At 40.8% G+C, this 121,896-nt stretch overlaps 2 protein-coding genes across 2 annotated transcripts; one reads left to right on the forward strand and one right to left on the reverse strand.

Moving 5' to 3' along the window:
• Positions 1–63,666: 63,666 nt before the first annotated feature.
• Positions 63,667–116,644, forward strand: LOC120029402 (lutropin-choriogonadotropic hormone receptor-like). Its single transcript, XM_038974623.1, has 15 exons — positions 63,667–63,872; positions 64,148–64,219; positions 76,722–76,796; positions 77,243–77,317; positions 77,511–77,579; positions 83,467–83,544; positions 83,918–83,986; positions 85,512–85,586; positions 89,009–89,197; positions 91,825–92,058; positions 92,387–92,498; positions 106,634–106,891; positions 108,404–108,836; positions 115,878–115,939; positions 116,630–116,644. Exons 1-15 carry the CDS (start codon positions 63,667–63,669, stop codon positions 116,642–116,644), a joined length of 2,022 nt encoding a protein of 673 aa, XP_038830551.1.
• Positions 116,645–117,310: 666 nt separating this feature from the next.
• On the reverse strand, positions 117,311–121,296 carry LOC120029403 (proline-, glutamic acid- and leucine-rich protein 1-like). Its single transcript, XM_038974624.1, has 6 exons — positions 120,100–121,296; positions 119,800–119,893; positions 119,287–119,570; positions 119,103–119,198; positions 117,804–117,903; positions 117,311–117,471 (listed from the first exon to the last, which is right to left on the reverse strand). The coding sequence occupies exons 2-6, from the start codon at positions 119,849–119,851 to the stop codon at positions 117,311–117,313; spliced, it is 693 nt and encodes a 230-aa protein (XP_038830552.1). The 5' UTR covers positions 119,852–119,893; positions 120,100–121,296.
• Between the last annotated feature and the right edge of the window lie 600 nt (positions 121,297–121,896).

Genomic DNA, 121,896 nt, shown 5'->3' on the forward strand with positions numbered 1-121,896 from the left:
TCAATAGCGGGAAACTCATAGCTGATAACTACACTAATAGAAAGTGCTAATACTTTACATGAACGACCGCTCATTTGAAAAGAAATTGCAATTTACATATTTATGAGTGTATGTCTTGCTGTCTCTCTCTGTGGTCGCCGGTCCATCTGCTGGAGAGAGTCGACAGAAAAGTCTCTGGTTGCTTTCCCCGGAAGTCACAGTCTGTCATGGTTGTTATAATGGATACTTCAGAGAACCATTTGGAAATCTTCTTAGAATAGGATGCGTTTACCAGACTAAAGTATTTAAACAGCTGCAGTCTGAATAATTATTCTTTCGTTTCTAGATGTCTTCACCATTTCAACGTGGGAATGATCTCCACGTCCTCTGGTCTTGTCCTTTGGTAGAGTTGTAGTTTAAACCGCTTCACACACCAGCGTCCAGCGTCACCCAGCACGTTTTGGTCTTATAAATTCAACCATTTGCGACCTTAGCTTACACCGTGGTTTGCGTGGTCTATAGCGTTGTAGTTCTTAACCATTTCAACATGTAGCGTTGCTCCATATTTTCTGGTCTAATGTACATTTCATAGGAGCTAGGTTTTATACTCTGTGGAAGAAGGGGTGGTTCTATGACGCCTAATGTGATGTCTGGGCTCACGGGGGTGTGGCCACTGACTAGTTACAACTTTATATGAAAATCCATACTCTCATTTAGAAAGTTAACGTCACATTACATCTTTTCACAAATAGTTTAATGTTTAATCACATACGTTTCACAATATTTAGATGTAAACCTGACTGAGATACAGTTATGTATGTTTCCTGTCCTTCATGAGATCAACAAATGAAACACACTCGACATGACTGTCCTTTAAGTGTCCATGGATCATTCTCATTCAAAATAGAAACATTGTTTAATTATTCAAACGTTTGATGTCCAAGGGTTTCTCTGTGTTCCACAGTTTACATTCCAATCTCGAACACTACAGAGCATAGGGGCATTTTATGACCGACCATAAAACAGTCGACTTCCCGCTCTCCCCCCCAAGAGAGAGAGCACTCTGTAGAGCGGACCCCCCTGTAACCTGATCCTTCAGATCGTCACAGGAGAGTTATGACAGCCAGAAGGTTGGGAATTTGTACCCCGGCCGAGTCATACCAAAGACTGAAAATGGGACCCGATGCGTCTCTGCTTGACACTCAGCATTTAGGATATGGAGTGGGGGTAAGGCCCTGGGATAGACTAGCATCCTGTTCTGAGGGATTACTTGTACATCAAGCTGCCTCATGCTACAGAAACAGGAAATAGTCTCCTGCTCCTATGAGTATTCTTATCTTGTATTATTTATTATAGTTGTTGTATTGTCGAGAAGGAACCTGCAAGTAAGCATTTCATTGGGCGTGTATACCATGTCTATCCCCACATACGACTAATAAAACTTTAAACTATGAGCCAAGGCTCGTGCAAGGCTATACTTAGGCCTACTCATGGCTGATGTTCTCCCACGGTCTATTTCTGAAGACAAAAAAACTGTAGATAGTGTAAGGTAGTGTGCTGTTTAAAATAATCTGATACTGCATAAGTTTACAAAGATAAGTCACCACACTATCTCCATATACAATGTGTCTGCTTTATCTATACTGAACAAAAATATAAGCGCAATGTAAAGTGTTGGTCCCATGTTTCATGACAGGTGTGGCATATCAAGAAGCTGATTAAACAACATGATCATTACACAGCTGTACCTTGTGCTGGGGACAATAAAAGGCCACTCTAAAATGTTTTGTCACACAACACAATTAAACAGATGTCTCAAGTTTTGAGGGAGTGTGCAGTTGGTGTAGTAGGGAGTCGATGGTGTAGTAGGGAGTCGATGGTGTAGTAGGGAGTCGATGGTGTAGTAGGGAGTCGATGGTGTAGTAGGGAGTCGATGGTGTAGTAGGGAGTCGATGGTGTAGTAGGGAGTCGATGATGTAGTAGGGAGTTAATGGTGTAGTAGGGAGTCGATGATGTAGTAGGGAGTTGATGGTTTAGTTGGGAGTTGATGGTTTTGTAGGGAACTAATTTGACCTTGATTACTGTAAGTTTAGAAAGCTGGATGCTAGACTAATTTACCAATCTACAACATTTTAGCTGACATGGGATAATTGAGTGACTATTAGTGACTGACATAAAAAGAGAAAAACTGTTGGTGCACAACCACATTTCGATATTGCACCTTGTGTATTCTACGATTCTACCTTGTAAAAGTTGAGACCCAGACTGAGTTCCCCAAAAAAACTATGTATTTAAAGTGCTGCCTGCTATCCAAATATAGAATTTGAATAATCATTATATTTCTATGATTCCAACAGTTCACCAATTAATTAGGCCTAGATTGTTGGCTCATATCATGCAGCCCTACGTGACAAAGTGGGGAAATTATAACATGAGTGCAGGAAATGCAGAATATTTTTGAAAATGCTGAAACATTTTTGGGGTTGAAGTTGGATTGAACAGTATAAAACAATCAGAATGTAGAATGCCCCATTGAAATCACTTATAATTTATGTGTTGCCACCCTAGGGTCATGAACTACTCATAAAGCATATTTAGAACATTAATTATTCCAAAACATCAAATACCATCAAAAACTTGAAAAATATTGTGATATGATATTTTGCCATATCGCCCAGCCTAGTTCATGCTTATTTTATTATAATTTATGGTCAGCTTGCTGCAAGTAGTTATTGTAAAATACACAGTAACTTACTATGGCTGATCTCTGTCACTCTTACTGACCTGATGGTGTGGCAGGAAGGTCAGTTTGCTGACAAACCAAGAGGTTGAGGCCAGGTGAGGCTGAATCACAAGTATCCTCACCACAAAGAATACTTAGTACTTGTCAACTCATGTTAAGCTACAGTTGAAGTCGGAAGTCTACATACACCTTAGCCAAATACATTTAAACTCAGTTTTTCACAATTCCTGACATTTAATCCTAGTAAAAATGCCCCGTCTTAGGTCAGTTAGGATCACCACACTATTTTAAGAATGTGAAATGTCAGAATAATAGTAGAGAGAATGGTTTATTTCAGCTTTTATTTCTTTCATCACATTCCCAGTGGGTCAGAAGTTTACATACACTCAATTAGTATTTGGTAGCATTGCCCTTGAATTGTTTAACTTGGGTCAAACATTTTGGGTAGCCTTCGACAAGCTTCCCACAATAAGTTGGGTGAATTTTGGCCCATTCCTCCTGACAGAGCTGGTGTATCAGTCAGGTTTGTAGGCCTCCTTGCTCGCACACACTTTTTCAGTTCTGCCCACACATTTTCTATGGGATTGAGGTCAGGGCTTTGTGATGGTCACTCCAATACCTTGACTTTGTTGTCCTTAAGCCATTTTGCCACAACTTTGGAAGTATACTTGGGGTCATTGTCCATTTGGAAGATCCATTTGCGACCAAGCTTTAACTTCCTGACTGATGTCTTGAGATGTTGCTTCAATATATCCACATAATTCTCTTCTCCTCATGGTGCCATCTATTTTGTGAAGCGCACCAGTCCCTCCTGCAGCAAAGCACCCCCACAACATGATGGCCAAACAGTTCTATTTTTGTTTCATCAGACCAGAGGACATTTCTCCAAAGAGTACCATCTTTGTCCCCATGTGCAGTTGCAAACTGTAGTCTGGCTTTTTTATGGCGGTTTTGGAGCAGTGGCTTCTTCCTTGCTGAGCGGCCTTTCAGGTTATGTCGATATAGGACTCGTTTTACTGTGGATATAGATATTTTTGTACCCGCTTCCTCCAGCATCTTCACAAGGTCCTTTGCTGTTGTTCTGGGATTGATTTGCACTTTTCGCACCAAAGTACATTCATCTCTAGGAGACATAGTGCGTCTCCTTCCTGAGCGGTATGACGGCTGCGTGGTCCCATGGTGTTTATACTTGTACAGATGAACGTGGTACCTTCAGACGTTTGGAAATTGCGCCGAAGGATTAACCAGACTTGTGGAGGTCTACAATTTTTCTTGGCTGATTTCTTTTGCTTGACATCATAAGAAAATCAAAAGAGGCACTGAGTTTGAAGGTAGGCCCTGAAATGCATCCACAGGTACACCTCCAATTGACCCAAATGATGTCAATTAGCCTATCAGAAGCTTCTAAAGCCATGACAATTTTCTGGAATTTTCCAAGCTGTTTAAAGGCACAGTCAGCTTAGTGCATGTAAACGTCTGACCCACTGGAATTGTGATACAGTGAATTATAAGTGAAATAATCTGTCTGTAAACAATTGTTGGAAAAATGACTTGTGTCATGCACAAAGTAGATGTTCTAACCGACTTGCAAAAACTATAGTTTGTTAACAAGAAATTTGTGGAGTGGATGAAAAACGAGTAAATGACTCCAACCTAAGTGTATGTAAAACTTCCGACTTTAACTGTATGTGTGTTCAGGTGTGTTGGCTGCGCCCACTTTTTGGCCACATCTGATCTTCAGGAGTGCTTGTTTCCTTTGAAATGGGGTCTGTTTGAATAGACTAAAATGAACAGCTTTGTATGAGTAAAAATAAATATCTTGTGGGAGTTGGTTGTGTGATGGTGCTGTGGGTGGTGAGATGGTTTGCTGTCCCTTTTTTTGGTAATTTACCTGCTTGATTTAGGGTAAGTGCTTTAGTTTAGTGGTTACATAGTCTACGTTGTAGGGTGAGTTAGTTGCTTGGGTGGTATTTGTTTGGTGGGAGTGGGTATGGGATCTCACATGGAGAAGCTGTCCCTGTCTCTCCGCCACGGTTTAAGGTGTATGCCTGAGCCAAATGTGATGGTGGATGATTTTCTCCAGGTTGACTAAAAATCTTTCAACTGCTTCGTAAATGAATAAAGCAGTGGTTGTGTTTATAAAACAGGAGCGCCTTGTCAACTGGCTGGTTGAGACAAGTGTTAGTCTAAATTGTTTTTTTCTACCAGCTCAGTCTTACGGCAGAATTAGATGTTCATCCATGTTTCTTAAACGTCAAATTCCTAAATTGTTCCAAATTTCAAAGTGTTTAAGGTTAACTTTAGGCATTAACTCCAAATTCTTAAGGTTAGGCATTAACTCCGAATGGTTAAGGTAATGGTTATGGTTTGGGAAAAGCTTAAAACAACGTTGAACGTTGGGTGAACGTTTTAGTTTTTTCCCTAGTACTACACAGCTGATTCAAATAATCAAAGCTGGATGATGAGATTATTATTTGAATCCGCTGTGTAGTGATCGGGCAAGAAACTAAATGTGCACCCCTTGGGGTCCCAAGGACCGATTTCAGGAAATGCTAACTTAAAACAGAACCATCCCCACTGACACTGCCTTAGCAAAACCAACACCTACTTGAAGGTAACAGCGCTCACTCTTGACATCCTCAGACATGAATGGATGTCGAATACTGTCTTTTATCACAGCTGACCTGGCTGGGAGTTTTTGCAACTTACGCCACTTTTTTTCTCCACGGCTATGCGGGTTACTATATCCAACGTTCCACTGTTCATTCCTGATGGTGACCTGTTGCGATAGCTTGCACGTTACAAGAAATTTGCTAGTCCCTCAGAGTTATTACTTGGTTGTAAAAACCCACTGTTACCGCTTTTAGAAAGCAGGATTTCATGTTTTTAGACCCACCAACAAAAACTTTAGTATCAGGCATTTAGTATCAGACATTTAGTATCAGGTGAGGTATGAGGGGAAAGCCTACATGACCACAGGTAGTCTGAAGTGTTTTGATTGTGGGGAGATTGGACATGAGCGGCATGCACGCACGCACAGGGAGCGGGGCACTGATGGATTCTTTGCCTCGTCTGGCTCCAGATCTGAGAGTGGGCCGCTGACTCCTAGGCTGATACACCTGTCTCAGAAACAACAGAGAATGATGAGCCCAGTATAATTACAGATACGCAGGGTGAAGTGCCCAGTGTAATTACAGACATGCAGGGTGATGGAGGGGAGGAGTTGTAGGCAGTGGGGAGGAGCCAGGGGACTCCAGATTCCATGGAGCTGCTCGATTAGGATGGCGCAATGTAGTAAGAGATTGATACGCTGTCAGATATCCCCATCAATGTAAGGGGGGACTGGAACTTCACACACTACAGTAGATAGGAACTGGGAGGAAGCTCATTCACAATCGGACATGGCCTTAACCAATATGTTGAAACAGCATGGGCTAGTAGATGTGTGGAGGGACAGAAATCAGGGAGGCCGGAGCTATGCATGGGTGAAGGTAGTGGAGGGGAGGATTAGTGCAGCAAAGCTGGATAGGATCTATGTCATTAAGGGGAGCTGTAACAGGGTTTTGGCCTACGAGATCTGCCATGGCGGCTTCTCAGGCCATCACATGGTAACAGTTGAGTATAGCTTGTCAGTTGTACCTCGTCTGAGGTCTTACTGGCACTTCAGGGCTAAATTATTGCATGATGCCTCTTTTTGTGAGGGGTTCTGTGTTTTTTGGAAAAGTTGGAAAGGGAGGAAAGTTGAGATTGAGAACCTTAGACAATGGTGGGTGGTGGGGAAAACACAAGTAAGGGTGTTTTGCCATCACAACTCTGCCCATTGGACACCTAGGATAAGGTCTACTTTTCAGACGTGCAGGATGTTAGAAACATTTAGAACAGCCTTATTGGGCAGCAGGACTCAGGGTCAGAGAGGGAGTTGAAGGCTAAGCAGACGCAGCTGGGGTCTTTTTTACAGGTGCGCTCATTAGAGCACGGATGGCTACCCTGACGGACATGGATGCTCTGAGTGTGTTCTTCAACATGGAGAGTAAAGGTGTGCCGAGTAGTCGAACAAAACGAGTATCGTAACAGATATAGGCAACTTTCTGGATGCATAGTATTTTTTGATCAGAGTATTTTTGGTAATTATCCGTGTTCAGAAAAAAAAAAAAAATGTTCGGGTGTCAACATGCATCTTTCTCCTGTCAAGTGAGGCACTACGTGGTCTAAATAACTCAACTGGTTAGTTTGCCTGTCTGTAAAGGGAAGGGCGGGCTGTACGTTGATCCTGCTACTCTGATTGGAAAGAGTGAAGCTGTATTTCTCTGTCCACTCCATAATTTCACCTGATCACTTTCACATCTGTTTTTCAGTCTGATCATTCAGACTGCTGCAGCCTCTTGTTAGCCTGAAACTATGATAAATCAAAATGTCAAGGATGTTAAGCTATCAAGCTATCAATGTGCATAATATCTAACAAGCGGGGCGAGGAAAAAAAGATGAAACGCTGACGTGCATTATAACTAAAGCAAAATTGTCTACCCGTTGCAAGTTGAGGAGACAACTAATCTGCAGCTTGTTTGGCATATAAACGTACAAGGAGATATTTTGACAACATCTACTTAACCATATAAAAAAAATTCAGATCATGAGTATCATCCAATCCGACTATCAACTGTCAATTTCAAATCAAAGTGTATTTGTCACGTGCGCCGAATACAACAGGTGTAGACCTTACAGTGAAATGCTTACTTACAGGCTCTAACCAACAATGCAAAAAAGGTATTAGGTGAACAATAGGTAAGTAAAGAAATAAAATAAAAACAGTAAAAAGACAGTGAAAAATAACAGTAGCGAGGCTATATACAGTAGCAAGGCTATAAAAGTAGCGAGGCTACATACAGACACCGGTTAGTCAGGCTGATTGAGGTAGTATGTACATATGGTTAAAGTGACTATGCATATATGATGGACAGGGAGTAGCAGTAGCGTAAGAGGGGTTGGCGGGTGGTGGGACACAATTCAGATAGCCCGGTTAGCCAATGTGCGGGAGCCCTGGTTGGTCGGGCCAATTGAGGTAGTATGTACATGAACGTATAGTTAAAGTGACTACGCATATATGATAAACAGAGTAGCAGCAGCGTAAAAGAGGGGTTGGGGGGGGGGGGGGGGGGGCGCACACAATGCAAATAGTCCGGGTAGCCATTTGATTACCTGTTCAGGAGTCTTATGGCTTGGGGGTAGAAACTGTTGAGAAGCCTTTTTGTCCTAGACTTGGCACTCCACTACCGCTTGCCATGCGGTAGTAGAGAGAACAGTCTATGACTGGGGTGGACAATTTGACCATTTCTAGGACCTTCCTCTGACACCGCCTGGTGTAGAGGTCCTGGATGGCAGGCAGCTTAGCCCCAGTGATGTACTGGGCCGTACGCACTACCCTCTGTAGTGTCTTGCAGTTGGAGGCCGAGAAATTGTCGTACCGGGCAGTGAAGCAACCAGTCAGGATGCTCTCGATGTTGCAGCTGTAGAACCTTTTGAGGATCTCAGGACCCATGCCAAATCTTTTTAGTCTCCTGAGGGGGAATAGGCTTTGTCGTGCCCTCTTAATGACCGTCTTGGTGTGTTTGGACCATTCTAGTTTGTTGGTGATGTGGACACCAAGGAACTTGAAGCTCTCAACCTGCTCCACTACAGCCCTGTCGATGAGAATGGGGGTGTGCTCGTCCTCCTTTTCCTGTAGTCCACAATCATCTTCTTAGTCTTGGTTACGTTGAGGGATATGTTGTCATTCTGGCACCACCCGACCAGGTTTCTGACCTCCTCCCTATAGGCTGTCTCGTCGTTGATCACTGTTGTGTCGTCTGCAAACTTAATGATGGTGTTGGAGTCGTGCCTGGCCATGCAGTTGTGGGTGAACAGGGAGTACAGGAGGGGACTGAGTATGCACCCCTGGGGGGCTCCAGTGTTGAGGATCAGCGTGACAGATGTGTTGCTCCCTACCCTCACCACCCAATTTACGGATACGATTACGAATAAGAGTATGGTCAAGTCGGCACTCTCCTAATGGAGAGGAAGTCGGCGCAGCAGAAGCAGATGTTCCATCTACGGCGTCCTTCAGAGTCTCACACATCGAACCAGCAGAGAAGAAGAGGATTTCTATGGTTTCCTACACAGACCTCTATGATCCTACACTGGTCCTCAGGAGACTCTACAGGGGCTGCCTAAGCTCGGGCCTGAGAAGAGTGCTGGGCTGGATGGTGATCTTTTGTTTCAAGAACTAACAGTGGCTGTGCAGCAGGTCTCCCAAGGCCGTGCGCCAATGGACTGACAGCTGAGTTATAAACGTTTCGGGGGTCTATTGGGGAGGGACCTTTGAGGTCTTCGCGAGTCCTTTGAGAACTCTATACTACCAATCAGCTGCCAGCGGGCAGTGCTGTCACTACTGCCAAAGAAGTGGGACTTAGCTCTATTGTTAATCTGGAGGCCGGTGTCCTTGCTCTGCTTGGATTACAAAATATTGTCCAAGTGTTAGACAAATCAGCTGAAAGGTTGTTTGGACACAATAGTTCACAGGGACCAGGCATACCGTGTGCTTCTGCGGACAATAATGGACAACTTGTTTCTTCTGAGAGATGTGATAAACATTACTAGGATGTATGATCAGGATCGGGGACTCATTTCGATAGGTCAAGAAAAAGCTTTTGATAGTGTGTCATGCATATCTGTTTAGGACCATGGAAGTATTTGGCCTGGGTAGTGGGTTTAGATCATGGGTCAAGTGATTGTACTGTGGGGCTTCTGTTATGGTAAAAGTGGAGGGTGGGCTGAGCCGGCAAGTCCCAGTTAGGTGAGCGATTAGGCAGAAGTGTCCAATCTCGGATCAGCTCTACTGTTTAGCCATAGAACCCCTGCTGTGTAGGCTGATGGAGAGGCTGCAGGGGTTGTCAGTTCCAGGGGCAGTAGGTGGGGAGTCGGTTTCATTGTCAGCTTATGCTGATGATGTAACAGTGTTTGTTAGAGGGGAGGGAGATGTAGAAGAGGTTAGCAGGGCTTTAGTGTTGTTTGAGGAGGCAGTATCAGCTAAGGTGAACTGGGAGAAGAGTGAGGGTCTGATTATGGGGAGATGTGTCAGAGCTGGACCATCAAACCACAAATGACATTGACCTACCGCCACTGCAGGGGAACATCAGGAGGGTGAGGGAATGATCCTATCATTTAAGATTCCAGAGCTGGGGGCCTTTTGCACAGTACAGCTCTGTACGCAGTGGCTGTGAAGGTAGTTCAGAAAGACCATCTGCATGGGCTGAGGGCAACGGGGTGGCCGGGGGTGGGTTGGGCCCGGGCTCTTCTCTGAGAGGATTTTGGTGCTCCCTATATAAGCATGCCATAGAGAAGTGTATTGCTGATCTATTGTGGAGGATTATTCACGGGGCTATCACCACGAACAGCCCCTTGATCCTGGGAAGTTGCTGTCTGTTCTGTAGGGAGGAGGAAACAATCCAGTATCTTTTTTTTTTCTTTTCTCCATGCTGGTAGGGTTGTTTTCTGTCCTGGGTGGGTGGTGTACAGGCCTAATGTTGGGGATGAATCTGCATCTATACCAGTGGAGGCTGGTGACTTGAAAAATTGAGGATGGGAGACCCACGGTATAGGCGCGTAATGCACAGAGGCAACAAAGTGTCTTTCAAAAATAGTAAAAGACTAATTATTTTAACCTAAGCATTTAATAAAGACATTTATAATACAATATTATGGGGAATGGGAATGAGAGGGCTACTTACACCGTGTGGGAAAGGGATCACAGCAGTGACTGAATGAGGGTATGAGGCATGAGTTGAGGTGTTCAGAGGCTTGACCAGTGCAGGACAGGATTTGACTGGAAAGACAAAGAAAACAATACCATAACACACTACACAGTTAGACAAAAAAGAGCTAAGAATTAGTTAGTCCAAGCAAGGAGTAAAATCATTGCTGTGTAATAATGTGACTGTATATGTGACTGACTCTACATACAGGAATGAGAGAAAATGTATAGGGGTACTTAGTGCTTGGAGGGGAAACATTCAATGTGCCAGTGGATGAGAAGTGGCTTCAGTTCAAGTCAGGAGAAAGTTACCAAAGGTAGTGGAGTGGAGTAGTCATCACCTCTTAAATCAGGGAACAGGAGGGGACTTAGCTGTAAATACAAATAGCAGATACATTCCATTACTGCTGCGCCATCGTAGAATTGGACAACGAGTTTCTATGAACTTAAACTCAGACATCTCAAAATTCACGAAGTCTAACAGACTGCGCATCTCACCCACTTGACACATCAAAGTAGCCCAAAAAACGTTCCTGAATAAAGCCCTGATCATTCACATACAGTTGAAGTCGGAAGTCTACATACACTTTAGCCAAATACATTTGAACTCAGTTTCACAATTCCTGACTTTTAATCCTAGTAAAAATTCCCTGTCTTAGGTCAGTTAGGATCACCACTTTATTTTAAGAATGTGAAATGTCAGAATAATAGCAGGCTGTGTACCACGTCCTGACCTCTATTTTAGTTTGGTTGGGGTGGGCAGTCTATGTTCTTTTTCTATGTTGTTGTGTTTCTATGTGTTTGGCCTGGTGTGGTTCCCAATCAGAGGCAGCTGTCTATCGTTGTCTCTGATTGGGACCCATATTTAGGTCGCCTGTTGTCCTACTATGATTTTTATGGGTAGTTGTTTCCTGTTTTGTTTCACCATTCAGGACTGTTTCGGTTTTCGTTGTCATTCACTTTGTTATTTTTGTATTTTGTCGTGTTCTGTTATATTAAAGTAACATGGACACTTAACACGCTGCATATTGGTCCGATCCTTCATACTCCTCCTCAGACGAAGAGGAGATCTGTTACAGAACTACCCACCAAGAAAGGACCAAGCAGCGTAGTAACCAGGAGCAGAGGGTTCTGGACTCCTGGACTTGGGAGGAGATACTGGAAGGCAAGGGACCCTGGGCACAGGCTAGGGAATATCGCCTCCCCAAGGAAGAACTGGAGGCAGCGAAAGCTGAGCGGCGGCGATATGAGGTAAGGCAGCGCAACAGGCACGAGGCAGCCCCCCAAAAAATGTTGGAGAGGGCACACGGGAGATTGGCGGTGTCAGGCGATAGACCTGAGCCAACTCCCCGTGCTTACCGTAAGCAGCGTTGTACTGGTCAGGCACTGTTATGCGGTGGAGCGCACGGTGTCACCAGTACGCGCTCATAGCCCGGAGCGCTATAGGCCAGCCCCCTGCAAGTGCCATGCGAGAGTGGGCATCCAGCCAGGGCGTGTTGTGCCGGCTCAGCGTGTCTGGTCTCCGGTACGCCGTTTCGGCCCAGGGTATCCTGCGCCGGCTCTGCGTACTGTGTCTCCGGGGCGCTGGGAGGGTGTAGTGCGTCCTATGCCTGCGCTCCGCTCGTGCTGGGCGACTGTGGGCATTGAGCCTAAGGGAGAGGTGCGAGTGGTATGCACCAGATCTCCAGTGCTCACCCACAGCCCGGTTCAACCTGTGCCTGCACTCTGGAGGGTCCGGGCTAAAGTGGTCATCCAGCCTGGAGGAGTGGTGCAAAGGCTGCGCACCAGAGCTCCAGTGCTCCTCCACAGCCCGGTCCATCCGGTGCCTCCTCTACGCACCAGGCCTCCTGTAGGTCTCCCCAGCCTGGTGGGTCCTGTGGCAGCCCCACGCACCAGGCTGTCTCTCCGTCTCCTCCCTCCAGGTTCGCCCGTCACTCCGGAGCTGCCAGAGTCACCCGTCACTCCGGAGCTGCCAGAGTCGCCCGTCACTCCGGAGCTGTCAGAGTCGCCCGTCACTCCGGAGCTGCCAGAGTCGCCCGTCACTCCGGAGCTGCCAGAGTCGCCCGTCACTCCGGAGCTGCCAGAGTCGCCCGTCACTCCGGAGCTGCCAGAGTCGCCCGTCTATTTGGGGCCCGTGGCAAGGGTTCCCAGTCCGGGGTCGGCGGCGAGGGTCGCCGCTCCAAAGGCGCCACCTAATTGGGCTAAGACTATGGTGGGGTCCACGTCCCGCGCCAGAGCCGCCACCGCGGACAGATGCTCACCCAGACCCTCCCCTATGGGTTTAGGTTTTGCGGTCAGAGTCCGCACCCCTGGGGGGGGGGGGGTACTGTCACGTCCTGACCTTAGTTCCTTTTTTGTCTCTATTTTAGTTTGGTCAGGGCGTGAGTTGGGGTGGGCAGTCTATGTTATTTTTCTATGTTGTGTTTGGCCTGGTGTGGTTCCCAATCAGAGGCAGCTGTCTATCGTTGTCTCTGATTGGGAGCCATATTTAGGTAGCCTGTTTTCCTACTATGATTTGTGGGTAGTTTAGTGTTTGTTTCACCATTCAGGACTGTTTTCGTTGTCATTCACTTTGTTATTTTTGTATTTTGTCGTGTTCTGTTATATTAAAGTAACATGGAAACTTACCACGCTGCATATTGGTCCGATCCTTCATATTCCTCATCAGAAGAGGAAGACAATCGTTACACTGATTTATTTCAGCTTTCATTTCTTTCATCACATTCCCAGTGGGTCAGAAGTTTACATACACTCAATTAGTATTTGGTAGCATTGCCTTTAAATTGTTTAACTTGGGTCAAACATTTCAGGTAGCCTTCCCACAATAAGTTGAGTGAATTTTGGCCCATTCCTCCTGACAGAGCTGGTGTAACTGAAACAGGTTTGTAGGCCTCCTTGCTCGCACACGCTTTTTCAGTTCTGCCAACAAATTTTGAGGTCAGGGCTTTGTGATAGCCACTCCAATACCTTGACTTTGTCCTTCTTAAGCCATTTTGCCACAACTTTGGAAGTTTGCTTGGGGTCATTGTCCATTTGGAAGACCCATTTGTGACCAAGCTTTAACTTCCTGACTGTCTTGAGATGTTGCTTCAATATCTGCAATTTTCTTGCCTCATGATGCCATCTATTTTGTGAAGTGCACAATTCCCTCCTGCAGCAAAGCACCCCCACAACATGATGCTGCCACCCCCGTGCTTCACAGTTGGGATGGTGTTCTTCAGCTTGCAAGCATCCCCCTTTTTCCTCCAAACATAACGATGGTCATTATTGCCAAACAGTTCTATTTTTGTTTCATCAGACCAGAGGACATTTCTCCAAAATATACAATCTTTGTTCCCATGTGCAGTTGCAAACCATAGTCTGGCTTTTTTATGGCGGTTTTGGAGCAGTGGCTTCTTCCTTGCTGAGCGTACCTTCGGGTTATGTCGGTATAGGACTCGATTTACTGTAGATATAGATACTTGTGTACCCGTTTCCTCCAGCATTGCACTTTTCGCACCAAAGTACATAAATCTCTAGGAGACAGAACGCATCTCCTTCCTGAGCGGTATGACGGCTGCGTGGTCCCATGGTGTTTATACTTGCGTACTATTGTTTGTACAGATGAATGTGGTACCCTCAGGCATTTGGAAATTGCTCCCAAGGATGAACCAGACTTGGAGGTCTACAATTTTTTTTCTGAGGTCTTGGATGATTTCTTTTGATTTCTCCCATGATGTCAAGCAAATAGGCACTGAGTTGGAAGGTAGGCCTTGAAATACATCCACAGGTACACCTCTGTTACGGATACAAGTATCCTGTGTGTATTTCTTTTCTCTCCTTCCCCCCTACTCACAGGTGACAATCATTATTCCCCAATCAGTCATCAATCAGTCGCTAATCAGAAGACACCTGCTCCTTTTCTCCTACCCAATCACAGTCCCTTTCCCTTGGTTTAAAAACCCTGTCAGTTGTTTTTTCTGGAGCTCAATCTCTCTGTCAATCCCATATGTCTGTAGATCCATTGTGTGGTTTAGCATCTACATGTCACTTTGTCCCCACCTGTGAGTATTGTTTTTGGTTATGGTGTTTGAGTGTTTGTTTGATGGTGGGAAAAGGGGGTAACCAGACAGGTCGCCCATGGGCATACACTACCCGTAGGTAAACTTTGTTAAATACACTAGTTAGAACTGGGCGGACCACCCACTGTATTTTTGGTTAGTTAGTTAGCTGTTGTTGAAATAGGCTATTCTAGCTTAGGGGTGTTTTTGGATGCTTATTGTTTCATTCCTTGGGTCCAGCTCAGACCCTTTTCCTGCTCCCCCATTACCGTGTGTTTACTAATAAACCCTGAATTTGACGGTAGATTTAAGTTGTCGTGGTTATTTCGTTCTCACCGTTACTTTGTCACTATTACACTTTGCGTGAGTTATGTTACGGGTCCCATTACCATCCCCCCCTAGACTGTCGGGCCAAAAGGGATTCGTACCAACCTCCAATTGACTCAAATGATGTCAATTAGCCTATCAGAAGCTTCTAAAGCCATGACATCATTTTCTGGAATTTTCCAAGCTGTTTAAAAGTCAGTCAGCTTATTGTATGTAAACTTGTGATACAGTGAATTATAAGTTAAACATAAATTAAGTTCTCCTGACACACCAATGGAGTATTTACATAAAGTTACCAATTAGTTTACCCTGACCAGCTGGGCAGGGTGCATAAGCTGTATGCAGCTGCTCTTATTAGTAGCCTACAGTTGATCAGACTGAAAAATAGTATTGTCTTCATCCCATACAGCATGTCAGATTTCTAATGTTTAGGTGTAGCCTAGGCTGCTGCAACTGTTTTTGCTTGTGTCTGTCCGGAGTGATTGTGTTATCATCTTTGCTAAATAAATACCGGAGGTAAGTGGAAAGCCTGCTTGAGCGCACACGTCAAACTACGTATCTCTTTAATCTTTTAATGGATGATGCGATGGGAGCTATCAAATCATTTGGAATTGTTTTTCGACATCCAAGAAAAGACAGTCGAAAGTTCGATATATTCAGCAAGTAAAGCATCGGAAATTGCAATTACCTCTGCAAGCTCCTTGTAGTTGCCCTTGTCGGCGGAACTTCCCATCTCGTAGTGTCCGCTAAAAGCAAATTCTTGCATGCACAAGAACGCAGGCAAGGCCAGCAATACAGGCGGCTTGATGAAAGGCTCCCTGTTAACCAGCTCTACTTTTGATACCAGGTGGTATTGACCGCCCCCACCTTTTCCTCCTTCATGAAACTGATCTCAGGCAGAGGTCGAACCTCGCTTTTAATTCACACCTTTTCCGTGTACCCCAGAGAATGAAAGGGGTTCTCCAACAAAAAGTCCTCAACATTTTTGACAGTGTGGCCATTCTACCATTCTGGCGCAGAAAACTTCACATTCGCGCTGTTAGCTAACTACTGAAGTTAGTGCAATTTATTTAAATTTGCCATGCTAACTAGACACAAATAAAGTTCTAAAACTTCTGAAAGTTCTGAAAAGTTCAACTATCACTTTTCACTCTTAATCTCTATCCAACAATGTCACCAAACTTCTAAACACATAGATTAGAACCCCCATAATGCTCTGTGGCACAATCCCAATACAACACAATAGGTTCGTTCTCTGATCCTAATTTTATGATTGGATGGACATGTCAGATCCTACTGCAAAAGCTTTGATTGGTTGGTGGATGTCCTCCAGAAGTGGTCATAATTACCATGTACACTACCATTAAAGTTTGAGGTCACTTAGAAATGTCTTTGTTATTGAAAGAAAAGTAAAAATGTTGTCCATTAAAATGACATCAAATTGATCAGAAATACAGTGTAGACATTTTATGTTGGAAATGACTATTGTAGCTGGAAATGGCTTCTTTTTTTTTTTTTTTACAGAATATCTACATAGGCGTACAGAGGCCCATTATCAGCAACCATCACTCCTGTGTTTCACTGGCACGTTGTGTTAGCTAATCTAAGTTTATAGTTTTAAAAGGCTAATTGATCATTTGAAAACGCTTTTCCAATTATGTTAGCACAGCTGAAAACTGTTTTCATTTAAAGAAGCAATGAAACTGGCCTTCTTTAGACTAGTTGAGTATCTGGAGTATCAGCATTTGTGGATTCGATTACAGGCTCAAAATGGCCAGAAACCGTCGTGGAAAATGGGTTCAAAATATAACACTTACAAGAACTTGTGAATTCAATATAGGCTTTTAATACAAAATATCAGAAGCCGGGTTGGTCTGCGGATCACACCGTTTCCCAGAGCCCTGGCTCTTGTATTTATACACATACAGCATATGAGTCCATCCCATATGCAAATGAAGATACTTCCCTCAAGTCATCTGCCACCATTATCTTTTAGTTCAGGCTTCCTGCTTGTTTACGCCCAATAACGCCCATATCTGCTTTCAGTTAGGTTATAATGGTGGCAGGACCCTTTCTTGTCCTAAAAATAATATATGTCTGTCTATCCTATAGGCCTACGTCTTTGGCATGTTTGCCTTTTATTAGGATCAGCAGACTATGTGTCCCTCTATCGTTAGTGTGTTAGTGTACTCTTTGTTAGTCTGCTGATCCTAATAAAGGTAAACATATTTGTCCCTCTATCATTAGTTTGTCCAGTTGTCCTAGGCGCCTATGTGTCGCCTTCTCTTCCTGTGGTCTGATGTACACATTTTATATCTGTCCCCAAATGTATCATTTACTCCCACAAAACAAAGATCTTTCTTCTGAAACTCGTCAGTCTAACCTTTTTTAATGTTTCACTATTTTTATGAAGGATGGGCCTCCTCTGAGGAGCCTCCACTGATCTATATATTGGAGGGCCTAGGTATAGCCTAGCCAACCGACGAAGGGACGGCACAGTAAATGACCTGTTGGAGCAGGCAAAAATGTCAATGTGGAAGACCAGAGAACATGAGATTCAGAGTGTGGAGTATACTGACCCCAGAGCTGTGGGCTCAGCTGACACTGGAGCATGTTGGTGGGGGGGGGGGTTATGTACAGTGGACAGTGCTTTTAATTATGTAATTATTGGGCCAATAAAGGTATTTTTTAAATAAAAATCAAAAGTCTCTCTCTCTCGTCCATCGCTACCATTCTCTGTCCCTCACACACTCAAAGACAAACACACACGTGCACACACGCACAGGCCCTGATCCTCTTACTATACGAAATCAGATCCATTGATAATTTGCTCTTTAATTTGTTGAGTGAGGCCCATGGTGATTATACTGCAGAATGCACAGCAAAGCCTATGAACACAGAGAGAGAGAGAGAGAGAGCGATCATTGCTCTTTAAAGTATTGTAAAGCCTGTCTGCCTGATGCTTGACTAATTGGAGGGATTTATAAGCTACTGGAAGATAAGCATTTCCACTTTTATCCTCCACCTCTTCCTCACTCATGGAAAGAGGCCTTCCCCTATCCAATATCTACCCTACCATATCACAATTCATTTTAGGTAGTATGCTACCATAGATATTGGAACAAATATGTGTTGAGGCAGATAGAAAATAATCACTCAGATTGGTGTGTTGTCCTTTAGGCTACTCTCACTAATCATTCCACAAGATCAGCTTGAGCTGCCTTAATGTAAATAGTGATTTACCTGTCAATCACTGATTATCAGCATACGTACATTTTAATGGTATATGTGCTATCCTATTTCAAGAGTTTATTTCCAAAATGTTATATCCAATTTTTTTATAGGTAACTTAATTTGTGTGTATGTCACGTTCCTGACCTTATTTCCTTTGTTTAGTCTTTGTTTAGTTGGTCAGGACGTGAGCTGGGTGGGCATTCTATGTTTTGTGTTTCTATGTTGGGTTTGTTGTTTGGCCTAATATGGTTCTCAATCAGAGGCAGGTGTTTGTCAAATTCAAAATATATTTTTTTTAAATATTTAACTTTCACACATTAACAAGTCCAAGACACCAGATGAAAGGTACACATCTTGTGAATCAAGCCAACATGTCCGATTTTTAAAATGTTTTACAGGGAAGACACAATATGTAAATCTATTAGCTAACCACGTTAGCAAAAGACACCACTATTTTTACTCCATCAGTTTTTTACTACATCAGTAGCTATCACAAATTCGACCAAATAAAGATATAAATAGCCACTAACCAAGAAACAACTTCATCAGATGACAGTCTGATAACATATTTATTGTATAGCATATGTTTTGTTAGAAAAATGTGCATATTTCAGGTATAAATCATAGTTTACATTGCAGCTACAGTCAGAAATTGCACCGAAAGCAGACAGAAAAATTACAGACACCAACGCCAAATAACTAAATACTCATCATAAAACATTTCTGAAAAATACATAGTGTACAGCAATTAAAAGACAGGCATCTTGTGATTCCAGACAATATTTCCGATTTATCAAGTGTTTTACAGCGAAAACACAATATAGCGTTATATTAGCTTAGCACAATAGCAAACATAACAGCATTGATTCAAGGCAAAAATAGCTATAACGTATAAACCACCAAAATATATTAATTGTTTCACTAACCTTCTCAGAATTCTTCAGATGACAGTCCTGTAACATATTACACAATGCATATAGAGTTTGTTCGAAAATGTGCATATTTAGCGGCACAAATCGTGCTTAGACAATGAGAATAGTGTCCATAACGTCAAGCAATCTGTCCGGCGCCATCTTGTAAAGGCACCTTTTCTTATCGAATACTATTCATAAACTTGACTAAAAAAAATACAGGTTGGACAGCAATTGAAAGACAAATTAGTTCTTAATGCAATCGCTGAATTACATTTTTAAAATTAACCTTACTGCGCAATACAGGCTGCGATAACGCAAGGCTACACTGCAGGAAATGGCGTCTTATGCATTTGACATTTTTCAACAGAACAATGAATTATCAGCATAAATAGTTCTTACTTTTAGATGAACTCCCATCAGAATCTTGGGAAATGTGTCCTTTGTCCAAAAGAATCGTTGCTAGGTTGGAGAACGTCGTCTTCAACGTTGCAATTAGCTGTAAACAATAGCCATGTGGGCCAGAGATACCCAACTTCCTAAAACGTCACACAAATAAATACCCGAAAATCGCAATATACTGACATAAACTGATATAATTCGGTTTAAAATAACAACATTACGATGTCTTCAACACCTATATCGAATAAAAACAGAGCCGGATATATCTAGGAGCTAATACGGGAGCTTCTAAAATGACATGCCAAGACCCTTCCTGCGTCAGAGCGAAGAGTGGAAAGATGGGACACTTCGGTTCCAAGCAATTTATAACCTTTGGGACCTACGTAGAAACTCCATTTCAACTCTCCCTATTCGCTGACACCCAGTGGAAGGCGTATGCAGTGCATCTCAACCAATAGAGGACAGGCAAATTAATACACAGGTCTCAGAACAGCCAGCAAAATTCTGCATTCTGACATACACATAGGAAAATTGCTCTAAGTCCAGTTCTGTTTCATCCACAGATATAATTCAAACGGTTTTAGAAACTAGAGAGTGTTTTCTATCCAATAGTAATAATAATATGCATATTGTACGAGCAAGAATTGAGTACGAGGCCTTTTTGAAATGGGCACCTTTTATCTGGCTACTCAATAATGCCCCTTGAGCCCAAACAGGTTAAACATGTTGAACACTAGCCGCGCTGCGTTTTGGTCCTCTCCTTCATCTCAGGAAGAAAGCCGTTACAGTGTAAAATATTACTGTTCTCAAATATTTGTTTTAAATTCATAGATTAGTTGTGTCATAGATTAGTTGTGTATTCATTTTCTTTGCAAAACGCTATATTTCCATTGTTTAGCTGGAATGGAAAGTTCATATACTGTTAATTTGACTGATATGTGGTTCTCACCTAGCTATCTTAACTGTAAGTCACATTTGATAAGGGCAATATGTAATTATTTGTTACATTTGACTGTGTAATTCCTAGCAGTAATATTTATTTCTCTGAGAGTGAGGCGGATATATAGCGTTTTGCAAAAAAAAAAATATATAATAATAACTTTCATAAATAAGTTATTTAAATAATAAAAGCTAATTTAACATTTCTGAAAATGGATAGCGTTTTCATAAGAAACTCTTCATTTACTCCTGTGTATGTTTGTGTCAACCATAGACATGCACATTCATATGTTTATCTATAATTATATATGTACATCAGCACATGATTATACACATCACTGGTCTCAACTGGCATGATTAAAAGAAAGCACTGCTTCCAAATAATGTATGATGAATCTTGTTGGCCTAGTATTTTATTTAAATATATGAGACATACTGTACATGAGAGGGGAGGTGAGAACTGAGAAGACAGAGGGAGACACACACGCACCCATAGACACACTAACACACAGGCACACAATCACACACATACAGAAGGAGAAGACAGAGAGAAACAACTTCTGCCAGAGTGTGTGGTGTGTCTCTCTCCTGCTAATTTGGATCGTCACACACTTCTCACAGAGTGATGATGACAAACAGCTGGGAGCTTCATTCACACACATCCAGGCACTCTGTGGCGCTCTGCATGCACAGACCGGTAAAACATGCACACACACACATGAAATGGAACACTAGTTTCAAGACTTTGAGACACACACACACACTTTCATGAACAGGGCTAACAAGACCACTACCGTTCAGGGTAGGCTCATGAACAACAGGGCTAATAAGACCACTACTGTTCAGGGTAGGATCGTCAACAATAGGGCTAACAAGAACACCACTGTTCAGGGTAGGATGATGAACAGGGATAACAAGACAGCTGGATGAAGGTGAATTGACACAGGAAAAGTCTACACTGTGAAAGTGCTATCGACAACCTTAAAGGGGGCTGTCCCCATAAGAGAACCCTTTGAATCTTACAAAGAGAGTCAACTAGCTGAATGAGCAATCTATACCAAGGCATAATTTATGTTTGTACATTTTGTAATCCAAATCACAGCACCTAATTCATAATTCATGCACTGAAGTCTAATTAATTCATGCATTGGTAGTTATCACATTGACAGCGTGGCTGCCAACAATTTGCAATATGAATGGCCATCTGACTATTTCATATGATGACTCATCATTTTTACATCACTGTCCAAGAATGACAGCAGGACAGAAAATAGACCAGACAGTCAGAGGCAACTATAAGGATGAGTTGATGGTCCGGAGGGGGACTAGGCACCCTATCTGGAAGTTGGAGAATTTTGCATTTTCAAACAGCCGAAACAGCTTTTTCCTACAATGTAGAGCTATAATCACTATGGTTAATTCTATGTAAAAAAAAACATGTATTTAAGCATACACCTTGAGCTGTTTTTTAAAGAAACCAAATATGCTTCTCTGCATCTCTGCTTAAATCTGGGTAAAAATTGGAAAGAATGTGAGTCTTATTCAGAACATGCATCTATTGCTTGCTTTTCTAAAGTTTACCAACCAGTGGAGGCTCTTCAGAGGAGGAAGGGCAGGACCATCCTCAGTGAATTTCATAAAAATGTACATTTTAAACATTTAAAAAGTTATACTTTTGAGATAAAACTATACTAAATATAATCACATCAAATAATTGATTAAAACACACTATTTGCAAGGAAGGTTTACAGTAGCTTCAACAGCACTCTGTAGGGTAGCATCATGGTGTATCCGGAGGACAGCCAGCTTCCGTCCTCCTCTGGGTACATTGACTTCAATACAAAACCTAGGAGGCTCATTGTCCTCACCCCCTTCCATAGACTTACACAGTAATTATGACAACTTCCGGAGGACGTCCTCCAGCCTATCAGAATTCTTGCAACATGAACTGACATGTTGTCCACCTAATCAAAGGATCAGAGAATTAATCTAGTACTGAAAGCATAAGCTTACAGCTAGCTAGCACTGCCGTGTATTACATGTGAGTAGTTGACTCAAAAAGAAAGGCAATTGTTGAACAGTTTTGAACAAATTAATTTCTTCCAAAATGAAGGAGAAGCAAGAGAGAAAGATTTTTTTTTAGATCACTTTCAATTTCACTTACTTAGCTAGCAAATGCAGCTAGCTAGTTTAGCCTACTGAAACACCCTGCTCAAACAAAGGGATGCTATGTTAACTAGCTGGCTATGACTATCCAACAGAACATTGGAACTCTTTCAAGTCAAGATAAGATTTTGGTAATACTAATTTATTGTCACCGGGGCTTGCCGGTGTAACTGCTTACTGACTGTACACTGCAATGTTACTGCATGATTGTAGCAGGTTTTCTAACTCTAGTAGCTATGCTGACTATGATGTTACTTTAGCTAATATGGTGACAACGATGTAGGCTGTGTGCAGTGGTTTGGCTTGGAAAGGTTTTTTGCCTGGTCACATACAGCTGATGTGTTGTGCATTGAAGTCCACAAGTGAAGGGAAGAGGTGAAAGGAGGAGAGCGCATAAATGCGAGAAGGAATACAACGTGGCTGCTATGAATGTTAACTGTGTTGCAAAAAAAAAGATGTCACATACGCCAAATACAACAGGTGTAGACCTTACAGTGAAATGCTTACTTACATGCCCCTAACCAACAATGCAGTTTAAAAAATATATGAATAAGAAATAAAAGTAACAAGTAATTAAAGACCAGCAGTAAAATAACAATAGCGAGACTATATACAGGGGGGTACCGGTACAGAGTCAATGTGCAGGGGCACATGTTAGTTGAGTTAATATGTACATGTAGGTAGAGTTATTAAAGTGACTATGCATAGATGATAACAACAGAGTCACAGCAGTGTAAAAGAGGGGGGGGGTCAATGCAAATAGTCTGGGTAGCCATTTGATTAGCTGTTCAGGAGTCGTATGGCTTGGGGGTAGAAGCTGTTTAGAAGCCTCTTGGACCTACACTTGGCGCTCCGGTACCGCTTGCTATGTGGTAGCAGAAAACAGTCTGACTAGGGTGGCTGGGGTCTTTGACAATTTTTAGGGCCTTCCTCTGACACCGCCTGGTATAGAGGTCCTTGATGGCAGGAAGCTTGGCCCCAGTGATGTACTGGGCCGTACGCACTACCCTCTGTAGTGCCTTGCGGTCAGAGGCCGAGCAGTTGCCATACCAGGCAGTGATGCAACCAGTCAGGAAGCTCTCGATGGTGCAGCTGTAGAACCTTTTGAGGATCTGAGGACCCATGTCAAATCTTTTTAGTCTCCTGAGGGGGAATAATTTGTCGTGCCCGCTTCACAACTGTCTTGATGTGCTTGGACCATGTTAGTTTTTTGGTGATGTGGACACCAAGGAACATGAAGCTCTCAACCTGCTCCACTACAGCCCCGTCGATGAGAATGGGGGCGTGCTCAGTCCACCTTTTCCTGTAGTCCACAATCATCTGCTTTAATTCATAGGCTAGGTTGTAGCAACCTCATGATAAGTATAGGGAAAATTCAAGTATCATGTAGTAGCCTAATCCTATCGCTGTAACATTGAGCTGGGTGAATGGAATGTGAATAAGAATTATCTAATATGCTGTAACAGAAATAAGGCCATGCTCATGAAAAACGGCACTGACCGCCACTGCTACCAACCATGCCAGAAGGCATGTCAGTTAAGATAGTTAGACAAGCTAGCTATTGTAACTTAATTGATAGCCTGAAATGGCTTTTTGGTAACTAGTTAAGAGGTTGAGAGATTTGGATCTTATCTGTGCTAGCTAAAGCCAACTTCATAAAAATGCTAGGTGGCTAGTAGTATTAGAGAGAAACAAATACCAAAAAATGATATATATATATATATATATAGTACGCAAGTATAAACACCATGGGACCACACAGCCGTCATACCGGTCAGGAAGGAGACTATTTAATCAATTTTAGAATAAGGCTGTAACCTACCAAAATGTGGAAAAAGTCAAGGGTCTGAATACTGTGTGTATGTATATATGTACAGTGGGGAGAACAAGTATTTGATACACTGCCGATTTTGCAGCTTTTCCTACTTACAAAGCATGTAGAGGTCTGTAATTTTTATCATAGGTACACTTCAACTGTGAGAGACGGAATCTAAAACAAAAATCCAGAAAATCTGCAGTATATATCTATTGAGAGAGAGAGAGGGAGAGAGAGAAATAAAAAGAGTCTAAACTGTCGTCAAAACATGCTCTGAAATGTGTTACACTCACACCCCAGATTGTGTGCTCGCCATCAACATCACCATGACAGCATGACTGACACTTATTGCAGTATTGATCTGTTGGACCTGATTATTAAAGACAAGAAAACTAATGACTGTGACTGCTGTCCCTGTCCACAGTCTGGTAGTGGTGCTATCGATCCTCTCAGGAGGACAAACGTGGAGAAGATTGTGTGTGTGTGTGTGTGTGTGTGTGTGTGTGTGTGTGTGTGTGTGCGTGTGCGTGCGTGCGTTTACTCCTGATGTTTAAAGGGGTCAGAACATTGACTGCCGGATGTCATGAAGACCCTGCCTAGCCCTGTCATTTATCAGACTAATTCAGGCCTCAGCTCTCAGAGCTAGTGGCTATGTTTCTGCTCCTGCTTCCGATCACATCCTGTCTCTGCCCACTTCCTCCCGACAGGTTTCTCTCTTTGTTATTGTATAATAATACAATAGTATCATCATAACTTCCGCCATACAGCGTGTCAGATTGATAAACATACACTATATATACAAAAGTATATGGACACCCTTTCAAATTACTGGATTCAGATATTTCAGCCACACCCGTTGCTGACAGGTGTATATAACCGATCACACAGCCATGCAATCTTCCTAGATTAACATTGGCAGTAGAATGGCCTTACTGAAGAGCTCAGTGACGGCTGCCCTGATCAACTGTAAGTGCTGTTATTGTGAAGTGGAAACGTCTAGGAGCAACAATTGCTTAGCCGCGAAGTGGTAGGCCACACAAGCTCACAGAACGGGACTGCCATGTGCTGAAGCGCATAGAGTGTACAAATTGTCTGTCCTTGGTTGCAACACTCACTACCGAGTTCCAAACTGTCTCTGGAAGCAACGTCAGTACAATAACTATTTGTCGAGAGCTTCATGAAATGGGTTTTGTGGCCGAGCAGCCGCACACTAGCCTAAGCATCGGCTGGAGTGGTGTAAAGCTCGGAGACATTGGACTCTAGAGCAGTGGAAACATGTTATCTGGAGTGATGGATCACACTTCACCATCTTGCAGACACAAATCTGGGTTTGGCAGGTGCCAGGAGGACACTACCTGCCCGAATGCATAATGCCAACTGTAAAGTTTGGTGGAGGAGAGACAATGGTCTGGGGCTGTTTTTCATTGTTTGGGCTGGGCCCCTTAGTCCAGTGAAGGGAAATCTTAACGCTAAAGCATACAATGACATTCTAGACGATTCTGTGCTTTCAACTTTGTGGCAATAGTTTAGGGAAGGCCCTTCCCTGTTTCAGCATGGCAATGCCCCAGTGCACAAAGCGAGGTCCATGCAGAAATGGTTTTTCGAGATCAGTGTGGAAGAACTTGACTGGCCTGCACAGAACCCTGACCTCAACCCCATCGAACACCTTTGGATGAATTGGAACGCCGACTACAAGCCTGGCCTAATCGCTTTAAATCAGTGCCCGAACTCACTAATGCTCTTCTGGCTGAGTGGAAGCAAGTCCCCGCAGCAATGTTCCAACATCTAGTGGAAAGCCTTCCCAGAAGAGTGGAGGCTGTTATAGCAGCGAAGTGGGGCCCAACTCCATATTAATGAAAATGATTTTGGAACGAGATGTTCGACGTGCAAGTGTCCACGTACTTTTGGTCATATCGTGTACATCTACTGATGTCACTAAATTTTTTATCATTAATAATGAAGAGTGTGTGTGTGGATGTTTTGGTATAATTATGCTGCTAGAGATTCTCAGCAGGAGGAAACAAAGAGATCTCCTTTCATAGTGTGACAACCCTCCCACTCTGTCTGCCGAATTCTTTCTCTTTGCTTGTTTGTTTTCTTTATTAGGATGTCGGTGGGCGGAGCCGGGAGGGTCGTCAGCGAAATGGGACACACCTGGGCTCGGGTGTGTCCCAGGACAAATACACCTCGTCCCCATTCATTGGGGAGACTCTCTCCATGCAGACACAGACAGATTTTGCATGTGGCATTTTTGTGGCTGTTTTGTTTGTTTCTCTGTTTGTTTGTTTCTCTGTTTGTTTGTTTGTTTGTTTGTTTGTTTGTTTGTTTGTGTTGGCACTGTTCAACACCCTTCATTATCACATGTATACACACAACCACTCACTTGCACTACTGACTACACACACACACACACACACACACACACACACACACACACACACACACACACACACACACACACACACACACACACACACACACCGTTGTTAATTGTACTTACTTTACTTCAGTTAATAAATATATTTTGTTATTTATCTCCACGTTGTCTCCCTTTATGTTATGGGCTTCGAGCCGGTTCGTGACAATAGAATCACATCAAAGTTAATGACATTATTTAACGAGTGCGTGTGCGTGTCTGCAACATTTGGGTTTTCATTCACAACATCTGGCCTGAAGAGAGAATCTAGTTTCTTTATGTTTCCTACTACTTACAATACTGTATAATCAAACAACCTGAACCACAGTTCTGCTGTTCAAGGTGACAGTTGAAGAGGAAAGGAGATTTAACATGGTAGTGAATAACAGAGGGAGGCAAAGGAGTGGGATGGGGAAGAGAGGAGGGAACATTGATAGACAGCAGAAATGTCAGTGATACAGTGGTAAACCAATAGATGTGTCGCGCCCTGACCTTAGAGATCCTTTTTATGTCTCTATTTTTGGTTTGGTCAGGGCGTGAGTTGGGGTGGGCATTCTATGTTGTGTGTTCTATGTTTTCTTTTTCTGTGTGTTTGGCCGGGTGCTGTCCTCAATCAGAGGCAGCTGTCTATCCTTGTCTCTGATTGAGAACCATACTTAGGCTTAGCCTTTTTCCACCTGTGGTTTATGGGTAGTTGTTTTGTGTCTGCACCAGACAGGACTGTTTCGTTTACTCTCTTTGTTGTTTTTTGTTGTTTCAGTGTTCAGTTTATTTATTTAATGCACATGAACACTTACCACGCTGCGTTTTGGTCTCCTCCCTTAGACGATCGTTACAAGATGGGTAAATGCTAATCGCTGTTCGTGGTGAATAAGTCAAGTCTTTCTGTATTTTCTTGCATTTTCCTACGATAGGCAGGTATATCAAAAAGGTGCATAAACTAGACATTGAATAATAACACATAATCCACATAGAACAGCTGAAAATACCCAGAAATAACTTACCTGGTGTTCAGTCATTATTTTTCAAAATATTTCAGATTCTTAGAAATAAGTTCTATGACCAGAACATCTGTCACATTCAAGCTGTTTTTAATGGATTTACAATAAATTATATTTTATAATGAGAGTGTTGCGTCTCAACTTCTGATTCAAGATTCGTATAAATTTTCACAACACGAAAAACTGCAGCACACCAATTCTGAGATATTAGAAATAGAAAGTTGCTGTAAATGTAAGTTTTAGTTATTATTATTACATTTGTATTATTATTAGACAGTTAGCCTAATTGTTATGGGTTTTTTTCTGCAGTGTTTTAATCATTTTTATAATTTTACAGTTTTCTCTGCCTCTTGTCATATTATTGTTGCTACTAATTACTGTCTTTTATTTTCATTTGAACACCCTTGAAAACAAGATTGTGCATCTCGAGAGATTTCATCTTGCAAAATTTGAAATAAATAAATAGAAATGAACAGTTGCTAAGCGATCTTATTATCATTAGTATGCGACCTTCCTGGCAGGAACAGATTTGGACCATTTAGTTCACCTAGTTTCAAGGTTAAAGAGGCCACCAGAGGAGATGTTGTGATTACATGTTTAAAAATGTAACGCTTCTGTTGAATAGAGTTGCACACATAAAGCCAAATGATATTTCAGAGTCTGTGCTTTAGAGAATGTCAATCTCATTATATTAACCGAAGGATCTTTTCGTTCATTTTGACGTTTTTACAGAGGATATTTTAGTTGTGTAATTTTACATCTAACTAAGGTGTTTGGTGCAGTATTTCTCAAGTAAAACAATTTGCAACGTGTCGGAGTTGCTGGGTAGGTCTGACTCACTGTCTATGCTATTGGATAGAAAGCGATCACCGCAGCTCTTCACCTCATGTTAGTGGGCAAATGGACATAGTGAATTCAAAACCCAACCTTCATTTATCCGTTGTGATGCACGGATGTTCCAAAGTCTGTTTCAGACAAAACTGACTTTATGACCAAAATGTACACTTTGTAGTCAATTGTGACACTAGAAAAACTGTTTCTGCCTCATATCGCTGCCACATAGGGGCTGTTTTCAAAGGGATTTGTTGAATTTTAAAGGCAGTCGCTCTTTAACGCTGGATTGTTGGAAAAGGACCCGTAAGTAAGCATTTCACTTTTAGTCTTCACCTTTTGTCTACAAAACATGTGACAAATAAAATTTGATTTGATTTGTATAGTTATGCATGTTAAGGTCGAACATTGAGTTCCCTAAAAGCCTACGTAAATCACATTTTTAGGATATGATGTGGTATACCTTACCATAATATGTCATAAATAATTGTTATATTATAGAAGAATGTGTAATAAAATATATAATAATAATAATAATTTTCGGCATGTAAACTTAAAGCTGCACTATGAAGAAATCGCTATGTTATTTCCTGGTTGCTAAAAATTTTAATAGTTTGCCTCATTTCAGTTTATGTGGCAAAACAAGCAAGTATAGTGTACATTTACATTTACATTTAAGTCATTTAGCAGACGCTCTTATCCAGAGCGACTTACAAATTGGTGCATTCACCTTATGATATCCAGTGGAACAGCCACTTTACAATAGTGCATCTAAATCTTTTAAGGGGGGGGGGGGTTAGAAGGATTACTTTATCCTATCCTAGGTATTCCTTAAAGAGGTGGGGTTTCAGGTGTCTCCGGAAGGTGGTGATTGACTCCGCTGACCTGGCGTCGTGAGGGAGTTTGTTCCACCATTGGGGTGCCAGAGCAGCGAACAGTTTTGACTGGGCTGAGCGGGAACTGTACTTCCTCAGAGGTAGGGAGGCGAGCAGGCCAGAGGTGGATGAACGCAGTGCCCTTGTTTGGGTGTAGGGCCTGATCAGAGCCTGAAGGTACGGAGGTGCCGTTCCCCTCACAGCTCCGTAGGCAAGCACCATGGTCTTGTAGCGGATGCGAGCTTCAACTGGAAGCCAGTGGAGAGAGCGGAGGAGCGGGGTGACGTGAGAGAACTTGGGAAGGTTGAACACCAGACGGGCTGCGGCGTTCTGGATGAGTTGTAGGGGTTTAATGGCACAGGCAGGGAGCCCAGCCAACAGCGAGTTGCAGTAATCCAGACGGGAGATGACAAGTGCCTGGATTAGGACCTGCGCCGCTTCCTGTGTGAGGCAGGGTCGTACTCTGCGAATGTTGTAGAGCATGAACCTACAGGAACGGGCCACCACCTTGATGTTAGTTGAGACTCATTGTACCATTTAAACCGCTGTGAAATATATTTTCCATTACCAAAAATATTGTATTTTCAGCGGTTTTAAGCTAGTGTGTAAAACCGAAAGTAAAAGACGCAAAAACAAAACTTAAGAAGGGGAATTATAGAAATAGCTGTCACGTTCTGACCTTAGTTCCTTTTTTATGTCTTTATTTTAGTTTGGTCAGGGCGTGAGTTGGGGTGGGCATTCTATGTTGTTTTTCTATGTTTTGTTCTGTATGTTATATTTCTATGTGATTGGCCTAGTATGGTTCTCAATCAGAAATAGGTGTCAGTCGTTGTCTCTGATTGGGAGCCATATTTAGGTAGCCTGTTTTCTATTGTGTTTTGTGGGTGATTGTTTCCTGTGTTAGTGTTTGCACCATACGGGACTGTTTCGGTTGTTTGTTTGTGCTTTTGTTATTTTGTTCAGTGTTTAGTTTGATTTATTAAACTTCTCATTATGGACACTTACCACGCTGCACATTGGTCCGATCCTTGCTACTCCTCTTCAGACGAAGACGAAAGCCGTTACAATAGCGCACATAGAACAGATCTTCTTCAGACCCCTTCTAAAACTTCTTAAACTTGCTTTCAATGAGAATGACAGATCTATAACTCACATTTCTATGTGAATTTGGTCAGGTCGCCAAAAAAGTTAAATATTGCAGCTTTAACATGAATAACAGGAATAACAGCCTCCTGGGGTTGAAGAGGCGCTGTTGCGCCTTCTTCACAACACTGTCTGTGTGGGTGGATCATTTCAGTTTGTTCGTGATGTGTACGCCGAGGAACTTAAAACTTTCCACCTTCTCCACTACTGTCATGTCGAAGTGGATAGGGGGGTGCTCCCTCTGCTATTTCCTGAAGTCCACAATCATCTCCTTTGTTTTGTTTTGTTGACGTCCCTATAGGCCCTCGTCGTTGTTGTTAATCAAGCCCACTACTGTTGTGTCGTCTGCAAACTTGATGATTGCGTTGGAGGCGTGCATGGCCATGTTGTCATGAGTGAACAGGGAGTACAGGAGGGGGCTGAGCATGCACCCTTGTGGGGCCCCAGTGTTGAGGATCAGCGAAGTGGAGATGTTGTTTCCTACCTTCACCACCTGGGGGCGGCCCGTCAGAAAGTCCAGGACCCAACTGCACAGGGTGGGTGGGACTTGACTGCACAGGGTGGGGGGGACTTGAGTCCCTGTACGTTGTTAGGATTACACCATGAGTCGTTTATCATGAAGCATACACTCCCACCTTTCTTCTTACCAGAGAGATGTTTGTTTCTGTCGGCGCAACGCATGAAGAAACCCAGTGACTGTATCGACTCCGGCAACATATCCCGAGAGAGCCATGTTTCCTTGAAACAGAGAATGTTAGAATCGCTGATGTCTCTGTGGAAGGCAACACTTGCCCTAATTTCGTCTACCTTGTTGTCTAGAGACTGGACATTGGCGAGTAATATACTCGGAAGCGGTGGGTGGTGTGCAGTCTGACCGGGAGACCGCTCCGTCTATCTCTCCTGCGGCGACGTTGTTTTGGGTCGGCCTCTGGGATTAGATCCAATGTCCTGGTTGGTGGTCCGAACAAAAGATCTGCTTCGGGAAAGTCGTATTCCTGGTCATAATGTTGGTAAATTGACGTCGCTCTTATATCCAATAGTTCTTCCCGGCTGTATGTAATAACACTTAAGATTTTCTGGGCAAACAATGTAAGAAAAAATACATAAAAAAACTAAATACTGCATAGTTTCCTAAGGACTGGAAGTGAGGCTACCATCTCTATCTGCACCATCTCTGTCTGCGCCATCTCTGTCTGCGCCACCTCCTGAAAATATGGTTGGTCAACACAGCATGAGAGTAAAAAATAACTGATGGTTAAATTAACCCATGTCTGGGTAATCCCTACAGGGCAGTAATCCCAACAGGGCAGTAATCCCAACAGGGCAGTAATCCCTACAGGGCAGTAATCCCAACAGGGCAGTAATCCCACAAATAATAATGCAACACCTCACGGCACAACAACTCTCTCTATGTGACCTAATTTCTGTGCATATGTACTGACATGCACTGTATGTGTAACTGATAGATGCAAACACAAATAAACACTACATGTTAATGTTTTTAAATATGTGTAAACCTTTTGTCTGTAATGTATTTTTCATTATGTGTAGGACCCCAGTAAGACTAGCTGTTGCCATTGGCGTTGGCTAATGGGGATCCTAATGAAATCAAAAAGAATCTAAAACGTATTCACGCAACCCAACTGGCTGGGTTAAAATAACCCAGTTTGTGTTCTGTCCAATATTTACCCAGCACTGGGTTAACAAATAAACCAAACTGGGTTGTTTTTAACCCAGCATTTTTTTGAGTGTGCATGTGTGCATGTATGCTTGCGTGAGTGAGTGAGTGTGTGTGTGTGTATGATTAATGCTCCCCACTCCCCATCTCTGACAGGCATAACAGCTGCTCCACCAGTGTGATAAACCTCGGCCCAAATTGAATTCTTCTATTCAATGTAATCGGCGCTACTGATCCGTCCTTCGCGCATCTCTCTCTGGTTGCCTTTATTAACACATCCACCACACATACACACTCACACACACGCACGCACATACACACGCACACGCACACACACACACGCACACACACACACGCTCACGCTCACGCACCCACACACACACACACACACACACACACACACACACACACACACACACACACACACACACACACACACTGTCGATAGAGATGAGCCCAACATGGGCATCCATCAATGGATGGCAGTTCCCCTGGTGAGGAGGTAATGATCAAGTCTTGAGAAGGAGTCACAGAGGCACTGACATGGTGGCACAATTTACAGTACCTTTAGCACTGCCAGGCTTCTCTAACCTTCCATTAGAACTGAGGTATCGCCGTCCGGTGACACATCTACTGTGTTGTTATCAACCTAAATAAAGACTACCATAAAAAAGAATACAGTACATTGATTTTGTTTAGGCAGGTCTTATATAGACACATTAGCACTGTTTAACCCCGTTATATATAAAAAAAATTGTAATCACCTGTAAACACTGTTATGGTTCCAGAGATAATGAATATGAGGTTAAAAGTGGTGAAGTGCTCCTTTAAGTGCCGTTGGTCTCTCTGTGTCTATGTGGTGCAGTCAGACAGTGCTTATTGTTGTCGGTCACTAGGTTCTGGACAATTATCTATCCTGATGAGAGGAATACAATTGGCGTTCCGTTTCAGTGGTCTTCCAAATAAGTGGATTAATGACCCTACTCCCTGTGGTCCTCCACTTCTCCTCCCTCCCCCACATGCTTCCCCTTTTCAGCTTCATTAGGAGAGGAGAAGATATCCTGGATGAATGACCCTACAGTAGCTGGTCCCATATCAGTTTGGGCTGTCTTGGCAAGTTGACAAGATAGTTGGCCAGACAGCCCAAACTGATCTGGGATCAGGCTTACCTACAGCACGCTGATCTGAATCTGAACCCAGTCATGTACACACTAAAAACAAATGCTTCTATTTAGTGCCAAATAAGGGTTATTTGGCTTGTAACCATAGTGGAACCCTTTTTGGTGCTATATGGATCCTTTTTTTGAAGGTATAAAGAACCATGCTCATAAAGTAAAGAACCATGCTATTCTATAAAGAACCATGCTCATAAAGTTCTAAATGGAACCTGTATGGTGATTTAAAGAACCCTTTCCTAAGGGTCTATAAAGAACCATAAAAAAAAGTCTACAGTATGTAGCACCAAAAAATAGTTCCGCTATGGTTACAACCCTGGGCCTTTTTAATGGTTTCTTTATAGAGCCTTTATGGAGAAAGGTTCTATAAATAACCTTTCTCAATCTCAAAAGTACTTTGTAAAACCATGTTGTTTGATTCTGCTTTAATAGATATATTATATTGTTAAAATCCCATGGGTTATATTATTGTGTTTATTAACAAGTTGAATGGAGTTCCCTGATTGTTAACAACAGCTGGTGAGCGATTTCTGATGTTGAAGAATCCTAGATGTTTTGCTCGCCTGAGTTAGAATACCTCATGATAAGCTGCAGACTATAGTATTTACCAAGAGAGTTTTCATCTATATTTTTAATAGCTGTCTATTTACGACCACAAACGAATGTTGGCACTAAGACTACACTCAACGAGCTGTATAGGACCATAAGCAAACAAGAAAATACACATCCACAGGTAGCACTGCTAGTGTCCGGTAATTGTTGGGTTATTCACGCAACCCAACTGGCTGGGTCAAAACATTGATATTGGACAGAATGCAGCCTGCATTTCACCTGTGCAACTACAGTCGAAAAAACTCAAAATCACCTTTACTCCACACACAGAAATGCATACAAAGCTCTTCCTCACCCTCCATTTGGCAAATCTGAGCATAACTATATCTTCCTGATTACTGCTTACAAGCAAACTATCACGGATTACAAAGGGAAACCCAGCCTCTACCTACCCAGCGACTCGAGCCTACCGGACGAGCTAAATCCCTTCTATGCTTGCTTCGAGAAAAGCAACACTCAACCACGCATGAGAACACCAGCAGTTCCAGATGACTGTGTGATCTTGATCTCCAGAGCCAATGTGAGTAAGACCTTTAAACAGGTTACCATTCACAAGGCCGCAGGGCCAGATGTATCACCAGAATGCGCTGACCAGCTGGCAAGTGTCTTCAATAACATTTTCCAGCTATCCTTGACCCAGTCTGTAATACCTACATGTTTCAAGGAGACCACTATAGTTCCTGTGCCAAAGAACGCCAAGGTAGCCTGTCAAAATTACTATGCCTCGTAGCACTCACATCTGTAGCCATGAAATGCTTTGAAAGGCTGGTCATGGCTAACATCAACACCATTGATATGGCAACCCTGGACCCACTCCAATTCGCATACTGACCAAACAGATCACACAGATGACACAATCTCTATTGCACTCCACACTGCGCCCTCACCCACCGGGACAAGGAATCATAAGGAATCATCATGGTCCACACACACCAACACAGATGTGAAGAAGGCATGACAATGCCACTTCCCCTCAGGAGGCTGAAAAAATGCATGTAAAAAAAAAAAAAAACATGTTATACAGCTGCACCATTGAGAGCATATTGGCAGGCTGCATCACCGCTTGATATGGCAACTGTTTGGCATCCGATCACAATGCAATACAGAGGGTAGTGCGTACGGCCCAATAAATAATTGGGTCCGTACTCCCTGCCATCCAGGACAGCAATACCAGGCGGTGTCAGAGGAAGGCCCTAAAAATTGTTACAGACTCCAGCCACCCAAGTCACAGTCTGTTCTCTCTGCTACCACACAAGTCTGCAAAAAGTCTGGAACCAACAGGACCCTGAACATTTTCTACCCTCAAGCCATAAGACTGCTGACTAGTTCATTCGGGTAGCTATTGTTTAACTATTTAACTATCTGTATTGACCCTTTTTCCACTAGCTCTTTTGACTCATCACATACGCTGCTGCTACTGTCATTTATCTATACTGTTGTCTAGTCCCTTTATCCTTACCTATATGTAAATTTTTACCTAAATTGCCTTGTACCCCTACACATCGACTCACAATTATCGGTGCACTTGCTGGTGTTCGTGCGAAAGGGCTGGGTTTTAATGAACAAACAAGTTTGCTTGTGTCGAAACTTGGCCCCTCACTGGCCAATCAGAATGTCCTCCATGGCGATATATGTGCTTGCTTCAAGTTGTATTTATGGTCTTTTATGTATTGCCTTGCAATCAACTCCAATTCCAATGTTAGTCTGTTGTAGTTTGTTAAATGGTTTACAGAACAAAACAACAACAAAATGTATACCTATCTTTGCTAAATACAGTGCCTTGCAAAAGTATTCACCACCTTTGGCATTTTTCCTTTTTGTTGCATTACAACCTGTAATTTAAATCGATTTTTATTTGGATTTCATGTAATGGACATACACAAAATAGTCAAAATTGGTGAAGTGAAATTAAAAAAATAACTTGTTTCAAAAAATTCAAAAAAATAAAAAACGGAAAAGTGGTGCATGCATATGTATTCACCCCCTTTGCTATGAAGCCACTAAATAAGATCTGGTGCAACTAATTACCTTCAGAAATCACATAATTAGTTAAATAAAGTCCACCTGTGTGCAATCTAAGTGTCACATGATCTGTCACACGATCTCAGTATAAATACACCTTTTCTGAAAGGCCCCAGGTTCTGCAACACCACTAAGCAAGCGGCACCATGAAGACCAAGGAACTCTCCTTACAGGTCAGGTACAAAGTTGTGGAGAAGTACAGATCAGGGTTGGGTTATAAAAAAATATTTGAAACTTTGAACATGCCACGGAGCACAATTAGATCCATTATTTAAACAAATGGAAAGAATATGGCACCACAACAAACCTGCCAAGAGAGGGCCGCCCACCAAAACTCACGGACCAGGCAAGGAGGGCATTAATCAGAGAGTAAACAAAGAGACCAAAGATAACCCTGAAGGAGCTGCAAAGCTTCACAGCGGAGATTGGAGTATCTGTCCATAGGACCACTTTAAGCCATACACTCCACAGAGCTGGGCTTTATGGAAGAGTGGCCAGAAAAAAAAGCTATTGCTTAAAGAAAAGAATAAGCAAACACGTTTGATGTTCGCCAAAAGGCATGTGGGAGACTCCCCAAACATATGGAAGAAGGTACTCTGGTCAGATGAGACTAAAATGTAGCTTTTTGGCCATCAAGGAAAACGCTATGTCTGGCGCAAACCCAACACCTCTCATCACCCCAAGAACACCATCCCGGTTTCATCGGCAGGGACTGGGAAACTGGTCAGAATTGAAGGAATGATGGATGGTGCTAAATACAGGGAAATTGTTTCAGTCTTCCAGAGATTTGAGACTGGGATGGAGGTTCACCTTCCAGCAGGACAATGACCCTAAGCATACTGCTAAAACAACACTCGAGTGGTTTAAGGGGTAACATTTATGTATTGGAATGGCATAGTCAAAGCCCAGACCTCAATCCAATTGAGAATCTGTAATATGACTTAAAGAATGCTGTACACCAGCAGAACCCATCCAACTTGAAGGAGCTGGAGCAGTTTTGCCTTGAAGAATGGGCAAAAATCCCAGTGGCTAGATGTGCCAAGCTTATAGAGACATACCCCAAGAGACTTGCAGCTGTAATTGCTGCAAAAGATGGTTCTACAAAGTATTGACTTTGAGGGGATGAATAGTTGCGCACGCTCACGTTTTCTGTTTTTTTGTCTTATGCCTTGTTTGTTTCACAATAAAAAATATTTTGCATCTTCAAAGTGGTAGGCATGTTGTGTAAATCAAATGATACAAACCCCCAAAAATCTATTTTAATTCCAGGTTGTATGGCAACAAAATAGGAAAAATGTACGCCACTGTACGTTAGCTTGAACCCATTTGCAGTCCACAATTTTTTTTAAGTATACGGGCTAGGCCTAGTTGAAATTTCATTATGGCTGAGTATGGAGATGTTAAACATTGTCAATAAGCATTATTCAATTCATTATTGATAAAGCCTTAAAAGATCATTAATAATTCAAATCAAATTCTAAACAAAACATGACAACTTGTTTTAAATAGGCTATGTCACACTTACAGGCACCATAATTTCTCCCCGTGGGCATATAATATTAAGACAACACAGACTATGGAGGGGTTTACGCACATCCAAACTTTTCTCAGTAGCTGGACAAAGATCAAAAATAAAGAGAAAGGGCTAATGTCCACTCACTGTAATATTGCTCCCAAAAAGGCCTATGTTGAACATAATGAACATAATCAAAACCATCTTACAGATCAGATCGCATTCTCATCTCCAGAAGTTACATTGCATGCACGCCACGGACATTTAAACCATATATTGCTGTTGAACCAGCCTTCGTTATAGTAGGCCTACGGGAGGGCTTGGGTTTTGAATATATGAAATGGATAAGCAATTGTTACAGGTTACGGATAACTTCTAAATACGAAGTTCACCAGTATTCACTGAGTTCTTATGTCTCATTTCATGATGGGCACGAACAAATAGCCTACATCATGGAGGGGGACCTGCATGGCTAATATAATGTGGGCATGCCTACAAAGCATAGATAAAAAGGGAATGTCAGATCACTGTTTACTCCTCTCAAATTGTATATATATACAGTACTAGTCAAAAGTTTGGACACCTACTCATTCAATTGTTATTATTATTATTTCATACATTGTAGAATAATAGTGAAGACATCAAAACTATGAAATAACACATGGAATCTGACAGCCAGCGTTGTCACGACTTCCGCCGAGGTCGGTCCCTCTCCTTGTACGGGCGGCGATCGGCCTTCGACGTCGCAGGTCTTCTAGCCATCGCTGATCCATCTTCCATTTTCCATTTGTTTTGTCTTTATTTTCTACACAACTGGTTTTCATCATCCAATTACATGTTCATGTATTTAACCCTCTGTTTCCCCCATGTTTGTTGTGCGTGATTATTTCTATGTTCAGTTCGGTTTATGATGGCTGTTTTTTTCTATGGGTGCTGTGTTCACCCGTGCATAATATTTACCGTTGTTTTTTTGGTCAAGTGTATTTGTTAACCTTGTGCCTTCTATTTTTGAGTAAAGTACATTGCTCACTTATTTTGCTCTCCTGCGCCAGACTTCATGCACCAGCTACACTCACCTTCTGACAAGCTTTCTAAATCTGCCCATACCTTTTGGACTTTATAGCACTCTCAGAAGGCATGAATTATTGACTCATTGTTTGTTTTACACTTAAGACATGGCTCTGCCATTATGCTGTAGAATTCGTGAATTTTGTCTCTTGTATAATACATTCCATACATTAGCTTACACTGGATTAAGAAAACATTTTCATTAACTGTAATTTTGTTTGTTATGTTCCAACACTCCCTCCATCTTGTGGCAATATCAGTTATTTTTAAGTCTTGGTTAAAATAGTTTATAAGAGATTGTCAGTTGGATAGGCTTCCCACCGTGACGCATGGAGGAGGAGGTGTGATGGTGTGGGGGTGCTTTGCTGGTGACACTGTCAGTGATTTATTTAGAATTCAAGGCACACTTAACCAGCATGGCTACCGCAGCATTATGCAGCAATACGCCATCCCATCTGCTCTGTGCTTAGTGGGACTATAATTTGTTTTACAACAGGACAATGACCCAACACACCCCCAAGCTGTGTAAGGGATATTTGACCAAGAAGGAGAGTGATGGAGTGCTTCATCAGATGACCTGACCTCCACAATCACCCAACCTCAACCCAATTGAAATAGTTTGGGATGAGTTGGACCGCAGATTGAAGGAAAAGCAGCCAACAAGTGCTCAGCATATGTGGGAACTCCTTTGAGACTGTTGGAAAGGCATTCCAGGTGAAGCTGGTTGAGAGAATGCCAAGAGTGAATCTAAAGAACTTTAAAGAATCTAAAATATAAAATAGATTTTGATTTCTTTCACACTTTTTTGGTTACTACATGATTCCATGTGTTATTTCATCGTTTTGATGTCTTCCCTATTATTCAAAAAAATTAAGAAAAAGCCTTGAATGAGTAGGTGTGTCCAAACTTTTGACTGGTACTTTATATATCTAATTTATTACCCCCAATTTCCTAATTTCAATCTTGTCTCATCATTGCAACTCCCCAACAGGCTCAGGAGAGACATGCGTCCTCCGAAACACGACCCGCCAAGCCACTCTTCTTAACCCGGAAGCCAGCCACACCAATGTGTCAGAGGAAACACCGTTCAACTGATGAGCCAAGTAAAGCCCCCCCGGCCAAACCCTCACGACACTGGGCCAATTGTGCACCGCCCTACGGAACTTCCAGTCATGGCTAGTAATGACACAGCCGAACCCCAGCCTGTAGTGACGCCACAACACTGCAATGCAGTGCCTTAGACCGCTGCGCCACTCAGGAGGCCTCAAACTTTATATTTTAATAAAGCTTTGGTGATTAAGATTTATTTCCAAGCGGTCTCCGGAGCCAAACACTATATTGACAGTCTTGACGACTTTGCGATTGCGTTGGGCAGGAAAAAAATGTACTTAATTGATATGCAAGGTTTTTAACCAAATAAAACGAAATGGGGGGAAAAAAAAGTTTTTTATGTTCCTAAATATCAAGTATACAGGTACCAAAAGCACATTAGGCTACTCTTGTTCCATGCGCATATGGGCAGTGTGCATCATGGCTGGATAGGCTGCGTTTCCACTTTCAAAAGTCATGCCATAACCAACTGTGTTACCTCTAAAACCAGCTTTTGGTTGGTCTTAAATATCCTTATCAGGGCTGTCTGAAATTAACACTTTGGATCATGTTTTTAAGGACACACCTCAAGTATTTCCATCCCTCCCATCTGAGTGCAAGCTAGTTGATATAAGACAGGTAAATTGCCTAGCCTAGCATTAGGGCTGGAAAACACCAGTGCGCCAGTTTTTACATGATGAAATTGCAAACTAACGTGCATTTTACACTAGCGCCGCCTTAATGCCAGCCAGAAATAGAGCACTTAGTCTACACTTGTTTACGAAGCATGTGACAAATATAATTGAATTCAATCTGATTGATTTGAGCAAATCATCCCCCAAAATATTGTAATGAATATTGTACCCCTACATTTTAATTATCACTAAAAGAGGAAATAACCCTTTTTTGAACCATTATCAAATCTAATTTTATTGGTCACATACGCATATTTATCAGATGTTATTGCGGGTGTAGCGAATTGCTTGTAAAATAACACACACAAAAAAACAAATTCTGCAAGTTTTCTTAGGAGCTAGAAGCACAGCTTCCATATCTGTTGGCGCCATCTTACTAACCCCTTTTACCACTACTAAGTGGTCAAAGGGTTATTTGGATAATTATGGTTCCATATGGAACACTCCTTTTTTTGTGTCTCTAACCAGACCTGGTTTCAAATAGCAGTTATTTCCTTCAGATATTTGCCTGGGATGCTGGATGGTTGGTGTTTGCACATTTGGGACATATGCATCGGCTCCATTGCACTAGGCAAGCTCAATCAAGAGCAGCTTAACGATTTGTAAGAAAACACATACTGACCTCAACAGACAGACGATACTCCTGTGATTTGGCCCATAGAGAGTAGGACTAAGAAATGCCATTAACTCTAATATGTCTTGCCTCACCTGGGATTCATTCAAACCCCTGAACACATGTATCAAGGCAGGCCAGGGAATTGTGATCCGTTTGTCTTCCAAACTTATATTAGCATTATTCCCTCTCTGTTTTGTGTGTGTGCGTGTGCGTGTGCGTGTGCGTGTGCGTGTGCGTGTGTGTGCGTGTGTGTAAAACAATACTAGCAACACTAAAGGGACCCCTATTCAAATATAGTTTACTTAACTAAAGTTACCTTGGAAAAAGTAGTTCACCACAACACAAAATACTTTGGATGTAGTATATGTCAACAGAATGTATATGTCAGCAGAATGTATAATTTAGTCTGTTAAATTACAAAATTATGTTTCAATGAGAATTAGGCAGGTCTGATTCTGAAAAAGAAAGGAAATTATTGCTTATTTCACCCATATTTTTGCAAAAAAAGTACTGTGTAGTTCCAGTAGTTAGCTACACAACTACATGGCAAAACAATAAGTAATTACCTATTAAAAACACTAATGAAAAATGTAGTTAAATTACTAGCTGAACTACATGTAGTTCACTACTCCCCAACATTGTCCAGCAGTCGACTACAAGTGTAGCCTGCCACGGACAACGCTATCACTGTCAGCACCAGCAGAGCATGCCCTGCATAACAACCAACCTGCCAATTGAACCGACGACCAGTGGGTTTGGCTGGCAACGGTGACAATCGAACGAACGACCAGCCAGCTTGGCTGGCAACCCTAGATTTTATATTCTTGTGGCGGGATGAAATAGTAGCCTATGAATACATTAGGAGTCTATTGACGCACCCTATCAAAATCCATCAGTTTAAGCTAGAGATGTTTTTTTGCATGGGCAAAAAACAAAAATGTCTCTAGTGTCTGGTCTGGCCTACAAACTAATATGACCACTCTGTGGAAAGGGTAGACTCTCACGTTTTGCTATGACCCCCACAAGTGTCACGGGACTTGTCTGAAGGTAACCCATTCACATGCATGGTAGTAAGGAGGTAGTTTTTTAATGTAATATTTTTAATGTTAAATATTTAAATATTTCCTGAGCTTTTTTATATCTCCTAGATATAGGACAGACACTTCAAAACCTTATTCATTATGATTTATTTTTGTACTAGATTTTTTGCCATTTATGGCTTGACTTTTTAAAGAACCATGTTTCTTGAAGCCTGGTTAGTGTGGTTGCCCTGTGGTTATTTTGCATAGAACCTTTCTGCAACATTCTGGAACCAAATGTGCTAGCTGGGCCTGAGGCAGGACAAACCCCACAGTCCTGTGATAGTGATGGAGTCCCGTGATGATGCTATTGATTGTAGGATAAGAGGTGGTCAGTCAGCCTGAATACCCATTCAGGGTAAATCCACTTTGACACACACACACACATAAACAATTCATTGAAAGAGCCTGGTTAAGTCCCAAATGTCACCCTATTCCCTACATAGAGCAATACTTTAGACCAAAGTCCTATGGGCCATTTGGGACACAGACTGTCAATTGGCACTTCATTAACAAGGACTGACAGAGAGAGTCTGTGTCAGAAGGACGCAGACAGAGAGACAGAGGAGAGAGAAGAGAGTGACATTGGGCTTTTAAAGTCAAAGTATTTGTATTCTCACAGTCATCCACACTGCAAAAACATGTACTCCTTCCTTTTGAACAACCACCTCTCGAGACTCGCACTCACTCACACATACACATACACACACAGATTTGTTTTACTAACCTTGTGGGGACACACATTTGATTCCCATTCAAAATCCTACTTTCCCTAACCCCAAAACCTCACTCTAAAACTTAACCCTTACCATAACCCTAACTCTAACCCTAATTCTAACCCTAACACTAATTCTAACCTTAATCCCCCTCAAAATAGACTTTTTCCTTGTGGGGACCGGCAAAATGTCCCCAGTTGGTCTGGTCCCCACAAGTATAGTTAAACAGGTCCACACACACACACACGCACACACACAGAACACTATCTCAGATCAGTGATTGATTGATTTGAGTCCTGTTGATTACTCAATTAAAACATACCGTCGGGTCTCTCATCCATTCAGAGTCACCCTCAAATCTGAAATGACACCCCACTCCTAATGTAATACACAAGTATTTTATCTTTCATTTCCTCATCCTCAGTACAGACACCACACGACACTATGTCACTTTTCTCATGTGGACATGAGTGACATGCAAGGACATGAACTGCACTTGGATTGTCCATCCATAGATACTCACCACATTGTAGACTATCAGTACCATGTCAACTGCTGTGTCAAATACACAACTCAATGTTCAATGTGTCTATATGAATGATCACAAAAACTCTTAAGCTGTCTGTGGCTACCAAGTCCCCTAAGACAAAACAAACCATATAATGACACACTATAGAGTGTGCTCTGTAAATCATGGACTTCAGGGGAAAAACGGATATATTTTGCTTATAAATACGTTTTTGTTTCAAAAGCCGGAAAACTACATTCAGACATATAGTGTCTTCGGAAAGTATTCAGACCCCTTGACTTTTTCCACATTTTGCTATGTTACAGCCTTATTCTAAAATGTATGAAATTGCTTTTTTTCCCCCTCACACACAATAATCCATAATGACAAAGCAAAAACAGGTTTTTAGAAATGTTTGCAATTTAGTTTTTATTTTAAACTGAAATATGACATTTGCATAAGTATTCAGACCCTTTTATCAGAACTTTGTTGAAGCACCTTTGGCAGTGATTACAGCCTTGAGTCATCTTGGGTATGATGCTACAAGCTTGGCACACCTGTATTTGGGGAGTTTCTCCCATTCTTCTCTGCAAATCCTCTCAAGCTCTGTCAGGTTAGATGGGGAGCGTTGCTGCACAGCTATTTTCAGGTCTCTAAAGAGATGTTTGATCAGGTTCAAGTTCTGGCTCTGGCTGGGCCACTCAAGGACATTCAGAGACTTGTCCCGAAGCCACTCTTGTGTTGTCTTGGCTGTGTGCTTAGGGTCGTTGTCCTGTTGGAAGGTGAACCTTTGCCCCAGTCTGAGGTCCTGAGTGCTCTGGACCAGGTTTTCATCAAGGATCTCTCTGGACTTTGCTCCGTTCATCTTTGCCTTCATCCTGATTTGTCCCCCAGTCCCTGACGCTGAAAAACATCCCCACAGCATGATGCTACCACCACCATACTTCACCGTAGGGATGGTGCCAGGTTTCCTCCAGACATGACACTTGGCATTCAGGCCAAAGAGTTCAATCTTGGTTTCATCAGACAAGAGAATCTTGTTTCTCATGGTCTTCTTCCATTTAAGAATGATGGAGGCCACTGTGTTCTTGGGTACCTTCAATGCTGCAGACATTTTTGGTACCCTTCCCTAGATCTGTACCTCAACACAGTCCTGTCTCGGAGCGCTATGAACAATTCCTTTGACCTCATGGCTTGGTTTTTGCTCTGACATGCACTGTCAACTGTGGGACCTTATATAGACAGGTGTGTGCCTTTCCAAAGCATGTTCGAAACTTGAGCTCAATTTCGAATCTCATAGCAAAGGCTCTGAATAATTATGTAAATAAGGTATTTCTGGTTTTCATTTGTAGAATGAGGCTGTTATGTAACAAAATTAGGAAAAAGTCACTGTAGCTATGTTTAACAACAAAAACTCCTGTCTTGATTAGTCAGAGCTGTGGGGGAAATGTGAATCTCCTCACATCATTTTGTAATTAGCTAGATAGTGTCCTCAGACAGGGAGCGGTAAACAAGCTCATGTCCCATTTTCATAGCATTTATTGTTCTCATAGCTCTGGATTCATCAGAATGAATAATGAATCAAAGACAGAGCATCTGTCAGGCTGTTCTTTATGGAATCCAATTTCAGGGCCTGTATTTATAGTGTCTCAGTGTTATTCTTAGACCAGTATTGTCTTTAGATCATAATGAATAACATTAAATGGACGGAAAGGACCTGATCCTAGATCAGCAGTCTTACTCTGAGATGCTTTTAAAAAAAAGTTGTATTGTCACATATACCAGATAGGTGCAGTGAAATGTGTTGTTTTTACAGCGTCAGACATGGTACAACACCCACAAATTAGGGTTAAGTGCCTTGCTCAAGGGCACATTGACAGATTTTTGACCTTGTCGGCTGAGGTAGATCAAACAAGCAACCTTGTGGTTACTGGCCCAATGCTCTAACCGTGAGGCTACCTGCAGCAGTATTACTGAGACGTGTAATGATTGCTACACCATAACAGAAACTCATGACTAATTGTCACATTACAGGGTGTATACTGACACCTGCTGTTCTGATGGATAAACTACAACACAGGAGCAAAAGGGAGGTGATGAGGTGCAGCAACACTCCAGACACTAAACATGCCATTCAGATACAATACAGTAACTTCCTATATTTTAAGTAAATGTGTATATGGTCCATGTGGGAATTCTAACCACAACCTTGGCCCTGGGTGAGTTCTAAATCAATAATGCTCAATTACCAGGTTTTATTTCAACCAGTTTGTGTGTCGTAGCCTAAGGCTGTTAATCTGAACCTCTCACCCTGATGAGTGGTGTCATTCTCTAACCCCTCCACTCTCTTCCTGAGCCCATGACAGACAGAATAGCAACACCAGCAGAGCTACATTTTACCATCATTTAACTAGGCAAATCAGTTAAGAACAAATTATTTTTTACAATGACAGTTTAGGAACAGTGGGTTAACTGCCTTATTCATGGCATCATAACAGATTTTTACCTTGTCAGCTCAGGGATTCCATCCACCAACCTTTCGGTTACTGGCCCAACACTCTAACCACTAGGCTACCTGCCACCCCTATGGCACCCCTCATTCTGGAATGATACCTCTTCAGAAATGATATAGGCTAGTCTACGATGCTCAGTCCCCTTCTTTATTTGCACACAACCAATGCGCAAGTGCATGAGATTTAACATACAGGTAACTGCCAAAATAAAGGAAACATTAGTAAATGAGGGATACAAAGTATATTGAACGCAGGTTCTTCCACAGTTAATTCCTGAGTTAATTAAGCATTTATAAAATCCCATCATGCTTAGGGTCATTATTTTGGCTACAATGGCTAGAGGAAGAGTGTGTGTGTGTGTGTGTGTGTGTGTGTGTGTGTGTGTGTGTGTGTGTGTGTGTGTGTGTGTGTGTGTGTGTGTGTGTGTGTGTGTGTGTGTGTGTGTGTGTGTGTGTCACCAGATCTTAACCCAACCCTCTTTTTGACTGATTACTGACATAAGGGCATGTATGTGATTGGCCTATCTGGCTTATTTGATTATGATGGTCGTAATGATTCTTGACAGTGCCATAATGTGTGTTTTCTTAGTCCAAGTAAAGTGACACAGGATGGTCATAATGCTTCATAACAGTGTCATAAAGTGTTTTTACTGCAAGTTATTTAAAATGTGATTTCAAATGTGACTGTGTCATAATGGGTTATAACGCTGAGTGTCAAGTAAAGTGTTATAAAGTGTTATAAAATGCAATATACTTCTGACTGAAAACCCGAATCTCGGCTTTTCCTATGTCCCATCACTGACTGAGTGACTCAATCTACCCTTTCCGCTCTCCCCACCTCTCCCAAAAGCCTTGGAAGCTTGAGCAAAAAGTGGCATTTGTAAGATCTTTACATTGAATTTCCAATAGGACGCCTGCCGGGGGCCCTGGTGAAACAGAGAACTGAGCCATGGCAATATGTTGTTCCGAAAACCCAACTGGGAGAATACAGGCCCTCACCAGCCTATTGCTCTGAGACAGACTGACTGACTGACTGACTGACTGCGAGCGAGCGAGAGAGATTACAGGGCATATGGGAATGATTATAAATTGGGTCAAATTTGCTAGTTCAAAACAGAATATCAAATCAAATCAAATGTATTTATATAGCCCTTCGTACATCAGCTGATATCTCAAAGTGCTGTACAGAAACCCCAAATAGCAAGCAATGCAGGTGTAGAAGCACGGTGGCTAGGAAAAACTCCATAGAAAGGCCAAAACCTAGGAAGAAACCTAGAGAGGAACCAGGCTATGAGGGGTGGCCAGTCCTCTTCTGGCTGTGCCGGGTGGAGATTATAACAGAACATGGACAAGATGTTCAAATGTTCATAAATGACCAGCATGGTCAAATAATAATAATCACAGTAGTTGTCGAGGGTGCAGCACCTCAGGAGTAAATGTCAGTTGGCTTTTCATAGCCGATCATTAAGATTATCTCTACCGCTCCTGCGGTCTCTAGAGAGTTGAAAACAGCAGGTCTGGGACAGGTAGCACGTCCGGTGAACAGGTCAGGGTTCCATAGCCGCAGGCAGAACAGTTGAAACTGGAGCAGCAGCACGGCCAGGTGGACTGGGGACAGCAAGGAGTCATCATGCCAGGTAGTCCTGAGGCATGGTCCTAGGGCTCAGGTCCTCCGAGAGAGAGAAAGAAAGAGAGAAAGAGAGAGAGAATTAGAGAGAGCATACTTAAATTCACACAGGACACCGGATAAGACAGAAGTATTCCAGATATAACAAACTGACCCTAGCCCCCCGACACATAAACTAATGCAGCATAAATACTGGAGGCTGAGACAGGAGTGGTCAGGAGACACTGTGGCCCCATCCGATGATACCCCCGGACAGGGCCAAACAGGAAGTATATAACCCCACCCACTTTTCCAAGGCACAGCCCCCACACCACTAAAGGGATATCTTCACCCACCAACTTACCATCCTGAGACAAGGCCGAGTATAGCCCACAAAGATCTTCGCCACGGCACAACCCAAGGGGGGGCGCCAACCCAGACAGGAAGATCACGTCAGTGACTCAACCCACTCAAGTGACGCACCCCTCCTAGGGACGGCATGAAAGAGCACCAGTAAGCCAGTGACTCAGCCCCTGTAATAGGGTTAGAGGCAGATAATCCCAGTGGAGAGAGGGGAACCGGCCAGGCAGAGACAGTAAGGGCGGTTCGTTGCTCCAGAGCCTTTCCGTTCACCTTCACACTCCTGGGCCAGACTACACTCAATCATATGACCTACTGAAGAGATAAGTCTTCAGTAAAGACATAAAGGTTGAGACCGAGTCTGCGTCTCTCACATGGGTAGGCAGACCATTCCATAAAAATGGAGATCTATAGGAGAAAGCCCTGCCTCCAGCTGTTTGCTTAGAAATTCTAGGGACAATTAGGAGGCCTGCGTCTTGTGACCGTAGCGTACGTGTAGGTATGTACGGCAGGACCAACTCGGAAAGATAGGTAGGAGCAAGCCCATGTAACGCTTTATAGGTTAACAGTAAAACCTTGAAATCAGCCCTTGCCTTAACAGGAAGCCAGTGTAGGGAAGCTAGCACTGGAGTAATATGATCAAATTTCTTGGTTCTAGTCAGGATTCTAGCAGCCGTATTTAGCACTAACTGAAGTTTATTTAGTGCTTTATCCGGGTAGCCGGAAAGTAGAGCATTGCAGTAGTCTAGCCTAGAAGTAACAAATGCATGGATTAATTTTTCTGCATTATTTTTGGACAGAAAATTTCTGATTTTTGCAATGTTGCGTAGATGGAAATAAGCTGTCCTTGAAACAGTCTTGATATGTTCGTCAAAAGAGAGATCAGGGTCAAGAGTAACGCCGAGGTCCTTCACAGTTTTATTTGAGACGACTTTACAACCATCAAGATTAATTGTCAGATTTAACAGAAGATCTCTTTGTTTCTTGGGACCTAGAACAAGCATCTCTGTTTTGTCCGAGTTTAAAAGTAGAAAGTTTTCAGCCATCCACTTCCTTATGTCTGAAACACAGGCTTCTAGCGAGGGCAATTTTGGGGCTTCACCATGTTTCATTGAAATGTACAGCTGTGTGTCATCCGCATAGCAGTGAAAGTTAACATTATGTTTTCGAATAACATCCCCAAGAGGTAAAATATATAGTGAAAACAATAGTGGTCCTAAAACGTAACCTTGAGGAACACCGAAATATACAGTTGATTTGTCAGAGGACAAACCATTCACAGAGACAAACTGATATCTTTCCGACAGATAAGATCTAAACCAGGCCAGAACTTGTCCGTGTAGACCAATTTGGGTTTCCAATCTCTCCAAAAGAATGTGGTGATCGATGGTATCAAAGGCAGCACTAAGGTCTAGTAGCACGAGGACAGATGCAGAGCCTCGGTCTGACGCCATTAAAAGGTAATTTACCACCTTCACAAGTGCAGTCTCAGTGCTATGATGGGGTCTAAAACCAGACTGAAGCATTTCGTATACATTGTTTGTCTTCAGGAAGGCAGTGAGTTGCTGCGAAACAGCTTTTTCAAAAAAAATTGAGAGGAATGGAAGATTCGATATAGGCCGATAGCTTTTTATATTTTCTGGGTCAAGGTTTGGCTTTTTCAAGAGAGGCTTTATTACTGCCACTTTTAGTGAGTTTGGTACACATCCGGTGGATAGAGAGCCGTTTATTATGTTCAACATAGGAGGGCCAAGCACATGAAGCAGCTCTTTAAGTAGTTTAGTTGGAATAGGGTCCAGTATGCAGCTTGAAGGTTTAGAGGCCATGATTATTTTCATCATTGTGTCAAGAGATATAGTACTAAAACACTTAAGTGTCTCTCTTGATCCTAGGTCCTGGCAGAGTTGTGCAGACTCAGGACAGCTGAGCTTTGGAGGAATACACAGATTTAAAGAGGAGTCGGTAATTTGCTTTCTAATGATCATGATCTTTTCCTCAAAGAAGTTCATGAATTTATTACTGCTGAAGTGAAAGCCATCCTCACTTGGGGAATGCTGCTTTTTAGTTAGCTTTGCGACAGTATCAAAAATAAATGTTGGATTGTTCTTATTTTCCTCAATTAAGTTGAAAACACTCTGTTACATCTGCATCTACCTGCCCCTAGTAGGGGAGAGTGGGGTAAATTGACCCACCCCTTGTTTCTAGGAAACCATACACAAAATGAATAATGTGAAAGTGACAAAATATTTAGGAAGAGGTCATCATTTCAGTAAGAAGGAAGAAACCACATGGAAAAATTGTTAAGCAAGTTAGGTCGACCTTCTTAAGGCTTAACGGAAGTTGAAACTGGAGGGCGCGCAATTCAAATAAATAATCATACAAATTATGGATATTAAACATTTAGGTACATACAAGTGTCTTATATCGGTTGAAAGCTTAAATTCTTGTTAATCTAACTGCACTGTCCGATTTACAGTAGGCTTTACAGCGAAAGCATGCCATGCGATTGTTTGAGGACGGCACCCCACATCAAAATATTTTTCCACCTGCACAGGTTTCATAAATTCACAAATAGCGATTAAATATTCACTTACTTTTTGAAAATCTTCCTCTGATTTGTCATCCAAAGGGTCCCAGCTATAACATGTAGTGTCGTTTTGTTAGATAAAATACTTCTTTATATCCAAAAAAGTCTGTTTAGTTGGCGCCATCGATTTGAGTAATCCACTCGTTCAACATGCCAAGATAGGAATCCAAAATCTACCCCTAAACTTTGTTTCAACAAGTCAAAATACATTTCTAAATAATCCTCAGATACCCTAAAATGTAATTAAACTATAATATTTCATACGGAAAGAAGTATGTTCAATAGGAAAATGATATTAGCAGGTGCGTGTCCTCTTCATCGTGCCCGCACACACAAATTTCCTAGACTGTGTCCCTGTAGTAAAACTCATTATTCTTACTCGTTTAGGAAGAAACAAGCCTGAAACCTTGAACAAAGACTACTGACACCCAGTGGAAGCCATGGGAATTGCATACTGGGAGCTAGATGTAATTATTTCCCTATACCTTCCATTGTAAGGGCATGGGCTCTCAAAAAAAAACAATTCCGGTTGGTTTTTCTTTGGATTTTCTCCTACCATATCTATTGTGTTGTAGTCTCATACATTATTTAAACATTTCTACAAACTTCAGAGTGTTTATTTTCCAATGGTACCAATTATATGCATATCCTTCAGGGCCCGAGTAACAGGCAGTTTACTTTGGGCATGTCAGTCAGTTAAACTACATGTATTTCACTACTCCCCAACACTGTTGGTAGGTTAAGAAGTTACAGTTTAATTAATGGAATGGGGGAGTGATATATTATTTATTTTAAATGTATTCCTACATTTAGATATAGATCTCTCTATTCAATTTCACCTACCCTTCCATTTTTTGACCAGTTGTCTGGGAAGGGATGTTGTTTCAATGTGCCAATTTGTAGGCACGCTCTATGTAATTGAAGCTACAGTACTAAGCCATGAAATTGGTCCGCCAGATTCTTATATGTTTAGCAAGCTCAAGCACAATGTCATTAGATAAGACCTTGTGTGCATCTGCTACTATCATTTTCTCTCTTTCATCTTTGTTTTCTTTATGTCAATATATCTCTTCAGTGTCATTCAGTAAATGTTATCATTCCTTACTGCTGCTTAAATGGACTTCTTCCCTCCTCTCAATTCCTTGGCTGCTGGCTAACAATAAAATGCACTTGAGTTCATATGCTTGACACATTGCAAAAATACTATGCATATTATGCATAAAACTGACTAAATGTAATAATAATCTGTATGGGGTATGGTTGCCAATGGTTCAACTTACCCATGGCCATTGGCTCAATTTACCCCAAGGCAAACATTTTAACTATATTAGTCCACACAGCTACAAGGATGCACTTTCATGCTAGGCTTAGGATCTCATATTGTAGCTTATAGAGACCCCAACTGATGTATTAAACAATCTTAAAACGATCTACTTTGGTTTAAATACAAGCATCATGAAACCTACAACACCATGAATTGATTTGACTTTGTGAAAATATATATATTTTTAACTGTTCTTGCAATTTATAGTCTACGACATTTCAGATTTACATATGATCATTTTTCACCAAGTGGTTTGTATGTAGTTAACTACTTTTTCAAAGTAACTTTAGTTATGTTAAACTATATTTTTCGTAGGGGTAGCTTTAGTGTAGCTTGACTTCTTTCAGTGTGAAGTAATTGGTAGCTTAGTAAACTATCTTCCCCAACACTGTCACAAGACACCATCACCCACTTACCATAAGGCGGCTCAATGGACCCTGACCCTATGCTCATTCTGATTATTTCCAGTGATACACAGCACCCTGAAATATATTTAGATATCTTTGTTAGAAAGAATACTATATTTCCATTGAAGTAGTAATGCTGAATGTAAAATATGGCTCAACTTACCCCTCTCTCCTACCAATCTCTGACACGGTATGTACGTGTTTGAATCTACCTGTCCCTGATATTGAGTAAGTATTATAAGCAAGTTACAGGTGGATTGCAGTCTCACCATTTGAACACACCTCCCCAGTCTCCATGAATTGAACACACAACCATGGTGTTGCTTATGCCACACTCTTAACAACTGAGCCACACAGGACCAAGCACTAAAAATGGTCTCCCTGCTCTCCACATGAGCACATGTCAGTCTTCCAAACACACACGCACACACACCCAAACCACCTCGTGTAACACCCCTGGTGTCCTCTGATTATCAAACAGCAGGATACTGACATGTCAACAGCCATCCAGGGAGAGGTGCCAGAAAGCTCCCTAAAAAGCTACCTTTAGTGACATTAAAGAGTAAGTGGCATGAGAGAGCAGACCTGGGTTCAAATACTACTTGAAATCATTTAAAATGTATCAACCACCAAAAATAATCAAATCAAATGTTATTGGTCACATACACACAAAAATGCTTATGTTTCTAGCTCCAACAGTGCAGTATACCTAACAATAGAAAACAATACACACAAACCCAAAAAAGAAAAATAAAGAACTAAGGTTCAGAGCACTGGGCCGGCTAGTAACAGTGACTAAGGTTCAGGGCAGGGGTACTGGGCCGGCTAGTAACAGTGACTAAGGTTCAGGGCAGGGTACTGGGCCGGCTAGTAACAGTGACTAAGGTTCAGGGCAGGGTACTGGGCCGGCTAGTAACAGTGACTAAGGTTCAGGGCAGGGTACTGGGCCGGCTAGTAACAGTGACTAAGGTTCAGGGCAGGGTACTGGGCCGGCTAGTAACAGTGACTAAGGTTCAGGGCAGGGTACTGGGCCGGCTAGTAACAGTGACTAAGGTTCAGGGCAGGGTACTGGGCCGGCTAGTAACAGTGACTAAGGTTCAGGGCAGGGTACTGGGCCGGCTAGTAACAGTGACTAAGGTTCAGGGCAGGGTACTGGGCCGGCTAGTAACAGTGACTAAGGTTCAGGGCAGGGTACTGGGCCGGCTAGTAACAGTGACTAAGGTTCAGGGCAGGGTACTTGGCCGGCTAGTAACAGTGACTAAGGTTCAGGGCAGGGTACTGGGCCGGCTAGTAACAGTGACTAAGGTTCAGGGCAGGGTACTGGGCCGACTAGTAACAGTGACTAAGGTTCAGGGCAGGGTACTGGGCCGGCTAGTAACAGTGACTAAGGTTCAGGGCAGGGTACTGGGCCGGCTAGTAACAGTGACTAGGGTTCAGGGCAGGGAACTGGGCCGGTTAGTAACAGTGACTAAGGTTCAGGGCAAGGTACTGGGCCGGCTAGTAACAGTGACTAAATTTCAGAGCAGGGTACTGGGCCGGTTAGTAACAGTGATGACTATTTAGTGGTGACTATTTAACAGTCTGATGGCCTGGAGATAGAAGATGTTTTTCAGTCTCTCGGTCCCAGCTTGATGCACCTGTACTGTCTCCACCTTGTAGATGGTAACAGGGTGAACAGGCTATGGCTCGGGTGGCTGAGGTCCTTGATTATCTTTTTTTGGCCTTCCTGTGACACCGGGTGCTGTAGATGTCCTGGATGGCAGGCAGTGTGCCCCTGGTTATTTGTAGGGCTGACTGCACTACCCTCTGGAGACCCCTGCTGTTGCGGACGGTGCAATTGCCGTACCAGGCGGTGATACAGCCCAACAGGATACTCTCAATGGTACATCTGTAGAAGTTCGTAAGGGTCTTAGGGGCCAAGCCTAATTTCTTCAGCCTCCTGAGGTTTCTGTTGCACCTTCTTCACCACACTGTCTGTGTGGGTGGACTATTTTAGGTTGTCAGTGATGTGCACGCCGAGGAACTTGAAGCTTTTCACCCTCTCCACTGCGGTCCGTTGATGTGGATGGGGGCGTGTTCTCTCTGATGTCTCCTGAAGTCCATGATCAGCTCCTTCACTTTGTTGACATTGAGGGAGAAGTTATTTTCCTGGCACCACCTCCTCCCTGGGGGTTGTCTCATCCTTGTTGGTAATCAGGACTAACACTGTTGTGTTGTAAGCAAACTTGATGATTTAATTGGAGACGTGCGTGGCCATGCAGTCATGGGTGAACAGGGTGTACAGGAGGGGGCTGAGCATGCACCCCTGTGGAGCCCCCGTGTTGAGGAAGATTTTGAATAGTATTTGAACCCAGGTCTTTATGGGAAAGAGCCCCAGTCAGAGACCCGGCCTGTGGAACATAATGAAGACGGCTGCTAACCATCAGGGTCTGCCTGGGGATGTCAGGATGTCTACTGAGGCAGTGCAACAACAGAATCACAATCACACACTGAATGACACTAACAAGAGAGAGAGAGAGCGAGCAGCTGGGTAAGCAGGAGAGGAGGGAGGAAATGCACAATCAACAATCTAGACAGGACAAGCAGAACAGCAACAGGAGAGCTCCTCCTAAAGTCATGTTTTCTCTCTAGCTCTCTTTGTATGAGATACAGATTCAATCTACAGTGCAAAATGAACATGACCTTAAAAAGTACTGGCAAGCTGATTTAGCGCAGATTCAAAATGTACAGTTGAAGTCGGAAGTTTACATACACCTTAGCCAAATACATTTAAACTCAGTTTTTCACAATTCCTGACATTTAATCCGAGTAAAAATTCCCTGTCTCAGGTCAGTTAGGATCACCACTATTTTAAGAATGTGAAATGTCAGAATATGAGTAGAAAGAATGATTTACTTCAGCTTTTATTTATTTCATCACATTCCCAGTGGGTCAGAAGTTTACATACACTCAATTAGTATTTGGTAGCATTTAAATTGTTTAACTTGGGTCAACCTTTTTGGGTAGCCTTCCACAAGCTTCCCACAAAAAGTTGGGTGAATTTTGGCCCATTCCTTCTGACAGAGCTGGTGTAACTGAAACAGGTTTGTAGGCCTCCTTGCTTGCACACACTTTTTCAGTTCTGCCAACAAATTTTCAATAGGATTGAGGTCAGGTCTTTGTGATGGCCACTCCAATACCTTGACTTTGCTGTCCTTAAGCCATTTTGCCACAACTTTGGAAGTATGCTTGGGGTCATTGTCCATTTGGAAGACTCATTTGCGACCAAGCTTTAACTTCCTGACTGATGTCTTGAGATGTTGCTTCAATATATCCACATAATTTTCTTGCCTCATGATGCCATCTATTTTGTGAAGTGCATCACTCCCTCCAGCAGCAAAGCACCCCCACAACATGATGCTGCCACCCCCATTTTTGTTTCATCAGACCAGAGGACATTTCTCCAAAAAGTACGATCTTTGTCCCCATGTGCAGTTGCAAACTGTAGTCTGGCTTTTTTATGGCTGTTTTGGAGCAGTGGCTTCTTCCTTGCTGAGCGGCCTTTCAGGTTATGTTGATATAGGACTCGTTTTACTGTGGATATAGATACTTTTGTACCTGTTTCCTCCAGCATCTTCACAAGGTCCTTTGCTGTTCTGGGATTGATTTGCACTTTTCGCACCAAAGTATGTTCATCTCTAGGAGACAGAACTCGTTTCCTTCCTGAGCGGTATGACGGCTGCGTTGTCCCATGGTGTTTATACTTGCGTACTATTGTTTGTACAGATGAACGTGGTACCTTCAGACGTTTGGAAATTGCTCCCAAGGATGAACCAGACTTGTGGTCTACAATTTTTTCAAAGACATAAATGAAACAGGAACCCATTTTCCTTGATTTATGTGTACTGTAGATATACACATGTAAATGTGATATTTGAGGTTCTCTCACACTAATTGATTGTACAACGTATACACACAATATTATATTATGATTTCAGTTTGTGAGTGTGTGATATGGGGTTAGAAACATGTTTATTTCGACTTTAGAAAGAAAACCTTTTATAAACAATGGCAACACTGCCATGTTGATCTGAGGCTTGCTGTTGGAAACCACATTAGTGTCCTACTTCTGGCTGTCACAGATGCACCTACCTCTACTTTACTCCTTGACTTTCACCTACAGTCGGTTGCATTAGCCTTACCACTCAAATGTGACCAATATCTGCAGTGATGCTCGTGGCAACGTCATCTTGCTGAGCCCCATTAGAAAAAAAGCATGAACACCCCATTGAAAACCCCATTTCATTTTGATGGTTTATATTTTAGTTCGTTTTGGAGTGAAAGATAATAGTTTCAGTATAGTTTTAGTTTTTCAAACAGTTTTGTTAATTATTTTATTTAAGTTGACTAAATTGTTTTCTTATGATTAGTTTTAGTTTACTATAACAACCTTGGTGTGTAGCGACTCAAGGCATTATAACTGGATAATGAGAACTGGCATTATTGGTCAGTAATTTTAGATGAACCTATCAGAAGAACTAGGTGAACCTGCTCAGGTGAAGGCTGCGACTGCCTCGCTCTCTCTCCATCCCTCTCTCTCATCCACTCTTCGCCTCTCAGATCCTCTCTCTCTCTCTCTCTCTCTCTCTCGTCCACTCTTCACCTCTCTCTCTCTCTCTCTCTCTCTCTCTCTCTCTCTCTCTCTCTCTCTCTCTCTCTCTCTCTCTCTCTCTCTCTCTCTCTCTCTCTCTCTCTCTCTCTCTCTCTCTCTCTCTCTCTCTCTCTCTCTCTCTCTCTCTCTCTCTCTCTCTCTCTCTCTCTCTCTCTCTCTCTCTCTCTCTCTCTCTCTCTCTCTCTCTCTCTCTCTACATACTGACAGGCTCTTATCTTAGCATGACCGATGCCTTCTGACAGGATGAGAAGTAAGAACTTCCTGCTTTCTCCTTCCCGCCATCAATCCTCCCTTCCATCTCTCCTCTCTTCAACCTCTCCTCTGCCATCTATCCTCCCCTTCACCTATCTTGCTTTTTCCAAATGGGTCTCAGCCATCTGATGCTCACTGCCTACAGTGCCTTGCAAAAGTATTCACCCCCTTGGCGTTTTTTGTAATTTAAATAGATTTTTATTTGGATTTCATGTAATGGACATACACAAAATAGTCCAAATTAGTGAAGTGAAATTAAGAATATATATATTTTCATAAAATTCTAAAAAATAAAAAACAGAAAAGTGGTGCGTGCATATGTATTCACCCCAAGCCTCTAAATAAGATATGGTGCAACCAATTACCTTCAAAAGTCACATAATTTGTTAAATAACGTCCACCTGGTATGCAATCTAAGTGTCACATGATCTGTCACATGAACTCAGTAGAAATACACCTGTTCTGAAAGGCCCCAGAGTCTGCAACACCACAAAGCAAGGTGCACCACCAAGGAAGCAGCACCATGAAGACCAAGGAGCTCTCCTTACAGGTCAGGGACAAAGTTGTGGATAAGTACAGATCAAATCAAATCAAAGTTTATTTGTCACGTGCGCCGAATACAACAGGTGTAGACCTTACAGTGAAATGCTTACTTACAGGCTCTAACCAATAGTGTAGAAAAGGTAATAGGTGAACAATAGGTAAGGAAATAAATAAAATAAAAACAGTAAAAAGACAGTGAAAAATAACAGTAGCGAGGCTATATACAGTAGCAAGGCTATAAAAGTAGCGAGGCTACATACGGACACCGGTTAGTCAGGCTGATTGAGGTAGTATGTACATGTAGATATGGTTAAAGTGACTATGCATATATGATGAACAGAGAGTAGCAGTAGCGTAAAGAAGGGTTGGCGGGTGGTGGGTGGCGGGACACAATGCAGATAGCCCAGTTAGCCAATGTTCGGGAGCACTGGTTGGTCGGGCCAATTGAGGTAGTATGTACATATGTACATAAATGTATAGTTAAAGTGACTGTGCATATATGATAAACAGAGAGTAGCAGCAGTGTAAAAGAGGGGTTGGGGGGAGCACACAATGCAAATAGTCTGGGTAGCCATTTGATTACCTGTTCAGGAGTCTTATGGCTTGGGGGTAAAAACTGTTGAGAAGCCTTTTTGTCCTAGACTTGGCACTCCGCTACCGCTTGCCATGCGGTAGTAGAGAGAACAGTCTATGACCGGGGTGGCAGGGGTCTTTGACAATTTTTAGGGCCTTCCTCTGACACCGCCTGGTGTAGAGGTCCTGGATGGCAAGCAGCTTAGCCCCAGTGATGTACTGGGCCGTACGCACTACCCTCTGTAGTGCCTTGCTGTCGTAGGCAGAGCAATTGCAGTACCAGGCAGTGATGCAACCAGTCAGGATGCTCACGATGTTGCAGCTGTAGAACCTTTTGAGGATCTCAGGACCCATGCCAAATCTTTTTAGTTTCCTGAGGAGGAATATACTTTGTCGTGCCCTCTTCACGACTGTCTTGGTGTGTTTGGACCATTCTAGTTTGTTGTTGATGTGGACACCAAGGAACTTTAAGCTCTCAACCTGCTCCACTACAGCCCTGTCGATGAGGATGGGGGCGGCGTACTCGGTCCTCCTTTTCATGTAGTCCACAATCATCTCCTTAGTCTTGGTTACGTTGCGGGAGAGGTTGTTACTCTGGCACCACCCGCCCAGGTCTCTGACCTCCTCCCTATAGGCTGTCGTCATTATCAGTGATCAGGCCTACCACTGTTGTGTCATCTGCAAACTTAATGATGGTGTTGGAGTCTTGCCTGGCCATGCAGTTGTGGGTGAACAGGGAGTACAAGAGGGGACTGAGCACGCACCCCTGGGGGGCTACAGCGTTGAGGATCAGCGTGGCAGATGTGTTGCTACCTACCCTCACCACCTGGGGGCGCCCGTCAGGAAGTCCAGGATCCAGTTGCAGAGGGAGGTGTTTAGTCCCAGGATCCTTAGCTTAGTGATGAGATTTGGGGGTACTATGGTGTTGAATGCTGAGCTGTAGTCAATGAATAGCGTTCTCACATAAGTGTTCCTTTTGTCCAGGTGGGAAAGGGCAGTGTGGAGTGCAATAGAGATTGCATCATCTGCGGATCTGTTTTGGCGGTATGCAAATTGGAGTGGGTCTAGGGCTTCTGGGATAATGGTGTTGATGTGAGCCATTACCAGCCTTTCAAAGCACTTCATGGCTACGGACGTGAGTCCTACGGGTCTGTAGTCATTTAGGCAGGTTGCCTTTGTGTTCTTGGGCACAGGGACTATGGGGGTCTGCTTGAAACGTGTTGGTATTACAGACTCAATCAGGGACATATTGAAAATGTCAGTGAAGACACCTGCCAGTTGGTCAGCACATGCCCGGAGCACACGTCCTGGTAATCCGTCTGGCCCTGCAGACTTGTGTATGTTGACCTGTTTACCTGATGCTCTCACGCATGCCTCAGTGTTACTTGCCTCGAAACGAGCATAGAAGTGATTTAGCTCGTCTGGTAGGCTCGTGTCACTGGGCCTACCAGACGAGCCACAGAGCACAATTAAATTCATTATTAAAAAATGGAATGGCACCACAACAAACCTGCCAAGAGAGGGCCGCCCACCAAAACTCAGTTAAGGAGGGCATTAATCAGAGAAACAACAAAGAGACCAAAGATAACCCTGAGGGAGCTGCAAAGCTCCACAGCGGAGATTGGTGTATCTGTCCATAGGACCACTTTAACCCATACACTCCATAGAGCTGGGCTTTATGGAAGAGTGGCCAGAAAAAAGCCATTGCTTAATTAAAGAAGAAAATAAGCAAACACGTTTGGTGTTCGCCAAAAGGCATGTGGGAGACTCCCCAAACATATGGAAGAAGGTACTCTGGTCAGATGAGACTACATTTGAGCTTTTTGGCCATCAAGGAAAACGCTATGTCTGGCGCAAACCCAACACCTCTCATCACCCCGAGAACACCATCCTCACAGTGAAGCATGGTGGTGGCAGCATCATGCTGTGGGGATGTTTTTCATCTGCAGGGACTGGTAAACTGGTCAAAATTGAAGGAATGATGGAGGGTGCTAAATACTGGGAAATTCTTTAGGGAAACCTTTTTCAGTCTTCCAGAGATTTGAGACTGGGATGGAGGTTCACATTCCAGCAGGACAATGACCCGAAGCATACTGCTAAAGCAACACTTGAGTGGTTTAAGGGGAAACATTTAAATGTCTTGGAATGGCCTAGTCAAAGCCCAGACCTCAATCCAATTGAGAATCTGTGGTATGACTTAAAGATTGCTGTACACCAGCAGAACTCATCCAACTTGAAGGAGCTGGAGCAGTTTTGCCTTGAAGAATTGGCAAAATCCCAGTGGCTAGATGTGCCAAGCTTATAGAGACATACCCCAAGAGACTTGCAGCTGTAATTGCTGCAAAGGGTGGCTTTAAAGTATTGACTTTGGGGGTGTATTGACTTTGGGCGAGTGAATAGTTATGCACGCTAACAGTATCAGTTTTTTGTCTTATTTCTTGTTTGTTTCACAAAAAATATATATTTTGCATCTTCAAAGTGGTAGGCATGTTGTGTAAATCAAATGATACAAACCACCCCAAAAATCTATTTTAATTCCAGGTTGTAAGGCAACAAAATAGGAAAAATGCCAAAGGACTTTCACAAGCCACTAAAGATGCTCACGATGGCACCATCCCTCTTTCCTGCAGCTCATTCTGTTTATTTTCTCATTTCTATTTCTCATTACTTCCTTATTTTTCCTTCTGTAAAAAAAGTGATTGTTTAAGTTAAGTGCAATATGGTAATGTGTATGAAGATAAATAAGATAATATAAATGTTATTTATATATACTATTATTTATATAACAAGTGCCCTTAAGCTTGGCCTAACCTGGAATGTTTGCCTTATTAAATCTTTGTTTTGTCATTTATATATCTGGCCTGCACATCTGTTCCAAACCATTAAACTGTTGTATTGCACAATAAAACTTTTTTTTACTAAGTGTATGATCGCCTGTGTCTCTTCCCGCCACTCCATATCAAGTGAAGTGTATTTGCCATATGCACAGGATACACATGGTGTACACAGTACAATGAAATGCTTAAAACATGCTAGGTCTGAATAGTCAATGCTCAACAATCCACTCCCTATTGCAGAGAAGCAGAGGAGGTGACCAGAGATGACCAATTAAGGAAGAAGTCCACTGCTTGACAGGACTGTAGGCTAAATCCATTCACCAGTGAGGGTTATATAACCGCACAGCTGCCTCTCCAAGGTTTCCTGCACCCCTCGTAAAATGACATTCATGTTCACATTATTTTATTTATTGTAGGCCAGTGCCGTGAATTGGGATTGGGGGGCTACACCATGTCGAATAGGCTTAAAATGCATACTTTTGAATAATAAATTAATTTAATGTGTATTACAAAGTAGTAGCTAAGGAAACAACTCAAAACTGCACAAAGCAGTGGCCTATAGGAACCACTAAATGGCATTTAACCAGGCTATTACAACATAAACTGAGTGACGTGCAGCCTAACCTACAGTGCTGCCTACACAAAAGATACTGCTTTAAAAACAACCCAGTGCTGGGTAAATATTGGACAGAACACACGTTTGGTTATTTTGGACCGAGCCAGTTGGGTCACTTACTTGGGTTATTGAGCCATGATCCACTGGGTCAGATCAGAAGACTGGACGCGTGGCTTAGTAGGGGCCTGACTTTCAGCTCATTTTTGGCCACCCGTGAGAGTAAATTTCAATCATGTTCATCATTTTAAGTGTGTACTCTGCATATTTCAATTTTCATTCAATATTTTTGAAATGACATTTTAATATAAAATGTATACTTAAATATTATAAGAAAGTAGTAACTATCCCTACATTGGGATGTGCATAGGCTCTTAAGGAACTCATACTATTGTGTAAGCCCTATTAAAGCTACAAAAGTGTCAGTGCTCAACCATAACATGCATTGACAATGCAACAGAACAGATTAACCGGAATTACATTTACTCTCAAGTGGCCCAAAAAGATACTATCTAAAAGCCACGCCCCTACTAAATAAAAAATAAATAAAATAAAATTGTATTTGTCACATACACATGGTTAGCAGATGTTAATGCGAGTGTAGCGAAATGCTTGTGCTTCTAGTTCCGACAATGCAGTAATAACCAACAAGTAATCTAACCTAACAATTCCACAACTACTACCTTATACACACAAGTGTAAAGGGATAAAGAATATGTACATAAAGATATATGAATGAGTGATGGTACAGAACGGCATAGGCAAGATGCAGTAGATGGTATCGAGTACAGTATATACATATGAGATGAGTAATGTAGGGTATGTAAACATAAAGTGGCATAGTTTAAAGTGGCTAGTGATACATGTATTACATAAAGATGGCAAGATGCAGTAGATGATATAGAGTACAGTATATACATATACATATGAGATAAGTAATGTAGGGTATGTAAACATTATATTAAGTGGCATTGTTTAAAGTGGCTAGTGGTACATTTTTACATAATTTCCATCAATTCCCATTATTAAAGTGGCTGGAGTTGAGTCAGTATGTTGGCAGCGGCCACTAAATGTTAGTGGTGGCTGTTTAACAGTCTGATGGCCTTGAGATAAAAGCTGTTTTTCAGTCTCTCGGTCCCTGCTTTGATGCACCTGTATTGACCTCGCCTTCTGGATGATAGCGGGGTGAACAGGCAGTGGCTTGGGTGGTTGTTGTCCTTGATGATCTTTATGGCCTTCCTGTGACATCTGGTGGTGTAGGTGTCCTGGAGGGCAGGTAGTTTGCCCCCGGTGATGCGTTGTGCAGACCTCACTACCCTCTGGAGAGCCTTACGGTTGTGGGCGGAGCAGTTGCCGTACCAGGCGGTGATACAGCCCGACAGGATGCTCTCGATTGTGCATCTGTAGAAGTTTGTGAGTGCTTTTGGTGACAAGCCGAATCCTGAGGTTGAAGTCTTCACAACGCTGTCTGTGTGGGTGGACCAATTCAGTTTGTCCGTGATGTGATGTGTACACCGAGGAACTTAGTTCTACTAAGCCACGCCTCCAGTCTTCTGCTCTGACCCAGTGTATAATAGCTCAATAACCCAGCATCAACAACCCAATTTAAGGAAAACAATCTGTTGTTTGTGAACTAGCTGGGTCAAAATAACCCAAATAACCAAACATTTACCCAAATTGAGTTGTTTTTAACCCAGCATTTTTTTCTTGTATAATTTGGCTTTTTAATGTGGAGAGAGTAGAGCGGTTATGTTGTGATCCTGTCAGGGCTGGGCTCTAACTGTAAACTTGTTGAATGCTGACTTACTGAGTGACGCACCCCAGGAAAATACAGGACTTTGCATTAGCGCAGGGCAGGTGGAAATTATAATGGTCCTCTCTTCTCCTCCGCTTCAATTTGCTTTGTTAGGTTGGCTACCTAGGTTCGTCTATCTGAGGTCGGTTTTATTTGAGTTCTCTTTAGAAAGTGACAATTGGGGAGAAAAGGGAAGCGGTTAATCAATGCCCAGGTAGCCTATAGGATGGCACCAGCAAGGCGGACGGTGTGGGTTCTTCTCGCGCTGTCTGTTGTTCTGAATTTGCGCTCCTGCTGGACTTTCACTTGTCCGTCGATTTGCAAATGTTCATTGAAGAGCGATACATGTTACAAAGACACGGGAGAGAAACTCAGTTGCACGAGGGAAACGCAACTGAGGTCCCAAGCCGCTCCATCGTTTATTCGAAACTTGTAAGTACCCTAAAATGTCATTCCGTTTTGGTGGAGGGATTGTGCATATATTACATTATAGCGTCAATATCTACCCATTGTTTTTAATTTGCCCGACACTTAATTTGCCCGACACATACCATACCATATGAAACATAACATATCATACTAAATGGACTGTCACAGATTTACATACAGAATAATAAGAAATGCTCTGTGATCTGGTTGCCAGCAGCCAGCAAGACCTTAGACTACATGTTTTTAAAACAAGTTTTTTCCTTGTGTATAATCTTTAGAAGACTAACTCATCTGCCGTTGAATGAAGTTCCAAGCAATGCCTTCAGAGGACTGATCAACGTTTCCAGAATGTAAGTTTCAATCAATCAATTAAATGTATTTATTAAGCCCTTTTCACCTGTGACATATAGCACTGTCAGTATTCCTTTAGCCCTATTACACATTTTCAGTTTAACTCTGGGTTTGCCTTTTCAATGTTATAGATCTGCAAAGCTTCATGAGGCTGTTTAAAACTTGACTAGTGCTCAGTTATAAACGTATTTGTTTTGTGGAAGACATACTGCTGGTAGCTTTTATGAAAGGTGTGATAATCTATCGTTATATTGTATGAAACATTTATCTAAATGCATGTTAAAGTGGCAGTACAGTCAACATTTTAAAAATATTTCCACACTATGAGGTCAAAGTAACACTCAGATAATGGCCTTTTAGTGTAAGAGGTGTTTTTTTGTGTGTGAGGGGGCGCCCTGGAATTTCAGCCTGTTCAGGTGGGATGGTGCTTTTGGCCCAAAGCATGACATCGCAATCAGACCTAATTAGTCTGACCAATGACTTTTGGAAGCGGGTAGGCTCTAGAGTCTAGAGACGATTTTTATCCACCAACCAGGGCTGTGTATTTAAATATTTACATTTTATCAACATGCCCACACTGTCAGACTGAGCATTTCAATGGCAAAAGGAGGCTCAGGGAAATATAAAAAATATGTTTGGAGTTATTTTCATTAAATAAACACACACTGTGATTCAATAGACATACAGTGAAAGACTGTATGGGGGCTTTAAGAAGAGGAAAGGAGATGTCCACATGGATGGGTATCTTTGGATGATGTTCTGTTAATTACTGATGTCCCCTTTAAGAATGGAGCACCCTTGATCATGTGCAGTGTTGTTCTATGTTATTCTGGTACTAACTCATTTTAGTAAATGTGAAGCTCCAGTTCATTTCCTTGTATTCGGAGTCTTTCTTATTATATAAATAAGTAATAAGAACTAAGACAGTACAGAGTTGCCTACATACACACATCCTTTTAGAGGAAGTAGTTTGACCTACATTTATTTATGATGTATTACCTTTCACCCACTATTTAGGAGATCAAAAGCATGTCAATTCATATGAACAAATTGTTGGTTACTATTTGTGAAATAATGATAAGCGTGGTTGATGAACCAACTCACTGGCCTTATGGTTAGAGTGTCCGCTGTGTTGTGTCTGTGACTACCATTAAATGTGAAGACTTATTTTATCAAATCAATTCTCTATGTACAATTATTATTACGTGATTAAACTAATCATGTAAACTCTAATTAACTAGGAAGTCGGGGCACCACAGGAAAAAGTTTATATAGTCTCTATTTCCCGAATCAACACTTCAGATATTTTCATATGTTATCAAAACAGTCGCTTATTAATGAATTGTACCTCATCAGTTCTCATTACTGAACGTCGCAAACCCTTGGATATCTGCACGAACCCTAGCATAAATTATGAATCAGTGATATACAAATTGGCTTAATTATTTATTTACTAACTAACTAATCAAATCACAGAAATACATGAAAACACACAATTAGTTCATACATGATACAAAGAAAGTCCCTAGCGGACGAAACAGATATGATGACTTGGTAGACAAAGGAAATGGGGTGGGGACCGCTCAATAGCGGGAAACTCATAGCTGATAACTACACTAATAGAAAGTGCTAATACTTTACATGAACGACCGCTCATTTGAAAAGAAATTGCAATTTACATATTTACGAGTGTATGTCTTGCTGTCTCTCTCTGTGGTCGCCGGTCCATCTGCTGGAGAGAGTCGACAGAAAAGTCTCTGGTTGCTTTCCCCGGAAGTCACAGTCTGTCGTAGTTGTTATAATGGATACTTCAGAGAACCATTCGGAAATCTTATTAGAATAGGATGCGTTTACCAGACTAAAGTATTTAAACAGCTGCAGTCTGAATAATTATTCTTTCGTTTCTAGATGTCTTCACCATTTCAACGTGGGAATGATCTCCACGTCCTCTGGTCTTGTCCTTTGGTAGAGTTGTAGTTTAAACCGCTTCACACACCAGCGTCCAGCGTCACCCAGCACGTTTTGGTCTTATAAATTCAACCATTTGCGACCTTAGCTTACACCGTGGTTTGTGTGGTCTATAGCGGTGTAGTTCTTAACCATTTCAACATGTAGCATTGCTCCATATTTTCTGGTCTAATGTACATTTCATAGGAGCTAGGTTTTATACTCTGTGGAAGAAGGGGTGGTTCTATGACGCCTAATGTGATGTCTGGGCTCACGGGGGTGTGGCCACTGACTAGTTACAACTTTATATGAAAATCCATACTTTCATTTAGAAGGTTAACATCACATTACATCTTTTCACAAATAGTTTAATGTTTAATCACATACGTTTCACAATATTTAGATGTAAACCTGACTGAGATACAGTTATGTATGTTTCCTGTCCTTCATGAGATCAACAAATGAAACACACTCGACATGACTGTCCTTTAAGTGTCCATGGATCATTCTCATTCAAAATAGAAACATTGTTTAATTATTCAAACGTTTGATGTCCAAGGGTTTCTCTGTGTTCCACAGTTTACATTCCAATCTCGAACACTACAGAGCATAGGGGCATTTTATGACCGACCATAAAACAGTCGACTTCCCGCTCTCCCCCCCAAGAGAGAGAGCTCTCTGTAGAGCGGACCCCCCTGTAACCTGATCCTTCAGATCGTCACAGGAGAGTTATGACAGCCGGAAGGTTGGGAGTTTATTCCCTGGCCGAGTCATATCAAAGACTGAAAATGGGACCCAATGCGTCTCTGCTTGACACTCAGCATTTAGGAGATGGAGTGGGGGTAAGGCCCTGTGATAGACTAGCATCTTGTTCTGAGGGATTACTTGTACATCAAGCTGCCTCATGCTACAGAAACAGGAAATAGTCTCCTGCTCCTATGAGTATTCTTATCTTGTATTATTTATTATAGTTGTTGTATTGTCGAGAAGGAACCTGCAAGTAAGCATTTCATTGGGCGTGTATACCATGTCTATCCCCACATACGACTAATAAAACTTTAAACTATGAGCCAAGGCTCGTGCAAGGCTATACTTAGGCCTACTCATGGCTGATGTTCTCCCACGGTCTATTTCTGAAGACAAAAAAAATGTAGATAGTGTAAGGTAGTGTGCTGTTTAAAATAATCTGATACTGCATAAGTTTACAAAGATAAGTCAATAAGTTGATGGTGTAGTAGGGAGTTGATGGTGTAGTAGGGAGTCGATGGTGTAGTAGGGACTACACCATCAACTCCCTACTACACCATCAACTTATTGACTTATCTTTGTAAACTTATGCAGTATCAGATTATTTTAAACAGCACACTTTTTATTTTAAAAGTCGATGGTGTAGTAGGGAGTCGATGGTGTAGTAGGGAGTCGATGGTGTAGTAGGGACTACACCATCAACTCCCTACTACACCATCAACTTATTGACTTATCTTTGTAAACTTATGCAGTATCATCGATGGTATCAAGTCGATGGTTTAGTTGGGAGTTGATGGTTTTGTAGGGAAATAATTTGACCTTGATTACTGTAAGTTTAGAAAGCTGGATGCTAGACTAATTTACCAATCTACAACATTTTAGCTGACGTGGGATAATTGAGTGACTATTAGTGACTGACATAACAAGAGAAAAACTGTTGGTGCACAACCAAATTTCGATATTGCACCTTGTGTATTCTACAATTCTACCTTGTAAAAGTTGAGACCCAGACTGAGTTCCCCAAAAAAACTATGTATTTAAAGTGCTGCCTGCTATCCAAATATAGAATTTGAATAATCATTATATTTCTATGATTCCAACAGTTCACCAATTAATTAGGCCTAGATTGTTGGCTCATATCATGCAGCCCTACGTGACAAAGTGGGGAAATTATAACATGAGTGCAGGAAATGCAGAATATTTTTGAAAATGCTGAAACATTTTTGGGGTTGAGGTTGGTTTGAACAGTATAAAACAATTAGAATGTAGAATGCCCCATTGAAATCACTTATAATTTATGTGTTGCCACCCTAGGGTCATGAACTACTCATAAAGCATATTTAGAACTTTAATTATTCCAAAACATCAAATACCATCAAAAACTTAAAATATTGTGATATGATATTTTGGCCATATCGCCCAGCCTAGTTCATGCTTATTTTATTATAATTTATGGTCAGCTTGCTGCAAGTAGTTATTGTAAAATACACAGTAACTTACTTTGGCTGATCTCTGTCACTCTTACTGACCTGATGGTGTGGCAGGAAGGTCAGTTTGCTGTCAACCAAGAGGTTGAGGCCAGGTGAGGCTGAATCCCAAGTATCCTCACCACAAAGAATACTTAGTACTTGTCAACTCATGTTAAGCTACAGTTGAAGTCGGAAGTCTATATACACGTTAGCCAAATACATTTAAACTCAGTTTACACAATTCCTGACATTTAATCCTAGTAAAAATTCCCTGTCTTAGGTCAGTTCGGATCACCACTTTATTTTAAGAATGTGAAATGTAAGAATAATAGTAGAGAGAATGGTTTATTTCAGCTTTTATTTCTTTCATCACATTCCCAGTGGGTCTGAAGTTTACATACACTCAATTAGTATTTGGTAGCATTGCCTTTAAATTGTTTAACTTGGGTCAAATGTTTTGGGTAGCCTTCCACAAGCTTCCCACAAAAAGTTGGGTGAATTTTGGCCCATTCCTCCTGACAGAGATGGTGTAACTGAGTCAGGTTTGTAGGCCTCCTTGCTCGCACATGCTTTTTCAGTTATGCCAACAAATTTTCTATGGGATTGAGGACAGGGCTTTGTGATGGCCACTCCAATACCTTGACTTTGCTGTCCTTAAGCCATTTTGCCACAACTTTGGACGTTTGCTTGGGGTCATTGTCCATTTGGAAGACCCATTTGCGACCAAGCTTTAACTTCCTGACTGATGTCTTGAGATGTTATTTCAATATATCCACATAATTTTCCTTCTCATCATGCCATTTATTTTGTGAAGTGCACCAGTCCCTCCTGCAGCAAAGCACCCCCACAACATGATGCTGACACCCCCGTGCTTCATGGTTGGGATGGTGTTCTTCGGCTTGCAAGCCTCCTGTCACGCCCTGACCTTAGAGAGCCTTTTTACTCTCTATTTTGGTTAGGTCAGGGTGTGACTAGGGTGGGCATTCTAGTTTTGTTATTTCTATGTTGGCCTGGTATGGTTCCCAGTCAGAGGCAGCTGTCTATCGTTGTCTCTGATTGGGGATCATATTTAGGCATCCTTTTCCCACATGCTTGTTGTGGGATCTTGTTTTTGTAATGTTGCTTTTTAGCCCTACAAAGCTGAACGTTTCGTTTGTTACTCTTTCTTGTTTTTTGCTGGTTATCATAAATAAAATATGATTAACCTACCCCACGCTGCATCTTGGTCCGACCATCATTCTTACAACAACGAGCGTTACACCTCTCCCTTTTTCTTCCAAACACAACGATGGTCATTATGGCCAAACAGTTCTGTTTTTGTTTCATCAGACCAGAGGACATTTCTCCAAAAAGTACAATCTTTGTCCCCATGTGCAGTTGCAAACCGTAGTCAGGCTTTTTTTATGGCGGATTTGGAGCAGTGGCTTCTTTCTTCCTTGCTGAGCGGCCTTTAAGGTTATGTCGATATAGGACTTGTTTTACTGTGGATATAGATACTTTTGTACCTGTTTCCTTCAGCATCTTCACAAGGTCCTTTGCTGTTGTTCTGGGATTGATTTGCACTTTTCGCATCAAAGTAGGTTCATCTCTAGGAGACAGAACGCGTCTCCTTCCTGAGCGGTATGACGGCTGCGTGGTCCCATGGTGTTTATACTTGGGTACTATTGTTTGTACAGATGAACGTGGTATCTTCAGGCGTTTGGAAATTGCTGCTAAGGATGAACCAGAATTGTGGAGGTCTACGATTTTTTTTCTGAGGTCTTGGCTGATTTCTTTTGATTTTCCCATGATGTCAAGCAAAGAGGCACTGAGTTTGAAGGTAGGCCTTGAAAGACATCCACAGGTACACCTCCAATTGACTCAAATTATGTCAATTAGCCTATCAGAAGCTTCTAAAGCCATGACATAATTTTCTGGAATTTTCCAAGCTGTTTAAAGGCACAGTCAACTTAGTGTATGTAAACTTCTGGCCAACTGGAATTGTGATACTGTAATGTGTGCGTAGTTTGGTCCGGTATTCTGTAATGTGTGCGTACTGGCGGCAGAGAAGTCAGGCGCAGGAGAGCAAAGACTGCTACAACGGTGCAGTTTAATAATAAAATCACAGTGAACAACACAAATAAATAAATACAATGGGACAAAACCCTACGCACGCCAGACATAACGTGCACAAACTCTTACAATCAACAATACCGGACAAGGACATGAGGGGAACAGAGGGTTAAATACACAACATGTAATGGATTGAAACCAGGTGTGATGTAAGACAAGACAAAACAAATGGAAAATGAAAGGTGGATCGGCGATGGCTAGAAGACCGGCAACGTCGACCGCCGAACGTCGCCCGAACAAGGAGAGGGACCGACTTCGGAGGAAGTCGTGACAGATACAGTGAATGACAAGTGAAATAATCTGTCTGTAAACAATTGTTGGAAAAAATACTTGTCATGCACAAAAGTAGATGTCCTAACCGACTTGCCAAAACTATAGTCTGTTAACAAGAAATTTGTGGAATGGTTGAAAAGCGAGTTTTAATGACTCCAATCTAAGTGTATGTAAATGTAGGACTTCAACTTTATATCATCATATATATGATGAATGTACAGTCATTGCCAGCAGTTTTGAGAATGACACAAATATTAATTTTCAAAGTCTGCTGCCTCAGTTTGTATGATGGTAATTTGCATATACTCCAGAATGTTATGAAGAGTGATCAGATGAATTGCAATTAATTGCAAAGTTCCTCTTTGCTATGCAAATGAACTGAATCCCCCAAAAACATTTACACTGCATTTCAGCCCTGCCACAATAGGACCAGCTGACAACATGTCAGTGATTCTCTCGTTAATACAGGTGTGAGTGTTGACGAGGACAAGGCTGGAGCTCACTCTGTCATGCTGATTGAGTTTGAATAACAGACTGGAAGCTTCAAAAGGAGGGTGGTGCTTGGAATCACTGTTCTTCCTCTGTCAACCATGGTTACCTGCAAGGAAACACGTGCCGTCATCATTGCTTTGCACAAAAAGGGCTTCACAGGCAAGGATATTGCTGCCAGTAAGATTTCACCTAAATCTACCATTTATCGGATCATCAAGAACTTCAAGGAGAGCGGCTCAATTGTTGTGACGAAGGCTTCAGGGTGTCCAAGAAAGTCCAGCAAGCGCCAGGACGTCTCCTAAAGTTGATTCAGCTGCGGGATCGGGGCACCACCAGTACAGAGCTTGCTCAGGGATGTCAGCAGGCAGGTGTGAGTGCATCTGCATGCACAGTGAGGCAAAGACTTTTGGAGGATGGCCTGGTGTCAAGAATGGCAGCAAAGAAGCCACTTCTCTCCAGGAAAAACATGAGGGACAGACTGATATTCTGCAAATGGTACAGGGATTGGACTGCTGAGGACTGGGGTAAAGTCATTTTCTCTGATAAATCCCCTTTCCGATTGTTTGGAGAATCCGGAAAAAAGCTTGTCCGAAGAAGACAAGGTGAGCGCTACCATCAGTCCTGTGTCATGCCAACAGTAAAGCATCCTGAGACTATTCATGTGTGGGGTTGCTTCTCAGCCAAGGGAGTGGGCTCACTCACAATTTTGCCTAAGAACACAGCCATGAATAAAGAATGGTACCAACACATCCTCCGAGAGCAACTTCTCCCAACCATCCAGGAACAGTTTGGTGACGAACAATGCCTTTTCCAGCATGATAGAGCACCTTGCCATAAGGCAAAAGTGATAACTAAGTGGCTCGGGGAACAAAACATCGATATTTTGGGTCCATGGCCAGGAAACTCCCCAGACCTTAATCCCATTGAGAACCTGTGGTCAATCCTCAAGAGGCGGGTGGACAAACAAAAACCCACAAATTCTGACAAACTCCAAGCATTGATTATGCAAGAATGGGCTGCCATCAGTCAGGATGTGGCCCAGAAGTTAATTGACAGCATGCCAGGGCGGATTGCAGAGGTCTTGAAAAAGAAGGGTCAACAGTGCAAATATTGACTCTTTGCATCAACTTCATGTAATGGTCAATAAAAGCCTTTGACACTTATGAAATATTTGTAATTATACTTCAGTATTCCATAGTAACATCTGACAAAAATACCTAAAGACACTGAAGCAGCAAACTTTGTGGAAATTAATATTTGTGTCATTCTCAAAACTTTTTCCCACGACTGTACATCCAGATCCCATCTAACAAATCATTGCAGGTATAGCTGGGTGAATCCCTCATCTGGGCTGACAGCTTTACCCCAGCTTGGCTTTTGAGTCAAGGAACCCACACCACTTACAAGCCAATTGGCAAGACCCATATTATGGTATTCCATCAGGGGGGGGTGGCTTACTGTAGCCTGGTTCCAGATCTGTTTGTGCTGACTTGCTAACTCCTATGGCCAGGGGAACAAGCTTCCCCTGATCTGATCAGGATGCAGCTGTCTACTTACTGATAACTCAATTAGTGTCCGATTTTAGATTTTGGTTGAGGTTTATTGCAGCCCCCTAAGCTATCATTATCTCTTTATATGAGTTTAAGGACCAGCAATTGAAATGGGTTTAGAATATTTATTGCAGAAATAGAATGGATGTAAGAATAAGGATTCAGGAGGGGAATGAGAATAGACCGGATGAAGCCAAGGACTGCAGATGAAGGATCCTTAGGGGTTTACTCTGTAGTTTTTGGCTTGGAGTTTCAGGTAGACATCACCGTCAGGCCGTGGTAGTTGGGCTGCTGTAAGGATGGCAATCCCCTAAGGAGATCCTTGAAGGAATGTAAGTAATACGAGATAGAAGGTGACAATGATTTTGAGGCTGGTAACTCACAGTGTCTTGAAATGCAGCACAGAGAGCATGCAACACAAAACAAAGAGGATGAATGACTGTTTGGTCAGGTTTAAACAGGGTGGTATTGGTGATTAAGGAGAGTGAGAACAGTTGGAGACTGGTTATCAGTTAGTAGCAGCTGGAGCTTGTTTGAGGAGCTACGTTCAAGGCAACTAGTTAAGTGTTGCCAACAGTAGTGGAGGCTGATTGTCAATGGTTAGCAGCTGGTGATTGTTAAATTGGCAACTAGCTAAGTGTTACATTCAAGTGTAGTCCTCTCTCCTGAATTTTTGTTAATTCTTAACACCATTAATCAGTTAATTAAACATTGAGTAACATTTAACCAAATATTGTGTGTGTTATAGCTTGCTAACAGTATCATAATACACTGATCGTTGAGGAACAGGGCAGGACTACCTGTATTGATTTATTAAACACTCTCCAAGAGAGGTTCACCCCATGCTTATGAGGTCACAAAGTTAAGAACAGTCCAGACACCACATGTATCCACCACATCTGCAAGGTTACCATTTACTATGTAGCCCAGTTACCACTTGGAATTGCGGTCCAGAAGTGGGCCAGGTCTGGCTCTCATCATGTTCTGATAATTTTTTTAATCCAAGCAGTAGTGCATCGATGGAGGCTTTGTTTTTTGTTTCCATTATGATGTGATGTCTCTGTCACTTCAATCTCATATGCCCAAGTGGCAGTGACACTGTTAAAACTTCTTAGGGCTGAAATCCCGTTAACGGGATCGATATGACAACCGCCAGTGAAAGTGCAGGGCGCCAAATTCAAACAACAGAAATCTCATAATTAAAATTCCTCAAGCATACAAGTATTTCACACCATTTTAAAGATACACTTCTTGTTAATCCCACCACAGTGTCCGATTTCAAAAAAGCTTTACAGCGAAAGCACCACAAATTATGTTAGGTCACCGCAAAATCACAGAAAAACACAGCCATTTTTCCAGCCAAAGACAGGAGTCACAAAAAGCAGAAATAGAGATAAAATGAATCACTAACCTTTGATGATCTTCATCAGATGACACTCATAGGACTTCATGTTACACAATACATATATGTTTTGTTTGATAAAGTTCATATTTATATCCAAAAACCTCAGTTTACATTGGCGCCATGTTCAGAAATGCCTCCAAAATATCCGGAGAAATTGCAGAGAGCCACATCAAATAACAGAAATACTCATCATAAACTTTGATGAAAGATACATGTTTTACATAGAATTAAAGATAAACTTGTTCTTAATGCAACCGCTGTGTCAGATTTCAAAAAAGCTTTACGGCAAAAGCACAATATTCAATAATCTGAGAACAGCGTTCAGCCACAAAAGGAAGCCATACAGTTACCCGCCAAATTGTGGAGTCAACAAAAGTCATAAATAGCATTATAAATCTTCACTTACCTTTGCTGATCTTCGTTGGAATGCACTCCCAGGACTCCCACTTCCACAAGAAATGTTGGTTTTGTTCGGTAATGTCCATCATTTATGTCCAAATAGCTACTTTTGTTAGCGCGTTTGGTAAACAAATCCAAAGTTACGAAGCGCGTTCACTAAAAGCAGACGAAATGTCAAAAAGTTCCGTAACAGTCAGTAGAAACATGTCAAACGATGTATTGAATCAATCTTTAGGATGTTTTTAACATAAATCTTCAATAATGTTCCAACCGGAGAATTCCATCGTCTTCAGAAGTGCAATGGAACAGAGCTCCCTCTCATGTGAACGCGCATGGTCAGAGCATGGTCAGCTCATGGCAGACCTTACTCATTCCCCTCTCCTTCGGCCCCACTTCACAGTAGAAGCATCAGACAAGGTTCTAAAGACTGTTGACATCTAGTGGAAGCCGTAGGAAGTGCAAACTGACCCATATCCCACGATAGGCGATGAGTTGAAAACCTACAAACCTCAGATTTCCCACTTCCTGGTTGTATTTTTTTCTCAGATTTTTGCCTGCCATATGAGTTATGTTATACTCACAGACATCATTCAAACAGTTTTAGAAACTTCAGAGTGTTTTCCATCCAATACTAATAATAATATGCATATGTTAGCAACTGGGACTGAGGAGCAGGCAGTTTACTCTGGGCACCTCTGGGCACCTTTTCATCCAAGCTACTCAATACTGCCCCTGCAGCCATAAGAAATAGCCTACATGACCCCTGTGTAACTCATGTCTTCAAGTTCGGGGTGACACAGTAAATGTTTCTGTCCTGACTGACCCCATTCATGTTTCAGTGTTATGCACATAGTGGGTGTAACGATAAAGATAATTTTACACTTGAGTGGGACAATGTTATCTGATGCAGTGTTAAATCAACTCCTGAATCAAGACTTTGCAACTCTAGAAATGTTACACTGAAAAATCAACACTAGGGCATAGATTCAATCAGATCGAGTGTTAACCAGTGTTAACCAGCTTTGGGCAACATCCACATAGCAGATGTTTTGATGGTGTTGGAGGTGTTACCGTGGTTAAAACTGACATATCGGTAAGCTGCTGCTCTTGTGTCACAAACCACTCACTTCCTTATTATCCCTACTGCGTTAAAGTTCAAAACAATGCTAGAAAGTGTAGGCTGCATCTATGTGAGAAATAATGACCCTCAAATGTCAAACCATTGATGTTAGGCCATTCCAGGTTTTCATGTTAATTTGGATGTGGGATTTATAGCCTATCAGTCTAATTTGAGTGTTTGAACGGCTGCATGAATTTCTTACACGGCTGCATGGGATTTGTCGGATCATAGTAGGTTGCAACGAGCCGCTTGTGGATATGACAGCTCGAACGCAGTTCCACCTCCGACATCACCAGAACAACCAATATGCTGATGTCAATCTGATTTAATCCAGTCCTAGGTCACACTGGCTAATTTGCTGTGGTGGAGTTCAGATGGTATTGTCTTGTCATGGATGACTCACATTGGTTGGAAATCATGGCTCAGCCTCTCCTCCATGTGGGAGGATGCTCTGAAATGAAATAGATTTTTAATCGTTTCACAAAAGTAACAGTAATTAAGATGTTATGCAACAACTTAAGAAGAGAGGTACAAACACACACACACTCACACAGGGCTGAGGGAAAATATAAGCAGAGTGTGTCGCTAGGTTTAATTATCTGGTTTAAGATGGAATCTTAAAGGCTATCTAAAGAAAAGTGTTGGTTAATTACATATCAGTGGGTGGTACGGTGGACTGGAAGGGTAAAACGTACGGAGGTCTATAAATAAAGTATAATTAACAATAGAAGAAAGGGGTTGAGAGGGTGTGGAAGGTTGATTTGGGATGGGGGATGGGTTGGAGGGTAGCAAGGGCATCATCAGTCAAGGGCATGTCACTAGAGCCTCTCTGATCCTATTCCCTTTGGCCTTATCAGAATACTTCTTATTTGACTTTGCGATCCATTTGCAGTTTAGTCTCTGCATATTCTGTCTCTATTTTATGATTAAGGAGAATATTCCTTTATAATGTGAATTTACATTATGCTGTCTTTTTTTCTGCTACAGTGAGATATCTCAGAGTGACTGCACCAGGTACATAAGAAACCATGCACTCCTCTCTCTCCACAGCCTGACTGAGATGTAAGTGTCACACACACACACACACACACACACCATATTACAGAATTTTCCTCTCCCAGTTCTGAAGGTTTTAATTGGTGAGATAACGTTTTGTTCCATTGGAGGCTATGGATTTGACTGTGTTTACATTTTCATAGTATGTGTCTCCTACCCTAATAAGTTACTGTAATAGACTGTGGTTTATTTGAGGATTTTGTTGTGGGTCTTTGAACTTTTTTCTAAATCCATTTGTGTGGATTGAACACAACAATTCATGCAGAATATTACTTATTTACTTAATCCTCTTCATTCCTGGACAGAATATTCCTGTAACAAAAAAATGTACAAGTATGATTCACAAGTGCACTTATCATGAGTAAAAATATGTTACTTGATTGGGATATTGGAAATCAATGTTAAAATGTTCTAAATAAATGTTTATTGTGATGCTTTCTTTTATTCCTTAGACAGATACAGAACATCAGAAATCTGATCAGTATAGAGAAGGGGGCCTTCACTGATCTGCCCAAGCTGAGATACCTGTAAGCTTTTATGGCAATATTATTGTTAGTTACCATACTACTGTAATTCCAGCTACAACAACTCAGTTTGTCAATATTCCATTTTGGCATTTTATTTACTTGATGAAATGCTGTCACAGCTTTGTAACACATACATTTTCACCCACTTTTTTTTTTAAACCTCTTTCCCCCTCTACTCTTTTCTCTCTTCCAGGAGTATCTGTAACACAGGAATAATACACTTTCCAGACTTCTCCACCATCTCCTCCCTGGTCATACTGGAGTACTTCTTCCTGTACGTATCCAGAACTTGACCAACCTAAAACTCGATTACATAATATTATAAACTGTGTGGTTCAAATAAAATAAAATTTTATTTGTCACATGCGCCGAATACAACAGGTGTAGACCTTACGGTGAAATACTTACTTACAAGCCCTTAACCAACAACGCAGTTTTAAGAAAATACCTTTAAAAAAGTAAGAGATAAGAAAAACAAATAATTAAAGAGCAGTAGTAAATTACAATAGCAGGTGCTATATACAGGGGGTACCGGTACAGAGTCAATGTGTCAATATGCGGGGGCGCCGGTGTCGAGGTAATTATGTACATGCAGGTAGGGTTATTAAAGTGGCTATTCATAGATGATAACAGAGAGTAGCAGCAGTGTATCGGGGGTGCAAATAGTCTGGGTAGCCATTTGATTAGCTGTTCAAGAGGCTTATGGCTTGGGGGTAGAAGCTGTTTAAAAGCCTCTTGGACCTAGACTTGACGCTCCGGTACCGCTTGCCGTGCGGTAGCAGAAATAACACTATGACTAGGGTGGCTGGAGTCTTTGACAATTTATAGGGCCTTCCTTTGACACCGCCTGGTATAGAGGTCCTGGATAGCAGGAAGCTTGGCCCCGGTGATGTACTGTACTGGGCCGTATGCACTACCCTCTGTAGAGCCTTGCGGTCGGAGGCTGAGCAGTTGCCATACCAGGCAGTGATGCAACCCGTCAGGATGCTCTCGATGGTGCAGCTGTAAAACCTTTTGAGGATCTGAGGACCCATGCCAAATCTTTTCAGTCTCCTGAAGCGGAATAGGTTTTGTCGTGCCCTCTTCACAACTGTCTTGGTGTGCTTAGACCATGTTAGTTTGTTCATGATGTGGACGCCAAGGAACTTGAAGCTCTCAACCTGCTCCACTACAGTCCCGTCGATGAGAATGGGGGCGTGCTCGGTCCTCCTTTTCCTGTAGTCCACAATCATATCCTTTGTCTTGATCACTTTGAGGGAGAGGTTGTTGTCCTTGCACCACACGGCCAGGTCTCTGACCTCCTCCCTATAGGCTGTCTCATCGTTGTCAGTGATCAGGCCTACAGGAACACTGTTGTGTCATCAGCAAATTTAATGATGGTGTTTGAGTTGTGCCTGACCGTGCAGTCATGAGTGAACAGGGAGTACAGGAGGGGACTGAGCACGCACCCCTGAGGAGCCCCCGTGTTGAGGACCAGCGTGGCGGATGTGTTGTTACCTACCCTCACCACCTGGGGGCGGTCCGTCAGGAAGTCTAGGATCCAGTTGCAGAGGGAGGTGTTTAGTCCCAGGGTCCTTAGCTTAGTGATGAGCTTTGAGGGCACTATGGTGTTGAATGCTGAGCTGTAGTCAATGAATAGCATTCTCACACAGGTGTTCCTTTTGTCCAGGTGGGAAAAGGCACGTCTGTGCTTGAAAAACAGTCCTGTAGTTTAGCATCTGCTTCATCTGACCACTTTTTTATAGACCGAGTCACTGGTGCTTCCTGCTTTAATTTTAGCTTGTAATCAGGAGGATAGCGTTATGGTCAGATTTGCCAAATGGAGGGCAAGGGAGAGCTTTGTACGCATCTCAGTGTGTGGAGTAAAAGTGGTCTCAAATTTTTTTCCCCTCAGGTTGCACATTTAACATGCTGATGGATATTCGGTAAAACTGATTTAAGTTTCCCTGCATTGAAGTCACCGGCCACTAATAGCGCCGCCTCTGGATGAGCGTTTTCCTGTTTGCTTATGGCGGAATACAGCTCATTGAGTGAGAAAAACTTTGAGACTTCCTTAGATATCGTGCACCAGCTGTTGTCTACATAAATGCATAGGCCCCCGCCCCGTGTCTTACCAGAGGCTGCTGTTCTGTCTTGCCGATAGTGTATAACCCGCCAGCTGTTTGTTCTTAATGTTCGAGCCCTGAATGCTGATTGGCTGACAGCCGTGGTATATCAGGCCGTATACCACCTGTCTGACAAAACATTTATTTTTACTGCTGTAATTACGCTGGTAACCAGTTTATAATAGCAATAAGGCACCTCTGGGGTTTGTGATATACAGTATGTCCAATATACCATTGCTATGGGCTGTGTCCAGGCACTCCGTGGTGCGTCCTGCTTAAGAACAGTCCTTAGCCATGATATGGCCATATACCACACCTCCTCGGGCCTTATTGCTTAAATATACAATGATAATATAGCTATACCCATTTTAAGATAATATACACACCCAACCCCAGTTGTATGTGACTACTATTCTAATTATTTTCACTGAAAAGGAACTGACCCTGGTCTTTGTGATGACATCCTGTGGCCAGGGAATGATATTTGGTATCTCTTCTCTTCTTTCCACTCTTCTCTCTTCACTCGTCTCCTCTCCTCTTCTGCTCTCCTCTCCTTTTCTCTTCTCTTTATGACATGTCTCCTTATAATGCTGTTCACCACTGTAGAACCTCAAGTGGGAGGAGGAGCGTCCATTTTTGTTCATGAACATTTTCAATTATTTGTATTGTTGACCTCGCACTTGCATCTGATGACATTGATGTTGAATCTCTTTTCATAGAAATTCCCTCCTGTTCATTTTTTGGTTGATAAAAAAGTGTTATTGGATGCATCTATCGGCCACACGATTCTGACAGTGGTAGTGTCACGATCGTTGTTGGAATAAATGGACCAATGCGCAGCGTGCGTAGAGTTCCACATGTTTTAATAAATGAAACTCACCAAAAACGATACAGAACAAACGAAACGTGAAGTAAATGCAGTGTTCACAGGCACTTATACAAAAAAAAAAACAAGATCCCACAAACAACAGGTGGGAAAAAGGCTGCCTAAATATGATCCCCAATCAGAGACAACGATAGACAGCTGCCTCTGATTGGGAACCATACCAGGCCAACATAGAAATGCAAAAACTAGAGTACCCACCCTAGTCACACCCTGACCTAACCAAAATAGAGAATAAAAAGGATTTCTAAGGTCAGGGCGTGACAGGTAGTTTCATTAATATCTTTGCATCAACCTTGGATTTGATTATTCATGGAGATACAAATGTGTTTTCTATTGGGTGATTACAACATAAATGTATTTAAAAGTGAGAACCACTCACTAACATCTGACATTTGAAATACTTTATACTCCAGCTATCTGACCAGATCATCTGCCACCCTTATTGATAATATTTGAACAAATTCTTTAAATAATGTGGCTAATGCAGGTATGCTTTAAACTGACATTTCTGACCACTTTTAAAATGTCCACTTCTCACTGGTAGCTGGAAATTAACAGATGTGAATGATTAGTAGCATTCAATGTGGAATATGTAACAAAAGTCATTCAAATCAAATCAAATTGTATTTGTCACATGCACCGAATACAACAGGTGTAGGCCTTACAGTGAAATGCTTACTTACAAGCCCTTAACCAGCAATGCAATAATTGTGAGCGCTTTAAGATGTTGATTGAATATATTTAATGGGAAAATGTTTATAATCAGGCCGATGTGGAGTCTGCTTACCAGACTTTTCTCGTGTCTTTCAACTCTGTATTAAGTTGTATAAAACGTTTCTCTCAAATCCCTCTCCCCTGAATTCTGCAAATTACAAAGATTCTAAGAACAAATGTACTCACCTACTTCAGATATCCCCAAAAATATATTTTACTAACAAATTCCAAGAACCATTAAATAATATGAAGTCAACTTGGAAAATCATAAATCAGCTGTTGAATAAGAAAAAGTTATCTACAACTATTCCATCTCAATTCATTGTTGGAAATAAGACCTAGAGTGATCCTGGTGTTATTTCATGTGAATCAAATAACTTTTTTTGTGAATGTGGGTTCCTCTGCATCACGCACTCCTATCATCCATTACGCACAACTACCTTCCCTCGTCACGCGCATCAGCGATATTGGACTCACCTGGACTCACTAATCACCTGTTATTACCTCCCCTATATTTGTCAGTTCCCCAGCTGTTCCCCGCTGCTGCATTGATTGTCTTTTGTTTGTGTTATTTGTTTGCTGACGCTGTTCCTGTCTCGGTCCATGTCCGTTATTTATTTAATGTGTTACTCCCCATACCTGCTTCGTCTCTCCAGCGTCAACTCATGTGACAGAATGCAGCAGCCAACACACAAAGCATCAGGGAGTACTGGCATTCCGGTTGGTATGGTGGCATCGGCTCTGGGTCGCCACCGATGGAACCGGGGGTGCCTAGCCAGCTCGTCGGGCTTCCACACCCTAGCTGGCTCGAGAGGTTTCCTTGCCCCAGTTGGCTCGGATGGCGCCCATCCGACGTCGGGCCTCAGCCGGATCGTCAGTTCTTTTTCGCCCAACCCTCCCGGAGTTTTGTTGTATGTTTTTTGTTTTGTTGGTGACGTCGGGGTTGATTCCGCAGCCGATGGAACCGGGGGTGCCTAAGCCAGCCCATTAGGCTTTCACGCCCTGCCTGGCTCGAGAGGTTTCCTTGCCTCGGTTGGCTCGGCGACTTCCCATCCCACGTCACACTCCACCGGATCTTTTGGCTCCCTCTCTGCAGCAGAATCACCAGGCGTCTTTCCTCAGCCGGATCGTCGGGCTTCCATGCCTCAGCCGGCTCGCCAGGCTCTCACGCTCCTGCCAGTTCGTTGGGCTCCCACACCCCAAACGGCTTGCCCAGCGCCCATGTCTCCGCCGGTCCACCCAGGTGGGCGCCACAGGGGGGGGTACTGTCACGTCTGCTCCCGCTCTCCCCCCCTGGCGCTTGAGGATGCCAGGCTGCCCTGCATCACGCACACCTGCCTTCCCTCGTCACGCGCATCAGCGATATTGGACTCACCTGGACTCACTCATCACCTGTTATTACCTCCCCTATATTTGTCAGTTCCCCAGCTGTTCCCCGCTGCTGCATTGATTGTCTTTTGTTTGTGTTATTTGTTTGCTGACGCTGTTCCTGTCTCGGTCCATGTCCGTTATTTATTTAATGTTATACTCCCCATACCTGCTTCGTCTCTCCAGCGTCAACTCATGTGACACTGTCAAATAACATTTTGAAAACTGATGGAAATCCCTTGAAGTACATTAAGGGATATTTCCCTTCTCTGCTTCAGTTTGATCCTCCTGATGTAATGGAGGTGATGGAGGTAACTGGTAACTTCAAGATATCAGCAGCAGGTCATGATGAGATTGGTGCCTCTTTGGTGAAATCAGTGTCTTCCTCGATCACTAAGTGTCTTCCTCGATCACTAAGCCTCTAACGTATATCTTCACCAAATCTATGGAAGCTGGTATTGTTTCTAAAGATTAAAAAATTGCCAAAGTTATCCCTCACTATAAATCTGGGGATCCAAGATCATTTACAAATTATCTGTACTATGTTTTTCTGAAATCCGGGAAAAATTGGTGTATAATTTAAATCAGCACTGTATTCTATATGAACACCAATATTGTTTTCGTAAAAACTACTCCACAGATATGGCTTTTTGCAACTTGTAGATAAAATATTGACAGCCCTTAAAAACAATGAATACACTCTTGGCATCTTTTTAGATTTAACCAGAGCGTTTGACACGGTTGACCATGAAATATTACTTTCTAAACTGCATTAATACAGTTTTCATGATTATACATATAATTGGTTATATAGTTCATGATAGAGAAGAATTTGTTCATGAGAACAATTTTGTTCATGATAGAGAACAATTTATCTTTATTTGTTTTCATCTGTATTGTTTATCACTTTTTTTCTTTGGTGCAAATAAATTAAACCTTAAACCTAAACCTTCTCTTCTTTTCTCTCTTCTATCTGCTTATTTTCTCTCCTATACTCTTCTTTCCTCTCTGCTTCTCTCCTCTTCTGTCCTGTCCTATCCTCTTCTCTCCTCTGCTCTCCTCTCTTCTGTGTGCAGTGAGCTGGGAGACAACATGCAGCTCCACAGTATACCTGCCAATGCCTTTCAAGGGATCACAGAGGAGAGTGTGTACATGTGAGTATGAGTCCAATACTATTACTTATTTGGAGCCATACTCCAAACAGCCATACTATAGGATATCCAATTTTCGTGAGCAAATGAATACATTTCTTAGATTTCATTTTGTCTCACCACATGTTTAGATCAGTGATAAGAAAATGATCTCATCTGGGTGTTTAATGTAAGAATTGTTTCACTGCTGATTTCATTAAATCTCATCTAATTGATTGCGGTATCCATGATAATTTTCATCAAATCCAGGGTGTAGGACAGCACTTGTGAATTACGTTTTTCAATCCATTTCTGCTGTATGTAAGCAATTGTAAATCGGTCAAACTGATAATAACAACCAATTTAAATGAAATGTGTGAAAAAGTGTTTCTTTCAGGAAAATTATAAAAAATGGATTCAAGGAAATCAAGTCGCACGCTTTCAACGGAACAAAGCTGGATAAACTGTACGTATTCCCCTCAAACAATTCCCCTTTTCTTCCGCTTCCTGCTTAGTTCTTACAATGAAGTGCCTGAACACACGTGCAAGCACTCACACATCTAAACAGGAGCTGCTCTTGTGATTTTTGCTAAGCCTTTGTTGCTGTTATTTCAGAGATGTGTCAAAGGCTTGGTTAATCAAAGAAACTCGATGTACCAGTAAAATAACGTCTTGGAAGACACAACATTGAGTGGGTGCCATGTTGTTTACTTTACCCTGTGCCACACTGTGGCGGCGGGATGCAACATCTTGATCTCGCCAGAATCGCTTTCAATGAGTCTAAACATTCATTTACTGAACACAAATAGAAACGCAACATGCAACAATTTTGAAGATTTTACCGAGTTACAGTTCATAGAAGGAAAACGGTCAATTTAAATAAACAAATTAGGCCCTAATCTATGGATTTCGGTCATCAGCCCACCCACTTGGGAGCCAGGTCCACCCACTGGGAGCCAGGTCCACCCACTGGGAGCCAGGTCCACCCACTTGGGAGCCAGCCCTGGCACTTCCTTTGCGTGCATAGAATGGTCTTACCATCCTATCCACAAATTATTTATTCATAGTAATACACAGGGACTAGTCTCTAAATTACATTATCTGAAAATTAGTCATAAACCAATCCCTACCCATGCATCGTGGAAGAAAGACCTCTCTGTGTGTAGTACTGTGACTAATTGGACAAGAGTTTTGTCCAACATATAATTTTCCTCAAGAAATGTTCACCATCTATTTTATTGTTAATTGATGACATGACTTTAGACCTATCTGTCAAACAGCAACGTATTTGGTTGGCTGGGTTAACAGCAGCCAAACAGATGATAGCCTCACATTGGCAGGCTCCTCATTCTTTAAGCAGACAGCAGTGGCTGTTATCATTCATGGACATTATAAACATGGAAATATCTGTAGGAAGCATGCATGGGGTGAGTGAAAGAAACATATTTTCTCTTTCATCAACTTATGACTCTGTAAAGATACTGCTATTGTAAACCACTAATCTAACTTTGGGTTGAGGAAATCCTGTGGGGTGGGGGGTAGGATGGGAACTGTTTGTCTTGTCACTTGTTTCCTTGTCCATGTGTACCTGTTTTGTGTACCTAATTGAAAATAATAAAAACATGTGATCACAAATAAATTTGTCTAAACAAACAAAGCTTAGTTAGTAGAGCTGAAGATCTGTTGGGCATCCATAGAAAAACTACTAGGTTTTAGAGAAGAGAAAACAAAAGGGTCAAACATCAGAATACAAAAGCAATTTTGCGGCTGCCGGTGGACTCTGTCTCTCCAGCTGCCCGTGTTACGCATGTGGTTCTCGGGGTAGCGCTCGGGGTTAGGTTTGGGCCGCGGAGCTCCAACCGCCGCCCTGAACCGAATTGAGAAGGTGAGCCCGGGCGACCGGCCACACACATTTATTGCAAGTATATAACTTCCATTGTGACAAACATGATTTAATACTATGTGTATGCTGTGATGGTTTTCTCATGTAGGATTCTGAAAGACAACAGGTATCTGAGGAACATTCATGAAGATGCCTTTGAGGGAGCGTCAGGGCCAACTGTGCTGTAAGTGAATACTTCCTTAGAGAACTCTTATGTAACATTCACCTTCAATACAGTCCATTCCTATAATATAATCATCCCACTGGGCACAGATGTCAATTCAACATCTATTCCACGTTGGTTCCACATCATTTCATTGAAATTACGTGGCCACGTAATTTCACTAAATCTGACTACTGAGACATGTTATCATAGAGACCTTGTGGTTTATGGTGTGTTATACAACGGGTGGGTCTAATCCTGACTGCTGATTGGGGAGGTTTCTTCATTATTATTCATTAAAAAGTTCAATAAAACAAGTTTGATGCTTGTTGACACAGGCATGCTGTAATCTATACTGAACAAAAATATAAACGCAACATGTAAAATGTTCATGTTTCATGAAATAAAAGATCCCAGAAAAGGCCAATCTGCAGGTCGCAAAATTGCGCTGGAAGAAATGGCAGCAGTTTTACGGTCTCCTAACCAATTGTGCTATTATGTGGTTTTTTGTAACTTATTTTTTACATAATGTTTCTGCAACCGTATCTTACTGCAGAAAAGAGCTTCTGATATCAGGACAGCGATCACTCACCTCGGATTAGACAAAGATTTTTTTCTTCAACAAGCAAGACACACAAGACATTCTCCAAATACCCGACAGGGCCAACATCCCCGTTATTTGCAAGAGGAAGCGACGCAGGTACAGAAGACAAAGAGCCGGATGCCTGGTCAGGACCCGGAAAAGGCGAGTGGGAAAGCTTCCGTTACCGTCAATACTACTCGCCAACGTGCAATCATTAGACAATAAACTAGACGAGGTACGATCACGAATATCCTACCAACGGGACATCAAAAACTGTAATATCCTATGTATCACGGAGTCGTGGCTGAATGACGACATGCATATTCAGCTAGCGGGATATACACCGCACCGGCAAGATAGAACAGCACACCTGTTGTTTACGAAGCATGTGACAAATAAAAATGTATTTTATTTGTGTGTCCAGTGGGATTCTTCCTGACACACTGATGTCTGTGCATATTTGTAAACAACAGCTGGTGCACAAAATCTAAGGAAGTCTCTAGATTTTGCTCCCCTGAAGTAGAGTATATTGTGATTGCAGGCCACACTACTTGTCTAGAGAGTTTATCTATACTTTCCGTGGCTGTTTATTTACCACCATAGACAGACGCTGGCATTAAGCCTACACTCAGTCAGCTGTATAAGGAAATAAGTAAACAGGAAACCACTCACCCAGAGGCGGCGCTCCTAGTGGCCGGAGACTTTAATGCAGGGAAACTTAAATCAGTTCTACCAAATTTCTATCAACATGTTAAATGTGCAACCAGAGGAAAACAATTATAGATCACCTGTACTCCACACACAGAGATGCACACGTACAAAACTCTCCCTCGCCCTCCATTTGGTAAATCTGACCACAACTCTATCCTCCTGATTCCTGCTTACAAGCTAAAATTAAAGCAGGAAGCACCAGTGACTCGGTCTATAAAAAAGTGGTCAGATGAAGCAGATGCTAAACTACAGGACTGTTTTTCTATCACAGACTGGAACATGTTCCGGGATTCTTCCGATGGCATTGAGGAGTACACCACATCAGTCACTGGCTTTATCAATAAGTGCATCGAGGACGTCGTCCCCACAGTGACTGTACGTACATACCCCAACCAGAAGCCATGGATTACAGGAAACATTCGCACTGAGCTAAAGGGTAGAGCTGCCTCTCAAGGTGCGGGACTCTAACCCGGAAGCTTACAAGAAATCCTGCTATGCCCTGCGACGAACCATCAAACAGGCAAAGCATCAATACAGGGCTAAGATTGAATCATACTACACCGGCTCCGACGCTCGTCTTACGTGGCAGGGCTTGCAAACTATTACAGACTACAAAGGGAAGCACAGCCGCGAGCTGCCCAGTGACACGAGCCTACCAGATGAGCTAAATCACTTATATGCTCGCTTCGAGGCAAGCAAAACTGAGGCATGCATGAGAGCATCAGCTGTTCCGGACGACTGCGTGATCACGCTCTCCGTAGCCGACGTGAGTAAGACATTTAAACAGGTCAACATACACAAGGCTGCGGGGCCAGACGGATTACCAGGACGTGTGCTCCGGGCATGTACTGACCAACTGGCAGGTGTCTTCACTGACATTTTCAATATGTCCTTGATTGAGTCTGTAATACCAACATGTTTCAAGCAGACCCCCATAGTCCCTGTGCCCAAGAACACAAAGGCAACCTGTCTAAATGACTACAGACATGTAGCACTCATGTCCGTAGCTATGAAGTGCTTTGAGAGGTTGGGAATGGCTCACATCAACACCATTATCACAGAAACCCTAGACCCACTCCATATTGCATACCGCCCAAACAGATCCGCAGATGATGCAATCTCTATTGCACTCCACACTACCCTTTCCCACCTGGTCAAAAGGAATACCTATGTGGGAATGCTATTCATTTACTACAGCTCGGCGTTCAACACCATAGTACCCTCAAAGCTCATCACTAAGCTAAGGATCCTGGGACTAAACACCTCCCTCTGCAACTGGACCCTGGACTTCCTGACGGGCCGCCCCCAGGTGGTGAGGGTAGGTAGCAACACATATGCCATGCTGATCCTCAACACTGGAGCTCCCCAGGGGTGCGTGCTCAGTCCCCTCCTGTACTCCCTGTTCACCCACAACTGCATGGCCAGGCACGACTCCAACACCATCATTAAGTTTGCAGACGACACAACAGTGGTAGGCCTGATCACCGACAATGACGAGACAGCCTATAGGGAGGAGACCTGGCCGGGTGGTGCCAGAATAACAACCTATCCCTCAACGTAACCAAGACTAAAGGAGATGATTGTGGACTACAGGAAAAGGAGGACCCAGCACACCCCCATTCTCATCGACAGGGCTGTAGTGGAGCAGGTTGAGAGCTTAAAGTTCCTTGGTGTCCACATCAACAACAAACTAGAATGGTCCAAACACACCAAGACAGTCGTGAAGAGGGCACGACAAAGCCTATTCCCCCTCAGGAAACTAAAAAGATTTGGCATGGGTCCTGAGATCTTCAAAAGGTTTTACAGCTGCAACATCGAGAGCATCCTGACTGGTTGCATCACTGCCTGGTACGGCAATTGCTCGGCCTCTGACCGCAAGGCACTACAGAGGGTAGTGCATACGGCCCAGTACATCACTGGGGCTAAGCTGCTTGCCATCCAGGACCTCTACACCAGGCGGTGTCAGAGGAAGGCCCTAAAAATTGTCAAAGATGTGATGTGTGGGAGGGGTTGAGAAAGGAAGAGAGCAGAAGATAATTTTCCATTGTTCGCTGTAACTATGGACAAAAGTTATATTGTAACAGGTAGGAAAAAATGTTTCAACATTTGACTTAGGTGTTTCCTGTATCTTGTTGTGTGTGTTGCCCAGTGATGTCTCCTCCACAGCTCTCGACACACTCCCCCGTCGAGGCTTGGAACATTTAAAAGTCCTGATTGCCCGTTCTACCCCGTACCTGAAGACTCTACCTCCTCTAGAAAGCCTCCTAGAGCTGGAGGTGGCAGAGATCACTTACCCCAGCCATTGCTGTGCCTTCCACACCTGGCGACGCAAAGACAAGTAGGTACACATGCATAAATATTTCTAAAACTAAAAGCATTGTATTTGGGACAAATCATTCACTAAAGCCTAAACCTCAACTAAATATTGTAATAAATCATGTGAAAATTTAGCAAGTTGGGGTGACCAAACTGCTTGGAGTGTAAACTGTCATGGTCAAAACATGTTGATACACCAGTAGCTAAAATGGGGAGAAAGTGGAGGATGGATTGAGTTCATCACTACCAGTTATTGTAAGAAGTGTTGACATGCTGAATGCACCGAGGTGTCTGTCAAAACTACTAGCACACAGCTCAGACACCCATGCATACCCCACAAGACATGCCACCAAAGGTCTCTTCACAATCCCCAAGTCAAGAACAGACTATGGGAGGTGCACAGTACTACATAGAGCCATGGTTACATGGAACTCTTTTCAACATCAGCTAACTGATGCAAGCAGTTGAATCAGATTTTTTAAAACATTTAAAAAAACACCTTATGGAACAGTGGGGACTGAAGAGACACACACAGGCACAGACACACATACACATGATAAGACAGGTACGTACACATGGATGTAGTATTGTAATTACAGTGAAGTCGGAAGTTTACGTACACCTTAGCCAAATACATTTAAACTCAGTTTTTCACAATTCCTGACATTTAATCCTAGTAAACATTCCCTGTCTTAGGTCAGTTAGGGTCACCACTTTTTTTTAAGAATGTGAAATGTCAGAATAATAGTAGAAAGAATGATTTATTTCAGCTTTTATTTATTTCGTCACATTCCCAGTGGGTCAGAAGTTTACATACACTCAATTAGTATTTGGTAGCATTGCCTTTAAATTTTTTAACTTGGGTAAAACGTTTTGGGTAGCCTTCCACAAGCTTCCCACAATAAGTTGGGTGAATTTTGGCCCATTCCTCCTGACAGAGCTGGTGTAACTGAATCAGGTTTGTAGGCCTCCTTGCTCGCACACGCTTTTTCAGTTCTGCCAACAAATTTTCTATAGGATTGAGGTCAGGGCTTTGTGATGGCCACTCCAATACCTTCACTTTGTTGTCCTTAAGCCATTTTGCCACAACTTTGGAAGTATGCTTGGGGTCATTGTCCATTTGGAAGACCCATTTGCGACCAAGCTTCAATTTCCTGACTGATGTCTTGAGATGTTGCTTCAATATATCCACATAACTTTCCCCCTCATGATGCCATCTATTTTGTGAAGTGCACCAGTCCCTCATGCAGCAAAGCACCCCCACAACATGATGCTGCCACCCCTGTGCTTCACGGTTGGGATGGTGTTCTTCGGCTTGCAAGCCTCCCCCTTTTTCCTCCAAACATAACGATGGTCATTATGGCTAAACAGTTCTATTTTTGTTTCATCAGACCAGAGGACATTTCTCCAAAAAGTACGATCTTTGCCCCCATGTGCAGTTGCAAACCGTAGTCTGGCTTTTTTATGGCGGTTTTGGAGCAGTGGCTTCTTCCTTTCTGAGCGGTATAGATATAGATACTTTTGTACCCGTTTCCTCCAGCATCTTCACAAGGTCCTTTGCTGTTGTTCTAGGATTGATTTGCACTTTTCGCACCAAAGTATGTTCATCTCTAGGAGACAGAAGGCATCTCCTACCTGAGCGGTATGACGGCTGCGTGGTCCCATGGTGTTTATACTTGTGTACTATTGTTTGTACAGATGAACGTGGTACCTTCAGGCGTTTGGAAATTGCTCCCAAGGATGAACCAGACTTGTGGAGGTCTACATTTTCTTTCTGAGGTCTTGGCTGATTTCTTTTGATTTTCCCATGATGTCAAGGAAAGAGGCACTGAGTTTGAAGGTTGGCCTTGAAATACATCCACAGGTACACCTCCAATTGACTCAAATTATGTCAATTAGCCTATCAGAAGCTTCTAAAGCCATGACATAATTTTCTGGAATTTTCCAAGTTGTAAAGGCACAGTCAACTTAGTGTATGTAAACTTCTGACCCACTGGAATTGTGAAACAGTGAATGATAACCGAAATAATCTGTCTGTTAACAATTGTTGGAAAAAGTACCTGTGTCATGCACAAAGTAGATGTCCTAAACGACTTACCAAAACTATAGTTTGTTAACAAGAAATGTGTGGAGTGGTTGAAAAACGAGTTTTAATGACTCCAACGTAAGTGTATGTAAACTTCCGATTTCAACTGTATGTGATAGTGGAGTAGTGGCCTGAGGGAACACAATAAATGTATTGGGTAAAGTGTTAGGAAATGTAATGTCATGTAATATTTTAAATTGTATATAGCTGCCTTATTAATGTTGCTGGACCACGGCAGCAGCTAATGCGGATCCTTAATAAATACAAATACACATAGGTGCTCATCACAGGTACACACAAAGGTTGACACTCAAGGGTCTACTCTAACCTTTTCTCTTTATCCATCCAAAGGGAAAAAGTTGTCCATGCACTCTCTCCGAACCTCAGAAGGCTGTGCGATGACGATGATGAAATCATGTAAGACAATATTTCCACTATGTATCAGGGGAAAGTTCTGTCATCAGGCTTTCGAAATGTTTTTCCCTTAATTGCCCATTTTCTTTTTGGGGGGGCGGTCTCTACCTCTACACCTAACGTTGAGCAAATCCATGTTGTCTTCCCCTTTTCTACAGGGACCACTCAGCAGACATTGTGACAGACCTGTACGACATCAACCTCCAATACCCAGACCTGCAGCTGAGCCTGTGTCCTGGACCCTTCCAGTGTACCCCGGAGTCCGACGCTTTCAACCCCTGTGAGGACCTGCTGGGGTACTCCTTCCTCCGCTCAGTCACCTGGCTCATCACTGTATTTGCTGTGGCCGGGAACATGGCCGTGCTGGTCGTACTGATCATCAGGTGAAGGGAGAGAAAGAGATTTAGGATTAACTAGAGTGGTCAATGTCATAGACTTGCATGTCTCTGGACAAGTGTGCTGATAATGCCAACCATCTTTGTCAGGGATAGATTCCAAAACAATTGAATTGGAATGAATGGATAGTAATCGATTTAATTCTATAGGAAAGAATGTGCTCAACTCTTATCGTCTTGCTTAAACTGACAGTGTGTGGTCTACTAAGAAATGTTGCTTGAATAAGAAAAATATAATTAAAACAATGCTTTAATTGCAACTTATATTCAAGTAATTGAATATCTTTTTTACATTTTTGATCATTCTGCTCACCAGCCACCAGAAGCTCAATGTCTCTCGGTTCCTGATCTGTAACCTGGCCTTCGCAGACCTCTGCATGGGGATCTACCTCCTCCTCATTGCAGCCATGGACTACCACTCACGCAAGGTACGTAGCCCAAAGGCTTAGAGAGGTATATCAGAAGGTCACTGGTTCAAGTCTCAAGTTGGGCTATGAAAAGGTGGGGACTGAACTGGCTTCTGTAGGGCTGCTCTTTTCAGTTCAGTACATTACTGCAAACGACCTACCAATGAACCCTTGAGCAAGGCACGACTTAACCCCTAAACTTCTCCAGGGGGGCTGCACTGCGACTGACCCTGTAATGCTTGCTTTCCAATGTTTTTATTTCTGTAATGACCCTTTCCTATTTGGACACTAAAGTTGTATTGTATTTTATTGTAGGAGTTCTAGTCTATATCCAATAATAAAGTTGCATTTTATTGTAGAAGTTCTAGTCCATATCCAATAATAAAGTTGTATTGTAGGAGTTCTAGTCCATATCTAATAATAAAGTTGTATTGTAGGAGTTCTAATCCATTTCCAATAATAAAGTTGTATTGTAGGAGTTCTAGTCCATATCCAATAATAAAGTTGTATTGTAGGAGTTCTAGTCCATATCCAATAATAAAGTTGTATTGTTGGAGTTCTAATCCATATCCAATAATAAAGTTGTATTGTAGGAATTCTAGTCCATATCCAATAATAAAGTTGTATTGTATTGTAGGAACTCTAATCCATATCTAATAATAAAGTTGCATTTTATTGTAGGAATTCTAATCCATATCCAATAATAAAGTTGCATTGTAGGAGTTCTAGTCCATATCCAATAATAAAGTTGCATTGTAGGAGTTCTAGTCCATATCTAATAAAAGTTGTGTTGTAGGAGTTCTAGTCCATATCCAATAATAAAGTTGTATTGTTGGAGTTCTAATCCATATCCAATAATAAAGTTGTATTGTAGGAATTCTAGTCCATATCCAATAATAAAGTTGTATTGTATTGTAGGAACTCTAATCCATATCTAATAATAAAGTTGCATTTTATTGTAGGAATTCTAATCCATATCCAATAATAAAGTTGCATTGTAGGAGTTCTAGTCCATATCCAATAATAAAGTTGCATTGTAGGAGTTGTAGTCCATATCCAATAATAAAGTTGTGTTGTAGGAGTTCTAGTCCATATCTAATAATAAAGTTGTATTGTAGGAGTTCTAGTCCATATCCAATAATAAAGTTGTATTGTAGGAGTTCTAGTCCATATCCAATAATAAAGTTGTATTGTAGGAGTTCTAGTCCATATCCAATAATAAAGTTGTATTGTAGGAGTTCTAGTCCATATCCAATAATAAAGTTGTATTGTTTGTAGGAGTTCTAATCCATATCCAATAATAAAGTTGTGTTGTAGGAGTTCTAGTCCATATCCAATAATAGTTGTATTTTATTGTAGGAGTTCTAGTCCATATCCAATAATAAAGTTGTATTGTAAGAGTTCTAGTCCATATCCAATAATAAAGTTGTATTTTATTGTAAGAGTTCTAGTCCATATCCAATAATAAAGTTGTATTTTATTGTAAGAGTTCTAGTCCATATCCAATAATAGTTGTATTTTATTGTAAGAGTTCTCGTCCATATCCAATAATAGTTGTATTTTATTGTAGGAGTTCTAGTCCATATCCAATAATACAGTTGTATTGTAGGAGTTCTAGTCCATATCCAATAATAAAGTTGTATTGTAGGAGTTCTAGTCCATATCCAATAATAAAGTTGTATTTTATTGTAGGAGTTCTAGTCCATATCCAATAATAAAGTTGTATTTTATTGTAGGAGTTCTAGTCCATATCCAATAATAAAGTTGTATTTTATTGTAGGAGTTCTAGTCCATATCCAATAATAAAGTTGTATTGTAGGAGTTCTAGTCCATATCCAATAATAAAGTTGTATTGTAGGAGTTCTAGTCCATATCCAATAATAAAGTTGTATTGTAAGAGTTCTAGTCCATATCCAATAATAAAGTTGTATTGTAGGAGTTCTAGTCCATATCCAATAATAAAGTTGTATTGTAGGAGTTCTAGTCCATATCCAATAATAAAGTTGTATTGTAGGAGTTCTAGTCCATATCCAATAATAAAGTTGTATTGTTGGAGTTCTAGTCCATATCCAATAATAAAGTTGTATTTTATTGTAGGAGTTCTAGTCCATATCCAATAATAAAGTTGTATTGTAAGAGTTCTAGTCCATATCCAATAATACAGTTGTATTGTAGGAGTTCTAGTCCATATCCAATAATAAAGTTGTATTGTAGGAGTTCTAGTCCATATCCAATAATAAAGTTGTATTTTATTGTAGGAGTTCTAGTCCATATCCAATAATAAAGTTGTATTTTATTGTAGGAGTTCTAGTCCATATCCAATAATAAAGTTATTTTATTGTAGGAGTTCTAGTCCATATCCAATAATAGTTGTATTTTATTGTAGGAGTTCTAGTCCATATCCAATAATAGTTGTATTTTATTGTAGGAGTTCTAGTCCATATCCAATAATAAAGTTGTATTGTAGGAGTTCTAGTCCATATCCAATAATAAAGTTGTATTGTAGGAGTTCTAGTCCATATCCAATAATAAAGTTGTATTGTAAGAGTTCTAGTCCATATCCAATAATAAAGTTATTTTATTGTAGGAGTTCTAGTCCATATCCAATAATAAAGTTGTATTGTAGGAGTTCTAGTCCATATCCAATAATAAAGTTGTATTGTAGGAGTTCTAGTCCATATCCAATAATAAAGTTGTATTGTAGGAGTTCTAGTCCATATCCAATAATAAAGTTGTATTGTAGGAGTTCTAGTCCATATCCAATAATAGTTGTATTTTATTGTAGGAGTTCTAGTCCATATCCAATAATAAAGTTGTATTGTAAGAGTTCTAGTCCATATCCAATAATAAAGTTGTATTGTAGGAGTTCTAGTCCATATCCAATAATAGTTGTATTTTATTGTAGGAGTTCTAATCCATATCCAATAATAAAGTTGTATTGTAGGAGTTCTAGTCCATATCCAATAATAAAGTTGTATTGTAGGAGTTCTAGTCCATATCCAATAATAGTTGTATTTTATTGTAGGAGTTCTAATCCATATCCAATAATAAAGTTGTATTGTAGGAGTTCTAGTCCATATCCAATAATAAAGTTGTATTGTAGGAGTTCTAGTCCATATCCAATAATAAAGTTGTATTGTAAGAGTTCTAGTCCATATCCAATAATAAAGTTGTATTGTAGGAGTTCTAGTCCATATCCAATAATAAAGTTGTATTGTAGGAGTTCTAGTCCATATCCAATAATAAAGTTGTATTGTTTGTAGGAGTTCTAGTCCATATCCAATAATAAAGTTGTATTGTAGGAGTTCTAGTCCATATCCAATAATAGTTGTATTTTATTGTAGGAGTTCTAATCCATATCCAATAATAAAGTTGTATTGTAGGAGTTCTAGTCCATATCCAATAATAGTTGTATTTTATTGTAGGAGTTCTAATCCATATCCAATAATAAAGTTGTGTTGTAGGAGTTCTAGTCCATATCTAATAATAAAGTTGTATTGTAGGAGTTCTAGTCCATATCCAATAATAAAGTTGTATTGTAGGAGTTCTAGTCCATATCCAATAATAAAGTTGTATTGTAGGAGTTCTAGTCCATATCCAATAATAAAGTTGTGTTGTAGGAGTTCTAGTCCATATCCAATAATAGTTGTATTTTATTGTAGGAGTTCTAGTCCATATCCAATAATAAAGTTGTATTGTAAGAGTTCTAGTCCATATCCAATAATAAAGTTGTATTTTATTGTAAGAGTTCTAGTCCATATCCAATAATAAAGTTGTATTTTATTGTAAGAGTTCTAGTCCATATCCAATAATAGTTGTATTTTATTGTAAGAGTTCTCGTCCATATCCAATAATAGTTGTATTTTATTGTAGGAGTTCTAGTCCATATCCAATAATAAAGTTGTATTGTATTGTAGGAACTCTAATCCATATCTAATAATAAAGTTGCATTTTATTGTAGGAATTCTAATCCATATCCAATAATAAAGTTGCATTGTAGGAGTTCTAGTCCATATCCAATAATAAAGTTGCATTGTAGGAGTTCTAGTCCATATCTAATAAAAGTTGTGTTGTAGGAGTTCTAGTCCATATCCAATAATAAAGTTGTATTGTTGGAGTTCTAATCCATATCCAATAATAAAGTTGTATTGTAGGAATTCTAGTCCATATCCAATAATAAAGTTGTATTGTATTGTAGGAACTCTAATCCATATCTAATAATAAAGTTGCATTTTATTGTAGGAATTCGAATCCATATCCAATAATAAAGTTGCATTGTAGGAGTTCTAGTCCATATCCAATAATAAAGTTGCATTGTAGGAGTTCTAGTCCATATCCAATAATAAAGTTGTATTTTATTGTAGGAGTTCTAGTCCATATCCAATAATAAAGTTGTATTTTATTGTAGGAGTTCTAGTCCATATCCAATAATAAAGTTGTATTGTAGGAGTTCTAGTCCATATCCAATAATAAAGTTGTATTGTAGGAGTTCTAGTCCATATCCAATAATAAAGTTGTATTGTAAGAGTTCTAGTCCATATCCAATAATAAAGTTGTATTGTAGGAGTTCTAGTCCATATCCAATAATAAAGTTGTATTGTAGGAGTTCTAGTCCATATCCAATAATAAAGTTGTATTGTAGGAGTTCTAGTCCATATCCAATAATAAAGTTGTATTGTAGGAGTTCTAGTCCATATCCAATAATAAAGTTGTATTGTTGGAGTTCTAGTCCATATCCAATAATAAAGTTGTATTTTATTGTAGGAGTTCTAGTCCATATCCAATAATAAAGTTGTATTGTAAGAGTTCTAGTCCATATCCAATAATACAGTTGTATTGTAGGAGTTCTAGTCCATATCCAATAATAAAGTTGTATTGTAGGAGTTCTAGTCCATATCCAATAATAAAGTTGTATTTTATTGTAGGAGTTCTAGTCCATATCCAATAATAAAGTTGTATTTTATTGTAGGAGTTCTAGTCCATATCCAATAATAAAGTTATTTTATTGTAGGAGTTCTAGTCCATATCCAATAATAAAGTTGTATTGTAGGAGTTCTAGTCCATATCCAATAATAGTTGTATTTTATTGTAGGAGTTCTAGTCCATATCCAATAATAGTTGTATTTTATTGTAGGAGTTCTAGTCCATATCCAATAATAAAGTTGTATTGTAGGAGTTCTAGTCCATATCCAATAATAAAGTTGTATTGTAGGAGTTCTAGTCCATATCCAATAATAAAGTTGTATTGTAAGAGTTCTAGTCCATATCCAATAATAAAGTTATTTTATTGTAGGAGTTCTAGTCCATATCCAATAATAACGTTGTATTGTAGGAGTTCTAGTCCATATCCAATAATAAAGTTGTATTGTAGGAGTTCTAGTCCATATCCAATAATAAAGTTGTATTGTAGGAGTTCTAGTCCATATCCAATAATAAAGTTGTATTGTAGGAGTTCTAGTCCATATCCAATAATAAAGTTGTATTGTAGGAGTTCTAGTCCATATCCAATAATAGTTGTATTTTATTGTAGGAGTTCTAGTCCATATCCAATAATAAAGTTGTATTGTAAGAGTTCTAGTCCATATCCAATAATAAAGTTGTATTGTAGGAGTTCTAGTCCATATCCAATAATAGTTGTATTTTATTGTAGGAGTTCTAATCCATATCCAATAATAAAGTTGTATTGTAGGAGTTCTAGTCCATATCCAATAATAAAGTTGTATTGTAGGAGTTCTAGTCCATATCCAATAATAAAGTTGTATTGTAGGAGTTCTAGTCCATATCCAATAATAAAGTTGTATTGTAGGAGTTCTAGTCCATATCCAATAATAAAGTTGTATTGTAAGAGTTCTAGTCCATATCCAATAATAAAGTTGTATTGTAGGAGTTCTAGTCCATATCCAATAATAAAGTTGTATTGTAGGAGTTCTAGTCCATATCCAATAATAAAGTTGTATTGTTTGTAGGAGTTCTAGTCCATATCCAATAATAAAGTTGTATTGTAGGAGTTCTAGTCCATATCCAATAATAGTTGTATTTTATTGTAGGAGTTCAAATCCATATCCAATAATAAAGTTGTATTGTAGGAGTTCTAGTCCATATCCAATAATAAAGTTGTATTGTAGGAGTTCTAGTCCATATCCAATAATAAAGTTGTATTGTAAGCGTTCTAGTCCATATCCAATAATAAAGTTGTATTGTAGGAGTTCTAGTCCATATCCAATAATAAAGTGTATTGTAGGAGTTCTATCCATATCCAATAATAAAGTTGTATGTAGGAGTTCTAGTCCATATCAATAATAAAGTTGTATTGTAGGAGTTCTAGTCCATATCCAATAATAAAGTTGTATTGTGTGTAGGAGTTCTAATCCATATCCCAATAATAAAGTTTGTGTTGTCGGAGTTCTAGTCCATATCCAATAAATAGTTGTATTTATTGTAGGAGTTCTAGTCCATATACCAATAATAAGTTGTGTTGTAGGAGTTCTAGTCCATATCCAATAATAGTTGTATTTTATTGTAGGAGTTCTAGTCCATATCCAATAATAAAGTTGCATTTATGTAGGAGTTCTAGTCCATATCCAATAATAGTTGTATTTTATTGTAGGAGTTCTAGTCCATATCCAATAATAAAGTTGCATTTTATTGTAGGAGTTCTAGTCCATATCCAATAATAGTTGTATTTTATTGTAGGAGTTCTAGTCCATATCCAATAATAAAGTTGCATTTTTATGTGTAGGAGTTCTAGTCCATATCCAATAATAAAGTTGTATTGTAGGAGTTCTAGTCCATATCCAATAATAAAGTTGTATGTAGGAGTTCTAGTCCATATCCAATAATAAAGTTGTATTGTAAGAGTTCTAAATCCATTTCCAATAAACGTTGTATTGTAGGAGTAAGAGTTCTAGTCCATATCCAATAATAAAGTTTATTTAGTAAGGTTCTAGTCCATATCCAATAATAGTTGTATTTTATGGTAGAGTTCTGTCCATATCAATAATAGTTGTATTTATTGTAGGAGTTCTAGTCCATATCCAATAATAAAGTTGTATTGTAGTGTATCTATCCATATCAATATAAAGTTGATTTTATGAGGATTCTAATCATATCCAATATAAGTTGATTGTAGGAGTTCTAGTCCATATCCAATAATAAAGTTGCATTGTAGGAGTTCTAGTCCATATCCTAATAAAGTTGTGTTGTAGGAGTTCTAGTCCATATCCAATAATAAAGTTGTATGTTTTGGAGTTCTAATCCATATCCAATAATAAAGTTGTATTGTAGGATTCTAGTCCTTATCCAATAATAAAGTTGTATTGTATGGTAGGAATCTAATCCTATCTAATAATAAATTGATTTATGTAGGATTTCGAATCCATATCCAATAATAGGTTGTTTAGGAGTTCTAGTCCATATCCAAAATAAAGTTGATTGTAGGAGTTTCAGTCCATATCCAATAATAAAGTTGATTTTATTGTAGGAGTTCTAGTCCATTCCATAATAAATTTTATTTTTTCTAGTCCATATCCAATAATAAAGTTGTATTGTAGGAGTTCTAGGTCCATATTCCAATAATAAAGTTGTATTGGTAAGGAGTCTAGTCCATATCCAATAATAAAGTTGTATTGTAGGAGTTCTAGTCCATATCCAATGATAAAGTTGTATTGTTAAGGAGTTCTAGTCCATATCCAATAATAAAGTTGTATTTTATTGGTAGGAGTTCTAGGGTCCAGTATCCAAATAATAAAGTTTGTATTGTAGGAGTTCTAGTCCATATCCAATAATACAGGTTGTATTGTAGGAGTTCTAGTCCATATCCAATAATAAAGTTGTATTGTAGGAGTTCTAGTCCATATCCAATAATAAAGTTGTATTGTAGGAGTTCTAGTCCATATCCAATAATAAAGTTGTATTGTAGGAGTTCTAGTCCATATCCAATAATAAAGTTGTATTGTTTGTAGGAGTTCTAATCCATATCCAATAATAAAGTTGTGTTGTAGGAGTTCTAGTCCATATCCAATAATAGTTGTATTTTATTGTAGGAGTTCTAGTCCATATCCAATAATAAAGTTGTATTGTAGGAGTTCTAGTCCATATCCAATAATAAAGTTGTATTGTAGGAGTTCTAGTCCATATCCAATAATAAAGTTGTATTTTATTGTAGGAGTTCTAGTCCATATCCAATAATAAAGTTGTATTTTATTGTAGGAGTTCTAGTCCATATCCAATAATAAAGTTGCATTTTATTGTAGGAGTTCTAGTCCATATCCAATAATAAAGTTGTATTGTAGGAGTTCTAGTCCATATCCAATAATAAAGTTGTATTGTAGGAGTTCTAGTCCATATCCAATAATAAAGTTGTATTGTAGGAGTTCTAGTCCATATCCAATAATAAAGTTGTATTGTAGGAGTTCTAGTCCATATCCAATAATAAAGTTGTATTTTATTGTAGGAGTTCTAGTCCATATCCAATAATAAAGTTGTATTGTAGGAGTTCTAGTCCATATCCAATAATAAAGTTGTATTTTATTGTAGGAGTTCTAGTCCATATCCAATAATAAAGTTGCATTTTATTGTAGGAGTTCTAGTCCATATCCAATAATAAAGTTGTATTGTAGGAGTTCTAGTCCATATCCAATAATAAAGTTGTATTGTAGGAGTTCTAGTCCATATCCAATAATAAAGTTGTATTGTAGGAGTTCTAGTCCATATCCAATAATAAAGTTGTATTGTAAGAGTTCTAATCCATTTCCAATAATAACGTTGTATTGTAGGAGTTCTAGTCCATATCCAATAATAAAGTTGTATTGTTTGTAGGAGTTCTAATCCATATCCAATAATAAAGTTGTGTTGTAGGAGTTCTAGTCCATATCCAATAAGTTGTATTTTATTGTAGGAGTTCTCGTCCATATCCAATAATAAAGTTGTATTGTAGGAGTTCTAGTCCATATCCAATAATAAAGTTGTATTGTAGGAGTTCTAGTCCATATCCAATAATAAAGTTGTATTTTATTGTAGGAGTTATAGTCCATATCCAATAATAAAGTTGTATTTTATTGTAGGAGTTCTAGTCCATATCCAATAATAAAGTTGTATTGTAGGAGTTCTAGTCCATATCCAATAATAAAGTTGTATTGTAGGAGCTCTAGTCCATATCCAATAATAGTTGTATTTTATTGTAGGAGTTCTAATCCATATCCAATAATAAAGTTGTATTGTAGGAGTTCTAGTCCATATCCAATAATAAAGTTGTATTGTAGGAGTTCTAGTCCATATCCAATAATAAAGTTGTATTGTAAGAGTTCTAGTCCATATCCAATAATAAAGTTGTATTGTAAGAGTTCTAGTCCATATCCAATAATAAAGTTATTTTATTGTAGGAGTTCTAGTCCATATCCAATAATAAAGTTGTATTGTAGGAGTTCTAGTCCATATCCAATAATAAAGTTGTATTGTAGGAGTTCTAGTCCATATCCAATAATAAAGTTGTATTGTAGGAGTTCTAGTCCATATCCAATAATAAAGTTGTATTGTAGGAGTTCTAGTCCATATCCAATAATAAAGTTGTATTGTAGGAGTTCTAGTCCATATCCAATAATAAAGTTGTATTGTAGGAGTTCTAGTCCATATCCAATAATAAAGTTGTATTGTTTGTAGGAGTTCTAATCCATATCCAATAATAAAGTTGTGTTGTAGGAGTTCTAGTCCATATCCAATAATAGTTGTATTTTATTGTAGGAGTTCTAGTCCATATCCAATAATAAAGTTGTGTTGTAGGAGTTCTAGTCCATATCCAATAATAGTTGTATTTTATTGTAGGAGTTCTAGTCCATATCCAATAATAAAGTTGTATTGTAGGAGTTCTAGTCCATATCCAATAATAAAGTTGTATTTTATTGTAGGAGTTCTAGTCCATATCCAATAATAAAGTTGTATTTTATTGTAGGAGTTCTAGTCCATATCCAATAATAAAGTTGCATTTTATTGTAGGAGTTCTAGTCCATATCCAATAATAAAGTTGTATTGTAGGAGTTCTAGTCCATATCCAATAATAAAGTTGTATTGTAGGAGTTCTAGTCCATATCCAATAATAAAGTTGTATTGTAAGAGTTCTAATCCATTTCCAATAATAACGTTGTATTGTAGGAGTTCTAGTCCATATCCAATAATAAAGTTGTATTGTTTGTAGGAGTTCTAATCCATATCCAATAATAAAGTTGTGTTGTAGGAGTTCTAGTCCATATCCAATAATAAAGTTGTATTGTAGGAGTTCTAGTCCATATCCAATAATAAAGTTGTATTGTAGGAGTTCTAGTCCATATCCAATAATAAAGTTGTATTTTATTGTAGGAGTTCTAGTCCATATCCAATAATAAAGTTGTATTGTAGGAGTTCTAGTCCATATCCAATAATAAAGTTGTATTTTATTGTAGGAGTTCTAGTCCATATCCAATAATAAAGTTGCATTTTATTGTAGGAGTTCTAGTCCATATCCAATAATAAAGTTGTATTGTAGGAGTTCTAGTCCATATCCAATAATAAAGTTGTATTGTAGGAGTTCTAGTCCATATCCAATAATAAAGTTGTATTGTAGGAGTTCTAGTCCATATCCAATAATAAAGTTGTATTGTAAGAGTTCTAATCCATTTCCAATAATAACGTTGTATTGTAGGAGTTCTAGTCCATATCCAATAATAAAGTTGTATTGTTTGTAGGAGTTCTAATCCATATCCAATAATAAAGTTGTGTTGTAGGAGTTCTAGTCCATATCCAATAAGTTGTATTTTATTGTAGGAGTTCTCGTCCATATCCAATAATAAAGTTGTATTGTAGGAGTTCTAGTCCATATCCAATAATAAAGTTGTATTGTAGGAGTTCTAGTCCATATCCAATAATAAAGTTGTATTGTAGGAGTTCTAGTCCATATCCAATAATAAAGTTGTATTTTATTGTAGGAGTTCTAGTCCATATCCAATAATAAAGTTGTATTTTATTGTAGGAGTTCTAGTCCATATCCAATAATAAAGTTGTATTGTAGGAGTTCTAGTCCATATCCAATAATAAAGTTGTATTTTATTGTAGGAGTTCTAGTCCATATCCAATAATAAAGTTGCATTTTATTGTAGGAGTTCTAGTCCATATCCAATAATAAAGTTGTATTGTAGGAGTTCTAGTCCATATCCAATAATAAAGTTGTATTGTAAGAGTTCTAATCCATTTCCAATAATAACGTTGTATTGTAGGAGTTCTAGTCCATATCCAATAATAAAGTTGTATTGTTTGTAGGAGTTCTAATCCATATCCAATAATAAAGTTGTGTTGTAGGAGTTCTAGTCCATATCCAATAATAAAGTTGTATTGTAGGAGTTCTAGTCCATATCCAATAATAGTTGTATTTTATTGTAGGAGTTCTAATCCATATCCAATAATAAAGTTGTATTGTAGGAGTTCTAGTCCATATCCAATAATAAAGTTGTATTGTAGGAGTTCTAGTCCATATCCAATAATAAAGTTATTTTATTGTAGGAGTTCTAGTCCATATCCAATAATAAAGTTGTATTGTAGGAGTTCTAGTCCATATCCAATAATAAAGTTGTATTGTAGGAGTTCTAGTCCATATCCAATAATAAAGTTGTATTGTAGGAGTTCTAGTCCATATCCAATAATAAAGTTGTATTGTAGGAGTTCTAGTCCATATCCAATAATAAAGTTGTATTGTAGGAGTTCTAGTCCATATCCAATAATAAAGTTGTATTGTTTGTAGGAGTTCTAATCCATATCCAATAATAAAGTTGTGTTGTAGGAGTTCTAGTCCATATCCAATAATAGTTGTATTTTATTGTAGGAGTTCTAGTCCATATCCAATAATAAAGTTGTATTGTATTGTAGGAGTTCTAGTCCATATCCAATAATAAAGTTGTATTGTAGGAGTTCTAGTCCATATCCAATAATAAAGTTGTATTTTATTGTAGGAGTTCTAGTCCATATCCAATAATAAAGTTGTATTTTATTGTAGGAGTTCTAGTCCATATCCAATAATAAAGTTGTATTTTATTGTAGGAGTTCTAGTCCATATCCAATAATAAAGTTGCATTTTATTGTAGGAGTTCTAGTCCATATCCAATAATAAAGTTGTATTGTAGGAGTTCTAGTCCATATCCAATAATAAAGTTGTATTGTAGGAGTTCTAGTCCATATCCAATAATAAAGTTGTATTGTAAGAGTTCTAATCCATTTCCAATAATAACGTTGTATTGTAGGAGTTCTAGTCCATATCCAATAATAAAGTTGTATTGTTTGTAGGAGTTCTAATCCATATCCAATAATAAAGTTGTGTTGTAGGAGTTCTAGTCCATATCCAATAATAAAGTTGTATTGTAGGAGTTCTAGTCCATATCCAATAATAAAGTTGTATTGTAGGAGTTCTAGTCCATATCCAATAATAAAGTTGTATTTTATTGTAGGAGTTCTAGTCCATATCCAATAATAAAGTTGTATTGTAGGAGTTCTAGTCCATATCCAATAATAAAGTTGTATTTTATTGTAGGAGTTCTAGTCCATATCCAATAATAAAGTTGCATTTTATTGTAGGAGTTCTAGTCCATATCCAATAATAAAGTTGTATTGTAGGAGTTCTAGTCCATATCCAATAATAAAGTTGTATTGTAGGAGTTCTAGTCCATATCCAATAATAAAGTTGTATTGTAGGAGTTCTAGTCCATATCCAATAATAAAGTTGTATTGTAAGAGTTCTAATCCATTTCCAATAATAACGTTGTATTGTAGGAGTTCTAGTCCATATCCAATAATAAAGTTGTATTGTTTGTAGGAGTTCTAATCCATATCCAATAATAAAGTTGTGTTGTAGGAGTTCTAGTCCATATCCAATAAGTTGTATTTTATTGTAGGAGTTCTCGTCCATATCCAATAATAAAGTTGTATTGTAGGAGTTCTAGTCCATATCCAATAATAAAGTTGTATTGTAGGAGTTCTAGTCCATATCCAATAATAAAGTTGTATTGTAGGAGTTCTAGTCCATATCCAATAATAAAGTTGTATTTTATTGTAGGAGTTCTAGTCCATATCCAATAATAAAGTTGTATTTTATTGTAGGAGTTCTAGTCCATATCCAATAATAAAGTTGTATTGTAGGAGTTCTAGTCCATATCCAATAATAAAGTTGTATTTTATTGTAGGAGTTCTAGTCCATATCCAATAATAAAGTTGCATTTTATTGTAGGAGTTCTAGTCCATATCCAATAATAAAGTTGTATTGTAGGAGTTCTAGTCCATATCCAATAATAAAGTTGTATTGTAGGAGTTCTAGTCCATATCCAATAATAAAGTTGTATTGTAAGAGTTCTAATCCATTTCCAATAATAACGTTGTATTGTAGGAGTTCTAGTCCATATCCAATAATAAAGTTGTATTGTTTGTAGGAGTTCTAATCCATATCCAATAATAAAGTTGTGTTGTAGGAGTTCTAGTCCATATCCAATAATAAAGTTGTATTGTAAGAGTTCTAATCCATATCCAATAATAAAGTTGTATTGTAAGAGTTCTAGTCCATATCCAATAATAAAGTTGTGTTGTAGGAGTTCTAGTCCATATCCAATAATAAAGTTGTGTTGTAGGAGTTCTAGTCCATATCCAATAATAAAGTTGTATTTTTATTGTAGGAGTTCTAATCCATATCCAATAATAAAGTTGTGTTGTAGGAGTTCTAGTCCATATCCAATAATAAAGTTGTATTGTAAGAGTTCTAATCCATATCCAATAATAAAGTTGTATTGTAAGAGTTCTAGTCCATATCCAATAATAAAGTTGTGTTGTAGGAGTTCTAGTCCATATCCAATAATAAAGTTGTGTTGTAGGAGTTCTAGTCCATATCCAATAATAAAGTTGTATTTTTATTGTAGGAGTTCTAATCCATATCCAATAATAAAGTTGTATTGTAGGAGTTCTAGTCCATATCCAATAATAAAGTTGTATTGTAGGAGTTCTAGTCTATATCCAATAATAAAGTTGTATTGTAGGAGTTCTAGTCCATATCCAATAATAAAGTTGTATTGTAAGAGTTCTAATCCATATCCAATAATAGTTGTATTGTAGGAGTTCTAGTCCATATCCAATAATAAAGTTCTATTATATTGTAGGAATACTACAACCACGCCACGTTCTGGCAGACGGGTGCGGGCTGTGGCGTGGCGGGGTTCCTGACGGTGTTCGCCAGCGAGCTGTCCGTCTACACACTGACCATGATAACGTTAGAGCGGTGGCACACCATCACCAACGCCATGCACAAGAACAAGAGGCTGCGGCTGAGGCATGTGGTAGCCATGATGGCTGGGGGGTGGGGCTTCTCCCTATTGGCCGCTCTGCTTCCTGTCCTCGGGGTCAGCAGCTACACTAAGGTCAGCAGAATTTGTAAATATACGTTGAACAAAAATATAAACTCAACATGTAAAGTGTTGGTCCCATGTTTCATGAGCTGAAATAAAAGATCCCATACATTTTCCATATGCACAAGAAGCTTATTTCTCTCAAAATGTGTGCACAAATCTGTTTACATCACTGTTACTTCGCATTTCTCCTTTGCCAAGATAATCCATCCACCTGACATGTGTGGCATATCAAGAAGCTGATTAAACAGCACGATCATTACACACTTTGTGCTGGGGACAATAAAAGGCCACTCTAAACTGTGCAGTTTTGTCATACAACACAATGACACAGATGTGTCAAGTTTTGAGGGAGCATGCAATTGGCATGCTGACTGCAGGAATGTCCACCAGAGCTGTTTCCAGAGAATTTTATGTTAATTTCTCTACCATAAGCCACCTCCATTTTCTCTACCACTTCCAACCGGGCTCACAACCGCAGACCACGCGTATTGCATTGTGTGGGCAAGAAGTTTGCTGTTGGCGGTGGGGTTATGGTATGGGAAGGCATAAGCTACAGACAACAAACACAATTGTGTTTTATCAATGGCAATTTGAATGCACAGAGATACTGTGACGAGATCCTGAGGCCCATTGTCCTGCCATTACCTCATGTTTCAGCATGATAATGCCTGGCCCAATGTCGCATGGATCTGTACATATAACATGGAATCTGAAAATGGCCTAGTTTTTCCATGGCTTGCATACTCACCAGACCCGTCACCCATTGAGCATGTTTGGGATGCTCTCGTTCAACGTCTACGACAGCGTCTTCCAGTTCCGCCAATATCCAGCAACTTTGCACAGCCATTGAATAGGAGTGGGACAACATTGCACAGGCCACAATCAACAGCCTGATCAACTCTATGCAAAGGACATGTGTCGCGCTGCATGAGGCAAATGGTGTTCACACCAGATACTGACTGGTTTTCTGATCCACACCCCTAACTTTTTTTTAAGGTATCTGTGACCAACAGATGCATATTTGTATTCCCAGTCATGTGGAATCCATAGATTAGGGAGTAATGAATTCATTTCAACTAACTGATTTCTTTATATGAACTGCAACTCAGTAAAATCTTTGAAATTGTTGCATGCTGCGTTTATATTTTTATATTATGTTGCGTTTATGTTCAATATATATATATATATTTTTTTTTAAATATATATATATATATAAATTTAGGGCCTGTTAACAAAGGGCCGGTTTACCAGAAACAGATTAAGCCTAGTCCTAGACTATACAGCACTTTCAGTCTCCATTGAACATGCTTTTTAGACCAGGACAAGGCTTAATCTGTGATGCTTTTTGTAAACCTGGGCCCGTTTCAAACATTCACTTTACACAGAACATATACTGTAGTAGATGAACATTCACAGGCTTTTTATTTCTGCTGTAAAATAACTTCATGACAATTGCTGATGTAAAACGGGCTTTATACATTTACTTGATTGATTGACTTTCTTTGATATTTTATCCTCCAGGTGTCAATCTGCCTGCCCATGGACATCGAGTCCCTAGCCTCCCAGGTGTATGTTGTAGCACTCCTCCTCCTCAACGTCACTGCCTTTTTCATCATCTGCTACTGCTACGTACGCATCTACCTGTCCATCCACAACCCCGACCTAGCAATCCGTCACGGTGACTCCAAGATCGCCAAGCGCATGGCCGTCCTAATCTTCACCGACTTTATCTGCATGGCACCCATCTCCTTCTTCGGCATCTCGGCGGCTCTCCGCATGCCCCTCATCACCGTCTCCCACTCCAAGATCCTGCTCGTCCTCTTCTACCCAATCAACTCCCTCTGTAACCCCTTCCTCTACACCATATTTACTCGATCGTTTCGGAAGGATATACGTTTGTTGTTGAGTCGCTGTAGTTTTTGCCATGCCAGAGCGGAGTTCTACAGGGCACAGAACCTGGAAGCACACACTATACCGCCTAAGGGTAGTACTACGTCCCCCAGAAAACATCACTCTTTCAGGTTCTACACCTACCACATCAAGATGCAAGGATGCTCTCTCTGCAAGGGAGGAGGAGCAACATGACTAGTCTCAGTAAATCAGAACTGTGGGTAAAATCACATTTTAAGCCAATGGTTGAATGACAACGAAAACAATTGTCTGTAAAAAAATAAATACAGAACCAGTCAAAAGTTTGGACAAACCTACTCATTCAAGGGTTTTTCTTTATTTTTTCTATTTTCCACATTGTAGAATAATATTGAAGACATCAAAACAATGAAATAACACTTATGGAATCACGTAGTAACCCAAAAAATATTTTTGATTCTTCAAAGTAGCCACCCTTTGCCTTGATGACAGCTTTGAACACTCTTGGCATTCTCTCAACCAGCTTCATGAGGTAGTCACCTGGAATGCTTTTCCAACAGTCTTGAAGGAGTTCCCATATGCTGAGCACTTGTTGGCTACTTTTCCTTTTGCGGTCCAACTTATCCCCAACCATCTCAATTGGGTTGAGGTCAAGTCATCTGATTCAGCACTCCATCACTCTCCTTTCTTGGTCAAATAGTCCTTACACAGCCTGGAGGTGTGTGTTGGGTCATTGTCCTGTTGAAAAACAAATGATAGTCCCACTAAGCGCAAACCAGATAGGATGGCGTATCGCTGCAGAATGCTGTGGTAACTATGCTGGTTAAGTGTGCCTTGAATTCTAAATAAATCACTGACAGTGTCAGCAGCAAAGCACCTCCACACCATCACACCCCCTCCGCACTGCTTCATGGTGGGAACCACACATACAGAGATAATCCTTTCACCTACTCTGCGTCTCACAAAGACACGGCGGTTAGAACTAAAAATCTCAAATTTGGACTGATCAGACCAAAGGACAGATTTCCACCAGTCTAATGTCCATTGCTCGTGTTTCTTGGCCCAAGCATGTCTCTTCTTCTTATTGGTGTCCTTTAGTAGTGGTTTCTTATCAGCAATTCGACCATGAAGGCCTGATTCACACAGTCTCCTCTGAACAGTTGATGTTGAGATGTGTCTGTTACTTGAACTCTGAAGCATTTAACTGGGCTGTAATTTCTGAGGCTGGTAAACTCTAATGAACTTATCCTCTGCAGCAGAGATAACTCTGGGTCTTCCTTTCCTGTGGCGGTCCTCATGAGAGCAAATGTCATCATGGCGCTTGATGGTTTTTGCGACTGCACTTGAAGAAACTTTCAAAGTTCTTGAAATTTTCCGTATTGACTGACCTTTATGTCTTCATGTAATGATGGACTGTCATTTCTCTTTGCTTATTTGAGCTGTTCTTGACATAATATAGACTCTAGTCTATTACCAAATAGGGTTATATTCTGTGTACCAATCTTACATTGTCACAACACAACTGATTGGCTCAAACGCAATTAAGGAAAGAAATTCCACAAATGAACCTAAGGGACACCTGTTAATTGAAATGCATTCCAAGTGACTACCTAATGAAGCTGGTTGATAGAATGCCAAGCGTGTGCAAAGCTGTCAAAGGCAAAGGGTGGCTACTTTGAAGAATCTCAAATATATTTTGATTTGTTTAACACTTTTTTGGTTACTACATGATTCCATATGTTATTTCATAGTTGAGGTAGTCACTATTATTATACAATGTAGAAAATAGTAAAAATAAAGAAAACCCCTACTTTTGACTGGTACTGGAAAGTATTCAGACCCCTTGACTTTTTCCAAATTTTGTAAAAATGTTATAAAATATAAATCCTCAGCAATCTATACACAATACCCCATAATTACAAAGTGAAAATGTTAAGACATTTTTGCAAATTTATAAAACAGAAATACCTTATTTACATAAGTATTCAGACCCTTTGTTATGAGACTCAAAATTGAGCTCAGGTGCATTCTGTTTCCATTGATCATCCTTGAGATGTTTCTACAAGTTGATTGGAGTCTACCTGTGGTAAATTCTATTGATTGGATATGAGCAAGCAAACTTCCAAAGTTGTAGCAAAATGGCTTAAGGACAACAAAGTCAGGGTATTGGAGTGGCCATCACAAAGCCCTGACCTCAATCTTATAGACAATTTGTTGGCAGAACTGAAAAAGCGTGTGCGAGCAAGGAGGCCTACAAACCTGTTTCAGCTACACCAGCTCTGTCAGGAGGAATGGGCCAAAATTCACGCAACTTATTGTGGGAAGCTTGTGGAAGGCTACCCAAAACGTTTTACCCAAGTTAAACAATTTAAAGGCAATGCTACCAAATATTAATTGAGTGTATGTAAACTTCTGACCCACTGGGAATGTGACGAAATAAATCATTCTTTCTACTATTATTCTGACATTTCACATTCTTAAAATAAAGTGGTGATCCTAACTGACCTAAGACAGGGAATTTTGTCAGGAATTGTGAAAAACTGAGTTTAAGTGTATTTGGCTAAGGTGTATGTAAACTTCTGACTTCTGACTATATAGCCATAGGGCAGACTGAGGGCAGACTGAGCATCTACCACTATCAGATTAGGGGCATTTTATATTTTTGTCCCCACTTTTGTCATTTGTCATATAGCAGATGAAAAATTGAGCTAGTAATATGTCAATATGTATCTTTAGAAATTAGCTATGACATACATAGCCAATTAATATAAGATACTGTAGATTGAATTTCACTCTCTAAAAGCGAATAGTTTTGACTGTTTTGAACTTTACTGAGGAGAGCTGATCTTCTCCTGTTCAGACCAGTGCGGCTCGTAAAACTTGTCCTTGTTATGAAATTACACATTTACACTATTTACGCAAAAAAATTACTGTGCACTGACCTTTTAAAGCAGAACTATCAAGAATAGTTGAACCAGGGACCCCTATCGGTGAATCGAAACATCCCTACTAGGTTCGGTTTGCTCCTAGCAGAACTCGGCTAGGCAAAGTGAATGTCTGTGCTTCACATAGCTGCTCCCTTAAAAGACTTGAAGCATTTGAAAAAAGCAGCAATATTACGGTTTGTCCCTCTTGGGACGCCGTAGCAACAGCCATTATACACTTCCCCAAAATAGTCTGAATTAGGATAAAAATGTATTAGATTTCTTGATTTAAGATTTTTTTTTAATTGCTTAGGTCTTAGTTGTGCAACTTTACTTCTAAATAAGATGTTTGGTGTAATATTTCTCAAGTGAAAAGATTTGCAAGAAAACTAGTCATCTCTCGATGACGACAATTACTTTATTGAAGGATCCGATCCATAGTAAATAAGAATTTGTTAACAGACTTGCCTAGTTAAATTAACATTTTAACATTTAAAAAAATCAACTTGCCTGAAGAAAAATGTGTGTATGAACAGCCGGGAAAAAAACTCCCGAACACCAAAACGAACAAAAACGTCCCAAAATTGTCATAACATATGCGCAAACTGTTTTGACTAGGAAGCATGCGACAGGCTTTATGCGCCTCTGAGGCCGTACCTTTAATCTCAGCTGTAAGAAGGTGATTGAGCGCCTGTGCCCATCCCTTTAACCACTAGGCTACCTGGCGCCACAGGTAGTGTTGGGCCAGTAACCCGAAAGATTGCTGGATCAAATCCCTGAGCTGACAAGAAAAAAATATATATAATTGTTCTGCCTCTGAACAAGGCAGTTAATCCACTGTTCCCCAGTAGGCTGTCATTGTAAATAAGAATTTGTTCCTAACTGACTTGCCTAGTTAAATACAAGATAAGCACATGGCGTTATCTTGGCATACAAGCCAGATCAGAGTGAGGTAGCTGCTGCCAAAGTGTTTTAAAGTATTGTTGAGTGTATTGGTGAGTTGATTAAAGTGCATTGTTTGTATTGTATTTTTGCTTGTGTACATTTTAAAAGGGGAACGCCATTTTGTATTTGTCTTTAGCCTGATTCATTGGTAGCTAGTAGCTTGTGTGGCTTCCTCAAGTGTGCTGTGCTTCACTATCACCTAACCTGAGTGCTGTGATTTATATCTCTAATTTGAACATTTGGTGTGATATTCTATTTAGAAAACATTGTGATAAGTTAACTTGTGTGTAACTAAACTGTTACATTAACCAATAAAACCTTTATTATTCCCTTTGTTTCATTGAAACTAGTAATAAGCTATATATTTGTAATTTTGTGATGTTTCCTTGACTTTGTACCCAGTTGAAGTCTCCGTCTCCAGTATCCCAAGAGTCTGTTACATACAGTATTTAACCAGAATTAACTCAATTTCAATTATTTACTTTATTGGGAGTCATACAATACTGTACATAATGGAAATTGACTTTCTGCCATTAGCTACATTTTCTGACTGTTTGAGAACATGCATTTTTGATCACATGAACCTGTTTGCAAAGACATGGGCTACATCCCAAATGGCAACCTATTCCATATAAGGCTCTGGTAAAAGTAGTGCACTATATAGTGCCATTTGGGAGACACCCATGGTCGTATACACCAGGGTTTCCCAACCCTCTCCTTGCTAACCGGATTCAATTAGTCAAAGGGTTGATGATTAGTCGACTAATTGAATCTGGTGTGCCAGTTCAGGGATAAAACTAAAATGTGAAACGTCTGGGGGGGCCTGAGGAGAGGGTTGGGAAACCCTGGTGTAAAGCATCCATTTGCCCTAACTACATAACATGTCCTTTTCCATTTAGATTCTGTGTTCAGTATGTACATTCATAATTTATGACAAAATAACAGCAGGGTTCATATTAATGCTTATATTTGATTGGCACTGAAAACAGAAGAGGTATTTGAATTCACATTTCAGTCACTACCAAGGAATCAGAAAAGACCACCATGGCAGAAAAAAAACATTTTGTGGCATACTGTATACATTGTTTTGTAACATTGCTCAGAACAGAAAATCACATGATGTCTCTCTTAACATGAATGAATTTGATACATATAAACAAACAGAGCATCATTAAAAATTACTAAGCTCCGTTTGGACCTACTTGGCAAATGTGCTCATTAATGGCATTACATAACATAAATAAGAGAATAATTTTAAATAGTTAAATAAAGGATGAAATCAACAATTCAGAAAACCCTTACTGCACTGTGGTGGCTGAATTAGATATTGAGAGCATCCCAAATGGTACCCTATGCACCATATAGTGCACTACTTTTGACCAGAGCCCTATGGAGCCTGATCAAAAGTAGTGCACTATATAGGGTGTGATTTGGGCCAGACTCATTACTTCTCATCCAGACATTTCCTTCACAGAAGTCTGTATAGATTCCAAATTGTTTTTTCTAGCTCAGTGAACTGGTTTTCCCCAATAACTTCAAAATTATAATATTATTGTTTTACACACTTGTATTATACACCTCGTTGGACACATTTAAGACTAAGTCAAGGCTGTATCCACATGATTGAAATACAGACCAAGGTTCTGTTCTGATATTCACACTAGCATGCTACTTAGGATCTGTATTGGCATTGCAGTGGAACATAACACATCACCCCATCCTTCAGATAGAACTTCCACCGGTTCTTAATGCGGTGAAGTAATATGTTCGGAACATCCAATCACAATAAAAATCACAGTATTGAATCGCAATACATATCGTATTGGCACCTAACACCATACCCAAACCGGACGACTGCGTGCGCCATCGTGTGCAAATAGATTTTGTCCTCCCACACCAAACGCAATCTCGACAAGCAGGTTGTAATATCAAAACAAACTCTGAACCAATTATATTAATTTGGAGGCAGGTCAAAAAGCATTAAACATGTATGGCAATTTATCTAGCTTGCAGTTGCTAGCTAATTTGTCCTAGGATATAAATGTTGAGTTGGTATTTTACCTGAAATACACAATGTCCTCTACTCCGATAATTAATCCACACAAAAACGGTCAACCGAATCGTTTCTAGTCATCTCTTCTCCTTACAGGCTTTTTCTTCTTTGAACTTTATATTTCATAGGTGTATTACCACGACCGACCAACCTCAGTTCATCTTTCAATCACCCACGTGGGTATAACCAATGAGGAGATGGCACGTGGGTATCTGCTTCTATAAACCAATGAGGAGATGGGAGAGGCAAGAGTTGCACCGCGTTTAGCGACACAAATAGAACTGACTTCTATTTTAGCGCTTGGCAACGCAGACACTCGTTGGGGCGCGTGAGCAGTGTGGGTGCAATGATTGAATAACATGTATGTGTAAATGTATATGCAACGCGAGCGGTGTGGTCAGCATGTAAGTATCATGATAATATCGTATCGTGAGGTCCCTGGCAATTCCCAGCTGTCGTGATGTGACTTTCATTCATGTGATGACTTATTTATCAAATCATGTTTAATTGTTACCCGATTAAATTAATCATGTAACAATTAACTTATTAGGAATTTGGGGCACCACGGAATAAGTTGTTTATAGAGTTACCATCTCCCAAATTCAACTCTAAAAAGGTATATACACACACACTACCGTTCAAAAGTTTCTTACCCAAACGGGCGGTAAGGTATATGGTTACAGTGAGCATAGTTTCCAAAAGTACGATAAATGTCCCTTTCTCCCTCTCTTTTCCCCACCCCCTTCTCCATGTGTAACAAGCCGTCATATCTTGTCAGTCCACTAGGGACTTTTGTCTCATGTAAGTGTGTGTGTATTCTGTGTTATTATTTAGCTAGTTAGTAAATAAATGTGTGTAGTACTGAATAATCAGAAAAGGCTGGGGTTCTTGCGGATTCAAGAAGTCTGTAAAGTTCAGAATGAGACTGATGAGGTAATGATTAATAAGTGACTTATCGATATAACACACACAGTGGCAAGAAAAAGTATGTGAACCCTTGGAAATACTTGGATTTCTACATAAATTGGTCATACAATTTGATCTGATCTTCATCTAAGTCACAACAATAGACAAACAGTCCGCTTAAACTAATAACTCAAACAATTATACGTTTTCATGTCTTTATTGAACACACCGTGTAAACATTCACAGTGCAGGGTGGGAAAAGTATGTGAACCCTTGGATTTAATAACAGGTTGACCCTCCTTTTGCAGCAATAACCTCAACCAAACGTTTTCTGTAGTCGCGGATCAGACTTGCACAACGGTCAGGAGGAATTTTGGACCATTCTTCTTTACAAAACTGTTTCAGTTCAGCAATATTCTTAGGATGTCTGGTGTGAACTGCTCTCTTGAGGTCATGCCACAGCATCTCAATCGGGTTGAGGTCAGGACTCTGACTGGGCCACTCCAGAAGGCGTATTTTCTTCTGTTGAAGCCATTCTGTTGTTGATTTACTCCGGTATTTTGGGTCGTTGTCTTGTTGCATCACCCAACTTCTGTTGAGCTTCAATTGGCGGACAGATAGCCTAACATTCTCCTGCAAAATGTCTTGATAAACTTGGGAATTCATTTTTTCCCAATCGATGATAGCAAGCTGTCCAGGCCCTGAGGCAGAAAAGCAGCCCCAAACCATGATGCGTTACAGTTGGGATGAGGTTTTGATGTTGGTGTGCTGTACCTTTTTTTCTCCACACATAGTATTGTGTGTTCCTTCCAAACAACTCAACTGTAGTTTCATCTGTCCACAGACTATTTTGCCAGTAGCGCTGTGGAACATCCAGGTGCACTTCATACTTGCAGCAATGTTTTTTTTGGACAGCAGTGGCTTCTTCCGTGGTGTCATCTCATGAACACCATTCTTGTTTAGTGTTTTACGTATCGTAGACTGACACTCTAGGATTCTTCTTAACCTCATTGAGCATTCTGCGCTGTGCTCTTGCAGTCATCTTTGCAGGATGGCCACTCCTAAGGAGAGTAGCAACAATGCTGAACTTTCTCAATTTATAGACAATTTGTCTTACCGTGGACTGATCAACATCAAGGCTTTCAGAGATACTTTTGTAACCCTTTCCAGTTTTATGCAAGTCAACAATTCTTAGGTCTTCAGAGATCTCTTTTGTTCGAGGCATGGTTCACATCATGCAATGCTTCTTGTGAGTGTTTTTTATAGGGCAAGGCAGCTCTAACCAACATCTCCAATCTCGTCTCATTGATTGGACTCCAGGTTAACTGACTCCTGACTCCAATTAGCTTTTGGAGAAGTCATTAGCCTAGGGGTTCACAAACTTTTTCCAACCTACACTTTGAATGTTTAAATGATCTATTCAATATAGACAAGAAAAATACTATAATTTGTGTTAGGGTTAAACGCTCTGGTTTTGCGTTAATCACTCTGGTTTTGTTCATGCCAATAAGGCATACTAGGCCCCAAATACTGTGTTAGGTGATTACTGTCAAACAATGAAATAGCAACATCTACTGATTTTTGTACAGGTTCATCAGCATGGGGACTTGTCAAAGGAGATTCCCCATTTAAAGTGCCTGTTTGTCCCGGACTAGGCTTGATCTGTGTCCGGCAAACCAGACCCAAATACTTATTTTGAAAAACAAAGAGGACAGGACGCCCTTCTTTTCCTCAATACCCATTTCTTACCTCTTCCACTGGGATTTCATCCATCCAGACACCATCACCACTGGAGCTGGAGTTGCCATCATCACTGCTGCCCTCTGCCTCCTGTAGGGCCTGCAGAACCTCCGCAGTGATCATACCTAGAAACTCATTCTCTTCCATTGCACCTGTAAACACAGACGGAAGAGGAAGTGAGACATCCCACCCCCTCATCTTTTCTGGTTCATATACAGTCGATGATCTAAGCAGACCAGAACCAGCTGCTAATGCATTGTTGCCTAAGTGAGAGCCACCCTGTTCAGACCGGAATTGGCCATTTTCAATGGTAAATGGCCTGAGGGGGACATCTTAATTTATCCACCATCTTTGCTGTAACCACACTCGTTAGCTTGTGCATGCATCAGCAAGCTCCTCTATGAGAATGACGCAGCGACCGTTAGCTATCAAGGCAAACACTTCCTTTGGCTAGCATAACTATTGTTGACACAATGCTACACACCTCCTTCCATCTCCTCCTCCAAATCAGAACTGCTGTTCAGGTGGATGATGTCTGCCAGAGCATCGTTGAAGTTGTAGTCTTTCAACAGGGTCATCTCCAGCTGGAGAAGGAGGAACAGGAAGTGTTATGAACTACAAATTGAGACCAGATGCCCTATATGTTTGTGGAGATCTGAGAGAATTTGACTGGTGTTAGTGTAATTCTGTGAGTTAGGTCTTCATCTTGTAGAAGCTGACAATGCGCCATCAGTGCCAGACTGCACTTTAATGATGAGACAGAATGCATAACTTATCAGGGGATAATATAAATAAATATAAAGGGGAGGGGGAATGGGACCCCTCCACTGAGTAGGCTACATTATAGCCACTCTGCCTGATCCCCAACCAGCAGCCCCTTGCTAAAGTACAGAAGCCAATTAGAGTACAGGTGGATGTTATCAGAATAAAATTCCTTCAACACATATGCCACATCTTATTCCCTTTCCACATTAGCAATATGACAAAAGCTCCACCTTGCCCTCTGATAGGTTAGGTGGAAGTTTCACCATATTGCTTATACTGTACCTACAGTATGACATCCTTTCAGATCTCCAAAGTGCATAGGGTCTAGGGGTGGATTTGGGATTGCTATCTCCTGTCTTACCTTGGTACCATACACAGGTCGACCCTCCAGGTGTGTTGTCATAAGCTGCTCAGGTGTGTTGTCCTCCTGTTCACCATCTCCTCCACCCCCACCTCACTGGCCCCGAAATCCAACCCACCCCCAACCATGACCCTTCAGACAGGCTCATCTTCATCTTGACCTGGGTAAAATAGACATGATTATGTAAGCTGTATGTTGAACCTTGGCTCAGGTCTCTTGTTGTCCAATGGCACCCTATTCTCAATAAAAGTGCACTACTTTTGACTAGAGTCCTATGGTCCCTGGTCAGGATGTGTACTATGTAGGGAATAGGGTGTCATTTGGGAGGAAGCCTCTGTCTTATTAATTATAGCAGTACCGTGCCTTGCCATTGTAATTCAATTACATGAGATTGTTGACTATTTGATGAAGATATGGCTGAGTTGTCCACAAGTCGCTGAAAAAAAAACTTATAAGACTTTGCCTAAAGGCTTGGCATCTGGGCAGAGCCAGAGGAGAGGGACGAGGACAGGCTCATGTCTAGCTGCTGTGGCTGTGGACTGTCGAAGTCAATCCCATCCAGATTGAAATCACCACTGTCAAAAGGGCTCTCTGGGGGGTGAGATGGCGGTTGGGACGGAAATAAAAGGACACTGGAGTCTGCACAGAAAAGCGTGCCTGAGCTAAAGGAACCTGTGGCTGCTGAAGGAGATGGTTCTCCTGAACTGGGGGCTGGACCACGGGTTTGGGTAGCACGGGCTTCTCATCAGGTGGCTGGGGAATAATAATAATACATTTTATTTGTAAAACACATTTCAAAAACATTTCAAAGTGCTACAAAAACATAAAGAGGGTGGTTCACCTGGACCGGAGGCATCACATGGACTGGACGTATCAGGGTCTTCTGCTCTGGTGTCTGAGGTACAGCTGTGGGAGGGGCCACAGGCCGTGGGGAGAACGGTTCTGTCTTCGGAGGGGTCATGGTCTTGAGGACAGTAGAAGGGACCAACACAGCTGACTGCTGGGAATCTGAGCGAGGATCTTTCCGCTCCACTACAGGACCCCCTTCTGGAGCTGAGGGGAGAGGGCTGTGGCCAGCTGGAGCCTGGGACACCATCACTGTAAAGTTGACCTTGTAAAGCTGGCCTTAGGGAGGTAAAAGAGGGGAGAAATAGATACAAAAGTCCCATTGTAAAAGTTGAAAAAAAATAGACTGATGAAGCTATTTCTTTTTTCTATATCATGACATTTCATGTATCATAAACATGCATCATAGAGATTTCGGTAAATGTTTCTATGAAATAGCATTGGACCATTCAATTAAGTTAATCGAGGGAGTGTATGGAGGGCTAATGCATGTTTTCCTCCTTCTTACCAGAGGCTGTCTGCGCTGTGACCCCTGCAGGGATCTGGACTGGGTAGGTCATCCGTGGAGGAAGAGAGAAGGTGGCCAGAGTCCCACTGTTGTTCTGCAACACAATTAGACAGTTTACACATATTTGCTCCACTCAATGAAAGAACGTTCAACTGTATTTGTTGTAGAGACAGGGAAATTGCTTGTGCAACAAGATCACACATAAAATAAAACACAACAGTTAGTAGGCTACAAGTCTTCTTGACCTCTGCTCTCACACAAGTAATGGGGCCGCTGAGTTGACTTGTCAGTTACACTTACCACTGTTTTCCAGTGAGTCCTGGGTTCAGGCTCAAGTCCTGGGAAACTAGAGGCTGTCTAACAAGCATAAGAAAACATTCTAACCTCATCAGGTGCACAGAGATATAGATATGCCATTCTAAAAACTCACTAACAATTTGCCTACATCACTGTCTGTATTTTCATAAAAATTAGTTACTGTAGTAGGTCATCATACAGTTCTCGTGTAGAAAAAAGATGATCCTGTTCAGCTTGACATGACTCATACAGTATAGGAGGACTGTTGACATCATGACTCATGCCGCTACAGTATAACCAAACACATAAGACTGTTTTATGGTACTCAAACGTGCTAAAGGTAGCTACTTAAAGGCCCAATGCAGCCATTTTTATATAAATATCAAATCACTTCTGGATAACAATTAAGTACATTACTGTAATAGATTTCCATGAAAAAGTGGCAAAAATTGCTTTTATTGGCAGAGGGGTTTAGAACTCTCTTTGTTATTGTTCAATTAACCAATTTACCACATGGTGATGTCACAATGGAAAGCAGAAACTCCCGTCCATGCAAACCTGCTCATTAAAAGCTCCTGTGTAGATTGAATTTTCAACCAGCAACTATCAAGAAATAACACTGATCACACTTTTACAGTGTTCGTTTCATCGTCTACTGTACAATAGGATATAAAACACAGGAAAACAGAATTGACTGCACTGGTCCTTTAACATCAAATTGAGAGAGAGGGGAGAGAAGAAAACCCTAGCTGCCCACAAACAGGATGCTCTAAAGACTGATTTCCTTTTTACCTTTCTTTGCTCTGCCCACATCTAGGCCTAAATTAAAATGTGCCCCACCATCCCCATCCTTTGTATGGTTAATATAGTGTCATCTTGACCTGTCCTCCTGTTACCAGACACAACATAAGGCCCTTTCCCAGACAAATTTGTTACCAACCCTGGTGTGTACAGAATCACATAAGAACGTGGGGTTTAATAGGCTGCTGCTGCTTTTCCCCAGTCACTCTCAGGGTGTGTCCAAATAATCTCCCCTTCTTCCCAGTGTGCACTCGTTCATTTTAAAAGCATTGGATTGATGTAGGCATGTGCTAGAGCAGTGTTTCCCCAACTCAAGTCCTCCAGTACACAACAGCCCAACTCCAGTACACAACAGCACACATTTTTGTTGTAGCCCCAGACAAACTCACCTGATTCTTCTCATCCAGGGTTTGATGATTAGTTAACAAGTTGAATCAAGAGTTTGTTCGGGGCTACAACAGAAATGTGTACTGTTGGGGGTACTGGAGGACCGGAGTTGGGAAACGCTGTGCTAGAGGAATTTTTCATACATCAGTAATTTCCTTTCAGATCCATGAAGAGAAATGAACAAGTGCATACTTTGTGAGAAAGGAGAGATTATTGGAACGCAATCCCAGTGAGTTGTAAAAGGTTGCCACAAAACAACAAGGTGGTGAGGTCTCTGTTACCTTTTTCACACCATCGTGCTGGCCCTAACCATACAGTGCTGCTAGCCTGGCTCTGATATTTGGTGCTGCTATGGCTCTGATCAAGCTGCTGAACACCTTATTGACAACTTGGCATGTCAATCAGGGTGTGGCTCCAACATTAAACATATTGACGGAAGTTTTACTTACTATGACATGTGGTTGTCGTACCTTGAGTTGAATGAACTAACTATAAGTCGCACTGGATAAAATTCTCTGCTAAATGACTAAAATGCCATGTAAATCTACACCTGTCAACAAAATTATTTAATCAACGTTATACAGGCTAGCAGTAAGCTCTTTTCCCAAACAG

Source organism: Salvelinus namaycush, chromosome 35, assembly GCF_016432855.1.
Source record: "Salvelinus namaycush isolate Seneca chromosome 35, SaNama_1.0, whole genome shotgun sequence".
NCBI classification, from domain to species: Eukaryota; Metazoa; Chordata; class Actinopteri; order Salmoniformes; family Salmonidae; genus Salvelinus; species Salvelinus namaycush.

Excerpts from the sequence above, each read along its gene's own strand:
- LOC120029402 (XM_038974623.1), top strand. The coding sequence starts at position 63,667 with ATGGCACCAGCAAGGCGGACGGTGTGGGTTCTTCTCGCGCTGTCTGTT. Across the intron at positions 64,220-76,721 it reads CTGATCAACGTTTCCAGAAT|TGAGATATCTCAGAGTGACT; the intron begins GTAAGTTTCAAT and ends TTTCTGCTACAG. Across the intron at positions 106,892-108,403 it reads GGGTCAGCAGCTACACTAAG|GTGTCAATCTGCCTGCCCAT; the intron begins GTCAGCAGAATT and ends TTTATCCTCCAG.
- LOC120029403 (XM_038974624.1), bottom strand. The coding sequence starts at position 119,851 with ATGACCTACCCAGTCCAGATCCCTGCAGGGGTCACAGCGCAGACAGCC. Across the intron at positions 117,904-119,102 it reads CACAGGTTCCTTTAGCTCAG|CTGGAGATGACCCTGTTGAA; the intron begins GCACGCTTTTCT and ends CTCCTTCTCCAG. Across the intron at positions 117,472-117,803 it reads GGAGGAGGAGATGGAAGGAG|GTGCAATGGAAGAGAATGAG; the intron begins GTGTGTAGCATT and ends CTGTGTTTACAG.